At 47.4% G+C, this 144,179-nt stretch overlaps 1 protein-coding gene and 2 long non-coding RNA genes across 3 annotated transcripts; 1 reads left to right on the forward strand and 2 right to left on the reverse strand.

Moving 5' to 3' along the window:
- Positions 1–5,449: 5,449 nt before the first annotated feature.
- Positions 5,450–99,235, reverse strand: LOC144180503 (uncharacterized). The gene is made up of 6 exons (XM_077708836.1): positions 98,429–99,235; positions 19,896–20,261; positions 12,831–13,265; positions 11,599–11,616; positions 9,347–9,451; positions 5,450–5,866 (listed from the first exon to the last, which is right to left on the reverse strand). The coding sequence occupies exons 1-5, from the start codon at positions 98,490–98,492 to the stop codon at positions 9,360–9,362; spliced, it is 975 nt and encodes a 324-aa protein (XP_077564962.1). The 5' UTR covers positions 98,493–99,235; the 3' UTR covers positions 5,450–5,866; positions 9,347–9,359.
- A 29,690-nt stretch (positions 99,236–128,925) lies between these two features.
- On the forward strand, positions 128,926–131,010 carry LOC144179273 (uncharacterized). The gene is made up of 2 exons (XR_013324193.1): positions 128,926–129,022; positions 130,147–131,010. It is a non-coding gene; the product is annotated as an uncharacterized LOC144179273 (long non-coding RNA).
- Positions 130,464–133,417, reverse strand: LOC144179271 (uncharacterized). The gene is made up of 2 exons (XR_013324192.1): positions 132,718–133,417; positions 130,464–131,820 (listed from the first exon to the last, which is right to left on the reverse strand). It is a non-coding gene; the product is annotated as an uncharacterized LOC144179271 (long non-coding RNA).
- Between the last annotated feature and the right edge of the window lie 10,762 nt (positions 133,418–144,179).

Consider the following 144,179-nt stretch of genomic DNA (forward strand, 5'->3'; position numbering starts at 1 on the left):
AATGCGATTGGCTTTCCGGCAATAAGGGTGTTAAATTACCTATTTTTCAAAGCCCAGTCTGCAGCCTCCATTCGCAATTCATTAGCATGTCACCGTTTTTAACTTCTTTTAGAAATTTCGCGTCATTGCTTATGGCACAATCTTTTTGTTATTTCCGATGGCGTCTAGCTTATATTGTGTGGTTATTTATATCGGTACGACGCGATAGGACAAAGGCGACAAGAGCCATGATTGATTGTGAAGTGTTCTCTGTACAGTGCAACGAACCTACGTACGGTCATGAACAAATGAAACGTGATCGCGAAAACATGAACCAGAACACACTAATAGCGCGATTTTCTTTTCATGCAAGTCAAAATGACGTGTCGCTTAATTACAGTAAGAAAGTTAGGAAATGCGGATTTCGAAATGTACCATTCGCGTGTTATTAATGGACCTCCACGAGCAGTATCATTCAATTTTGCGTGGTCTGATTCATATCTTCGGGTTCGTATTTCATTTGTTCGTGACTCTACCAGTGGCCATGACGAGCCCCCAGCCGTGCTGCGTGCGGCTCATTCCATCATCGAGGTCGGTGGTGATAGATCAACCTTGGGCTACGCTACACTTGGCTCTTGGCCAATATCCAGCACCTAATTTGGCACTGTCCGAAATTCACGCGGTACAGAAGATTCAAGCCTCCTCCAAATACATCCTCTTTATACATTGATCCTCGCACACTGCAACCCTCCATGCTTGCTTTAACTGCACACTTTTCTCTAAATAGCGGTGTAGCGCGAGCAGTTTAGAGTCGTGAACCTGCTCTCCTCACCCCACTCGGCCTCTCCACCCTTCTCAAGGAGCCCACCGGTTTCGGGTCGAGCTATACGCCTTCAAGATGTCCCAAGCTACAAACACTCCACCTTCTACTCCCACTTCGCCCACTTGACGCAGAGCCTTCCTTCCACAATGAAGGCTACCTCCTCCCCTCTTTTACCGCTCGCTGAAATATTACACCATTTTATAGAATTTCATATATTTATCAGCATTTTTCCTAATTTTTAGTTGTGGTTGTACCAGCAGCCACCTGAATTTCCAGCCTCATAATTTTAAGAGCTCCCGTTCAACATTTGACCATGAAATCTTCGTGAGAAGAAACTTTCTTTATTAAACGAGTATCCACGGCCAGTTAATTCCGAGCTGATACTGGACAAAACGGCGGATTAAGGCCGAATTGGTTTTAAATTTGCACGAGCCAGTGCCTCTAAATGAAAACTCCAGACGCTTCATTTTTATCTTTTGCAATTTCTGTGCTTCATCCATCAGACCAAAGAATATGGTTCGTCCAGATTCAACGTTTGTGCGGCTTTTGTTCTCGCCTAAGGCATGAAGGAAGCAGCAAGGTGGGAGGTAGCCTCTTGTCCATGTGGGAGAGAACACGTGTTTCCCTGAAACATCTTGCTGTGTTTATTGAATTGCTATATTTCTCTGCCGTAAACAGTACAGCAAGATCCCCAAATGACCCACACAAAAAACCCATTCCAGTCGTGTTGCGCGGAATTTGGCGTTGGTATAAGCTGGGCATACAAAACCTGATTCCGCCCCGCAACTTTCTTTGTACTTTTGCCATGTGTGCCTACGAAAATTTCTTTTTTGGCGGACGTGAACCCTTCTACCCTTTTGGACAACTTTATAGCAAAGGCAGTGAAAACACTAAAGGGCTTCCCGTACCTCCGCTACTAGTAATGTTTAGCTTAATATTACGTAACACACTTTTCGCAGCTCGAGGATGCAAAATAACTTGCGAGGGGCAAATTTTTGCACTGAATAAATCGCTGAGAGATTCCTTGAATTTGCCGTACTGGAACCAACGCAATACGTACTAAACTATCCGCTAACCCATACGATCTTGCTGGATGTATTCGAGTTTCGAAGAGCCTGCATTTCAAATTCTGAGCAGGTACGACTGCCAATCAGCTGTTGCAGGAGTCCTAGCGGCTTGACAGACCATGCCTTTACTAATGCTCTTACAGTCATTCAGTCCCATTTAGCCCTACATGGTTAGGTAATTTGCAGCCAGTCCGCCTAACCAGCCAAGGAACTACTCTTAGTTTCATGCAACTGACCCGGTTTACAATAATCCGGTAAACAACAACCCGTACGACAAAGCTTTTTGGAGGGCTGAAAACACTTACCATTGTCGTCCCCATTATTATCTTCCTTTTTCTGTTGAGTACCAGCTGAATTTCACTCCAACATACGTACAACCGCTCGAATGTACTCAATATTTGCCACACACTTTTTTTTCCTTTTAAGCCTTCGGTCGAGTTATTTGCCTTTATGCACTACTAGTTCAACTCACCGAGCCACCAATCAGAGATTTCCAATGCGCAAACGGGAAAGGTGGAAATTAACAAGTGTTCACTGCTGTGGCTAGCAGTGAACAGAGCCGATCAACATTTATAAATTTCAGAGATGTGCACAAACAGCTGCAAGCCATTTTGATTCCCGCGCAACACCAGGTCTCAACCTTGCAATTAAGTATTCCAACGTGTTCCTTTCACAGGAGACCCATCGTACCAGTCTTACTTGGAGAAACCAAATTGTTTTATTTCATTTTGTAACATTTTTTTTAAAAACCGAACATCAACGAACAAGATTGAAGCACCCGCGAAAGAGAAAATTACAGAAAGTTTTTCAAAAAACGTAAGCCAGAAACGGGTATCACGCTTGTTTTCTCCCTTGTAACCTTTGAATAAACCGGAAGAACACTTCCGACAAGCAACGAAGCATTGTTTTTTCTTGGGGAACAAACCAAGTGGTAAAGAAGAGAGAAGGAGCAGAGTGATACAGCTGTGTTAAATACATTGGCAAATGACAAAATTAACAGAGGATTTGTGCCGTGACAGAGCAATGCAATACAAAAATATTGGCGTCAAATGGTAGATGCTTCCCTGATAGGTATCGTGCACAGATAAATATGCTCATCTTGCACTAACAATTTTTCATCTCTACTGTGTTTACTTAGTTGTTTCTCTTTATTACCCATCTATCCTTCAAGTGATACGTCGGCAGCTGTGTTTATACAGTGATTTGAGGAAGGCGACCGGGACGGTCAAGATACAGTTGTCGGTGAACATAGAGAATAAATTCGGTGCATCTGTAGTTGCTGTTGAAGAGAAAATTCAGCGCATTGTTCGTCACGCACGCAACTGCTTCGTGGATGCTCCAAAATTGAGGGAACGTTGCTCGTGGCACCACATGCCGGAAACACCTTTCAGTTTTTTTTTGTCCCAGGCACTGCAAGGTACAAAGACATGACATCACAAAGTCAGCGCCCGAAAATCCGAGGCTGGGAAGCAGACGTGCGGGGTAACAGCTGAAATCAGTTTGCTGTGATTACAGTGTAAAAGAATGAGAACCTTGCGACTATAACCAACACTGCCCGAAAAAAAAACACAGGTAGAAAGTGACTACATGAAAGCTATCTTCAGAAACTTCTCACTCACGTTTGTAAACTGGCTAAGTTTGTTGTAATAAGCCGATCTTACAGTACGTGGATCGCTATTAACGTGTGCTAACCCGCTAGTTCTTTTTCACCTGCTATGTTGCCCAGGGCGCTGTATTTTTTGCGCGGTACTTCAGGAACGTAGAGCTATTTCATATGGGCTAACCTGCTAGCAGTTCATGTTGATGGACGCATGCCAACTCGCAGAGTTTTCTGTTCTAGGCTTAACAATTCAGCCACAAAAAACCAAACTGCTATGCACGTTTCTAAGTCATCCCGGAGGCGTACAGCTTTCCTCTGCAGCCACTTGACAACAACTGCATCGCATCATTGGTTTGTTAACTAACCACTCAACCCGTTGTCTGTCATAATTGCACACTAAAACATAACCTTTCCAGTTGTCCGTACACCGATGTTGATATCATAGCGGATGGGTGGCTGTTCATGTCCCCCCAATCGGTACTGCGATTACTGCAGCAAATCAGCAATATATTTAAACATCTCACTTAAATCGTCTTGCCTTTTCTTTTAAAGCTTTTTTTCTGAATTGATATGGTCCTATTATTTTTTCATTTTCTATAGAAATAGTACGTTTTTTCGACGTCCATCAAGCAAAAAATGCGGGAATAAATACTTTTTTATAGTCTTCCAAAAATAATCAGGGCGAAGCGAGTTTTTCAAATCAGAGGTCGTGTTTGCAGCGAATATTCGTAGATGATAGAAAAGAAAATATCCTACAGCAGAAGTGTTCTAAACAATCAAGCAATACGCCAAGGAGTAAACTAGAGAAACCTAGGGAAGAACGACTGATGTGTTGAGGGTTAAAATCACCTACATCTTTGTGGACAATTTTGTGAACAGTAGGTGGCACTGTTCTTTGTTAAGACAAAAAGTTGCTTGCGTGCACCGGAAGGGCTAAAGAAAAATGCTTGATGGCAACCTAAAGGAGACCACAATAAAACACCTGAACGCAATTTTCGTAGTCTATCCACTGTGATGGCGTGAGTACTTCACGAAGATTTGTTAATCACGTGCATGAGAAAAAGAATCACAGAATCCTTAGCAAATATCGACTATTACGTCGCCAGTACCATTGCTATACAAAGAAATCTTAACTGATTTAGAAAACGAGGAAGAAAGAAAGAAAAAAACTTTATTGTTAAAACACCGGGTTCAGGTTGGAGGGGCAGCATCATCTCAGATGGCCGAAGCGACCTGCAGCGCCCGTTCAGTCAGGATGTGTTGGTGTACGAGACAAGAGGTACCCATGACTTGCCCCCAGTGGGCAGGGGTGAGGAGGTATGGTAAGGTCTACGGGGCACTCGCCAAAGGAGTGGTGAAGTGTCTAAAGGTCGTGGTAACTCTAAATACCATGACGAGGAGAAGAGGTGTTGGTGTGAGTGCTGTAGTTGCGTGCGATGTCTAGAAAACGAGAGACAATTCCTAATCAATAAACGCACACTGGTTTGAATGCACAAAACTAGAGAGCGCATCATGTTACGTGAGTAAAAGGGTATGCGCTGAACTAATTGATTCAACTCTTCAAGAAAGGTAAGTTAAGGGGAATAGGGAAGTAGTCGTAGTCTTCGTCCAACAAGTGAATGTCTGTTTGAGCGCTCATTTTAGTCCATGGTGTAAAAGCTCTTCTAGGGATGGGTAGTCACCCCCAGACTGCACAAATTTCCCAAGGCCTTTCTTCTACTATGTTTTCCTAGTACTTCCAGAAAATCGATGTCGTGATTTGGAGGATGTAGAATGTCCGTCTGGAGAGACATGACGAACAAGTACTGTCGTTGCAGCGAGTAGGAAACCATGTCCTGTGCCAGTAAGGAAGCCATCCAGGAGACATACGGGCCGCTAATACATATGACTATACATAAAATGTCGGTTTTGGGGTATCCAGTAAGTCTATATGGTTTACTAACCGTACCCTGAAACCCTCAAATATTCACCTACCTTCCTGTGTGTCTTTGATTCAGCTGACGAAGCTCCTTAACTGGCCGACGAGCACGCTCTTCTGTGAAGAATGGAGGCACTCGTGTACGACATGTGGATCGGGCAATGCCCACTTCGCACTTCTTTCCAGGAAAAGAGGGGCAGAATGGCGGGCAATATTTCCATGAAGTTCATGTTGTCCTGGGCACGGGGCACCTTTGTTCAAGCCAAAATGTCCACAGGGCATGTCTAGTTCGTGCCTGCGAACGGACCTGTTCTTCCCATCAAGGCGCAGGCATGGGATCACAACACACGTTCGACACAAACGTCGCAATGTCGGGTTGACGTGGCCCAAGAAGATGTGTATGCCGAAGCTTCTTCGGTGCGGGTCTATTAAGAAGTTCTCAATCGTACTTCACTCCTACATACGTAGATTGTCCACACCTGTGCAGAGGAAAACCAGCACATTAGAGGCCAATAAAGGCGGACAGAAGGTCATCATTAGGACACCAGTTACGTTGTTCTTACCGTAATCTGTAACACAATGCGAAATGCTGCAATGGATTATGGATCATTAAGAAATTGTTGGTAATTTTATAACGGGCAAATACCCACATGTTTAAGACTCTCAAACGATAAGATTTCCGGTGCCATATAACCTTATGTGCGCCAAACCCAGCAAATACTAGCAACTCCAATTAAATGTCTATAACCAAAGTTAGTAAAAGCAATGTATTGGTCAAGCTAAAAGTATTTAGTCACTGAATTATTGTTATTTACATTTACTATTTGTTTTTTAGTATTTACCTCTACGATATTGTAAGAATCTCACACAAAACCAAGTATAAAACTCATTTTTTGTAGGTCATTTCCCGAACGACTGCCGAAAGCGATTCATACTATCCATCGTTATTAATTGTCAAATGTTAACCGTCTAAAAATAAACCAAAATTGCAAGGTCACTTATTTCGTTTCGTGCTCTGCAGCGTAGATAAGCATATTTTGATCAAGTAACCACTACATGTTCAAATTGCAAGTACACTTAAAATTATTTGCGTCATTTTTAACAAACATTTTTCGTGGTGTCATTATGCTGAAGCGCTCCCCAACGACCACTCAGGTATTGTTGGGGCATGTTGCACAAGCTCTGACCTGCTACCATTTGAAATCCAAAAAAACCGTCTATCATTGGTTATTATCTTCTGAATATTGAAGAACTGAAGCTCGCTTCTGAATCTGGCAGGTCTTCCTTACAAAAAAGGGTACACGGATCATTTAAAGACTGCCTAGCCTACCTAAGGCCTCTTTTCATTCTACATAAAATCCCACACCCGCTAAAAATGAATAAATAATCAATTCTTCTTACATAAACTTATCCTCTACTATACGCAATAATTTTGCCTCTAAGTTTTTTAATTATAATAAGTGCTCAAATTAGAAAAAAACGGATCAATAAAAATATTAGTAGGTGCTATACATAGCGGACAAGTTTTGAACTTTCTAATCGCAACATTACGTATGAATTCACACTGGGGAGAAAATATTGTTTCGAAAGGAGAAAGTTACGACTACATCACAGCTTTGACTGATATCAATGATATGCGTCTTAAATAGCTTTGTCGTATGAAGTCACAGCATTTTCGTGCACTACCGGCCTCCAATCCAAACTTGAAGTGACCTGTGTACAATTATCTCACAAGCAGCAGTGCAGATAGGGATCAAAAATCGAAAACAATAAAATTGACTGCATCGGGCTAATATAAAATGGCATGTAATTTTGAACTTTTACCAACCAGGCCAATTCGTACTCTCGTACACAACATATATTTTACTTAATTTCGATGGTAGTGTAAGCCAGAAACTGGACTTCTGTACTATGACCGGAATACTCTGTTGAGTGTTTTTGTTATTTCTTTTATAATTTCACATACTAATAATGTCGCTGCCTTTTCTCTGTGTTAAGTTAGAGTATTATACAGTCGAACACGGATATATCGAACACGGGTATATCGAATTATCGTCTATATCGAACTCATAAATTATCCCCTTGAAAATTCTGTGTAAAAGTATAGGAATTCGTACTTCTATATCGAACCGCATTTTCCCCGACATTGGTTATATCGAACGCCGCGCGAGTTGGAAGTTGCTCTTCGGCGGTCGCTGCACCCCCGATTGGGGTTGAGGAGGATATAGAGGAATGCGCGGGCATGGCGAAGGCTGGCTCGCAAAACTAATCCCCCCTACCGGAAAAAATTTGCGCTTGCCCAGTCGGTCCCCGCTACCGGCCGCCGTAGCGTTAGCGGACGGAGCCCGGTATGCTAAATCTCTCTAGGCACACAAGCCCGAACGCTCGAAAATGTGACAGTGCGAGGTAGGGATGCCCCAAATGCGCACGTCCTTTTCTTTTTTTTTTTTTTGCGGCTGGGTACGTTCCCTGGCTTCCCGAAAAAGAGTTTTATTTTCTCTCTCTCTGGGTCTGTCCTCCCCCGATGTCGTCTCGGGAAAGGGAAGAGGGAACGAAGGCGCTGGCGGCCTCCTCCTTCTTTTGCATTTTGCTCCTGTTGCTGCTGTTTGGCGAGTTGTCCCGCACCTTTCGGAGATCACTGTTTCTCTCGGAGATGACCATCGCGAGCGCTTTGTTGGAGTCCGTTCAGAGAGCCTTGGAATTGTTACCTTCAAAGTTCTTGTGGTACGTGCGCGCTGTTCTTCTTTTGCGTGCGTGTTGTGCGAGGTGTGCGAAGGCGCAGCGTACTGCTGGAATTTTCTAGTTGTGCAGCCTCGAGAAGATCGAGACCAGCGTTTTTAATTTCATTTCCAGGACGAAGAAGCAGGCGATTTTTTTCACGGAAATAAAGCGTCCTGTTGCGTCCTGAATGCGGAATTAGTTGTCATTCTTGAATGCGACAATCGGCAAGTGATCGTCAGCCATAGGTGAGGTCTCAGAGCCCATATTTTTTATATAGAATTTTTCATATAGTATCGAACTATTTCGCGATCCCCTTGGAGTTCGATATATCCGTGTTCGACTGTAGTGCGTTCCGAAACAACCATTGTCACGCAGCCTGTAAAATGAACAAGACGAATTTGTGTTGCTTGACTGCCATAATTTCTCGCAAAACAATATAGTGTTTATCTGGCAACATGTGCGCACCACACTAGGTAAGAGTATAAGGTTAGAAAAAAAACTAGTAAAATGCGGTAAGACCGGAGAAAAATTATCAGCTTTGTAGCCCATTCCGTACTCCGATGTGGGTTCAGACTTCTTTGCGGCCCGGATAACTTGGAGCATGAGGAGATGCGCGAGGGCCATGGTACACCGTCTACGCATGGTCGAGCTCGCTTGGAAGGCATTTGTGCGGTGGAATTAACCTCCGGTGCCTCCCTCTGATCTTCCACAGTACGTACAGGCGCACTTGTTATCAGTTTAATTGCTCAATATTATTGACATTTAAAGCATCTTCCCTTTGTACCCGGGACACATTAGTTCGAACACGAGGATACCGTTCGAAAGGATCAAGCCTCGTAGTAACTTTTCTTTCAAGAGGCACTGTTTTTACGATATTATTCCATGTATAGTTATAAGTGTCCTAGGCTATCCTGAGTGCGACTGTACTTTGTGCGCATAAAATAATTTTTTTTTATTTCCTCTCCTTATGGTAATAAATGCTTTCTGGATTCTACTCCCCGTTCTAGAATCCAGAAGTTAGTTATTTTAGTCCTTAAGTAGACAGTGCTGCCATGTTCGTGCCACCCATTTCACCTAGTTTTCACAATGAATCTAATCGAAAATGACACGCTTCCAAAAATGCAAGGCACTGAAAAATTTACAATGCAGCGCAGTGTCTGTGCTGTCTTCCCCGCGTTCCTTTTTTTTTGTGCTGTTTTTGTTTAATGTACAAAAAGCTCAACACATGCACAGCTTACCTGCGAGTAGGCCTCAACTCTCCGCATGGAAGTTGCTCTTGAGGAGCGTGACACCAACGAGAAGGACCAATAAGCTGTTGAGAGCGGTGACATCAAAGGACGCACCTAAAAATATAGGTTAACATTAGGAACGGTGTCGAATTTTTCAATGCGAAATAAGATGGCGCATCGAAAACACGAACTAAGTGGACCCCTCATTGGTTGGTCGGAAAAAGCATTTCACCCTCCAATAGCAGCCACATTGAAAACTATGGCGAAACAGAGCGCGTCAAAGAAGAAATGATTTTTGATACTTCGAGGTACCGTATATCCTGTGCGTAATCGCGAGTAAAAGTCGAAGTAGGGGCAGTGTTTGGCTTTGTAAGCGGAACTTCACCTATATATCTATACCTGTCAGGGCTTAGAGATTTACGAGTTTCTTGACAGAACTTCAGCTTTTGTAATAGCGCTTTTTAGGAAGTTGTGGTTACTAAAATGAAGTACTTCTACTCTTTGTTTCCATCGTAGACTCCGGACATCTTGACACTCGTAGTAGCCTTCAAAGAAACAGTAGTATTCTGCCCAGGCTTACATGGGAATTTTCACGGTCACCTCAGTGTCATAGGCAGCGACTCGTTTGTGGTCGTGATAATTGTCAATGCAATTTTTAAAGATGTTTCGAGCATCACTTTTAATTTCATTTGTCGAGTTATGTAAACGGATTCTTTTAAAGTGAGCACTACTTTATGTGATTTTCCAACCGAACACCTGAATGCAAAGTTCTGCCATTGCGAAGCGCTACACGGGTAGGTTTTACACTATCATTGCAAATGTCGGCGAAGTTCAGCTGCTTGTTTTTTGCCTAAGTCTTGTGTGAGAAGCTACAGGCTTGGCATGTGAACTCCTGTACAAGCATATTTCATATGTATGTGCCAAGCAGGAACTTACAGAGCCTAAACGTTGTGTTATACGTTCCAACATAAAAGCACACGCCCTAGACTAGACGCACAAACCTTTACTTTCCACTTCAGCGTGCCATTTTCTCCTGTGCTTCGTGAATCCAGAAGTTAAAGAAGAATACTGGCTTGCAGTTGTTTCGAGATTCTCGCTTTTATGTTCTAAAGGGACAAAGCTACGGGGGCAGCTCAGCTTTCTTTTGTCACGTAAAAATGCGTCAGCATCACTTGACGCTCAGCTATGTCGCAGAGTTATGTCGCTAAGTTTCGTGTTGCTGACTTTGTGGTGTCCTGAAAGCCGTAAAATGACAAATCGGCCCTATTTCGGCCTTTCCATCATCTTTTTTTCTGGCAAACTTTTTGTGCGTGTTCGCCTTCGCTGCGTTAGCCACTCTTTTTTTTTTTTCAGTCTCTCCCTTTCAGCAGATTCACCAATCGTCCTTCTTGACCTATATTAAGGCATAACGTAAACCAATTATAACGTCGAGCATAACGACATACCGAGCAGTGTCAAACTCACCGTACGGCCTTATCTGGGTACCCATTGACGGCGATAGACCTCCAAGGGGGATCTTAGGTCTACCGTCAAACCATCCAAAACTCTCGACCCTCCATGCGCTCTCTTCGCCAAGCTGGCGCATGCACTGGCTACCTACCAAATCAAACCCGCGCTCGCAGCGACAGGACACGTCGCAGTTAATAGTGACGTTAGAGCCCGTTCATACCTGAGACCACAGCCAATGCGAAAATTGAGGGCAGGTTCTTGTCCTAACATCCCGCCAACTGAGACAGTTACTCCTCGAGCACTTAAAATGTTTGGAAATGATAGCGATTGCAGAAGATGGCTTCAACCATAATAAAATCACACGAGCCTTCTAAACAAGTACTGTAACTAAGCTTGAATCTCCGAAATTTCGTTTTTGCTAGCTTCAACGCCACTTGTACTTCCTTAGTCGTCAACTTCCGCATTGCTTTGGACGAAAATATTAGTGGGTTATTGCACAGCAGAAAATCGGTCCCGGGACGGTACTCACTAGCCGACCGGCACTACTGCGTGTGCGCAACCGAGACTGATTGCTATCACTCTGTCTTGCCTCTCTTATTTGCATATTGTGTTTTAGTACCTTTCTTCAACATCAAAGAAGACTTTGCACTCGGTGCACTCTAATGGCGCCAAGTTATTTACTAGCCGAATAAAAGTTACTAGCCGAATAACCAGCTTCGTTCCCAGAATAACGTTTGTTTTCTCCAGCTGCCTGTCTCTGAGAGGCGTTATAATTTTGAAGTAATTAAGTAGAGTTATTATAAAAAACATACCTGTTAAGTGAAGATAGCCTGAAAAGAAACAGTAAAGCATGATCAGAAGCAAAGTAAGAGCACACGTATCGCCGACAGTGAGGCACTCGCTAAAAAACTACGTATCCTACCTCGGTAAAATGACGGCAAGGTCCTGCTACAGCACATTTTATTTTTGGTGTCAGTTTTTTTGGTACGCCTTCACATCAGCGTTTCCTTCCAGCTTTCGTACTTTTGATTATGGTCAATACGTACGTTAAAGTAGGACAAAAAGCTGGCACCTGAGCCATCGAATAAAAATGAACTTGCATTTCGCACCACACAGCAAGAGTGAATGAATGAGAGAGAGAGAATAGAAGAGAAGAGAGGAGAAGAAAGAAGATAGAAGAGAGAAGAGAGAGAGAGAGGGAGAGTGAGAGAAAGAGAGAGAGCATGCATTTGATAGTAAAGGCAAGGTTAGCCGAGTCATTCACTTAGCTTGCTGCGCCATATGAGGAACAAAAAACGTGAAGGTCACTGTATTAAAATAAATAAATAAATGATTGAATAAAATAAGATAAAAGGCGAGGCGATCCACACGAATTTCTAAGCACATACCAAGAGTTCTGCAGCAAACTTAATCACAATATTTCGTCCAAGCCATTCCTCGCAAAAGCACTAACAGAGCTTTGGTAGCTCGTATGGCCGGGCGTGGGTCCGTCTAAATGTGTAATCAATGCATGAATCAATCAATGAATAAAATATTTGCTATCAAATGGTGGCGAATGCTTTATTCCAGGTTCTCCGGTGCTACAGAGCATGGCGAAGCTGCAAGAGTGACTGTAATAGTTTTCGTTGTAGGAATATATACCTAAAGCTTCTAAGCTCACACCATCGGCTAAAATTATTGTTGCGGTAACTTTAATCGTCTCAAACTTTCCTTCTAATGTGTACTCTTTTTTACACTGCATGGTAGATAATCGTTCAAGGACTACTTCGCTTACATTTGATGCGTGCACCGTAAACATTCAGAACACGGTGCACAGTTGCTGGATATATCTCGGCAGGCGTACTAGTAGCTAATTCCTGATGATTCACAGTAACCATCATATTTGGTGGAGAAGCTTCACCTTGCTTCATTTTGTTTATTTTAAATCCCACTAGAGAAAATGCGTTTAGGTTATGCAGCCGAGACGAGCAATTTTTGTTTTCTTCTCTTTCCTTTCCCCAAAACACGTTCTTCACCCCACGCACAACTCCAGAGGACAACTCACCTGGATTGTAGACCGTCCTGCGTCGCACCTCGTAGTCGGTGCCCGGAATCTCAAGCACACACTCGAAGGTCACGGCCGGCGACAGCTGCACGGATGCGAACGACCGGGACAGCTCGATGTCGTAGGTGCCGTTCACTTTGCGCATTCTTGGCCTGCCGCGCTCAACCTCGGTGCGCCGCATGTCTGGCGTTATGCTGAAGAGCCGCAAAGTGGGCCGCGGGTGCAGCCCGAACGCGCCACAGTGCACGTCCACCGCCGAGCCGCCATTCACGCCGGTTGCACTGGGGCCACCACTCGAAGTCGATCCTCCCGGGGCGCCGTCGGTAGGGTTGCCTACGCGGGCTCGGGCGGCGCTTCCCAAGGATGTAGCGGCCGCAGGTGAAGCTACAGATGCCGATGAGGTGATGTATGTCAGCGTAAAGTTCTTTGCTGGCACTGCAAGTTTATGCAGAGGGAAAAAAACAGTCAAATTTGAAAGCAAGAATGGTTCGCACATCCATCACCGAAGCTGTATGTTACAAATTTATGCGCAGACCGACTGGGCGAATTGCCGTAATCTTTTATGTAGCCCGATGATGCAGACCGCTTTGAGCGCGACAAGTAGACGGCCTTGTGAAATGATCGAATAAACGCCGTAGAATACACAATTTAGCTAGTTTAGACCGTAACGGTCAGAAACGAGGGCTTTTTTCACCGTAGGGGTTCGTCAATACCGTTCAATAATTACGCCAGTAAATCTTTATATCTGTAAATTGTGGCTGTTTTCAGTTCAATTTATTTGTTAGCAGATGGAAGATACGGAGACCGGACAGAAGATTAACCTGGCGTGGCATTCTCCAGACACTTTCCCTTCAACCTCTATTAAACATTATCTCTGGTCTTTCCGGTTACCGTAACGGTGGCATCTCGCGTGAAGAACACCAAACACACAAAACTTGACGTAGTTCCTGTTACAATAAACCCGTTGTTCGCCTGCAGAATACAATTTCTTTATTTAAACGCTATTCTTTAAATGTATTTTTTTAAATACTCTTAGGTAGTCAGCCAATTTTCCGCCACATGTTTATACTTGATGCGACTCTTAGTTTCATTACAACGCTAACAACGCGTAGGATTACAAAACTGAAAATAAGACGCAAACAAAATCGTTCACCTGTGCCTCGTCGTTCTGTGGTTACCCCCCCCCCCCCCTGTAGACTTTGTACTTCACAATCCTTTACGAAATCAACTCATCCAATACAGTCGATACGCCTGCACACGTACTTTTTTCTGCTGTTCTTTCCTTTTTTCTTTTTTGTGAGGCTTATGCACACGCTAACTACACATGGGGTTGGTGACCCTCGGCGTATTCACTCAGGTTTGCGAACTAATAAATCTGCAGTGACTTCCCCCTACCCAATCCCTGCGCCCCAGATTGTGCAGCTATTATTCGGCAATTTGCTTAACCTTTCGCCTCCAGTAACAAAGAGAAACTGGGTGGGCCGCACAAAGATAAAAGCTGAAAGTCACCGGAATGTTCGCGACGAAACGTATGATCATTTACGGCATCCTTTCCGGGACGAACAGTCAATAACCGTTCTGCAATCTCACACCACAGTGAAGTTGCGTGTACAAAAGCTTGTACTTCACTTCGCAACAGAGCCAGTTCGGTGGCTAGTTCGGCTGCTGGTTCGGGTGCTTTTTTTTTGTTATGATCGCACTTCTCCGGTAATCAAGTTCCCAAATATTGCCTCCATCAAAGGTGCGGCAGCTTATTTCATAACTGAGCCTGGGAAAGCGTGCTCGTCAGTTTAACGACATTGCCACGGAGCATGATGTGGGGGGTGGAGGGGAGGAAGGGCAGTGATTTGTTAATTTTTTTTATTTCTAAGCAATGCACTTTCGCCCTGGTGCTTGTTCTCAAGCTTCATCGATTCTTTCCGCTGACAATCATATCACCATAATTGCATTCCTGCCACTTCGCGCAATCACGCCGAAAGCAGAGAACGTAATTAGATAAGGTCGGCAAATTTCTGACGCTCTCAAACAAGCTTTCGTACCTAATTTGATTTTCGAAGAGAGGGGCGAGATAAAACGCAACCGAAAGCAATAATTTTCGTTGAGCGCCTATCCCTTTCTTGCAAAGTTCGCGCTCTAATCGGGAAAAGCCCGCGATGAGACGAAGCACAGAAAGGAAACTTATTGTTATGGCTTCTGATCTCCGATATCGCCGCCGGTTCGAAAAATTTTGCGCGCTAAAGGCATCTGGGAAAAAAAAAAGAAACATCCGTACGATATACCTTTCCCGTTGTGGGCTCTGGCAGGTTGGTAGCAGCAGTGGCTACTGATGTTCCCCGCTAAAATTGCTCACGTATATATACATATATTGAAACGGGGTAGACGCGATTACAATTAGCTGTATTTACGCTATTTAGAAAAGGGAAAAATCAGAGACACAGCACATGACCGTTGTAGCTCCTGCTGGGTGGTGGTGGTGGTGCCAAAAGAGATGGCTCATACCCACTCAGGGAGATTGGCTAGGCAAGGGGCGCTCACAGAGAGAAATTACAAAGTAATTAAAGAAACAGATTTAAGGAACTAAATAAAATATTAGGGATATATATACAGAAAACAAAACTACTGCCACACCGATCGTCGTCGTTCTCGTCCTCCACGATTGGCCGCATGCCGTGCAGGAGGATTTCTATTCATAGCAGTTGCTTCACCACTTCGCCAAGGAAGGCTGCACCGTAACATAACCCCCGGCGACGGACGCGCCGTCCCGGCGGTTCTATTCAGGAGCCGACAACCTAGAGATGTACGGTTTGAGCCGAGCGACGGAAGAGGATGGCTGAATCGGGGTGATCCCGTACGTCACGTTGGTCACCCTGCGTAACACCTTGTAAGGGCCGGTGTAGCGTGAAAGTAGTTTTGATGACAGACCCACGTGGCGGCGAGGAGACCACAGAAGGACTGGGGAGCCAGGCGCATACTCTGCGCGACTGTGGCGCTTGTCGTAAGCAGACTTTTGGTTGGCTTGGAACTGGTTTATGCAGGTACGGGCAATCTGTCGTGCGTAGTCAGCGCGGGCGATGGCATCGGTCTCGTATTCCATCACAGAAACCTTGGGTGAAGGAAGTAAGGTATCCAGCGGCAAGGAAGGTTCCCTTCCGTAGAAAAGAAAAAATGGAAAATATGTCGCCGTGTCATGCCATGACGAGTTGTAAGCAAACATCACAAACGGTAACGTTACATCCCAGTCGCGATGGTCCGGTGAAACATACGTGGCTATCATGTTGGTGATCGTACAATGAAGGCGTTCAGTGAGCCTATTCGTTTCTGGATGATACGCAGTAGAGAACTTGTGTTTAGTGCCGCACAAACGCAGGATGTCTTTAATAACTTGGGCTAAAAAGGACCTCCCTGTATCGGTGAGGAGTTGGTGAGGGGCTCCATGGTGTAGAATGACGTCATGTAAAGGGAAATCAGTAACTTCAGTAGCACAAGAGGTTGGAAGGGCCCTAGTGATGGCAAAGCGAGTTGCATAGTCAATGGCAACGGTAACCCACTTGTTTCCCAGAGTGGAAGTAGGAAAAGCTCAGAGAAAATCTAGGCCGACACGGTAAAAGGGTTCAATGGGGACGTCGATGGGCTGCAGGAGCCGGCAGGGGCCACGGTAGGGGTCTTCCATCGTTGGCAGGAATCACATGAGGTTACATAGCGCTTCACCGATCGTACATGTTCGGCCAGCAGAACCTGCAGCGAATGCGGTCGTAGATCCACGCAATGCCTAGATGGCCTGCAGTTGGTTCGTCATGAAGTTGCTGAAAGACGGACAATCGGAAGTGTTCAGGAACGACGAGCAAAAGATCGGGGCCACATGTACGAATATTTCGACGGTATAAAGTCCCGTCCTTGAGGAGATAGAGACGAAGGGAATCATCCTGCTGGGGAGAGTATAGGCGTTAGATGATGTGCCGCAAGCATTCATCGCGTCGTCGTTCGATCCCGATGTTGAGCATGCATGAGATAGAACAGATTTGCTCTCTATCTCATTTCCATCTGGGCTGTCGATGGGATAGCGCGACAAGGAGTCGGCGTCCTGGTGCAACCGTCCGGACGTATGGACAACAGTAAATGAGTATTCTTGAAGCCGGAGAGCCCAGCGGCCGAGCCTTCCAGTGGGGTCCTTCAATGATGAGAGCCAGCAAAGGGCATGGTGGTCTGTGACCACAGAGAAGGGCCGTCCATAAAGATACGGTTGAAACTTGGTGGCAGCCCATACCAGTGTCATGCACTCAAGTTTAGTAATTGAGTATTTGCGTTCGGCTGGAGACAACAGACGGGTTGCATAAGCGATCACGCGATCGTGGTCGTGTTGGGGTTGCGCCAGAACCGCTCCGATCCCATGGCCGCTCGCATCAGTGCGAATTTCTGTAGGGGCGGAAGTATCGAAGCGGCCAAAGATGGGAGTCGTTGTCAATCGAGTTTTTAAGGTCGAAAAGGCACGTTCTTGTTCAGGCCCCCAGGAAAGAGGCAGATTCTTCTTAAGAAGCTGTGTCAAAGGGCGTGCGATATCGGCAAAACCTTGAATAAAGCGTCGAATGTTACGTGGCTGCAGGACAGACGACATGAGCGATGAGAGAGTCGAACGATGTATATACAGCTTATTTACAAGGCGGACAAGCTGCCGCACCCAAAGATCTTCTTTTGTTCGTCGGTGGAGGCTGGGATGACAAAGCCACGCTGCATATTGTCCTCTTCATCGTGTTCTTGTAATTGTGTATATATATATATATATTTATATATATACATATATATATATATATATATATATATATATATATATATATATATATATATATATATATATATACAGAAAGAAACGCCGGCAGTCTACAACGCCAAAGAAGGCATAGGGGAATGGTTAGAATATTTTTTTACCGTTAGGGACGTTACATTATTATTTTTTTATTAATTACGTGAGAAAGAAAGAAAGAAAAACACGCGCCCAGAGTGGGGACCGATCCCACGCCTTACGATTAGATCTCGAATGCCTTACCAATTCGGCTATCAGGGCGACTGTGTTCTCCTTCACTTTCTGGGGTATTTATATTTACTACAACTGTATGTGACGCTTGAAGGTGGTAGCCAGCGCCACTCAGACTACACGGGGAGAAGGGGAAGCGGATTCCTCGCTTCAAAAACGAGAAGCCGCAAAACGTTCCCCACTACTCGATAAATAAAGAAGACATTTAATGAAGACATTTAAACGTGTCTTTACTCTAACAACCACTTAACACGCTACTACTCCACGGCTTTGCATCCCCTCAGGGTTCCCACGTGGGAAGATGGTGTAATTTTTTCCTTCCTCTTTCGATACACGATATGAAACAGTATGCGCACAGTGCTTCTTTCTGTTGAATTTCTCTGCTCCATGCTATCAAACAAAACGCGCTGAATATTTCTTGGCGTTTTAGTCTTTTAATTGTACGGGCGCTATCAAACACGTCGAACACGATGAAATGCGTCAGCAAAAGGTTAGCAACTGTGGACATTTTTTCGCGGATGATATCCCGGTGGTTGCGCGTTTGGTGGACGCCGCCCGGGTGCGTGCTTTCACCATGCCAGCCAAGTAACAATTTCGTGCTAAAAAACTCTTAATGGACCAAACCGTCGTGCCAACGGCAGGCGTGCACTTCCCCCAGTGTGAATCGGCAAGAACTGAACACAAAGCACCGAGAGAAAAATACAAAATAACAGCGGTGGCAGGCCGCGCAAACGGAGAAGTGAGGAATAAATGCAGCGCCAGTCGGCGCAGTGGCGTCGGTAAGAACTAAAACAACCAAACAAGCAGTAACGAATTCGGCACGCGGAATCGGCGCGCATGGGCAGGTCGCTATCTATAAAACCGGTCGTGGACTATCCATCCATCCATCCATACATCCATCCATCCATCTACGCATCCATCCATCCGTCCGTCCTCCCGTTCACTTATCGTACCATCCATCCATCCACCCATCCATCCATCCACCCATCCGTCTGTCTGTCTCTCTGTCTGTCTGTCTGTCTCTCTCTCTATCTATCTATCTATCTATCTATCTATCTATCTATCTATCTATCTATCTATCTATCTATCTATCTATCTATCTATCTAATCTAATCTAATCTTTTTTTCTGTTCGGACTATCGTACCCTTTCACCCGTTCCACCTGAGGCTATTTGGAAAAGGTTCCTTCGCTTTCCGCTAAAGTTATTTCAACATTGTGTTCAGGATCCCTTATACAATAACTGTTTTAATTTTCTTTCTATGCTTGTTGGGGTTCTTTTTTTTTTTGCTGTAGCAAAATTAGAGTTTTCGTGCCAGTTTTATTATCGTCGTTGAGGATCGATCAAACCAGATGGTCTTCGTTCGACTTTTCAGTACTTGTTCAAGGCATGTAAAACATTGTCGCGTCCACACAACAACGCTACGGGAAGTGGCAACACCAAGAAAAGTCTTATAAATTACTGGACTGATAACATACCATCTGCAAGCAAAATGCAGGCCCTATTTTCTTCTTCGAAGGCTTTTCGTAGTATTTTTTTTCCTATGGCCTCTGTTTCCTTATTCCCATCTCTTTTATATTTCGTTTCATTTCTTTGTTTTTCCACTAAAACTGAAACGTGGCCAATGTAAAAGCCGTGCAGTGGTGGCTTGAGGGGTCTCTGGCCGTCTTTGTTGGCATCTGTGGTGCATTCGTAGCATCTGTTGCGTGCTTCAACAGCAAAAACTCCATCAGCAAATTCTACATGATTTTTTTACTGGGGCCTAATTTGCTTTACGTCCACGCTTAGCACGGCCCTTGTGTCTGACGCATGAACATCCTTCAAAGCCCACTCACCGCTTCCGTGCTAACTGAGCGTGTATAATCTGCCATGATCTTGGTGATTTAAACAAATTTGGTACATTACACAGTACGCTATGCATGGTACATGCACATCGTAGGGACGTCGACACCAGAAGGGAAAGACATTACACCTGCTGATGCTGGCAAACTTCTAAACAGACACATGCATTGAAAGACACAAATTTCATTCACTCACCGTATACCATCATGGACTGCTGCCGTGAGTCTTGGCCTGCCATGGAGGATACGACGCACGTGTACCGTCCACTAAACTCTGTTGTGGGCCGGATTATTCGCAGCGCGCGGAACTGAGAGTCCCGGCTCCCGCCGGCTGCGAACGAGTCGTCAAGGTGGCCCGTCAGGATGCCGCTGGTCTGGCGCGCGTTTAGCTCCGGTATCCACTGGTACACCGGCTCGAGGAGGTCGTTGAAGAACCACTTGACCACGAGTCGGACGTCGTGCTCGTTGTACACGTACTCGCAGTCGAGCAGGACGGGTTCCTCGGTGCCGTTCTGCACCCACCGAGGAACGGACAGCTTCCATATCGCCACGCACCAGACACCTGCGGCATCCCACGAAATTGTTCAAATCAACTGGAATGAAATATAGTTTATTGATTCCAAAAACCAAACGCTATTCATTCCAACCACTCTACAAGGGCTTAGGTTCAACAGCGGAGCTGTTGTTCAAGCCGTAAGTTCCCCGTTGACAGAAAGTATGCCAACAAAATGCCGGCACGCGCAGCGGCTTTAGCGAAACAAACAACAAAAAAACCCGCCCGCATCTTCCCAGGGGGGGAACTCGAGTAAATGCGTCGCGGAGTGGTGGGGGTATCGCGTGAATGTTGCGTAATTGGGTATGGTTTGGGAATGCTTAATTATTAGTTCGTCTTTATTATTCTTATTTATTGAATGAAGGAGAAGCGAAGGCAAGGAGTGTAAAGTTAAAGTCTGTCTTAAATGCTTGGTGCCGTCAAGCAAAGCGTCAAGTCAAGCGAAAGCCAAGCAAAGACGCCCTTGACTGAATTCCGAACGCGCGCTCCCCCGCTTATATACACACCGCCCGCGTTCGAGGGAGAGGAGTACGGGGGAGAGACGGGCATGCGCACACTTCCGTACCCAAGCGCGGGAACTTTCCACGCACCCACCACGCCGTTATCACGTGTACACGCCCTGCCGCCGTTACTGTTGAGCGCGACGCAGCGCACGGGTAGCTACGACGCATGCGCGCACAGACGCGCTCCCCCCGCACCGCCGCAGCTGTTGTTGAGAGCGACGGAGCGCACGGAGTACACGCGCTCCTCCCGCACCGCCGCACCTGTTGTTGAGAGCGAGGAGGGTACGGGGGAGAGACGCGCACCTGCGCCTCGACGTGACGCGCATGAGCAGTGAGCGTGTGGACGGCGCCGACAACATCGACGAGTGACATCGCGAGCCTAAGAAATGCTCGTGAGCGCATACGTAGCGGTGACCACCGAGTTCCCGGCTCGCGCAGTTGCTCTACAAAAAAATGACCCCAGCGCTGTAGTAACCGCTACGGTGCATGTAAAAAATCTGCAGCCCTAATGCTAATTATGAAAAAACACCATGCTTGGAAGAGGTCACCCCGCCCTTCGCATTCTCTGGAAGCCATATGGATAATTGGAGACATGGCTACGAGTTTGCAAGCCTTCCCGAGACGACTTGCAGATCTCGCCACAGCTCCTTCGATTCGATTGCGAGCAGCTGTTGTAAGTCTGCAATGTTGAGGATGCGTTCTCATCCACCACTCGCCGTAAAGAAGACAATTCCACCTCCGATGCATATTACAACGATTAGCAGCACCGCAGCTATGCAAATAAACTATGACACTTAAAGTTTACTGTGTACGGCAATGCTAACCTACAACCGCTTCGCCATTCAACTCTTGCGCGTGAATTCAAGCTTCCCTGAATTTATTACAGACAAGAGTTCCAAAGCCAAAAGACTGTGATGGGACCTTCGAAAAGGTAATGCAAAGAAAGTATGCAATACGCAGGGGCGCAGTGTAATTTAATGCATGCAAAAATGCATAAGAATTCACGACATGAGACACCAATAAAATAAACAGGGGAAAAGTTCGGGAGCGTACAGACGTGTACTGAATGCCAGCTGAACAAGCAAACAAACTAAAAGATGTTCGGCCGATATGGACCATAAAAAATTATTCCCCTTCCACTATGCGAAGAAGGATGACCAGCGAAGCTGTATGCAGTCTACGCAGGGCCGTAAACAACAAAACGTTTGTTTGTTATTTGGGCTTAAGCATAGTTTCTAGCCATTCAGCTGAATGAGACTTGGAAGGGCACGAGCTTTATTCTAACGGACATACGAGGGGTGGTCTGTTTTCCTACAGCGTCGTAGGCATCTTACTATTGGTGTAACACACCTACCCAATCCGCTCGAGCACTGAGGACGCTAGAGATGGCGCACAGGGCTCTTTTACGTGCACCTTGAAACCTCCCACCGTCACAACGGACATGTCATCAGTAAGCGCATGAAACCTTTAGCCGTGCGCGCACGCCCCCTCCGCCTACCCCCCTCCTCTCCGTCCACTCGCGAACCCCGCACGCATAAACCGTCAACCGGCTGTGTGCGCTTGCCTGGAAGGGAAAGATGCCGTCGGAAATCTTGCTCTGAAAGCCCTTTAAACAGAAACAGTAATATTGGCTCACTTCGGCGTTCCAAGTTGGAAAGTTTCTGTTCACCTGCGAGGGATTCTCAGCTACGCGACGAGCTGGAACGTGAGGCGGCAACGGAGGCGGTAGCCGCTTTCTGGTGTCTTCGGGCCCCATTCCGGCTTCGGTTCGCCCGGTGATTCTTCAACTTCCGCTCTTATTCCTCCAAGTGAACGACACGCGCCTGTCCCATAGCGAGTTAAAACTGGGAATGTACTGTAGTAGAACGGACAATTGGACTGGTTGGTAGCTGTTCATCTTGAAGGTGGAAGCGCTCACACACCAGGGACAAAAGTATAAAAAGAGAAACGACACGGCGCTTTATTTTATAGGGCAACCATGCAGCTGCTCATCTTTCTCCCCCGTTGTAGGAATCTTACAATCGGTGTAACACACAAACACAGGCCCAAACCTATCGAATACAGAGGACCCCTGACAGGGCGAATTGATATATTAGCCTTCAACGTTTCCATCTCCTACCAGCACAACCACCATGTCAACGTAGGAGAATAAAGCCCAGCGGTGCGCGCATGACCTCGTCCTTCCCCCCCCCCCCCCCCCCCGTGCACTCATAAACCGACAACCGCTTATGGGCCCATATTTAGGCGCGAAATACACCGGCAAAAATGTCGCTCGGAAAGCGTTTCAAGCTCAGAAAGAATCATGAGCTCACGCCGGCGTTGCAATCGGGCAAGTTGCTATTCAACCGGAAGAGAGTTGGGGCTACTAGGCGAGGTGGTATTTGAGGCGGCAACTTCGTCTTACAGTTGTTTTAGGGGCGAAGCTCCTTAAGTCATGGGTCTGTCCATCCCTTGTGTCTCGTGGTATGTGACTCGGAGGTGTCGCAAAGTCGGCCGCGTTGCACGCGCAAGAACCGGCTGCAACCGGCAGCGCAAACTCGGCACCGGGAGCGCGAGCTTGTCTGTGTTCGCCAACGGAGGCGCGAGCGCACGTGCACTGCGAGGGGGAGATCACGCAAGAGATCACGCCACGAACACAGGCAGTCGTTCTCGGAGATCGAACGAGACGCAAGGACCTTTGCTCGTTTCCTCTCGTCTTGTTCGGGCACAAGTTCGCCCTAAATAAAAGTTCTTTCTTTACCGTTGTGTCCCATCCTACGTGACAAATTGTGGTGGAGGTGCGGGGTAGTCCTCGATGGCGCGGGGTCTTTCACCAGGTCTGGGCCTGGGAGCATTGACTCCGAAAATAAAAGTTGATTTGTACAATGTACGCACACAGTCTTACGTCTTTCTTAATGATGTAATGCGCGAACTTTCACGAGAGAGTTACGGTTACCGATGATCTCCCCCTCTCGAGCTTCGCCCCACTTATCATCATTCATTCAGTGGATATGGCGTGATTTTATTTATGCTCATTCGCGCTTCTGTGTATTTTTTGCAATCATGTGATGACTGCGCTACCGCTTTTTTCAGCCGATTGCGCAAATTCTGTAAGAGGCATCGGTGGTGTTGAGGAAAATAACAGTCGTAAGAGAGGAGTCCGCGGTGGCGAGGAGGAGCCCCGGAGCGGCGCCGAGTAAAGTGGCTTCACCGTAATAAAAACTGGGGGAGTTAGTCTTATACTGCTTCAAAGAAAAAAATTATACAAGGCATAACCAAATATAAAAGCAATCAGCATGATTGTCGAAACAATCAACAACTGGCGACGTCACCAATCAGACGTTCACTGATGAAACGTATTTTTTATTTCAATGGCTGCAGAATTCGAAGTCACATAAACCCGAATGAGGAAAGAACTGGATGCGCCTGTTTCAGATGAATGAGTACACGCATTTTTAGGAATTATTGAAAACATCATCCCCGCTTTGCTGCAAGCAAAAAGGACGCACCTGGCGGCCGCCACTTGAAGTATGTAATCGCAGAGTGAGTTAACAGAGCGTTCGTGGCCGGGCCTTTTCGCTGCACAATATCTTTGGACTCGTAGGGCATGGGTACATAATCTCGTACAGGAGCATTCTGTGCATGTGCCCACTGTTGTGATCGTTATCATTTAAGTGATACAGTTGATGTTAAAATGGGAAACGGATATGATAGACACCCCCAATTTACAGATGGCTCAAGATTGTGCTGGACAGTTTTCCACTGTGCCTGGTTTTGGATATTTCTGAAAAGGGCCTGCCTCAAAGAAATGTCTGCTCTGCTTTTGAATTCACAAGTTATGGGAATAAATAGACCACTGAGACAACATGCAGATTTGGTTAACGCCAGAATTGTTATTTCGTCAGCATGAGAATCAAGCAAATTTGACTGTAGAATTCAAATAACAGAGCCACATAATCGGGAAAGCAGGTGAACCCGTTCCGAGTTGCCAGCTACTTTATCGCAATGCCCCTATTTTGGCACAGGGACTACTAACGTAATTGGATACCTATGGCTAAAGCTACTGCCTATAAACATAATTCTGCCGTTACATTAGTTTCTGGGGCTCCCTATTGTCTTGTCGTTTTATGGCTTGTATTGAAGTAACAAAAGCTTGATGTGGGCGAGTTGGTACGTACTGCTAAATAACTTAATCGGCGCTAAAACAGGGATGACGAAGAAACACGTAACACACAACACGGCACCATGATGTGTGTTATGTGTTTCTTCGTCGTCCCTGTTTTAGCGCCGATTAATTTTTTAGCGGCTTGTATTGAATTAGTGCACGCATCTATCTGATACCTGGACCATGACGTAACTGCTGATGTTGCGTAGCGGGAGCATTAAAAGTTTGCAATAATAGTGGTCGTTTTTGGTGTAACAGACATCCTTCTAGTCCGTGATGGTGCTGGGCGAGATACAGATGGTTAGTTCTTTTGTAAAAAGCGAGGACGTATGTTGTCTTATGGTCCCCGTCAGACTCCTTCTTGGCAACTACAATAACAGTGCGGGAGTCAATCTTTACTCAAGAAACTTCTTAATGCCTGCAACGTTCAAGAAACAATTCTGCGCTTCGGGCATGAAATATCTTTAGGCGTACGCAGTCAGATTCCAAAGTTTACACATGGATGGTGTTGGACCTCTGGGTCCTCCAGCTGCGGCGCGATGCTCAGAAAGCGGAGCGACATGTCGTGATACGATGAGGCTTTAATGGAATCTAGAAGAAGAAGTGGCGCGAGCCGACGCAGCCACGAGAGCATGCGGCAGCTCGTGAAGAGCATGATGAAAATGATGATGATCAGCGTCGTCTGCTAGAAGGGGTGAAGACGAGGAAGTCACAACAGATGGTATTAAAAAGCACAACTGTGCATCGACGCTTAGGCGTGATGTGACGTAGTGATGCTCCGGAGCTGCGATGCCTTAACTGAGATTTTAAAATTGGGTCATTTAACTGGTACATTATGACGTTTAATGCACCGACGCACACAGGCGATGAGGTTCGACGTAGTGCAGGTCTCCAGATTAATTTTGACCACCTGGGGAAATCTAACGTGCGCCGAAATCTCGAACACACGGGCGTTTTCTCTTTTCAGAAACGCTGCCGCAGCGGCCGGCATTCCAGCCCGCTTACTTTGGATCAACAGCCCAACTCGTTAGCCACTGAGCCACCGAAGCCGGTTAATTCGGTCATTTGAACGACTCCGCAGAAACTCCCACGCCCACTCCATGCAACGAATTTCTATGCCCTGACGTTACTTTCGCCGGTGGTACGATTTTGTGCCTATGATTCGGTTAAGAAAAGATATGCAACTTGAAACATTTTCGTTACATTCAAACCGCATGTTGATCAAATTCTTCTGCAAGCATCTTGGTGAGGGCCAACGGGTTGTACTTCAACCATTTCTTTTCCTCGCAGACCTTTTCTGTCCCCATTCGCAATGCATGCAGACTCTACTGGTATAACCCAGGTAGACTGAACAGAAAGACGTTGTGCCGCCATTCCCGTACTGAAGCTACTGCATATGCTAACTCTTCATATCTGAGCCCACTTTTTCCGCGACCGTAGATGCGGAGGATATGCAAATATAGGCGGAAGCACAAAGCTCAATGCCCCTAAGATACACACCTCGTAAAGCACATAAAAAGCAGCTCGGTGAACCTCCACGGATCACGGCCGACGGGTCGATGGAGTACAATAGCCGAACTACTGCTCTCCAAAGCCATTTTGAGCCAAGACGAGATAACAGCGTACCGACGTTGGCTGCTTCCCCAAGGCTACACTACAAAGGCCTGGTGCTTTGTACCGCGCTGTTTTATTTTTCCCTATACAGCGCTCTGCTCGCTTAAACTTAACACCGACGCAACTGAAATTCAATGAACTTGTGACTTCATCGTACTGACGTCACTACCTTACTGCTAAGGCACATTTACACACTTTAAGGAGGTGCCGCGTCCTATATTTCTGCGTGTTTCTCCGTTATCGTTGCTCTACCTTGTGAAAAGCGCACTTTCTTGCTCCATTGCACGCCTTCTCAGGACATAAACGTGAATTCGCGCCAAAATGCGTTGCTTTTATTAATGTCTCACTTTGTGCTACGTTTTGAAACAGCTCCCAAACTTGACTCATTAGACGCTGCCCTTGTCATCTACCTGTCCTCCAAGCATCTTGTTCCAGGACAATTGAAAGTTTCGCGTACCGTACAAGTGCGCTGCGGTTTGCTTTGCAACGAATGAAGCCACAGACGTATACAGGAAAGGCGCGTATTTTGAGTATTTGTGGTGTCAGTTTTGCTAAAATACACAAGGCATGGTCAATTCTTATTCCCTGTTCTGGACTTCTTAACGACAGAAGGCTTGGGTATAAAACGCAAAATTTTGTCCTCACCGCTGACGGTAACTCCTAGAAACGTCGATATCATGTCATTTCATGTACAAATTTTGCCACTGAACTAGCTTGATTATCATCGCAATTACAAGTTCGTTTTATGTCGTCTTTGTAGACTCTCGTGACATTTCCTGTGCGGTACGGGTGACGGGTCACCTCGATCAATGGAGATTTATTTGAGCAATAAGTAACCTTATGCACATGATGTATGTGGTTTCCGTAACTATTCGCTGACCAGTTCTTCTGTCTAAATGCTCGCATGTGGCAGAATTCGAATGCAATTCATGCATATATTCGTTTGTCTGCTTCTCTACACTTTCACGTACTGTCCTCGTATAGTTGGTTTTTCGGTCCGTGCGGGCTCGTTCGTGTATAAACAAAAAAATGAGTGACGGAGAGGTTCTGATTTCCACTTCGAAATCTCTGGGGCCTGAGTCTGAGTATTTGGAGGCGTGTTTTAGTGTTCAGACACGTCTTAAAGTACCTAAAACCGTGAAATAGTTAAAAACGGCTGAGCTACTCTGAAAACCATTTCGTGCCGATATTTTTTACATAGGCACTTCTCACAGTTTTTTAGTCCTAAATACAAACATTTTATTACCAATGCAGTCATGAGGGGTCGCATTCTGGATAATAAAGCAGAGCTTTCAAAGAAATTCAAATTTCAAGTTGCAGATGCAACACAATGTGACAGCGACGACGCTCAACGGTGATGCCGGTATCAGAAAGTGCTTAAAGCTTGTTAGCGGGGTGGCTTATTTTTATATGGAAGGTACCTTTTGCACTTCACTACAACGGCAGCTCCAGAAAGAAGAAGAAAGAGAAGTAGCGGAGAAGCACCGAATGCGGCAATAGCTTCGGGGCTTTTTCAGTGCAATTGCCGCCAGACTGCATCTCGCTGTCCAGCGGAGCGTGTTTTATGGTGGCGTCGGCAGAAAGGCTGCCTATGCGGCGGCGCCGACCCCCTTGCGCCGCCAGAGCGGATTTCTCGGCAGCGACACAGCGCTGACTTGACGCTTTTGCTGGAAAGCAAATACACGCGACTTTTTGCCAAGCATCTTCGTTTTCGGAATATCCTTACGCGCATTTTATGCCGCGAGAACGTCGGTGTCGCCGGCTTTGGGCTATGCTACATTTCAAAAAGCCGTTGAAAGCAGCAGGTTCCCCATCAGCAGTGGTCTTCTGGAAAAAACCATGCCCACATCGTCTGGCAACACCGAAGTGATAAATATGCCGTCGCAAAGATCGCGAAAGTCACAATTGTGGTGAGCTATAGCGCGCATCCGTAGGTAGCCGCCTATAATAGCACCAGATATTTGAGTCGCACCAACAGGAATCGGCACATCTGCCAACTGCGTGGCGCTTGCCGTTGGAAAAGAGGCGAGCACAAGGACATCCACTGTTACGGACACTGTTAAGCTCCCGTCCAAGCAACGCAGATGTCGGATCATAGAAATGTTTCCTTCCGCATACTGTTGCGAGAGATGTACGCATTCGCAGTTTCTACAGTGCTGCACAAAGCGCGGAACGGAGTAAAGTAGGACTTCATAGGGCCCCCTCAACCCATTTTTCTGCGTTTTGAAAATCTGTACCCTGTGAGAAGATGGCCAACAAGCGCATCCACACCGTGGATTATGTGCCCCCCCCCCCCCCCCCTATATGAGGCAAACATTAGTGCTCTACGTGAACCAGGTAAAGTAAAACTTCACTCAATAATCACTTCCTTCTTTTCCAGGTAATTTGAAGTGTGGGCATCATTTACGACCCATGTGACGTCACACAAGCAATATCATTGGCAGAAGCCGAAGTTCATTCCCCTGCAGCTATCAAAGATCCGACAGCTGTTTTGAAACAAAAGGGAAAAAAGAAACACAGCAACAAAAACAAAGTTATCTACTGCGGCCAGAAAATCACGCAGTGTTTTCTGGGATGCTAAAAAGCACAGTTGTCGCAGAGCCTTAAAGCTCGAGCAAAAAAAGGGGCGCTTTTGAACACACCTCTTATGGGTCCATAGTAAAAATGCACGTTTTCACCAAACCAGGTACTAGGTTGTGTAGTATTTTGCAGTGTAACTCAAAAGTAAAAATATTCTCTCTCCTTGCATCTAATGGCACGGCACACTCCTGGAGCTTTAAATACAAGAGCGAATAATTCCGCAATCCAGAGATGATGCGTCTACATGTGGGATTCGCAAGATTACGGCCAGAAGTAGTGCCTCGTTATTTTGTTTTGTGACCCAGAACTGCGCGAATTGTTATCCTGTTGTTCATGTCCTCGATTTACGAATTAATTGCAGTAAAATTACCCATCCCGGAGTGTCATTCGACCATATAAATGCGTTCACAAAGCTGAAAATAACTTCCCGGTTCTCAATGCCTCTGTGATTATCGGAGGTGCAAATACTTCAGACGTATGGAAGTTTTTCCAAGTGAGTTCTTCGCGCTCATTCAGAAGGGTATGTCGCACTCGGAGCACTTGCCCAGAGTAAGAACAAGAGAATTATGCGCTTGCTTTTTTTCTTCAACCACGCCCCATTAGCAGCGTGCCCGTTATGCAAAATCCGAAGTGCGCTTTTGTCGTTAACTCGGGCACAGCTTCGGTGCGGAGTTGAGGAGCTTGCTGTGAGGGCTAAGGAACCATGAAACAAAGCGAGCATTGCTCGTTTTCAGTTTTCCTTCCCCAAACATTATGCGAGAAAAATGTGGAAGGCTGAATGCTTTTGCCGTCGGGAGGTTATCGAAGAAACGGTGAGACTTCGCGATTCGAGCAGCTAGGAAAGAATAACCCGAGCGAGACATTCGCCACCAGAATCTGTGAGGAACGGGGACGAGGGGGAGAGAGGGAGTGGGAAAGATCCCAGTATTGAGTGAAATTTGAAAAATTGTGTTTTTTTGTGTGTGTGTGTGGAGAAAACACCGTTTCTGCGAGACAGTGCGTGTATAGCCGCATAGTCGGTTTGTCTGTCAACTCACCTGTTCTTGTTTCGGCCCTTGTTCATATGAACAGGTCCTACATTAATGCACCGCACGCGCAAATGAGCGGGTGTTCTTTCTGTCAACGCGCAACATAGTGACCAACTCCGTATCAAAAGCTGCGCCGCTGTTTCAGAATTAACCTTGGATAATAAAAATAGCTAAATATTAAACAACGTCACCACTGCAATTGTGGTTCGATATTAAAATGCCAAAAACTGGTCTTTTTCTTATAAACTCGATGCTCGCGTCACTGTGTCCTACGTCCGGGGGTGAAAGCCACGGCCGCTCCGACAAGTCGGGAAGAAAGGGAACGACAATACCCGGGAAAATGGCGAATGCAGCCTGTCTGAAGCCGAAGGGAAATGCGTTGGAAGCGTAATCCGAAGGCTTAGTTCCCACTCGGGGCTCGTGTATTTGCCCGGCTTCTTTCTGCCTCTCGAAAATATCAAAAATGACAAATTACCTCCTTTCAGCGCTCGTGGGTGTGACCGTGGGGATGACGGAACGTGGGCAACCAAATGTGCGCCAAGAATTATGACGCAATTTTATTCCACAGTGCATGCCTTGTATGCATGCTCATCACAATTCCTCCTTTACTGTTCTTTAATTAGGGTTTGGCAGTACAATTACCCGGAAGTGCACTGAACGTAATTTCGGCAAAGAAACGCTGAGAGGAACGCAAAACACTGCTTGTATCTGCATTTCTTTCGTCTGCTTTCCTTGTTTGCGGATCCAGCCAAATCTTCTATTTTGGATGCAGTGCCCATTATTATCTTCCGCGGGAAAAAAAAAGTGATATATATACTAGTTTATATGCGAGGCATGCGAGGAAAGAAAAAACGAGCAAATGCCTGGCTTAAGCACGAAAAAAGAGGCATGACATCCTAAAGCTGCAACAAGAATTAAGCCGACACTGGAAAGGGAATTAATTTTCTGGAAAGCAGTCTAAATAAACGCTCCACCACTGAAACACGTGGGACATGGGGCGATCGGAAAACAACCAGCAGAGTCGCCTTTTTCCGCACCCCCCCCCCCCCCCCGCCCCTTCTTTCTCTGTGTTTCCATCAGCCGCCGTTCATTAGCGCAAAGACAGTAAACATTTCGCCCGTATCAATTGTGCAGACCTGCATTATTGACAATTTGCACACCAGTTCTCCACGGACAATGGCGTCAGGTTTTGATGTGGCATTCTCTACCGACGCTCTTGAGATACCGCCGCGCCTGCAAACTATTGTACCCAATTAAACTATTTAGATGTTCTTAAGGTAATCGTAACAATCTCCACCTTCTGGAGTTTGAGGGAGAGGGGGGGGGGGGAGGGGGGTACGCGCTGCGATAAACGTGGGCTGCTATGCGCGTCGTCCCGGGGGGCTCCGGAGGAGATAGCCCGGTTATATTTACCGTCAGCCGAAATCTCGATGCTGTTCTGTCTTCTTTTCCTATTTTTTTGCCATCATAAGAGAAACTGCCGCCGCGGCTTGGATCTAAACCGCGTGCGCAAGTTCAGCAATAGGATGCCATAGCTTATGGGGCCTCCAGGAGGTAACTGTTAGCAGCAAATTAATATTTTAACCCTTTATTCACCTTAATATAGCCTCCACCAATTTTAACTTTTTCTCCCCAGGCTTCATTTTTCGTTCAATTTTTCTTAAGTTTCTTTTCATATTCTATATTACTTTTTATAATTCCGCGTGTCTTGTGTTACATTGCGCATGACGTTTCGAATTCTTGTATTTATTGTTGAACTTCATTATTTTTCGAGAGCGTCTTAGCTTCTTAAAACTTAGTTCTTGAGCAAGCGTCGCGGGACTGGCAGCTTCTGACAGTACACCTCGACTAGTGGAATGCCTTGGCACACAGGGGCACTTATTTGGAGGCACGTTCACGTAATTTCGTGCTCTGTGACGACGTCATCGAATTCATTGTAGCGTCGTATCGACGTCTTTGATAGTTTACATCCACACCGGTTTATGCAGACCCTATACCCCTCCCATCCCACACCAAAAATGTGTTGGGGTGGCGTCTGTAAAACCCGAGCCTCTCGGCAAGGTCTCTCGGCACTAAACTCTAAATTAGGGTTTGTAAATGAACACGCTTCCTTCTAAGACCTGAAACCGCACTTTTCCTAATATCGTTGGATTACTTCTCAAGTCCAACCGGCTCGTCTCAGCTACGTAAACCGATAAAAAAAATTCGGCATAGTTTACATGTTTCCATTTATGTAGCACTGACGAGAAGCTAACCGAAAAGCAGAGTGTTGGCGACTGGATTTTTACTAGACCGAATCTGTGCGTGCTCGAAAACAATCATCTTCATTGTAGCTGTTCTTTGTGTTGAAACGGAGAATTGAGAAAGACAGACAAAACTAACAGCAATCATTTTAATCTAACGGCCTGCAATACCACGCCGACAATCAGCACTGCTCTGTGGCTATCAGGAGCGAGAAATTCCAAAGCTGAGCGTGAATGGTATACAACTTTAACTTTTTTAGTTGCGAAGCGCCTTAGGACCTCGCAATGTCCATCCGTTGGCGTCCGTGCACACGGCATTAAGGACAAACGGCTCGAAGGGAGTCGCAGAAAAAAAAATGAAACCAGCACAGCAAGATTCGAACCACAGACTGCCGTATAACAACACGCACGGAATCCAATACACTACAGTAGACTACGCCGCCATACGAAAATTTGAATAGAAAATAGGCACGGAAGTGTACAGCGACCTCGCAATGTCCGTTGGCGTCCGTGCACACAGCATTAAAATCTAAAAATATGGGAGTCAAGTCATCTAAAAGGGTACAATCGCAAAAAAAAAAAAAATTCACACATCTCCACACCGTGAACGATGCCGAGGGTGCGAAGTACTGGGACGCGAATTGTCTTTCGTGCGGCGCTTGCCATTTACAGTGCATTTAGTGCACCTCAAAATCATTTAAAACTCAAGGTGATTCAGCACGCACGGACGATGACGCTTATGACACAGGCAATACACAACTTGCCTCCCAGAGCTTCGCACCCTCGGCATCGTTCACGGCGTGGAGATGTGTGATTTTGAGTAGGAAAATATATTACTGGAAGCTCAGTGATGTGGTTCGTGTACCCTCTAAAGTCACATACACAGGCAAAGGATTGCAAAATCAAATCAAAAACTTGCTTGTTGAAGACATTTCCGCACAAAACTTCGTCCAAAAGAACGTTTCTTGAAATTTCAACTCGTAAGAATGTTTCGAAAACTTTTTTTCCTCATCAAACCCAGCCGCTCACACGTTCCGCTGAAGGGGACACAACCTAAGGCACAGCTTCTGAAGCTATTCTACTTCACCTTAATCTACAAAAACACATTTTCCAAACCTATTCCACAAAATCCACGTACACTAAACCACTTGTACGTAACAATGCTCCTTAACATCATCTTTCATAACACTGGCTGCCGCTGTCAGCCCCCCCTCACCCTGAGCAGCATCGCCCAATGTTTGTTTTCTTCCGTAATCCAGTTTGGGAACTTCTGAAGCCGGATGTTAGGCATTCTTATTCTTCTTGTCGTGGCGGCTCTATCTCGTGCGGCCAATAACGAGCGCGATTTCCCGCCTGGTGAGCCGCATTTTCTTACGACCCATTCATCTGAGCACTCCGCAGTGCTTAAGTTAGAACACATCTCGCACAAAGATAAATAGCAACAGAGAAATAACAAAACGCCATCAAGGCTCCCGTCCACGTTCCCTGCAACTTCCGGCACTTCGCTAACGGGGAACTCACAGTGGCTTCAGTCCGTTGCCTCAGATCCCGAAACGTGGTTTTATGACCCGCCGGCATGATCCCCGAGATGCAGTGGCTCGTCGCCTGCACATCTCGGCTTACGCTTCAGCGGCCGGATTAGCGCCGGCCGGAGTCGGGACCGAAGATGGTGGGAGAATTCCAACGGAGGCTGAATGCACCCCAGTGTAGGCGTACCACGGGGGACTCCAATCACCATGACGTTTGGTTTTTTACTTTTTGATGTTCTTTTTTTTTTTTGCAGCCGTACGGGTCGGGTTATGAAAGATGTAGATATATACATAGTGTTTATTGTACGTTTTATGATACTCCTAGGTGAATTCATGATTTTTTTTTTACTTTTTTACACGGTAAACTTTGTTTTGGTACGCACCTTTTAAGGCAGACCCAAAGCTGGTCGTTTATTGCCTTCGAAAGCTTTTGTAAGTAATTTGAGATTTGCCCCTTTCGATAGGGAATTATTAGAAGGCTGTATAGACCCAAAGGGCGGATTTCTTGTTAACGCTCAGCTACTAACGGTCAGTGACAGTTTTTAGAACCACTCACAGAATTTCATCGGTCTAGGTGAAATCTACACGCGCTTTTAAACCCTCTGATGGCCAATATTGCTCAGGAGCAACAACTCAAACAATTTTTTTTTCCTCCGCTCATTGTGGTTTTTTCGACATTTAACGCCTTCTGTTGGCAGACAAAGGTTCCATGACCTTTGAAAATTAATATAGAGAGGTCCGCACGTATTTCTGTGTGTTAAAAAAGTATTGGTTATGCTTGTCAACTCGCATCCAGCCCGGGCGCTCAATGGGCTAATGACAGGTCAGCGAAATTGTGCAACTTCGTTATTATTACAAATTATATACTCGGTTACAACTCAAGAACGGCGCCACCTCATGTAGTGTATCACACCGCCAAAGCGCCGGACCCGTGACGTCAGGGCGCGCGCGTTTTGAAAGGGGTTTGCTATGAATGCGTGATGTCGTCTGCCTTGTCTCACGCAGTTTGTTTGTCGTCACTGGAGTCGTTTATAAGCATATTAAGTAAAAAAAAATCACGGGAACGGCTCACGCCATGTTCAAAATATTCCCAGTAACGCCCTACTTGCGCCGCGCGGAGAAACATCCGGCTACGGTGATAAGGCACAACGGCAACTTCCGGTGCTGTTCTTAAGTTGCCACCGAGTATAGTAATAGGAACTTCGCGTTATTGTCTTCAGTTTAACTATAAATTATGCTTGCCAAGGTAGCTTTGTTGTTCAACTGATATAGGGAGCTTCAAGTGCCCAGTGTTTCCCAGTGCCCAGTGGGTCATTGTGTCAGTCCTAGTGAACCAATTTTTTTTTTACTTCATATTTGGGATGTCGGAAGTTTTTTGAGATACCAAAAATTTTCTCACAATTTTAAGCAAAAAATTGAATTTTTGGGCATCAACTCTTCTGTTCCAAGGCGCTCCTCCGTATCACTGCGCAACAAGTCATGCTGTGGCTTGCATATTGTGGAGGTAATATGAAGCAACACTCACTTCAATTTTTCGATGTAAACAAATGTTCAATTCAAAGTGGGGCCGCAGGAATTTAACAGCGGTCATATGGCAGGATTTCGAGGCCTAGAAGGATTTCTATGCGCTATACAATTTTCTGGTATGGTTACTGTGATTGGATAACTTGGAGTTCCATTTACCTTCCCTCGCATATATGCATTATTCTAATTCTTTAAATTTGTTTTTTGAAATAAAACCATTAAAACGGATTCGAATGTTGAATATTTTTATTATTTTAATTCAGCGTTTAAATAAATCTACTCTGGAACGAATAGAAAATTGAAATGGTCCAAGGTATTAATAAAAATAAGCTTGGTTGTAAGCGTAAAAGTCTCATTCTGCTGCAGTCTATTTGCTCCAAATTTACTCTAAAATTTACCTATTACACACGAATTATTCAAGCTAAAGTACAAAAAAAAGTTGCTACCATGATATCGTGAAGTTTATCAATTGTTCACGGGACATGCAGCTACCTAACGGTTTCTAATACTAAAAAAGTGTGTCCAAAGACGTGTCGCACTTCGTTTTTCAGGAGGTCACCTTCACTCATCCTCAAGTGAAACATGACGTCACGAGTGCAAAGACTTACAGTTCCTCTACAAACTGCCAGGTCTCACTCTTCCCTCATGGTCGGAAAACGCTATGCACAGCCCTTCACTGCGATTAAACGTTGCGCGGGGCGCACGGAAAAGGGCTCGATATATCGAACAGCGAAGGGGCGGCCCCTTTTCGTAACCACGCTTATCGCGCTTCGCTTCTCACAATGTTGTGGCACGCCCTCGGTCGCACGCTCCGCTGACCCATTTAGGGGCAACGCCATTTTGCTTCTCTTCCCGAAAACCCAGCACGCGTCCTCCCCTCTCATACTCCGCATACACGCAAGCGTGCATTCGCTGAATAATAGCATTTGGCGTCCCCCAACCTCGGGGGGTAAAAGGGCCGCTTGTATCCGGCCTTTCATCTCCCGTTCACACAAACACACGCACCGCGTAGAACGGGGCAAGCCCACTTCTTCCGGCAGCGCCATATCGTTCCACGCTGACGCCGATGCCTAGTAACCGGCTTCTTGCAGACATGTGAGATAATGGCCGTCGAGTATTTATACGCGGATAACTTTGCTCGCATAGTGTGTGTACTTTATACGTTCTCTTCCTATAGTTGTCCGCATTACAACGATGCCGGTGAGCTGAAATCTGGTACCCGCCTTTTAAGCGGCGCAGGCTCGGTGCTTTTCCTGACCCACCCATCTCCCTCCGAGCGAAGAATTAACTTTTGCTTATCCCTAGTATTACGGAGCGCCAGCTGTCCATTTATTTTACTTGGGACAAGGGAGGCGGGATTTTGAAAATGTATCGAGACTCAGCAGATTTGTGGGCGCTCGCTCCGGGTATTGAATCGGCTCTGACGTTTTCCAGGAGTATTGTGCATATAACTACCGTATACAGAGCTAAACAGAGAGAGAGAGAGGCGGGGGGGAGCGGGTGAAGAAATAAAGATTACAGCCTCTAGTTTGCTCTGGGCGCCGTCGCCGCCGATGGCTGTCGACGGGCTGACAAGCCCGTGACTTCGCCCCGCAGACTCGATGCCTGCGCACACATACGAAAGGCCGCAGGGGGAAAAAAAGGGAAAGCGCGGTGCGCGTTTTTGCTAATGACTTCCCAGAGAGCCATTGGGTTCAGGCGGCGAAGAAGGGCGCACGCGGTGGAGAGGAAGAAGCGCGCGCAGGTCGTTAAGCGAAAGGCCCCTTTACGCAGCAGTCACCGCTGGCGCCGTAACCCTCCCTCTACGCATGCGCCGCTCTAGCATCATGGCGTATTTTGGCGGTGCTTATTAGAGGGCGGGTGGCAGAAACAACGAAAGCGAACGTTCGCGTTCTCTGAGCACCGCGATTATGGCCATTGCGAGGCAGCGAAGCGCCAGTTTTAATTACAGCACCGAAAGTGAAAAAAAAAAAAAATGAGACAGGAGAGAGAAATATACAGAGGGAGAGAATAGGGAGGGACGGGATGAGAGAAGAATCGTGTGTGGAATGGATCAGAACTCTTTCATAGTTAACTAAGGAGTCACCAATCGTGTTTCTTCTGTGATGTGAGGCGCCGACATGGTTTCGGAGTAATTCGTTCTCTGAGTATTTTTCTAGGTTACCTTTTCCTATACAACGGGTTACCTTTTCGAGCCCGCTGTTGTTCCGAACTCACTCTGTCGTGTCATAATCCCTCCTCCGTTCCCTGACTCGACACAATTTCCTTGCGATTTTCCCTCTCTCTTCGACCTCTATTCGTGACTTTCAGGCATAAAAGCAGTTTTTATTTAAATTACGGTTACTTCCGGGCTTTCTTTTCAAGCGCCCACTGCCGTGACCGTGCAAAGGCAGGCGCTAATGCACCGCGGAGTATCGTCTCTACAAGCACTACTCTCCCCATTACCTTGCAGCCGACTCTCGTACGAAAGCATTTGTACCCTTCTAAAGTAATGGGTGTGAAGACGACACCACCGAATTCCAGAATGCCTGACCTTCACCACGTATATTCCGACAAAAGGCTAATTGATGCAGGCTTCAGCACAACTGGGATTTTTGTCCCTCCTTGTTTACCTCGATAGATCATACCTCGGAGCGTCTCGGGCTGAATAACAGTAACATTACTGCATTCAATGACTGATCATTCCTTCAATAGGCCATCGTAAAGCAGACTCTAACGTGGCGTCCTCCAATTCCTTCTATGACTGAGGTTATACTTCGGTATCTCCAAAATGTTACCGGGCTTTGTTGCGCTCATAGTGAGGAATGAATGCTGGCTGCTTGTCGCTGCCGCCAGATACGGAATGGCGGCCACTGCACTCCCTCTGCGAAAGCCCCAGCTCTGCCTAAGCAACTGATGCGGATGCTCCTGTCTATATTTTGGGGGACATACACGCGCTAAGAAATGTCTTGCAGCCAATGGACATTTCGGAGCCTCTACAGGTGCCCGAGAATACTGTTCGCAAGAATGCCGAGAGTGGTCGGTGCAAAACTTTTACCGCGATGTTGTTATCCTCTCGTTTCTAGGGGTTTTTCATGGCTTCCTTCCGTAGAAAGGACGCAGAAGCAAGAAGAAAGTGCAAAAGACTACAATGAAAGCGAAACAACCGGTCAATTGGCATGGGAAGGAGGAAAACAATGAAAAAAATTACGCCCACCTCCCTTCGCGGGAACTCTGGTGTGATGCGACGCTGAAGGGGGTTCCATTGTGCGTTTCCGTTGGGTCGATTACTCGAATTGCGTGAGCCATCGTCGGTAATGCGAGTGAGAGAGAGAGAGCAAGCGTAGCGCGGGCGACCGTCGACTGAGAGACCGGCCGCAGCGCGGCACACCGGCAGCGCAGCGCGCAGCGCAATGCCGAGTGCAACGCACTCGGGCACGCAGCGGAGTGCAGCGCGCCCGAAGGAGAGGAGACCGCGGAAAGAGAGGGCGCTGCACATGCGCACAGCGCGCTTGCGCCACGCGCTGCGCCACGCGAAGTTGTTGGGAGAGAGTGTTCGCTATCGGCGCTATCGGAGAGAGCAGAGGAAGCGAGGGAGGAGAGACGCAGCTGTGCGGACGCGGACGACAACGACGCAGGAAGGACAGGGCCGCCGGCAAGAGATGCTCCTCTCAGCGTCGCATCTAAAATTACGCCCACCTCCCCTCGCGGGAACCCTGGTGTGATGCGACGCTGAAGGGGGTTCCATTGGCGTCGCATCAAGCAATCGTCGGGTGCGGCAAGAGAGCAAGCGCAAGCGCAAACGCGGACGACCGTCGACTGAGAGACCGGCCAGAGCGCGGCACTCCGCGTATATGCGCAGCGCACCCGAAGGAGAGGAGATCGCGGAAGAGAGAGTACTGCACATGCGCACAGCGCGCAGCGCCGCGCGAGGTGCCGCCCACCGGCGGAGTGAGAGTGCTCTGCGCCACGCGCCCGCAGATGTTGAGAGAGAGTGTTCGCTATCGGAGAGAGCAGAGGGGGTGAGCGGAGGAGAGACGCAGCTGTGCGGACGCGGACGCCGACGCACTCAGGGCAGGGCCACCGGCAAGAGATGCTCCTCTCAGCGTCGCATCTAAAACAAGCCTCCAATGGAATAAATGCGATACAGCCGCTCATGCGCCGCTCTGTGCCAGAAGTGATGCCTCCCTATTGGCCTGTCGGGAGAAGACGACGTGAACATCTCCTAGACAAAGGCGTGTGGACTTCGGCACGAATATGAGTACAGGCAGACGCTGATGCCCGCGGTTACCGCCAGCCAACAACACAGCAGCCGGCGTGGCACTAAAAAATCTGCAGAAATTCAGAGAATTTTTTTACTAATGCGCGATATTTTTATGCTACCTGTCTAGAGTATGAGTTCTTTATAGCAAAATATAGCTATGCCGAGAAAAATACGCTTGATTTTTTTTTTAATGAGTGTAGGGTTTGACGTGCCGACGCAACGCAGGTGACGAGGCGCGCCCTAGTGGAGGGCTCCAGATTAATTTTGACCACCTGGGGATCTTTAACGTGCGCCGAAATCTCGTACGCGCGGGCATTTATGCTTTTCGCCTCCATCAGAAAAGCGGCCGCCGCGGCCAGGAATCGAACCCGCGACCTCGTACTGAGCTGCACAATGCCTTAGCCACTGAGCCACCGCGGCGGGGATTTTTTGTTCTTTTTATTCTTTTTTATTTTATTTTGTTTTTAAGTTTTCTCTTGTTTCCTTTTGCCAGGGATGTAAATGTATACCATTATAGCAACAAATTGCCTCTACATGGATAAATATGCTTTTGTTATACTTGGATAAATATTAAGGGAGGCAAGGCTTGGGCCATTTACGCTGCTTTTTATAAGTATTTCCGACGGTCTTTTGTTGACTTTTTTGCTTGTTCTTGGTTTTTGTGGGGAGATGTAAACGATTCAATTTCTTTATTTTGTGAGTTCATTTTAGTGAACACTCTTTCTCTCTATTTTTCTTAATTTTTAGGTTTTCAAAATTCTGTTCATCCGATTATCTTCACTTGCGTTATTATAACGATTACAGGCGTTACTTCCGCCAAACCTGCATTTTTGTGGAAATTCAGAGCATTACACGGCCCTAGCTGTTGGGTTACTCGGCAAAGAGCGCTACGTATATTACAAAGAACGAGAGACCGAGGGCGTGGAAAGAGCAGCTCGGCATCTCACACGCAGTCGGTTGCGACGCCCGTCGTCTGCCGTGAAGGGTAATTTTCGATGTCCGTTGGAACCTGCCTCTGAAAGCTATTTACAAATACTGTTGCGTGCTGTTTAACGTTGTTAAGCTGCACCTCGTGCACTGCTACTGAAAGGCATTATTTCCAACCGCTTCGCTAGCCATGCATTTGTGTATGAAAAGATGCTGCCTGAACTTTGTCGCTGAGTGTACCATTTACAATTTGAGCTTTATTAAGACGCAGCCCCATAAATAAAACGACGAGCCACGTTTCGTAAGAGGCCTCTCCTCGAACCCACCAAAACTTTTCCACTACCTCCTTAGCGCACTGGGGCCTTACATTATTAATGACCCTTTAGCGGACCGTAAGGGCTCGTGAACCCGGTAAAATCGATTACGCGTTCATCCGTACAACCACTTAATCCTACTTTAAAGCTGGGAGGACAAAAGAAAGCCGCCTTTTTTTTTTTTTTTCTCGCTCGCCTCACTTAGAGCGCGAGCCACTGTTTCGCTAACCCGCTACTCGACATTCGCGCACCTGGCTTCAGGCCGGCTGGGAGTTAAAAGGGTAGCCGGGTTTCGAAACACCGCCTTGAAACACAAGGCTCACTCAAAGCATCCGTATACGACATTAAGCCATCCATAGCTTGCAGGCTTTCGAAAAGAGGGCACCCTGTCAGAAAGAACGCTTGGAAATAACCAACCTTTTTTTGGTTGAGCAAAAAGAAAGCTGAGGAAGTAAGTTCCCGGCATTTTTGTGTCGGGGTCGTCCGCCCCGAAGGACAAGCTCACGGTTGGATGCGTACACGAGCCGTGGCTGCGGCTGCTGCCGCCGAGCGACAACGGGGGAAAGGTAGTAATTCGATTGGGCGGATGCGACGCACGCCCGCTCGCCCGCCCGCCACAGGACGTGGGGCCGAAGAGGGACGCGTCGTAGAATAAAGCCCGCCGCTGCCGCGCGTCACTCCGCGCGAGGGTGAGCATTTGCCGCCGCGACTTAAGAGGCTCTTCGTGAGCGCCGCCTAACGGCGCGAGCCAGCCGTGGAGCGCGGAGACAATTGAAGGGCGTGGTGAAAGGACCGAGGACAGGGGTGCACTCGGTCGCAGTGCTAAATTTGCTTCCGGAATTCTGCCCTTCCGGACACTGTTTTTTTTTTTTTTTTTTGTTCCTTCACGCCCCCATTTACTTTCCGAGCATGTCTTTCAACTTAATACGTACTATAGTGTTTCATAGGCAATTACCTTGGCGAACCCGAACCCGTTTTCTCTTTGAGGGGTTGGGGAATGCATCAATGTCATGGCATACGTTTTTTCGCGCGGATTTTCTGTGGTAGCGTTATCAACGTCCCTATCCAGTTGGTGGAGAGGATGGCACAGTTGGAGAAAAACACCCTTACCGAGCGCGGATATAATGTACACGGGGACTGGCTTAAGGATTGCCTTAGTGCTATTTTCGGTTAACAAGTTCATGACATCGTTATTAAACGCCAAGGCAACGTAGAGCGCATTGCAAGGAAACATTAGTGACTAATTGGGATAAGCGGAGCCATAGTAACTATAACTACGCTTTACGTTTGAATAACTAAAGGCCACATATACATTCCACCCAAGCCTGCTCTTGCCGACTGCTTGGCGCTGCTGGGAGTTCAAAACCTTTCCTCCACGCATACCAATTAAGCTTAGAGTCACATTAGGGGGACATTGTGGACTACGCGTTAAAACCACTACTTACGTCACTGCTCTGGGAAATAAATATCGGTGTGATTATTCGACTCCACTCTAATTGAAGCGCATCTACAGTGATAACTAGACGATAACGTGACAAATCAGCTGTCTTCTCAGATGTATTTTGTCGTGCGAATTTGAACGCATTTTACGCTGAATACCTTTTTCTAACACTCCGCGCTGGCTGGGTGAGCGAGCGCTCAAAGTATCTTTGAGTAATACTTTGCTTCACGTAGGCTTTGAGGGAGGAGCGCTACCAACCGCGAGACGTCGGCTTATAACGTGAACAGCGCTCTTCTCTCAGCCACTGTTACTCGCATCCCCCTGTAGGTATTTTAGAAGCAAGTAGAGAAGGGTGGCCGCTTCGAATTCATCTGCGCCTGCGGACATTGCTGCATTTACGGTACAGTTGGCTTTATAGCAAAATGTTTCCTCGTGGGTTGATATATTCACCTCAGCCGGTCCAAAACAAGCAAGCAACAATCAGGGGTCCTGAATTCCGATTTTTTTTTTGGCGGGGTAAGGGGGGGGGTGGGGGGGGAGGGGTGTCGAAATCCCCCTGGAGGGGGGCGGGGGGCGGCGGTGTATACGTCCTTGGGCAGGGTGCTTGTGGTTGTGGAATTTTTTTGAGGGGGTGTCGAAATTTTTCTGGGGGTGGGGGAGGGGTGTTAAGGGGGTGTTGGGGAGGGGGTGTATAAATCCCTGGGTACTGCAGCCGCGCTGCAAAAGAATACAAAGGGGCCCCTTTCAACGACTGAGCCGAACCACGTTAGCACCGTGCGGATGAAATATCCCAGGTCGCATCGTGCTTTTTCATTCACTACCAAACAACCGTGAATACATTAGTGTATTTTCCATTAAGGTCAGCGGCAGTTTATATCTGTACCAGTGCAGGGTTAATAAACCGCACGTTCTTAGTTCCCTATAAGAGCCTTGTCGTATCTATGGAAGGAAGAATGCTGGGGTCACGCTTAGGGATAACAAAACAAATGCGGGGATTAGGGAACAGACTCGTGTGGGAGACACCCCATTTCGAAGGAAGCAAATGTCCATGGGCGGAACACGTCATGCGCTCGAGGGACAACAGGTGAACCATTCGTTTAACGAAGGGGCTGCCAATAGACCGCAAACGCAGTAGGTGTTGGCCAAGGACTCGACGCAGGGTTGAGCTAGGAGAATTTGGGGGCAAGGATAGACTTAGCTGGCACTTGATAGACGTGGCTGGAGATCTTTGGGAAGGGCCTGCTTCCGGCTGTGGACGCAATTAGGATGATTATAATGATGATGATGATGATCTTTGATGCCTGAATAGTGTGTTTAAATTGTCCCACAAGTGAACATTGATTGATTGATTGTAGGGTTTAACGCGCCGACGCAACGCAGGCGATGAGGCGCGCCGTAGTGGAGGGCTCCGGATTAATTTTGACCACCTGGAGATCTTTATCGTGCGCCAAAATCTCGTACACACGGGCGTTTTCGCTTTTCGCCTCCATCAGAAAAGCGGCCGCCGCGGCCGGGAATCGAACCCGCGACCCCGTGCTCAGCAGCGCAATGCCTTAGCCACTGAGCCACCGCGGCGGGTATCCCACAAGTGAACACGCAAAAATAGTCGAAAATTCGTCCGAAACGGCCACTTCCCTCGGTTGTCCTAAATTTCCGCGTAGTTCGAGATGACCGGGGTGGCCGTTTTGGGCACATTTGCCCAAATAATTAGAGGCGCAGTAGGAACGCTGAGACCCGTAACATCACTCGAGGCCGCACTGCAGGGCCCACAAAAAGAACCGATCCCACTGCCTCTACGAAATGGAAATTCTCATTCCGGCCGAAAGCAAACGCCGCGCTCCCTAATTGAATCATTGCACTGAAAACAGCTCAGTGGTTCGTTCAGCTTACCTTCCAAGTCAAACGATTTTCCCTTCTTTTTCTAATCGAAACGGGCCGCTGGGGAAAAAAAAAAGAAACACAGACAAGAGCCAGCAGAAAGAAAAAAAAAAGGAGGGGGATTGCTACAAATGCGACAGCATTTCCACTTTCTCCAAGTGGAGAAAGAGGGCGTATTGTGTACACAGAGATAGGGGCGACATCGTGTGTACGGAAAGAGCTCAGCAATAATTCACGCGAGCGGGCCCGCGCGCGGGCAGCCCATTTTATTTCGCGAGGGGACAGTTTCGTGCTTTTTCTTTCCAACTTCCAGGCTTACTTCCCGTACGCCTTTGTCCCCCTCGAGCGTCGCGGACGAGTGCCGTCAAACAGGCGGTCAAGATTAATGATCCGTCTCGAACCTCCTTCCCTTTCCCTTTCCTCCCCTTCCTGTTTCTATTGTACGCCCGCACATGATCCCGGGCGGGCGCGCACACAAACACACGCAGAAAAGCGCTCCCTTCCACGCGAAAGTAGGAAGCCCGCACAATTCGGCACTGGCTGCGCGCTGGCAGGAACGCAAAATGCCCAGCATCGCTCACGCTCCCGTGGCAGCAGCGCTTCTCCCGTTGTGGCCGACACCGCTCCACTCGCCTTTCACTGCATTTGTCCATCACTCTTTCCCCGCCTTTTTTTCTCGTTCCCCTCTCATTTGTATGTCTTCCCTTTTTTATTGGCCCGACGGTGCTGTGTATAGAATTGCTCGCTCCGGTACACGTGGCCAACGGGGCGCGCCCAGTCCCGAAAACGGGAGGAAAAGGCCCGCGAAATATCCGTCATCCTTTCCGGACGCAGGAAACAAAGGGCTCGGACGTGCAACCGCTTGCGGGCGCTGTACATCACGGCCGCTGGCCCTGCCCGAGTTACTGCACTTTTTCGCTTGTACTCTTTCGTTGTTTGTGTTTCGTGCATACTGGACACGCTCGGTCCGTGCATGCGCTGGCCCTGTTGCAAGCAGCGTGACGGCTCTGGCAGTTAGTGGGCATGTACCGTTCATTTTTCTTTTCGGTAGCCGCAACAGGCATCTACCGTAGCGACAGGGACTCGCACTGGCCTGACGAAAACTTGCGACACTGAGGTTGATGCGCGAACTTTCATTAACGCGGCGCGCCGTGCTGACATCGCTCGTGCAGTTAGCAGGCTGAAATCCTTTTCCGAAAGCAATTAGCTCACAAACCCTCGCGGTGCTCGTATGTCGGAGGTATCGAGTTCCCTCAAACCTTCTTTTTTTGCTGCGTTCTACAGCAGAGGTGCGGCCACATCATAGTTTTTTATATGGCGGTTTCAGAGGCACTGACACTAAGTATGGAAGATGCAAATAAAAGCAGACGAGCATACTAAGTGATACTGTGAGAACCAGCAGTAGTTGACTCGGTTATGAGAAGCCTTTGCTACGACGTTGCTACTGCATGGCGGAGCTAAGTTACTGGGCAACACCTGATCTTCTTGCCTGCAACCTCTCCTTGTTTAGTTTCTTCGCGTATACAGAGCAATGCCACCCCCCACCCCCCTTTTTTTTTCCGGACTCTTATATAAGGACGTCTGCACTTACGTAGCTAATCGGCAGTGCACGGATGCTAGGGCGAGCGACTATCACGACGGGTAAGGGAGCCATCTACTCCAAATCGAGCTGGGCAGCGCCACACCAGGATCCTATAGGAAGGAGAAAGGCCGGTGGACTTCGGTTATCTCAGTTATGGCGCCACGGATTGCGACCTCTATTTGGTCCACAAGACGCGCTTGGCGGTATTTTATTGGGCCATGCTTCTTACTATTACTGGACTTAAGGGATACTCGCACCGACGCGCTCGAATGTTTTGCACGGATCCCTCTAATGGAAGAGCTCCTTGCGGAATTTCTATAGCGAAATAAGCTTCGGTCACTAATGCCTCAGGGGGCTGTACTCTTTGTATGGGACCCCCGTACGCTTCCGCTTCCCCTGTAGGCTTCTCAACCGCGTCACCATCTCTTGATCACGCCCGCCTTATTTATCCTTTTCTCGAACATGGAACCAGAAAAAGGGATGCCGGTCCGTTGGAGAGCAACAGAATACGCTTACAACCCGTCCTGGTGACTAAACTGCCATATGAAGTGTTCTTTTTCGAGCCTTTCCCCTCCACCCCCCCCCCCCCCCCGCACACACACACACACAAATTTAGAAACAAATTCGGCCACCAAAGGCAGAGCTCACAGGAAAAAAAGGAAGCTGCGTGGCCTGGAAGCTTGAGGCTAATGACTCAAGCAAAGATGGGAAAAGTTATGAAACAATTATAACTGCCGGTAACAAGAACACAAGAGAACACCTATTTAAAATATCCTAGAGGATTCTGCCTCGATACCATCTCCGATCCGGCCCCGCATCGAGAGCGTCATTTTCGTGTTGTCATTAAGTACGCTAACCAAGGCACCTACTGCACTAAGACGATTGGCCAAGGCGCACAGCACGCGATTAACACCAAAGAATAAGTTACATTGGGGAATGATGGGTGGTCCCTGGATATAAAAGGGGTATGGAGTCCTCGTCAAGCTAAGCGGATTAGCAAATCTGCAGTAGAAGATGATAATAAAGCCACAAAACACCTTGTCGCAGCCGAATACACAATCTTACACAAAAATGAGGCGAAACAGTGACTGAAACTTTTATGCTACAAATTTCATGCAATGTACAACTGGACTGATAGTGTATACCCAGCGAAACTCGTTTATGTGGAGATAGGTGTGTCGAAACAAATTAACTAGCTCATGCATTAAGTCAGCCTATTTATAGTTTATGTTATTTACTGCGTAGAACATTTTGCGAGAAAAAAAAAAGCTTTTTTACAGTTTATTTCGTTGTCGTCCTTTGCTGTTTTGAAGTCGATTTCATTAATTACACGTGCAGTGCGCGTCTACGTACACAGTGTAAGTACTAGCAAAATTTATAAAACGACGTACTAAATTTGACGCTTCGTTTGCTGTAGGTGCGCGTCACTTTTTCTTCGATTTTTATCTGCCCGTCAATTTATACCGAATATGTAAATTATTTCATCCCTTTCTCTTCGAATTTTAGCTGCAGATATTGATGTGGGATATCGAATTTATTTAAATCCGCAGCTTAGTTATTTTGCGGCCGCGTAGTAAACATCAGTTTAAAGGACTTCAGAGTCCGCCTATCTCTCAATGTAGGCCCTATGTTACTTTTTCTAGCAGGCATACCCAGCATCATTGTCAAGTGTTCTCAGAGGCATTGTATGGATGCACCTTATGTTCTCGGAGGTGTGTCATCAGTTATGTTATTTTACAGCAAAGCAGTATACCTCTACCCCCAATGTTTTCTTGTCCGTGGGCAAGAACCGTATCCGCGGCCGAAAACGCGTACTAAAAGAACATAATCAGACACTCGTTTCGTGCTTCTAAGACACGAGGTTTCTACAAAAAAGCTGTACACCTCTACCCCCAACGGTTTCGTCTCCGTGGGCAAGAAAGCCAAGGCGCTTTTGCCTAAGACGCCGAGAGCATGTGTCAGGCTAATCAGGCGCACAGCATATACAGCTCAGAATTGGTTTAAGGCAACCACAAAACAAGCATCAAAACAGCACTATGGATGCTGAGGCGCGTGCGAACAACGGGACCCCCCCCCCCCCCCCCCACCAGGTGTTTTTTGTAAAGACTATGTTGGCAGATTATTTTTGAAAACTAGGCAGGTGTAGTGTCACTAAATAGAGCAGTTCTTGCCCAAGACGCCGAGCGCATGTGTCAGGCTAGGCAGGACCCTGCATTTGCCGCCAAGGAAGCCGAGCGTAGTGTCGGTAGATAAGGTTTTAGAGCACCGCCACTGACGCACGCAAGTCAGCAACGGGGGCCATTTATTCGATGCGGCGCATCTCTTGCTCTGAGGCATGTACAGGCGGGGACTTAATTTTGCAGACCATGCGAGCGCGTGGCAAAAGCCACCGATGCGCGCTCTGGAGGCCCGGCGCCTGTTGTCGAGACCGGCGCGGCGCGCATGCGCTTCCTGTTTTACTCGCAGGCACGCCAATTTCCTCGCTCCCTGCAGCGGTGCTGAGATGGTCACCGAAGCACCACAGAGCGACGCCTTTGTAGCATTCCTTTCATCCCGATGACACATTTGGGGCCTAATATGACGATTGCGCCGGCTATGGCGCAAGTGCTCCTCTCGTCCTGATAAACACTTGCGTGGAATGTTTCATTTGTGTGTTTTGTGCTTTACCGTTTATAGACGATGATACTAGCGGCTTGCGAACGGCGTAGCCAAATCAAGCGCGTTCGAAGCACAGTCTCGCGGTACCACGTAACCAACAATTAAATGCCAGTAATATGATTAGCGAACCTTTATTCACCTTGTTTATTTTTTTATTTGGCTACTGAACATATATTTCAGCTTGCTGCCCGCTGCCCATAAAGTAGGCGATTTGCAAGTTTTGTACAAGAAATTATTTTGGTTTTTTTGGTGCCTACTTCCTTGTTTAAAAACGATCGAAATACGTACTCACATAAATTGTCTGTTCGCTCTGCCCGTCGCATTCGTAAAAATGGCACCTCGGGTTCCCATTGAACACCGTAAAATTATTGGCTACTTTTGAGAACCCGTTTTTCAAAGGGAGATTTGCCAGCTTACTAATAGGCCACTAGACGCTGTTAGTCGAAAAATTCTTGCCTACGGGGAGGAATTGCTCCAAGGCCGGGGCAATTCTTCAAAATCGGCTTGCATTGATTGATTATGAGGTTTTAATGCACCGAGGCTACACAGGCGTGCCGTAGTTGAAAGCTCCGGATCAATTTTGATTACCTGGGGATGTTTAGCATACGCCGAAATCCCGAACACGCTTGAGCATTTTCGCTTTTCGCCGCCATCAGAAACGGGCCACCTTGCATATGCCCAACGGAGCGGAAGGACAAGGTCAACAACAAAACAGGAGGACAAGCTGATTGTTTCTCATTCGTTGAGCACCCGTTCATTAGTGACAAAAACATTCGGAAGGCCCGAAGTCGCGATTAATATTACGGCGAAAAGTATCGAATAATGTTATGGCGTTCTTCGATGCATGGGAACCCGAGGTGCCGTTTTGAATAATGCCGACGCGCATAACGAACAGACAATTTATATGGGTATGTCTTTCAATAATTTTTATGTAAGGAAGTAGACATTAAAAATAAAACAGAGGATTTCTCTTATGAAACGTACAAATCGCCTACTTTATCGGCAGCGGAGAGCGAGGTGAAAGATAAGTCCAGTGGGCAAATAGTTTCCAAAATAAACAACATTAATAAGGGTTCGTGATTCATATCGCTGGCATTCCGTCGTACATACGTAGCGCGGCCCCGTGTGATTGTGCTTCGTACACGCTTCATTCGGGGACGCCGTTCGCAAGCCGCGAGCCTCATCGTCCATAAAAGATAAAGATCAGAACAAACAAATAAAAATTCCACGCAAGTGTTTATCAGGACGCGAGGAGCACTTGCGCCAAAGCCCGCGCAATCGTCACATTAGGCCCCAATGTGCCATCGGGATGAAAGGAATGCTACAAAGGCGTCGCTCTGCGGTGCTTCAGTGACCATCTCAGCAACGCTGCAGGAAGCAAGAAAATCGGCGTGCCTGCGAGTAAAACAGGACGCGCATGCGCGCCGCGCCGGTCTCGACAACAGGCGCCGAGCCTCCAGAGCGCGCATCGGTGGTTTTTGCCACGCGCTCGCATGGTCTGCAAAATTAAGTCCCCGCCTGTACCTCCTGCGTCTTCGGCGTCCGTCCGCGCGCCACCTGCGCATGCGCGACTCTCCTCCGTTGGTCTCTCCCACAGCTGTGCGCAACACTCTCCCTCCGGCACATTAGCATAACGACAGCTGGCGCGCTTGGTTGGCGCGCGCTTCGCCGCGTTAACGCTGCGTTAACAGCTGCTCCGGTGCGCATGTGCGCGCATGCGCGACTCTCTCCCACGGTCTCCTCTCCTTCAAGCGCTGTGAATATAAAGCGGGTATCGCTCCGCGGCGGTTCAGTCAGCGCTCGCTCTCGTTCTTCTCGAACATCGACGATGAAACCAAGATTTGACCGCTGCTGCGGCAACCGCTCACTGTGTACTTTACTGACCATAAAGTCATCATTCTTAAATGTAATAAAGAGCTGGGTGGTGGTCGCTAAAACACCTGTACTCTCTCATTTCCCGTATGCATGCGCCCCATCACACCAGGGTTCCCTCGCGGGGAGATGGGGGCAATTTTGCGTTTATCAGTGTTGCGAGATGGCCGCATCTATGGCCTCGCCGTTAATTTGTACCGGGTCGTTTGTTAACAGCACTACCGAACACGCAGCAAAACAGCATCTTTGGACACACTTTTGCTGCTGAAATGCTGTTACACGCGCTATCTTTGATTCGGAATGGCGCCGGTCGCGCTCAGCCGCAGAGTAGGGAGGACAAGCTAAGCCTACCAGAGTTCACCAACTAAAACGCATAAGCAACAAAATGGCGGCGCTTATGAACCATCGTAGTGGAAACAAATGCGGCGTTTATGTTTGAAGTGAGCCAGATACAGAAACCGAAACGGAATCAGGTAAAGCCGCATTGACAAGAAAATCTCGGCAATTTTTTCTTAAAAAACGCGTGGCTAGAAAATAGTTGAGATAACGCCCTGAAAACGTGTACGCAGGTCGTAGTTCGTATCAAAAATGCGCCGCATCCTGCCGTTTCACGGGTTAAAATGAGCCAACTGCATTTGCCCAATAGAAGTTTACTTTTTGGCTTCAGTGTTCAAACTGTTTCGATGGTGTTTGATACAACGGGGAATAAAAACACTGACCAAAAAGTATTTCGTAAAATAAAAGACGTTTCGGCTCCCACACGGGAGCCTTGTTCACAATGATTTCGTCAGTACATCACACCACGTTTTATGTACGTCTAAGAATGTGACGTAGGCAGTGGGAGTAAACTGGAGGCTTCCCTGCGTTAGATTCAATGTTCACTCCGTTGTCTGTATGATCAATGATTCCAGGGGAAGTCGTGACGTCAGGTTCTTCTCTTTTGCAAGAATGCGTGCCGCGGCTTAGTTTAACTCGTGGCCCGAAGTGTCAGCATGCTCAGCCAGAGCGTTTGAAGCCACGTGGCGTTTTCTGATGTCGTAGTCATGTTGTTTTATCCGTTTTTCGAAGTTGCCGGTCTCTCCTATGTAGGTGTACTCGCAATCGCCACAAGGAACGGAGTATACCACTCCTGGGAATTTTTCCTTCGATAATTTGTCTTTTACGTTGACCTGGGCATCCTTCAGCTTGCGAGTAGGCACGTGCGCTATCTGGACGCCGTACTTGCGCATGACAAGGGAAAGGGTCTCGCTGATTCTGGGAACCTACGGAACAGGTGCACGTTGCGGTCTTGAAGGGGCCGAAGGAAGTACCGGGCGAGACAGCTGGCGTTCCACCGACGAAATAACGGAAGGGGGGTAGCCGCAGGCACCGAGGTCGAGACGAACACTGGCAGAGTCAATGGCGAGGTCGTTCTGCTCAGTGCAAGTTCTCTTGGCCCGTTGCAACAGGGTGGTCACCACGGACCTCTTGTGAGAGGCTGGATGCACAGAAGTGAAGTGCAGGTAGTGGCTCATGTGCGTCGGCTTCCTGTAGACGCTGAAAGAGAGCTTTGGCCCAATCCGCTTCACAAGGACATCCAGGAACGACAGTTGGCAATTGACCTCCTCTTCCACCGTGAACTGTATTGCCGCTTGCATGCTGTTTAAAGGGCGAGGTAAAACGAGTCAAGGCACTTCTTCGTATGACACAAAAGCAGTCGTCAACGTAGCGCACGAATATTTTAGGGGGCGGAGAGAACGTTGCGAGCGCCCGGCTCTTGAGGGATTTCATGGTTAAATTCGCGGCCGTGACTGAAATGGACGCACCCATAGCCGTTCCTTGCACCTGCTTCAAGAACTGAGGAACAGGAAGCCGACGCACACGGGCCGCTACCTGCACTTCACTTCTGTGCATCCAGCCTCTCACAAGGGGTCCGTGGTGACCACCCTGTTGCATCGGGCCAAGGGAACTTGCACTGAGCAGAACGACCTCGCCATTGACTCTGCCAGTGCTCGTCGGGACCTTGGTGCCTGCGGCTACCCCCCTTCCTTTATTTCGTCGGTGGAACACCAGCTGTCTCGCCCGGTACTTCCTTCGGCCCTTTCAAGACCGAAACGTGCACCTGTTCCGTACGTTCCCGGAATCAGCGAGACCCTTTCCCGTGTCATGCGCAAGTACGGCGTCCAGATAGCGCACGTGCCTACTCGCAAGCTGAAGGATGCCCTGGTCAATGTAAAATACAAAATTCCCAGGAGTGGTATACTCCGTCCCTTGTGGCGATTGCGAGTACAGCTACATAAAAGAGACCCGCAACTTCGAAAAACGGATAAAACAACATGACTACAGCGTCAGAAAACGCCACGTGGCTTCAAACGCTCTGGCTGAGCATGCTGACACTTCGGGCCACGAGATAAACTGGGGCGCGGCACGCGTTCTTGCAAAAGAGAAGAACCTGACGTCACGACTTCCCCTGGAATCATTGATCATACAGACAACGGAGTGAACATTGAATCTAACGCAGGGAAATCTGCCTCCAGTTTACTCCCACTGCATACGTCACGTTCTTAGAAGTACATAAAACGTGGTGTGATGTACTGACGAAATCATTGTGAACAAGGCTCCCGTGTGGGAGCCGAAACGTCTTTAATTTTACGATATACTTTTTGGTCGGTGTTTTTATTCCCCGTTGTATCATGACCCAACCCGACCAGACGGGAATCCGTCCAACCATAGATTTCATTGGATGGTATTTCCGGAAGTTTTTTTTTTTTTTTTTGCGTTTCGGAACTGGCAGATCTCAACGACGAAGTGAACGAAATGAAGGAGAAATGCGAAACAATGATTTCATTTCGTTTCCCCCGTTCGTATGAAATAAATCTGGTTATATATAGTTTTTACTCCCATATTTACCATTTCACTACTGAACTAAACAGCCACCGCTTACAAGCCCTGGCAAATATCTCCACCCAACTCCCCCTTCCCCGCTTTGAGAGTATGAACCACTGCATCAATGTGAGCAGCCTTCTTGTGAAGCATTCTGGAAATTCATGGCAAAGCAATGAAGAGCTTGCATACGTCTTTAGTGCCTTGGGGCGTGCCCAAGATTATTATCCTAGGGAAGAATGCGAAAAGTGCAGCTAATGGTGCCACGGGGACTCATCTGCTCTCCATGTGTAGTCATACGGTTCTTGAGGCCCTGTAGCATATTCTAAATGCCTTTTCTTCCAAACTTCAATCGCATGAAGCTTGATTGATTGTAGTGTTTAACGCGCCGACGCAACGCAGGCGATGAGGCACGCCGTAGTGGAGGGCTCCGGATTAATTTTGACCTCCTGGGGATCTTTAACGTGCGCCGAAATCTCATACACACAGGCGTTTTTGCTTTTCGCCTCCATCAGAAAACGCATGAAGCTTGAAAGCCAATTTAAATTATTTTCATAAGAAGAAAGCGCCAACTTGAGTGTTTCCCTTCAGTATGAGCCACGTCCAAACTTATCACTTCAATATTGCTCAAATTCACGGCATAATTTTTAGTTAGGCATTTGGCCATACACTTCCCCTAGCTGACATGCGAACTGTATTGCATTATAATTTTGACGGCGTTACATTTAGGTTCGGTGACAAACTTCCGCTTGTTTCTCAACTTCGCGTTAGGTGGATCTGGCTCTTTTTCGACAAAAAAAAAAAAAACGCCTCAAATGTCAAGTACGGCGAACTACCAATGATCATGGCGGCGGTACGGAAAAGTAAGAGAAAAGAATGCCGATACTTTGTGCCCTCATTTAGTGACACTAGCCGAGCGCAAGCGATAAGCCCGCCAAGACGGCGAGAAACATTTCAGACCCTCCTCCATTACCATTTGTTGTGGTTTAAAACGGCTTTGCTGGAAATCCACGTTCTCAGGGCGGAATGGCGACCAACTTTTTATGCTCTATCTGTTTAGTAAAATACTGAAAAGTATTAATTAGCTATTACCGACTAGTAGCGTTTAAAGTTCATATGAAAAATGAGACCACCTTCCCGCGAGGGAACCCTGAGTTGATGCAAAGCATCTCGGAGGTTCCGAGACCAGCGGAGAAGACCGAAAAGAGGACTTCAAGCCCCTCACCGACTACGGTGGGATCCTGGCGGCTTACAGAGAAGTCAGGAGAGCCTTCCCGCCCCCGCACCGAGAACTCTCGCGTGCGGAGGCAGTAAAGTTCCGACAGTTGCAGACCGAGTGCGTGCTGACGCCGGCTCTGGCCCGGCACGTGTGCCCCGACATGTTCGTGGACGCAAAGTGCAGTGTGTGCGAACGTGAACTAGCTACTCTCCGCCACATCATGTGGGGAGGGTGTAACAGTGCTGTGGACAATGGGAACGGGCAGTGACAGGACGCCACGTATCCCGAAGAGATGGGAGCGTGGATACGCTCCGAAGACCCGAAGACGCAAAGAAGGGCCATCCAGCGGCTTGAGGAAGCTTTGGCGAAGCAGCGGAGAAAGGGAGCCGACGACCCGTCTAACGGGCGCGGAGGCACCCGAGTACCTGTCGCCTAGTTGGAGCACAACATCCTCGAGGTCTAGGCTCTGGGACTATCGGACTCTAATAGCCGTAGTCTTAAGATAGGGAACATCCGCGCCCTGCGAGGCCGGGGACTTCCCACACGCCGGATGTGTAAATAAATGTTATTTCTCTCTCTCCAAAACGTTCACGAGATTGGGTATCCAAATAACGGAAAATGACGGAACTCCGGACGGCGCAGCGTGACTCGACCGAAGCAGCAACTGAGGGAGCGGCACGCGGACAGGGTTTATTATATAGAGCAGATGGAGTGGAGAGAAGGAGATGAGAGAGGAGACGCGCATGCGCGCTGATCACGCAGCTGCGGTGATGAGTAGCGCGCGCGCTATCGCACAGCTGGTGGGGAGAGGGGGAGAGGTGCGGACGTACGATGGACGGAGGACGGACGACAGAGCCGAGAGCAAGAGATGCTTTGCATCTAAAACGATACCATGGGACTACGCCCGCAGGCCCATAGCGGGGATCAAAATCACTCTTATCTCTTCCTGCAATACGCGAGTCTGCATTGGAACTACAAAAAAAGCCCAGCTTGACTGACTTAACGTCGCGAACGCTGATTTTAGCAGCGAAGCTTTCTGGCGTTCCTTAAGCGCAAGTCTGAGCTTCACAGAATTTCTCAAAGCCAGCAGATCGATTCCCGTTCGTGCCAATTCATATTTTCCGTGTTCCACTGCTCGCAACATCTACGGGAACCGTTTTATTTATTTACTTTTGAACTTGGAACAGGGCCACCAAAAAGAGCAACGAGCGTTTTTTTTTTTTTTTTCTACAGCATATTTTTATTTGTTATGGCGAAATCAAGCAGCCATGCATGTATTTTTAATTAAAAGAACAGTGCAAATATCACTGATACATTGATGTCTTGCCTCAAAGACGTTTAATGTGTTGTTTTTGCTCAACAATGTCGACAAACAAAAACGTTGTCGAAAAGCTGTGTGGTTTAGAAAAAGATTTGCCTATATAAGCGTATCGTTCGAGCATTCCTTTAACTCCCTGCATGTGTGCTTAGTGCTTGCTCTCGTCCTGGCTAGGCTATGCCCTCTCCACATCTCTGCGACCGCGTCGCCACATTTTGCCCCGTGAAAGCCTCGACCAAGAACAGCTTCCCTTTTTAACAAATCCGCATTAATTTTCAAGTGAAACGAAGACCTGTATTGTCCAGCCGCGCAAATAAGGAAGACCCAAAGCCCTGGTGCCCTCCGAAATGTTCCATCACATCCAACTCGTCCCAGAATGGTAACACTCCCGTTACTGCGATAGCTTGGCGAAAGAGCTTGTCGAAAGAGCTTGCTCAGCTGGCGTCCACGAAATGCGAATGCAGAAGAAGTGCCCGAACCTGGCCGAACCTGGCGTCGGTGTCGACACCTGCCGCGCACGACTGGTAACCGTCACCTGATTAAAAGAACAGTGGGTTGGACTGTAATGAAACCCGGGAACACGCGACGACAGAGAAGTGATTTAACCACTGCTTCATTCCGACGTCAAGTGGAACACGATGTTCAAAGTACTTAGAATATGAATGAAAGGGTGCCACGTACAGAATTAAAACAGAAATAAAAGTCGCGCACCTTCCGGTACTATTATGAAGAATGTGAAGGAGAACACAGGAACGCGTAGAAAATGCCCTCAGACACAGCTATGAGTGGTACGCAGCGGCCGCCGTCGAAAACAAAAAAGGAAGGGGGAGGCTGTTGTAACAACAGTTCCCATTTTCGCCGTGCGTCTTATGGGCTGTCGGACGATGCAAGCTGCTGCTTTGTAAAAATGCCAATGTGATAGGACAATGTGGGAGAACGCCCTCCTTTCCCCCTTTGTTTTTCACAGCTCCATCCGCTTATCGCTCCGAGTCTGTTTCGAGGCTGTTTGCTACGCATTCCTGTGTTCCCTTTTACATTGCTCATAATCGTACAAACATGTCGGTGCGCACGCGGTTGGGCTCGGCCTCGAAGGCGATTCCCTAGATGGCACAAGTTGTCTTAAGGCACCCACTGTAAAAACAAAGCTGTAGAAACGCATGGCGTGATGGAAGTGGCGCCGCTGTCGGCAATATGTAGTCTTCATCGCCATCGCCCAAAGATTAACCGCACGCTTTCGCACTCTCATCTCACCACAATAGGCTTAGGAATGCTCTATAACTTTTGTAGACATCTCGGCTTCCATCGAGAGCCACAGATGAGTAATTTCTCTTGCCAAACAAAATCGAATTGCTTAAAAGAGGAAATAAATTTATAGTTACCGTTTTTCTCATTACTGAGCGATGTAGTTCATACGCTTGTGTACCATAGAGTAGGAGGAGGAAAACTTTATTGTGAGCCTCGTGATGTGGAAGTGGTCCCTCAGTCCAGGAGACCATGGGACGACCGTGCTGTCTAAGCCCTAGACACCAGTGTACCATAGAGCGCGTGGTCAAAATTAATCCGGAGCCCTCCACTAAGGAGCGCCTCATAGCCCAGGTATTACTTCGGCGCTTTTTTCACATAATCTTACCATAAAGTACCACAAGAGCAATTTTAAGTATTTGCAGCGTTGAAAGAACGTTCCCTGTGTAAAGTACCCCTTCTTGGGATCCCGTATGTCTTCTATTGTAATACAAACGACACATCAGGCAAGGGCTTATTGCCTATATGTCGTAAACAGATTAATGCTCTCTATGAAGAAATAGCAGTCTTCCCAAATGTTTAGTTGTAAACAAGAAACGAGGGTGTTGAAATTGGTTAAACACAGCTGACATACTTAAGCCGATATCACGTTTGATCATGGAACCCAAGCGTAAGATTTTGAACCCTCTCTTTAAAGTTCGCGTAAATAACGAAGGTGAGAGGGCTTAACGGATACAATAAAATATACACGCACAATGAAGAAGAATGGTACTGTTTGAAAATCCGGGGATAAAAAAATTAGAGGGTGAAAACTCTCATAATATTTTTTTTTTCTGAATAAGAAGTGTTCCAACTTCGCAAATGCAAAAAACCAAACTCCTAAGATTTATCCATTTTGAATACTATTGCGCCAATTATTCAAGTTGTCAACTTGACAAGCGTTAAACGTTCCTTAATTCCTTTATTTTATAAATATGATGTAATCCCTCAATACGATGTCATCCTCCATGCGATATTAATTGGTATCTATACGCAAGCATAACGAGCAGTGAGACGACCAGTCGTAACAACCCCGAACTACTTTTGCGGATCTGCTATCTATAGCACCTGTACTTTGCAGCGGTGTTGGCAGCCATTGGGACAGCCAAGGAGCGATTTTTTTTTTCTCCGAGCGTTGGTAGACCAGTGGGCTTCCTTGAGCGCCAAAGCGGAAGAATAAAGGTAACGATGCGGCCTGACAATGAGAGCGACGAACGAAGGCCCGGATCTTGGCGGCAATGATGAAAGGGACCGCAAAGGCGACCGAGCTCCTTCGACCATCACTCCTCGATTGGCCTTTATTGACGGCACTCAGGGACGCAGCCACCGGACGCGATGATCCGAAGCGACTACTCTGCGTGGCAAGGAGCAATGGGAACGTAATGCAAGTCTTGCCTGCCACCGCCAACGCCTGTGCATCGGATCTGAATAGGGTCAGCTCTGCAGGCCAGGCTACCGGCTACCGCTGAGAGGCGTTCGTAATGCTCCTCCCGGCAGCTATTTAGAGGGCGCAGCCATAACTCGCCCTGCGCCTCAATCACTCCTTCATTTGTGGACTACCACCGCCTCATGCCGATGAGGGTGAACGGCTAACTAAATATTCTTCTGTGATATCTTTCCCCAAATAATCAAACGGCTAACTAAATATTCTTCTGTGATATCTTTTTCCAAACAATCAACATGGACTTACTGAGCCTGGGAGCTAGTTATGTGCAGGCGGAGCTCAAAGTATGACTTCCTCTGCTGTTAGTAGAGGCAGGTAATATCAGTATTTCAGTGGCCCTTAATTAAACCGGTCGGGGAAACGCGGGCACGTTTGATTACGCTGCGTTTAGAGGCATATGCGCTCACAAACAGGCCGTTTTGTATACTCAGCTGTGACAATTCAGAGTAATCGTAAGCCCAAGAATAACTATGGCGCCATTGAAAACGCAGTGAGGCGGAAAAGTGGTTTTTCTTGGGAGAAACAGAAGAGATTTAGGCGACAATGGAAATAAACTAAATCAAACTTGAATCCAAGAATATTTTTGTGTTCATATGAAACGGCCGGTGTGTGCCGAGTACTGCTCGTAAAGGGTTCACTTAGGTTCTAGATTGTTTGTCCAATAAAAATTCTCCCACCTCCCCTTGCGGGAACCCCTGTGTAGATGCGACGCATACGGGGTTCCGTTGTTGTTCCTTTAGGTTGATTCTCCCATCGCGTGAAACGTGCCGTGAACCCCCTGCCGCGGCTATGACGCAACGTGGCGCGGCTATGACGCAACACAATCTAACACAATCCACTTTAATCCAATCCAATCCAAATCCAATCCAATGCCCCTCGCGAGAGAGTGTTCGCTATCGGAGAGGAGAGGGGGTGAGCGGCGGAGAGCGCAGCTCTCGCGGCGAGGAGAATGGGGGAGGGGCGGTCGACAACGACGCCGACGTTGCATGGACAAGGCGAGTGAATGAGATGCAGTCGCATCTAAAACTACTTATGACTAAAAAGACCAAGACAGCCCATAGTCTTTCAGTGGGTACTAGTCGGCGTTTAGTGATGACGTCACTTTAGATTTCCCGCAATATTTTGTTTTCCTAATCAAAATATGTGCATTAAAGCAAACGGTAACGCCCCCAAAACCTTTTAGAGAGACTGCTTAAAAAAAAGGGGGTAAATAAAAGCTGGCAACAATCAAGGCCATAGTAGCACGAATGTTATTGCTGATGTGGCAATCAAGATGGCATAAGGGTCGCGGATAACAGCATGCACAGAAACAATCATCCAGGCCTTTAAAGCTGGGGTTAGTGGGCAAAGAACGCTTTGACACTTGTTCTATATTTTTACCCCTAGGCTCAACGAAAAATAAAAAGGTGGTTAAGTCGCTCTTCGTTTGCAAAACCAGGCATTAAAAATAGATTTTATCCTTTTCTAATGGAAAGACATTAGAGGGGCCATGAAGATAAAGTAAAACTTTATTCTATTCGAAAGAACTAAACATTGGTAACTCAATAAGTTCCATTGCAGACACTAAAGGGGCTCTTTAACCGAAAAACCGCAAGAACTATTCAACAAATTTCACGTTTCGTGCCACAGTGAAGTAATTTGAGCAGGCGTGCCGTGGTATGAACCGGCCACAAAAACGTTTTCATCCCTGCGTTAACTGCACGTTACCCTTACAGTGATACGATGAAAGGGAACTAGAGGCCACACAGCAATATTCCAGTCATTTTTTTATCGGTTGCTTAGGTCGGCTGCCGCCGATCACACAAACAATATTCGGTGACGTCATAGAAAAATGCCGGAAGGTGGCTAGGGAGTCGCCGTTGTTCAATATGATTTCTTTAATATCTCGATTATTTCTCTTAGGTTGGCGATAAAATTGGTATTGGTGTTATCGGTACGCAACAGCATTTTTAATGAGCAGAACTTGTATTTTGTCTTCGTTGCCTTTTTAAAGAAATCAATAAGGCGCCAAAGCATCCTCCGCATGCTAATCATATACGTGCCTAAAGTAATAAAAAAACAACATATCAGGCACAGCCTGTGTTGCTGAGTGAGGAAATACAATTTGCAACACTGTCCAGAGTCATCTGGCTCTTCAATGACCACATTATGCGGCTGTTTCTAGCCGATAATTCCACTCAGCATTTTATAAGAAGCCGTTTCATTTCATTTCGTTCGATGTACATGTAGAAATGGCACGAACAGACGACAGTAAACCAATATAGTGCTGAATATGCTGTCTACCAGCGAGCAATTATATATTTCGACAGAGGGTAGTTACTTTTATGGGAGCAGCCATCCGACCACAGCGAGATTGCCAATGATAGACGGCCGCCGTGCACCTGTGCACCCGGATCCTTTGAATGATAGGCGTAATCTCAAGGTTTCCTGCTTTGTTGAGTCATGGATGTTCTATGTGCCTAGAATTTATCGCATTCATGGTGGAGTTTACTTCTTTCTTTATGTTGGCCTTGTATTTTTCATCACGTTCCTGTCACCAACCGACTTTAAGGCTAGCTCGATATAATGTGCATCCATACTCCCGGTGCCGATTCGTACTGTTCCTTTTACAACACCAGCAGGCTGTACGCGGGCCTTCCAGATCAGCCGTTGTTCCAAGTCGCAATAAAATTTCACAAGCAGTTGTGAGAACGCAAAAAATATTAAAGGGAGAAGGCGGAGAACAGGTATTCAACTGAAAAGATTCGACAAGACATTTCGAGTCTGCGCTAAGGAATCGGGAGACGCAGGTTTCTATTGGCTGTTATTCCCTAGATTAATCTTGGTTCTGATGATAATGACGAGGACGGGCACTAGTACCACTCTACTCTCTACTAACGCCGCTTGCGTTATGCGGTTTGAAAATTTCACTTTCGAGTCAACTATTTTCTTCTCCCACAGGGAGTTCCACCCTTGCGTCAAATATTTTACTTCGATAATTTAGTTTATTTTTGTCAGAAAACATTTATAACTCTTCGATAAACAGAGATCTTCAGCAACTAAATCCCTTTTCTAGAAACCGCGCTTTTGGCCCTAACCGTTGTTTAATCCAGTCGAGAGGCCAATGAGTAACATCTTTCGGAAGTAGAGGGAAACGGGGAAGCGGTAAAAGTTCAAGTTGACCCGGTTATAACACCTGAGCAATGTTTATCCCGGTGTGTATGAAGAACTTCATGCAGACGAGCGCACAGGTAATCGCAAAAAGCTTCGTTTCCTGTGCTCGCGGAACATCTATCAAACGCCGGTGCTCCGTTCCCAGTGCTGACAGCGCGCGCACCGCTGAAGAAAAAATAAAAGCACCAGTGGAGAATTGATTGAGCGCTGGGCAGCGCTTTCAGAAGCACAAAATGTGGACGACGCGTTCAATATAAAAAGGCGTGATCTCGTGAATGAAAATAACAAAGGGTAACGGCGAGGAGTTGGAAATTTTTCTTCTAGCTTTGTGTTACATCGCACAATGCGTGACGTTATAAATTGTGTTCCGACCCTTTGGCAGCTTCATGATCCCCTTCTAACCTTAATAAAGTGGTACACGAGAGCTTGAAGTACAATTGGATCCACAAAATACTGTTACCTGCGGCATGATAGCGACAAATATAACCTACCTAAATGCTGGGACGTATTTAATATTTAGGGTTGTTCGTTTACGGGTAAGACCCTATTTTACCCTATTTTTACATCCCGAACAAGTTTCAGAAGTATCGGGTTAAACCAGATTTCTCCCCGAATGGATTTGTTTTTTTTTTTTTTTCAAAGTAGCGATCTGCACAGTCGTGCGCTGATAGTCCGCCGTTTCTCAACCAGTACTTGCTGGAAGCAAGCCACAAAAACACAGCTTCCGAACTCATTGAGTATTGACATGACTACCACTGTTTACCACAGAATGGCAAATGCTGCGCTGCATTATTTTTCCTAGCTAATGGAAGCTGTGTTGTCTAGGGAACTTCGTCGCAGTTGAGATACGTCCAAGGTACAGGTCTCGAATACGTACAGGAGGTCTCGAATGGAGACCGACATGTTGCGCGAGCGGATTATAATGTTTGCAAACAAGGATGAGTGAAAAAACATGGACCGCCTTTCTGTGAATAAAATGTTTTATTTCATAGAGGCTATCAATTTTCGTTAATATCACTATTAATGATTCATTTCCAAACAAATGTCAAATTTCGGACAGCCTTTTCTAGAAAACCCCGATGTCCCCCCGAATTACCAGCTTGAAATAAACACCCATTTTAACGCGTTAGAGTTAAGAAGATCGGGATACTGACTAAAATAAACTGTGTGTATCACTTAGTACGTCTGTATGTTTAACCCGAAAAAAAATCCGAATTTCGGAATGGTTTCGCAAAAAAAAAAACCCGATTTCTCCCCGGTTATCAGTTCGAAAAATAGCGCACGACTTTTACACCCCGATTTTAAACAAATATAAAGCCCAAAAACGAACAGCCTATAATTATATTCATGCATAGGAAGCAGAAGTTCAATTAGTAGAATCGTGACATATTGGCATCACAAAGAATTCTCACGGAAGTAAAACATATAAACATTTGGTTTTTTAATCTGCTGCTATCACGATGGAAGCAAGAAGCCAAGTGATGGAGGACAGGTGACAGATGAGAGCTAGTGCAATAACCGTGTCAGTAGTTCGCATGCTACATTGGAAACTTCATAGATTGGCAGCCACTCTGGGAGCTCCTACTAGTTCTGAGCGGGTATGGTAGCGGTACAAACAGAGTGCTAGGAAATACGCGACTTTTCATACTCTTCCTTTTTTTTCTTTGGTGCTATCACATTTAGTAACTAAAAAATAATGAAGAAAGACGTCGCCTCAGTGCCGCTTCTTTGAGGTCCAACGGTGGAGGCATCAATTTAAGAAGTAGGGCATTATACAACCGTCATAAAAGCTGGGAGTTCCACAGGGTGGCCATCTAAAGGCTGTACCACTTTTAAATTATTAGAAAAGCAACGTTGCAGCTTTCTTCTGGCGAAAGGCGCGGCCCGCTCCTTCGGCACGTAGAAATTGAACGCGGCTGCATGTTTCATGAGAATGAAAACGGAGGCCTTCTCAGAGGCAGGTGCTAAGGGGACCAGCAAGACGAGCCTGGCAGAATCGATCGGAGCCGTTAATAACAACGACGCCTCTCTTCGTCGCTTGCTTTCAAAGGGTGAAACAGGGTGCGGTAAGAAGGCTGCACTAGAAGTAACTTTTCTTTGCAGCCGGGGGTGACAGAATTTCATTTTGTTTTTAATTTCATGGTAGTTTATCTGTCGCGGTATTCTGCGTGACTTTCGCACTGCGGGGCTGAATTATAAACAGAGTTCGAACAGTGTTTTGTGCATCCATAAGGACTTACTCTATTGCGTTTCAACGTTGCCCGATATAGCGAAGTGTACGAAGCCACTCTTAAGACCTCCTGGCTGCATCCTTCGGATACTTTTATGGATCGTGGATACTTTCGAAAGGGTACGTGTCCTTGCTGCTATTCAAATAATTCAAAGTGTCTGTAGAGAAAATTAGATGATAAAAAGTTGAAACAAATAAAGGGTGTCTTTGAGTACCTTTGGATTTAGGCTTGTGTGTTTATTGTTTAAAAATTATATCTAGAATTTGTAATTTCCCTCATTTGTAAGCTATAGCTGATCGAACACTGATGATAGTCTCTAGCAATTAGGGCTTAAACTTCGCTACAACGTTATCATACCCAGGAAACGTTCCCGACGCTTAATACCCGACTAACGTGAGAACTTGGGTGAGTTGGTACTCCACTGAAATAATGTTTACAGCGCGAACCAGAGGAAGAAGAACTAAGGCAGTGGGTACACGGACAACGGCCGACTTCCAACTGATATATTATTTCGGACAACACAAATTTAAGTATTGACGCATCAGCCAAGTTGTGCGAACCCTGGAAACCAGCATGCACTGAACACAATGAAGATAACCACCGCATATATTAGGAAAATAGTAAAACAAAAACGAAATGAAGGATGCTCACAAATAGCATCCTGAAGCATCCTCACAAAGGATGCTCACAAAACAAATAGAAATGAGGGATGCTCACACTCACCGTAAGACTTGATCGCAGCGAAGCTTTACGCAACTTTCACGACCATCACGAAGGTTTAAGTTCATGGTTGCCGCCGATTTGCTTGTTCTTCGCTTCCACAACGAACATTACCCCATCATTGTAGCTATAAATGTGAGCTTGCCTTATTTTTTTGGAAGTACTAATCATTTGACATCACCTTGGAGGGGCGTACGCCATGACGTGTATTTCTCCATAGTGCAAATTTAAAGCGCAACAAATTTGCACTATGAAGTACCAACTAGCTCGAACCCTCACGGTGTATTTCTCGTTCCGAGCAAGTCTTGCCACGATTACGGCTTACGCTGGAGTATTTCTCGTTTCGAGAAAGTGTTGCTGCGGTTACGGCGAACGCTGGAGTTTTATTTTTTTGGGCAATCTTGGCCAATCTCCCAAAGTGCTCATGCTTGACTGGACAAACGTGTGCCGGGGACGCTGGGTGGTCACCGCGAGGTCCATGCTCTCATGATCGAGCTGGGAAATTTCCGTGGGCAACTGGGAACACGAAAAATTATAATTTGCTAAACAGCTTCTCTGTTAGAATGAGTTCGCGCCATAGCGCGTGGGTGGCACCGCCGCGGAGAACAGGTGTTCAACAGATGTTTCTCTGAAAGACTGAGGGACGGCATGATGACGGATTCGTCGCCAAGACGTGCCATTTCGGCGTTTTCTACTATTTCTCTTGTTAAATGATTGTTGCTCCTAAAAACGACCACACACTCATGGGGCACAATCCTCACGAAGGGCCCTAAATCCCGCCCCCACGCCGTAAATCTCACCCTAATTATTGTTTTGCTGTTTTTCTAACAGATATGGTGGCTATCTTCTTTATGCGCAGTGCCTGCTGGATTCGAGGGTTGTTCGCGCAGCTCAGCTGATATGTCAATACTTAATTTTTTTTCGAAACCAAAGATCAGTTGGAAGTCAGCGCTTGTCCATGTAGCCACTCTCTTCGTCCTTCGTCCTGTTGTTCGCGCTGCAAGCATTAGTTTAATGTCCCACGGGAACGAATTGGCTGTCATCGCGTATACTTCTTCCGCGAATTGTACTTTCTTCGCGTTGATGGTCAGACCGGCACTCGACGCGGTCAGTTTGGACTGCTAAATGTAATTTCAAGGATGACAACATCTCTCCGTGGACCGCGCAATTACCGTGGTTGTTATAAAGAAAAGAACTATCCAAAGTATGTCCATCATAAATTACTGCCCCACTTTACTTCTTTTTCCAAAGTTGGCGCGGAAGACATCGGCATGATGTAACTCGTTTTGCTACGTCCACATCAGGCACATGACGTAACTTTTTTAATCTTACATCTCGTAATGCTGCCCATTTCGTTATCGGTCCGGTACTGTCGAAATTACCAGATTCCTTGCCTCGTATTAGTTGGCGGGTCGAACCAGGCGAGAAATCGAATGACTTGACATTCCATGCACGGCACTTTCGCCGCCATTACGAAACGGCTCGCTTCGTTTACTCCGCTGAGGGGCCCCGACGGGCAACAAGAGCTTTCAATATCAGGTTTGTAGGGAATGCCGTTTATGGCTTCTACGAAATTCTGTCCCCGAGTGAAAGAGCAATAAAACGGCCTGGGAAGGCAAAGGCATTGCGATGCCTGTAGAAGCACACTCATATAAAGTGCACGACTGAGAGATGTTTGCGAGGAATCAAATTGTCCCGGGAAACACGAGGACTCTATAGTTGCGCAAACAACCAATCTCCATCCCACTTTATTCGTTTTGGGGAAACCTGCTTTTCCTCGTATCGTCCTTGTACACGATGTGTTTAGGGTTTTTCTCCCTTGTTTTCCCTTTGTTTTCCCTTGTTTCCCTTTGATCTCCCTTGTTTTCTGGAACGAAACGTACGAAACAAAAAAAAAACTGTGACAGTGCTGGACCTCGGTGCCGTTGTTCGCTTTCTTTCGAATTGGTTTCTGACACTGTAGCTTTCGCAAGTAGCAATACTGAGTTCGGAGGGACGATGTTGTCCCGACGCCTTGCATCAGACGCGATTACTATTCATGAACCCAGACCCGCGAGTCGACCTTTTTTTTTCTCGCTCTCTCTTTCTGTTTGTAACCAATTATTTCTAGTAGTTCTTTCGTCATTGTTCTCTACAGCCCTTTCAATCGGAGCGCCCGTGTGGAACGCTTGATGTTGCTTCTCCTTCCTCCACTTGTAATACCAATCTCAGCAGCCATCTTGAAGCGTTAAAAAAATGGAGTCATTTCATTGTGCTAGAAATGCAATGGCGGCAGCAATCGCCTCTTCGAACCTCTAAAACATTCGCGTCGTTCAAGGAGGGTTGAATAGCCTGGAATTGCTCGTATTACGTGTTCCTGACGCTGGCAATTTGACCCTTTAAATTTGTGGCCATTGGAAAGCTTACGTAAGGTTTCTCACCAAAACGGAGATTCCAATTTCGGCTTCAACTATTTGGCCGAAGAATAGGAGACATGGTAGCATGCATAGGAGTTCAGAGTAAGGTTAGTTGGCTGACATATAGAGATTAATTACAAGTTCAATTACAGCAGCTGCTTGGCGGAAATTAAAACATACAATTACTCCCACTTCATTCACGCCAGCTTGGGCTGTCATTCTAGCCCTGCCTGTAATTCCGCTTCTTCACTTGAGGGATCTGGCTCTATACGAGGCTTCGGTGTCAGGAGACTTCATTACCAAATAATATATAAGGGCGCAACGCTGACGCCTTTTGATCCGGTCACTGGGCGGACACACAAACACGGCAGCCCCAGACGAATGCCAAAGAACGATAAACGATGAAAGCGCCCCCAATGTCCTAAATTCCCACCGGCGGACAACTAACCAAAACCCAAACTAACCGGGTCCAGTGTCACATAAAATCTGAGTTATACGAGCAATTCCAGCCAAATGTCTCCCAAATGATAGACACTTGCCGTGAAGATGATTTCACCAATCTGAAGCCTCGATTCTGGCCCCCGCCTCGTCTCTGCGTTAGGCCAAAGCTTTCGGTCTCGCAATGGTTTTTTTTTTTTCTGTCTGTCTTGTGTATTTTCTTTTCCTTCGGATGAACCAACGGGAACCTCTGTCTACGGTTGTGGGTGGGGGAGGGGGTGCTCTGGTTTCCACTAGCGCTGTCTAAGTCGACGGATGTGGCCCGTTGCAGAAAGATGGCTGGCTGTCTTTGGGAATAAGGCGACAAAGGGTAGCGCGTCGGAATGAGGGCATGCTCGCAGGAAAAAGGAAACTAAATAAAAAAAGGTGCGAGCAAACGCACGGGACGAATACATATAATGGAAAGAGAATACCCGGGAATCGCTCAAGGGCCGAATAAGGGAAGAACGTCAGGGCAAAATTTATGCGTCCTGGCTTTAGGTAAGTCTCGCGGCGCTGGAAGATTGTGGAGGCGGCCGGGGGGATTTTGGCTGGCCGCCCAAGTCTTATTAGTCTCGCTTCCCCAGGCATGCGTTTGCTGTTCTCCCAAGATCTTCCTCTTTCATTTCTTTCGCCCTCCAGAGCCCCCACGTTTTCATTTCATGGCGCCGCCCTACCAAGCTCGTCTATGAATTGGGAGCGGGAATTTTCTTTGTCCCTCGCTCGAGTTTGTTTCTTCGTCTAAACTTGGCGGCCTTTCTTAGTCGCATTAGTTGCCCGGCCTTAGATAAAACATCCGCGTTTTGTTCGACGTTCTTCTGTTGCGTTTGGTAGAGGTGCTGTTCACAATCCCTTGTTTTATTTTTTTCTCGCAGGGGCCCCCCTCCGTCCTTCTCTTTCAGGCTGGTATTTACGTCGCCATATTCGTGTGTGCATAGCACCTTCGTGCATAAACATACCGCCTCAATATAATTTGCAACATACTGGACGTCAAAATATAAATTCGCCACCACCCGGATTTCCGCAGCGGTCGCTAAGTCCCGCCAATGTGAATAATACCTCGATGTTATTTTGACTAATTCATAATAGCTGTAGTCGCTGACGGGTGTTGAGGGCGCTCACGAAAAGTATCTCGGGAAAAAATTCCTCCAGGAAAGCCAAAACGACTTGGAAGAAGGAGCTCCTGTAGAACAACGGCCTCAGATTGAACAAAGAAAAATGGTTAGAGCAATGTGAATTTACAGTATATTCATTTAACGCTTTTAATGATGTACCATAAAATCTGATGATGATGTGATTTTGTTGTAGCCAAAGGTGTAATATGGAATTCAAGGAAGAGAATTGCGAGAGGTCGGTAGGCGTAGTTAAAAGGTGACAATCATTTGGCGGGATGTTTGAAAGTGATTGGGGGGAGTGTAGTCGCTATGCGTCCATAACAGGAACGGTCAAAGAGTGCGATAGCATAAGGAATGGTGTTGTGCAGTGTTAAAGGGTTCGACAAATTTCTTGATGAGAACCGGGAGGTGAAAATAGGTTAGAGGTGTAATCACAACTCGTATTACGGCAGTGAGATTATGAGATAGAAATTATACAGTCGCAAAAAGTGATCGTCCTTTTAGCTGTCTTCCACTTTCCGTTGTGCATTGCCATTGTAATTATATATATATATATATATATATATATATATATATATATATATATATATATATATATATATATATATATATATATATATATATATATATATATATATATATATATATATATATATATATATATATATATATATATATATTTTTTTTCCCCTTTCCCCTTTAAGTATTCGTCTTCTTCGCAACTTTCTCTTATTTATTCTTTTTGAATTCACTATATTCACCCCTTCAGGAACGTAGAAATCCATGCTATTATGGGCTAGTGTCGTTAGCGTTCACATAAGTGTCCTCTGTCTGTCTCCGCGAGCCCAGTAATTATAAGTGTTTTAATAGAAAATTTGGGACTACAGCTTAGCGAAGAACAAGTAAACAAGCTTTGTAGATACAGAACACAGGGTGTTATTTTAACGTCGAGACGTTTAGCTGTTAACTGTTTTTCATTCCATTAATTTCACTCTCAGCTTTTTTGCGGAATTGCAAGAAAGCCAGCAATTCTACTTCGGGTAAAGCATTATAATTAAAAAACACGTAACAGCAAAAATACACAATCTCTACGTAGCATTGTGCATGACTCAGCCATGTGTGATGATCGCTGCGTAATCACGGGTGTAATAAGCCTTTCTGACACTTTATAAACAAGAATTCATATTGCACAGACGAAAAATTTTGTTCCCAAAAGCGGACAAAAGCTACCACATGGCACAAAAGCTCCGAGCGCAATCTCGGGAGACTAAATTATTCAAGGCTCCGAAGCGAGACAACATATCCGCGAAAATATACGGACCATAAACCGGTCTGGCGAACACTATTTTGAAAGACGCTGTCAAGGCTTGAAAAAAAAAATAATAAACTTCAAATGTTTTTTGTATCAACTGCTTGGACATTGTTAATGAATCCTAGAGTGGGCAAATGAGATTTGTGAACGAGTTTGTCTAGCGCCCGGGATATTCTGTGTTATTCCTTCCTTTTATTCTCTGTTTTATAAAGCCGGGAAGTGAGAAGAAAAGCAATCGTTAGGACGACACATCACAGCGAGTAGGCAGCCCAGTGTTCGCGAAAAATACGCGGACTCAAAAATTACATGATGCTGTCTTGCTGAAAAATGTTACTTTTTAACACGTGGCCAGGTTGCCCTTCTAAGCATTTATGAAAGATGCTTACGCCTCAGAAAGCAGCTGAATGTCGAAGCCTTTGCTTTAGTAAGTTCAAAACAGGTCGAAGAACCTCGGGCTGCCCATTTAAAACAAACCAAAAAAGACGTACGTCTTTACCAGGGCCCGCTTTTTCCATTGTTGCCGAATTTAAAGGTACCCATAAGGAATGGTATGAACTATTATTAGTTGCTGTACTTTGAAGTTCGACCCACGTAAACAAGGTCGTGGGGTCGATCCCGGGAGCAGTGGCTGCTTTCGAGAAAGAGCCTAGAAGCGAAAAGGCCCGCGTGCGGAGATTTAGCCGCGCGGTAAAGATCCTCAGGTGGTCAAAATTATTCCGTAGCCCTCTCCTCCGGCTTGCCTCATAGCATTGGTGTTGTTTCGGCGCGTTAAACAGCAAAAATTTTAACTTTGATCATAACCTTTGTTTTCCTAGTATTTATCTAGATTCTTAGGTATGTCTACATCCTGAGGTAACATATGTATAGGAGAAAGGAGAACACCACGTGGCCATCTCGACAATTTTACAAGCGGCTGCAATGACGTGAGACTTGTTTGCAATGTTCCTTGCTGCAAACCAAATCTTCAAGATATGCAGTAGCGGTCCAAGAGATTGATTTTTTGGGGGGTGCGAATTCTTTTTTTTGGGGGGGGGGGCTCTCCTCCTTGCGTCAGTTCTGCGGAGGAGGGGATAACCGTGCAGGCGTGTGCGCGTATGTGGTGTAACCCGCTTGCGCACAAATCACTTAGCGACAGAGTGGTTATTGGCGAACCTTGGGTGGTGCAACGGCTGGCTCGAGCCCGCATTTCTGACGGTGTCGAAAAAACAAAAATAAGAAGCTGAGGGCCTCCTGGGGGGAGTGGGGGGAGGGGGGAGATCATTCCCAGCGCCCATCCCCCCCCCCCCCCCCTGGATCCACCACTGAAGATTTGTGTGCTTATTTTTACCCTGTCTTTATGAACTTTTAGTTCGTGCAAGCGCAGTCTGTATCGGTTACTCGAGCTCGCAATGCGCTAAACGTCGCACTGGGAAGCTCCCTGTGTGTAGGCACCGTTTATATCAAGTCGGCAGGGAGAGTGCTGCGGGGGAAAGGTACTTAAACGGCCTTTTGTCGCTCGAAAATGCATGCATATTGATGAACACGCTCAAATATACTGGGCACCTTCTAATCAGTGCGGTGTGAGAAAATATATTTTTTATGATTTATTTAATTGTTTCTTTATGTGTTTCAATGTGAACCTGTAGGGAACTTAGCTGGCAAAGTGAAAGCAAGAAACGTTTGTTCTGAAAGAGCGAGAATTTCTCATCACAGCATAGTCATTCCTCTTGGCCATCTTCCTCATCGTTGCCAGACAAGATGCCTCCGCTCTTGCGTCAAAGCTGCCTCGAGCATTGAGCGATGTATACGGGCTGCTGCGCCGCGTAATTACTCGCCCCTCCATTCCATAGGCCACCGCCATAACTTTAGGATGCCTCACCGACTCACCAAGCACGATGATGCGGTTCTCCACCGCATACACGTGAATGTCGCCTACACGAGACATTTTTCTATGCAAGCTGCAACAGGCCACTTCCCCCCTATCCACGGTTGTGACGTGCGCGATGGCTTAAACGACGTCATTTGTAAATGTGTCCGGAATTCAGCATCTAGGACGTCCCTCTTAGTGTTCCTGAACCAGCCGCTCTCTGGAAGACTGAATATAAGGGACGTGTTAGGCCCCTGGTTTAATATTAAACGGGCATCCCAAGCAACGAAAGCTCTATTGACTTTCCTGCGACGTGCAGGACTTGATGAGTGCCTCTAAACAAGTTCACGCAAGTATGCGGATCAATCAGTTTCATCCTAGTCATCACCATCACATTCATCAAATTCATTTTTCCTATAGTAGCCGACCGATTTTGGGGACCTGGAGGGGAACAAAAAATAGTACTAATAGCAGTCCGAAAATTACGTGAGCCATTACTACTATGGGGCGGGAGGACAAACTGGCAGTTCCTCGGGAATGTCTGGAACATCCAGCAAGTCTGTATTTTTGGAGTCCTAAAAAACGGTCCGCTACTGTAGACTTTCTGAAGCCCGCTAGGAGCTTATGGCAGGCTAACCTCACCATTAAACATTCTCTCTTCATCCCTCCCCCTCCCTCTCAATCTCCCTATCTCTCTCCCACTCTCTCTCATTGTCGCCACCGAATTTTCTGAAACACAGGTTGCGTACATTACCTTGTTACCCAGCTCTCTTGATATCGGGTGTAACCATATAGAACGGGGAGAATAGCGTAGAAAAGCAAAAAGCAAGACTAGTTCAGCGTATACATAAACAGCTGAACAGAGATGCAACACATGCTGCGACTGAAGTTCTGCCCTGTAGGATCGCCTTGCTCCTTTGTGTTTGTACACCACGAATCTTCAAATTTTGCGGAGGTTCTCACACGTTACCACCATATTAGTTCTTAATTTCTCAGAAATACTTAACGGTCCATCAGCCGCCTAACCCACACTTCAATATATTACTTCCCGTACGCGCGTATCGCTACCCCATCCCTGAAAAGGTGTTTCGGGATTAGAAATTACGTAGCGCCCAGTTTCCATGCTTCATTATATAAATGACAGCGGGAACTTGGCCGATCTCATTTGTGTATTCTTCATCTTCCTGCCGAACCACTTCCCACACTACTTAATTCTGTCCCTCACCATTTCCTCAAATTGCTAATCATTGGGCCGACCTCAGCTGTGTCTCTAGCATTAGCAGTTCGAAAGCATTCAGTGTCACTGTGTTACCCATATGCGCAGCTCTAAGGACTTTAATGGATGGGGCTCGATATTTCCTGGGTGCCTACCGACTAGCCATAAGAACGCGCATCCACCGAGGCAATGTTCCGATCCATTTATCTCTAGACTCGAAAGTACCAGAGTCTACATAAATGCCTTCTCGCATCAGCGACTTGAAAGAGCCTTGGAATGTGCGTGTATTGAGTATCCTTAATCAGCGGCATTTGCAACATCCCGTTGCCGAATTTGAGAAAGCGTTGAATAAACACGGCCTGATTGCCGTCCTTCTTTGTCCTCTCCTCGATTTCGCGACTCGTTTCCCAACGCTGCAAGTTGTCCCGAAGAATGGGTAAACAAGGAGCGTGCCTCCAGCCGGGTCGGCTGAGTTCATTAGGATTCTTCTCAGACTCGGCAGGGGCTGTGTGCGCTGAGTAACGGCTAGTGTCATCGCGTCATCGCAATCAGCGTGAGGCAAGTTCCGCAACTCCGAGCGTCGCTGCATTGCCGGTTACTCTTCCCTGGATTGCAACTATGCGAGCGCCTCCTCGGCAGAACCCCTTCGCTGATGACCCGAGGACACTGCGTTGCTTTGTGCTGATTGACGGGAGACGCAAGTGCAGCAAGACAGCTACGCACATGCTAAGCTTAGGCGCAGCGCCGGTGAAGGGATGAAGGATGTCGAGCGTACTTGTTTATTACGGCGAAAGCCTTCTATATCTGTTTAGACAGCTGACCTGCAATGATTCCGGCGTCAACACGATTGGTAACAAATTCATGTAAACAAAGTCAGGCCCGACGCGACCCAAAGCATGCCAGCCGTGTATGAGAGATGAATAATTGTTTCCAAAGTAATGATTCAATGGGGATTGATAATGCTTATTAAGGTGGTATTAAGAGGAAAATTGAAAATTTAGGGTAGATTAAGGAAGGTTTGGTTGACATGAATTGGATGTAGTAATAATTGATTAGTTTATGATAGTAATAATTAGTAAGTGTGGGATTAAGGTGAACGGAGATGAATTAGGACAAATCAGGGGGATTAATCGGAATTAATATGGATAATAATGTAGACATTCGGTGCATTAACATGAACTAAGGTTGCGATGCGTTGGATTACGGCGGATTAGGAGAGATCAAGGTAGATTCAGGCGGATTATAGATGCTAAAATAGCCTGGCTGCTGCATCGACGTGTGGACGTGTATATAAAAGGCACCCGTGACGATACTACGCCAGGCATTCGCCTTCAAAGCCCGTGCTGAGACAGGCTTAAGTGCCCCGAGTAATTTTTGCATGCGTGAACGTCGCTTAGCTCAGATGTAAAGATGAGTGCAGCCAGGAACCTCTGTGGTCAATAAATATGACCTAACATCCCTACTGGCTGCGACGCGTCATGTGAGAGGTATTCTCCGGCGTTGCGTCCCATTTGGATGCAATCGTCATGCTGTCGCTGCAGATGGCTGAACACACAGGGGTGCTCACACTTTGCGTGACCCTAAATGTCGTGGTAATTGTGAAGTTACTTCTGGTCATTTCACGTGCCCGCCAACTTCTCGCGCCGTGAGGAACACAAACGGCCGCAGCGCTGGCAGCGAGTACAGCGAGGCGCCACGCAATGCATATGTACAGCACGTTGGCCGCAGGAGCTCGGCTGGAGAAGCGCCCCCAGCACCTGTACCTGTGGGGCTCTCCCTCACTTCGCAGGTGCTCCATATCACCAGTTCTCTTTCTTCCCCGCTATACTACAGTTTATGAGCCCGCGTTCGGAGCTTACACCGACTGTGTGAAGGCGCGCTTCAACGCGGAGCGTCAAAGGCCCTGGGGCGCAGGAAAACCGGCGTCCCCGGCGGCGCTGACCGCCATCGAAAAATTCAGTAGTGCCCCCTTGTGGTGCCAACTGAACATAATGGGATCGTAAAGTGCCGCCCCAACATATGGCGCGCGGCAAGGGGCGGGAACTCCTGATCGCTGGCGGACGCTGCCGGGGGGTACGCAGAAGTGAGCGGTATATATATTGAAATACGCCATAGCACGCACTTGCTCTTGATGCGCGTTTGATGAATGCGCTGCCGTGTATCTGGGCCGGCATCAACACAAAGTACTCATAATTGCCGAGTACGATAACTCTATCGCCTTCCAAGTTTAATTAAAGCCGAATATTAGGCGTACTGCCATTTTTGAGGCCATCTTTAGGTGACGCTGCCGCCAACGCCCCCTCGTTTTCTTGGGGTGGGACACGTAAGGAGTTCGCCTTAAAAAAGCAGTAAACTATCCTGCTCCCGTGAGCCATTGTGACGGAGAAATGCATACCCATTCACTGAAATTACGCACAATTTGCAATTCGGTAACCTTTTTTTTTTCGCAGTTCCAAAATATATGAGAGCCAGGGGAATGGGAATGCTAATATCTGCATTAACCGTGATAAACACGGCGCGCCGGCCTTTCCACCAAGGTGATGCTTCGGAACTCGAGGACCGTTAATCAGCACTTTTCAATTAAGCGCTCTGCTCACCACGTGCACAAAAATTTATGACCCGGCGCTAATTAAATGGCGGAGTGCACAGCATAGTTTTCCTGCGCCATAAACACTTCTCTTTCATTCCTTCATAATACCGTGTTTCGTCCGATGGCCGCCCATAAAAAACCCTCCTACTCACCACAAAGTATAACCTCGCTGCCAGTGTTAGCAACAGCAGAATTCCTCTCTAAAATAGCGCACGAAATCCCCCTCTCTGTCTTCGTAGCAAACACACCTCGAAAAGCAACACAAAGTAACGCCACAACGCTGGACAGAAGGAAAAGCCAGTAAAAGTGGGATACGATTTCGCTTGGTGGAGGGAAGGGATGCGTGAACACCAGTCTTATTTGAACAACGCGAGCAACATGCCGGAAAGGTCAGCCGAGAACGTATTCAAGCGCGAACTTCTCCCCTTTCACGCTTTCGCAAGTCGACGTTCGCTCACCGAAATTACATATGCGCCGCGGCGCGTGGCGCTGCAAACGACGAAAGAAGCATAAGCGATGGCACAGGCACAGGCGCACGTGCCCTTAGACGAGAACAAGCGGAACGGAGAAATAATGGTTACGCAAAACTGGCCGCGCTATGCGCGTTTGCAGCCCAATAGCTTCCACCGTTCAAGCCATATCGAACAGGCGCGCCTTTCGGCCGTTGCGCAGCGTGCTTCCCTATGCTCCTTTTGTGTGCTGGACCGAAAATCAGGCATAAAAGCACCGCCCGAGAAATGGATCGTAAGGAAGGAGGGAGGAAGTGGAATTGAAAGAGACTTCTTGCAAGGCGCGCAACGCTTCGTTTTCCCGTCGCTTGAGGCGGTGGCGTTCTTCTCGACCTGATCGCACGAGGCTTTTAGGCTTCGAGAAATCTATAGGAGGCAGGTTACAAATCTCCCATTCCTTCTATCGGCCTGCTTGCTTGCGGCTGTGCTCCTGTAGTTGCGCTTTCCACTCACGGCTCACGCCGAACGCGAGGCTCCGGGGCTCGTATAAGTTCACGCACGCCATCATCGGCGCCGCAGACTTCGGCAATACGAAGCGGTACCAGGCCGTTTTCTGCGCCCATTGCCCTCGAGAACAATGAAGACTCCAAGATGGGATACTATTTTTAAAATCTCTTCAGCCGCCATCCATTTCTTTGATCCTTATCTGCGGAGGCTTTTATTTCGCCCCGAAATCGCAGCTTAGCCGAACAACGCAGCAGTAAAGTAGAGCCGGCGTGCAACGAAGCCCGCAAGATGCCGGAAAAAGAAGGGCGTACCGGGAAAACAGCGTAGGAGTTAATTCGCAGCCGCGATTGATCGCTGTCCGGCGGAGTCCGGCGATGAAGGCGGCGGCACTTTTTCGTTAAATCGCCCTGCGTTCCTTTCCCCCTCCATTAGGCCGACGTTCTCTGGTTTTGTTTTTTTAGGGAAAAATAAAAAACACTTTTATCTTCTCTCTTCGGAATACGCTCAGTCGCAAGGAGCGTTTTTCTCCCAGACAGACATAAGAACCCTTCATTGTCCTCCTTCGGCACCCTCCATTTTTTTTAAAGAAAACTATTCGCCCTTCTTTTAACGGCGAGAGGAGCGCCGCCCGGAGCTATCTCCTTTTTATCGCCTGGTCCAGGTCATCGACCCCGGTGCGAACGACGTGCTCGCGGGGATCCCGTAAATGCCGTTACGGCGCGCCTGGAATCTCCTCGGCCGCAGGGCAACGCCACGACGCCGCCGCGTGGTGAAATACAAGGGAAGCCACTGCGGGGCGGTGAAATGAGCGTCATTATCGAGTTCGACACTCGGTCCTCAAGCAGATTCCGACGTGCTGTCTGGAAGGATCGCACTGCTATCTTCTTCATTCGAACAGACACAAAGTTGAAAAGAATTCAGAAACAGACCAAGATGGGTCAAACTGCAAGCCTCCTTCTAATCTAAGGCATTTTACAGGGCATAAATTTAGCTTTAGTCGCAGTAAAAGAGTAACGAATACGAAATTGTTCCCTGCGAGAAATAAACGTAGAAAACGCAAGGAAACTGGAAAAGGAGGTGAACTAAAAAGAGAAGACGGAGAAGTAACGAGGCGCATAGCCATGTTCTCTCAACTGCGCTGTTGGGAAGGCATTCAAACTTTGGTAAGGAGAGAAAAGGAAAAAGGCGAAAGCAGGAGCTTAGACGCTGCTATCTTGTAGAATTTTTAAGAGGCGCTCAAGATGTTCAAGCAGGCCTTTGGAATCTAATAAGCGAGGAAAGCCTTGGTGATACCAAATGCTTGAGGATTGTTTCCGCAGTGATCGAACACCCGGCTGAGCTTACTGAAACACGCATGTGTCTGAAGCCTGAATTGGTGCACACGGGAGGATGATCTACAGTCTCTTCAGCACCACAGGCGTCGAAGTGGGTGCCTATCCCGGTAAAGAATCGTTCGTTGGAGCTGCTACCAGCCACAGCCGACAAAGAAATATTTTCTAGTGCAAAGAGATAGCATCAGAGGAAAGAGATCGCAGGCGCAGGAACTCCTGAAGTCAAATGTACTTCACCGCTTCGGTGCAGTAATGCGTGGGAAGATGTGAAGCGCCGTCGAAGCGTTAAAAACCCCCGAGTTAGTAACCCACTTTGTGAAAAACGTTAAAAATTTATATCACTGCTTCGCTCTTCAAGTTCAAAAACTTGTGCTATTTTTCTCACCAGCGGAAAAAAAGCTTCAACTGGGCAATTTTCTTGATAAGTTCGTAGCTATTCAGAAGTCGCGTTTCGAGTTGCCGCAGTCGAAACATCTACAAACACGCGCGGTACGTGCTAGTATGGAATACACAATAATTTGCTAAACCGAAATTATTTGACCCCTCATTTTGATTGCTCAACGAAGCCGACGGCAGACTGCCTTGAATGACGTGAAAGTCAGGCATGGAACTTAAGACCACCTCCAGCTGTCGGGCGTCTTAAAACGGGACGCATGTCCCCCACCAAACTCTAGCCTGCGTCTATAGAAGGCCTGGCTCTCAGCAGCATTCCACCAGTGCCCGAACAGATATTCCCCCGAGACAACCCAGGCCCCCCAAACATTCCTTGTCACCCGTCTCCGGAATTTCTCCGGGATGGCGTACACTGTCGTGTCCACTTTTCTTTCACCCGCATTTCTTGGCTTCCGCCCCACAATTACCCCAATTTGTCCACCCGAGACTGCGTTCTGTCCACCGAGCCACTGCCATAATACAGCGTCCTCCCCTTACTCCCATTACGTCCCTTCCACCGCGGTGTCTCCAAAACGCCGCTGGACATTTTCAGGGTCCTTACGTCTCCTTACGCACGTACGCGCCACTGTGGTGTTCGCTGGCTCAGCAGACCCCCCGTCCTCGGAGCCTGGCCTTTGTTCCCTAGCCATCCCCACACGCCCTCGTCTCGTCAAGCGGAGGCCGCACCGGGCCGCCTTCCCGGCCCCTGCTCGGAGGCTATCGGCGCTGGTTAATCTTGTTCCTCGGGGCCTTGCGTTGGAGAAGCCAGCCACGCGAGGACCAGGATAGGGGCCTCCGGAAGCGAAGCTCGCCACTCGTGTTTTATTCCCTCCCGCTTTCACTCCCTCACCCACCGCTCTTTCTGCGTCTTCTTTGAACGACGAACGAGTCTCACTGAAAGCACCGTGCGACCCACACAGGCAGCGCACAACTGCGCCGCAGAAAACTTCAAGAACGAGTGCACCGTTTGTCTTTTTGTATCCTACGCCTTCTTTTATCCACCGAGATCTATTTTATATTTCTTTCTTACAAAGTTCTCATCTGCTTTCTATTTTCTTTTTTGAAATTGTATATTCGTTGTAAGGGACGCCTTTTGGAGTCCCCTTTTATCACATCTGTGTTTTTGCGCATTGTTTATCTGGGTGGATTTAACTGCGTTGAGTAGGCAGTACCAAATAAGCAGAGACAAAGCTTGCTTGTGCTTTGGAATTTCCGTAGCGGTCCCGTTACTGCTGAGGGAACACATAGAAGAAATTAAAAAGTAAGCCGACGTGGATGAGTCATGGGAGGAGCAGCGTCAAGCAGCAAAGCACTTTGTTGCAGTACTGGGCCAACAATACTGCTATTTTATAGGCGAAATGACGCAACAAACAGAAATGTGTTTTTGCGGTATTGTAGAAAAGTCGGCAAGATTCTTCAGAAGGCGAACCCACAAATGAGTAGAGCAAGTAAGTTACAAGAAAAATGGTCGAAGATAACATTTTTAGGAAATAAGGATGTCGTTTAACGTGAAGTGCTTTGATTTATTAGAACGTTTCTGTACATTTTCTTTACTGAAAACTTCCTCGAGATTTGTGGTTTGCGGCTGATTAAAACTGTAAGATCAAAATTTTAGCTTTTGGTTTCTGTTCAGGGCACCGAATATTTAGAGACTACGCATATCTTAAATAGCAAATTTATTCCTTGCCTAGTTAGCGGCTCAACGGGAAGTGTTCAGAAGCGAATTTCTTAACTAGAAATTAAATAAAGCCAGCTCTTCTTCAATACATGAAATGAATACGGCGTGCAGCTTGCACGTAGCCTTACAAATGTAAGTTGTGATGTCGAGTCCTGGCCTCTTTGCAATATTTCTAAAAATACTAAAACGTTCGTGTGTACATGCACTTGAAAGAGAAAACCAAACAATGCCGACCGATATTAAGGTTATGTCCTTTCAATAAACAGCAGCGCTCTTGGTCCCCCTCGCCAACAGTTTTCAACCTAGCACTCGCATCACTATCACCGAGGGACTATAACAAAATTAACAAAAGAGATACACGAAACTGTTGCTCGAATCGATTGTCTTGTTAGTCATTCGGTAACCAGCTACACATGGGTCAGTTTCGAGGGAGGGGGGGGGGGGACTAGAGAAATACGCAGAGCTACTTTTATATGGAGCAGAATTGCGAACACCTTTGTCCTAATATCAATTTCTTTAAATTCTCGCTATTTGTCTTCTGGGGGCCAACAACAAAACCCCCGTCGAGTTCGAGATTTAGACTGGGGCTTCAAAAACCCGCACTGTCTACATTATTTGCAGTCCTTCCAAGGCGCTCCTGGATTCCTTGATGCACCTGGTGCACCTAAAACGGAATTATTTTATTTTTTATTTAATAAACGTTTTAAGAACGAAGGAACGAACGAACGTTCCCGAAACGGCAAGCTGTCTTTACCGCAGAAAGTGTATATCTGCGGCGAAGCTACCTTTTCAAGTAAAGAAATGGTATGGCCATGCTAGCTTCGAAAATATCGTGTTTTCACCTCTGGAAAAAAAAAAAGCATTAAAATATATTTACGTTTAGTTATAAATAAATTCGTCTTGTTTTCGAATCTCAATCAGGTTTTAAGCCTCGAGTTTCGCGCTTTCGTGCCCCTGTCAGGAAACAAAGCAGGAATCAGAAAAAGACCGCTTGTTTTGCTTTGTTTCCAATTGCACTCGGCCAACAACCGCTCACCTTTTATGTACTTTCTCACTGAAAGTTCTCGCTTGGAATTTGAAGTTTACTTTTCGTAATGATGCCGACTAACTGGGTTACTGTCCTCGTTGATTTGTAAATAAGACGAACAAAGAAAAAAAACAGGTGTCAGCGTTTTGGTCAGTCAGGTCACGTCCATGGTCGCGCAATTTAGGTCCCGCAGTCGTCCTTCGAATCGGGAACAGGGTCAACACTGCTTTGTCGGTTCGGAAATTTCTCACGACGTTGAACAAACAACAGTTCTCATCTGGAAATTGGGTTGGCTTGGCCGCCCTGAGTTACTCCATATACTTCTCTATTTTCTTCCTGGTCGTTTACGGCCAAAGCTGCTGGTCTGAAAGGGGGGATCCATATCTGGGTGTCACCGCCATTGTTCTAACTGTTCACTCACAAGATAACAGAAGCGAGAACCCGTTGTTATTCCGGCGAAACCGTAGGCGAAGGAATAGTTGCCGCCAAATGGGAATGGCGTTATTGACGCGGCGTTATTGACGGAAGACGAATCTATGGCTGGTCTCGTCGAGTGAGCAGTGTGCCTGGTGCTATGATAACGAACTGTAGCGTTGACGTTCAGCCAGGGTCGCTTATTTCTGCTGTCGCTGACAAGAGGCAAACGAAGCTTGTCGCGTTGCCTAATGCTCTTGTGAAAAAAATAAACCAGCGGATCGAAAAAGCATCCTTACTTCGCACACATGAGTGCTTGTTCGCAGGGTGAACGAGGCAACCTCTTTGCGGGTCTCTAAACAAGCTCTCTGTCCGGTCTCGAATCGGAAGGAGCGAGTGATGAACGTATTAAGGCGGAATCCTTATATCGCCCGGCCATTGAGAGCAAAAAATCAACGTCCGTAGTCCGTAACAGAAAAAAAAAATTAAAGCAGTTCCACTCAACGGGAACGCTGTCGGCAGTGCAGAGAAGTGACTCGCCGGTGGGGCTGTAGCGCCGTTCTTCGCTTTTTGCTACCACCCCTCAAGCTCTCCCCCTTTCTATATCACTCCTCTCTCGATGACCTATACAGAAGTTTCTTCAATTCAATTCAAATTTCCGCCGTCGCAGTGCTCGCGCGCCTTGTCCTAAGACAGCTCGCATCCTTTTCTTTATCTTTTGTTTCTTTTTCTGCCTGCAACAGCATAAGCCGGAGTTCTGTTCTTTTTGTGCTGGCCTCAGTCTCGCGCGTGCTGGAGGCTTTCTGCGCTATTTTGAACGCGTCATTTTTCTAAGTGCAGAGAACTTTAAGGGCTCACCTTGTCGTCGTAGCTCGTTCGCTGTCACGCTGTTCGATGTCAAGCGACTGCCGGAATCAGGCGGCGCAGCGAGATAACGGATCCACGTAGAGCCCCACGGCGTACCGTAATGGCGTAACACAGTATTCGAGAAACAAGCCGTTTATATATAGTCATACCCGTTCGAAAACCCTGAACCACTGGTGCTTGTCATACATTTTCCCGTTGTTTAGCGCAAAGAAACCTGCAGGTATACATTTAAGGCAAAATCTGTGTATACAACCACCAGCTCCCGCGTCCAGTTAGTTAGGAACGCCCGTTGAGCTGGTTTTTACGATAGTAAGCGAAAAAAGTGGCTGTCAAAAACTACGCGTACAAAACTGCGCAGTAAGGCGCTAGTACCAGCGACATGAAAGCAATCAAAAAAAGAACAGAGCTTCCGCTCGTGCTGTTCCAGGCAGGGTCGCGCGAGCACTGCGAAGGCGGGAAATTTTAATTGCATTGGACAAATGTCCGTTCAACTCACCAAGAGAGGAGCGAGACAGGGAGGCGAAGGGCGTGATCGGTGCTAGCAGTGAGTGGATAACGGCGCCACTGCCCATTATGGCGAATCCCTGCTTTGCACTTCCCACAGCTTTCACGTTGAGTGGAACGGCTTTAAATTTTTCTTCGGCGGCCACTTTTCTTCTTCGGCGACCACTTGTTTTTGTTCACTATCGTAAAAACCTCCCCAATGAGCATTCCTAACTAAATGGACGTGGAGACGTTCGGTTAATGGCATATATTGTGCGCCTCAAATGTACCGGCAGTTTTGTTGCGCTAAAAATGGGGACATCTACGACAAGTGCCAGCGGTTCCGGGAGTTTCGAATGGTTCGGCTTACATAAGCCTCTTGTTCAAGTATCCTCCTAAGTTTTGGCCGGAAGGCGTTGATGAAGTATGTGTACCCGCAAGTGTATGGGAGTGATATGTGCTGCGTGTGCCAGCGGGAGAGGGCCACTCTGACGCACATCCTATGAGACCACCAAGTTCTCCGACGAAGCGTCGACAAGTACAACGATTCCGCCACGGCTCGCGGCTGCAGCGAAGTGCTACGACCAATAAATCCAAACCTGGGCCGTCCAGCAGGTCTCGGCAGCTCTTGAAAGACAAAGGCCGAGCGAAACCGCCGGGACGTTGCCCCCAAGGGCGACCGAACGCGGGAGTAGCACGCACCGTAGTCGAGTAAAGACCACCCGCTGAGAAGACGTAAGGGCCCGCGTCGCGGCGCCATTTAATGGTGGTGTCGCTCTGCAGGCGACTAAGTAAAGTTGCTTCTATCTATCTATCTATTCAGAGGTTTTTAGTCCCTCTCCTGCCGCACTGCGCGCGCTGTTTGGGCGCCGGAGAAGCGCCGGTGGGAGGAGCAATCGCACGCTTGCTGAGGCGGGGGCACCTCTCTTGCGTTGAACCGGATTTAGGCGATTTGCACGCCAATTTGCCCCGGTTTGGGGTAGTGGCAGGGGTCAACGCGAGCGCAGCGCACTTCCCACGCCTCGCCCTGCGGGCTCGTCCTCAGTGATCAACGAGTCCCCGGCACCAGGAAAGTATGCCTTTTCTTGCTTCGACCGACCACCCGACCCGATCAGGCCTAGCGCCGAGAGCCGATGGGTATTTGAGTGTAACAAAAATTACAAACAGTTTCTACTTGTGCTTGACGATTGCTGAAGCCGAGAGGGAGCGTTCCATAAAGCTTTAAATGATGTTAGTTTATTTAGAACCGGTTTTATAAATTTTACAGTTTTGTTTTAGTGCGCGTTTCGTTCTAGCGCAACGCGGCGGAAAACGACTGTAAAGACTGCAGAGATCTTCGACAACGCGAGGCGAAACAAGGCATCTGAGGCGTTTACCTCGACATTCATGCTTTCGCATCCACAACCACAAGAAGAGCATGAGACTGCTCTGAGCTTTTGTTAGCGCAGTCCGCCACAGAGAATAAAATGTATCCTGCTGGGAAGGCTGTGCCGCGACGTGCTTTTAGTTTTAAGCAATTAAATCTCCGTAACGCCTGCAGGGGAAGATATCGCTAGGATGATTTTGTGTTTTTTTGGTTAATACGATGCTCCGGCCATCCCAAAATATTCCCCCTGCCGCATTTGGGAAGTGCAATTTATAGTCCCCTCGTATAGGAATACTTTCCGCTGAAAAATCCAATACGACGCGCTACTATCGTATTTAAGTCAACACGCTTTTTACCCCGACCAAACTATTGCCTAAAGTTCTCCTTGGCCCTTAAGCTCAGTACTGACTTTGCTTCGCCTACGCCCTAGCTGCTATTTGAAAGCACGTCACAGTTCCGTTGCTCTTTTCCCTATCGCCGCGTGTTGGCTTCGCCTATTTCATCCCTAGCCCACAGCCAAGCTCAAGCCACAATTGTTTCTACGCGGTAAAATGCATCACGTTTGCTGGTTCCCTCCATCGCTCTCTTCCCAACAGCAAAAAGCGCTGGCCAAGTTCTTTTTGCCATCAATAAGGATGTAGCTCGGCCTCGTGTACAGAAACAATGCTGAGGAATCTGTAGGCAGTATTCTCCCGCGTGCCTACAACTTTGCAGCCACGGCTGGGTCGATAGCGTTTCCTGCGCATGCCATCACCCGTGATGCCAAAACTATTGCAGTCGCGCTATTCTGACGGCCGTCCGTACCAACACCTCTTCTAATACTTCCCTGTGAGCTCACACTGTATAGTACGTCCATACCTTCCATCATTTCACAACCCTGCAAATCTAAGGTTCTGGTGATTTACAAACGTCGTTTACATGAATGCTGTGTGGCTGGCGTCAACATCAGTTTCCCATAGTGAACATCTGAAGTTTGGTGCGGGCGCTTACAGATACCGCCGCTGTTGACAAAGCTAAAACTCGCAGATTTTTGCGCAATGTCTCTGCTGTTGAAATAGTATTGTAGTGCATTAAAACTTCGGCAAAACGATGCGCGGCTGCGCCAGAGACACCAAAAAATTGTGCATAAAGTTTTTTTGGGGAAATTTTTTATGTGAATACCGGATACACACAAAAGGAAAACAAAAGTGTTCCTCATTAAAATTTCTCGTTTTTGCATAAAAAGCCACTTTAAATTACAAACATTTTTTACACTCAGTTCTCACAGCTCTTTGCAATTACTTTCCTGGCACGCTTTTCGATTTCATTTGCATTCCATGTATATTCGTATTCTCGGCAATCATTCTTTTCTTTTTACTGTTTACTGTTATTAAATTGCCAGCATAGAAAATGAACGCCACGGCCGACTGCACTCACAATCCCGTTTGTCGTCTCCAGGTGACGAGGCAATTTGTTAAGCGTGATTTCCGAGGCCATTAAGGAAAAAAAAAAACTATTTTTTTAACAGCTTTTTTTTTTTGCCTTTCGTAACTCTGGATTTCCTCTGGGCCTTCCATCAGGACACAATTTGACAATACGTATTTTCCTATTTCTCCCTCTTTTTCTACGTGCCTGCGCCTTCCCTACGCCTGTCCAACGCAGGCCGGCTGCTGGCCATTTAAACGCGACACAAAATCAAGCCTGATTAATCGCTTTCTGCCATTTGTTCTCCGGGCTGTCACAGAGCCAACATAGGGAAAGCAGGAAAACTAAAAGAATGACGAAAGTTCATCGATTGGACCGGGCTGGGCCAGCTGCCGCATATATTTTCGAGCTTTTTTGCAGACAGGGCATGATTTACGCTCGGCGGCGCGGGCAAGGCGGCACGGAAGGACGGCCGCTTTGTTTTGAATCTTTCACCTGGCTGCATTCAGAAGAACAAGGGGCATGGGAGAGCGTGACTTTTGTGTACTGCGCAGCCGTCGCGTTCCGCCCAAACGTTTTCTGATCGCCTCTTCGTTTTCGGCGCACGCGGCGTAAGTATTTCATTTACATGTTATTGGAAAATGGGAACGAGTGACTTGCTTGCAACTTCGCTTTTTGATGCCCTGAAGCAACGAGAAAAGAAGAGGTAAGCGGGAACGGGACGAGGATTTGAACACTAATGCGGCGTCTATAACGCAAAACATCAAATTCTTCCATAACCTTTGCACGCGCATTTTGTTAAAGTGATTTCTTTGTTGCCATTTTGTTCATAAATTACCATTTAGCGCGCCCAGTCGTCAATACATTGAAATAAGCTAGAACAAATAACACCATTTTCTGAAAACTTCTGTTTCTAACGGTGGTGGCATTTATTTAAAAAAACAACCCTTTGGTGTAAGGTGAAAACAAATCGAACAATTTCAAGATTTACTTATCGAAATATATGTTCATGCGGCTTCAGAGAAGCCCTGCATGTGGATATTAGCCATTACTCAAGAGCGTCGGCAGCAGACGTCAGCCTGCCCATAGTGAAATTTTTTTCGGGATACTTATGTTTTTTTTTGCGTGATGTGAAGGCGAAAGCGTGACGTACAACTGGGCGGCCGTACCTTTTTCATACACGTCCACACGTCGGAACCAGAGCCAGACTACCTTTCCGCCTTTAATATATGCTAATCCGTTATAATCCAAACTGATTCCCTAAATCCCTGCTTGTTATACCCTAATCATTCTTCCCTTTATTACACCAAAATTAATTTAAATTTATAATATTCCATCAGGTTACATCTAAATCTATGCCCTAATCAACCTGGATCCATAATAATTCACCTTAATTGGCGTTAATGACTCTTAATCTAACATAATTTCTAATCAACCGTTATACTCCTTTCCTAATTATTACTATAAATCACTACTCGTTCATTATTCCATCCTAAGTCATTTTATCCACTTTAACCCCTAATTCAAGTTAATCAAGGTTAATGTTGCTTTTGCTGTAATAAGGTCTCTTAACTCATTTCTAGGCATTCTTGCAGAAAGTAACACAAACGTTTGGTAGGTTTTAGGTCGGCTTAATCTACCAAAGCGTTCATTAGGTGTTCGATACTTCCAGTACGACACGAAAAAGAAGCGAACGTCAGGTGCGTCTATAGCGGTCAGGTTTGTCACATACGTCCGGAAACACAAAAAAAAAAAAAAGCTATCTCGGGTAATGTGCGTGTACCTGGATGGGAAAGACACAGGAGGCCGAAACGACACTCAAGGAGTCCTTCAAGATGAAGGCAACACCGAGAGTTCTAGTAGTCGGTAATCCTTCGTGCGCCGTCCGTCTGCTATACGTTTCGTACCATCCCGCGGCCATATTTTATATGCCATGGACGCCAGATTTTCGACCAACATAGTTACCTTGCGCATTCACTTTAAAAATTACTAATGGTCTTGTGGACATTTTGAAGTTTGCATTTAGAAAGAAATATTACTACGAGAAACTTCGGCTGTGCAGTACAGGCGAGGTTCCTGATTTCATTCGAAATTTTTAGATATACTGTGTCGCTGAAGGCCTACAACAAAGCGTTAAAGCAGCATGAAGCCACAATTTTAGGAACCAGGGATTTTGACTTGTCGCCGTACCATTCGTTTATTTATGCGTCTACCTCTGAGATGTATCATTTCTGAGGACTATTATTATTATATCTACGAGGCGAATTACTTAATGGTGCGCGAGCCCACATAATATTCAACGGCGCCAAAAAAAGTCGTGTTTTAAAACGTGGAAGCAAAAACAGAGTATGACTTCCAATTGCTACACTATTACAGGCATACCTTTTTTTATTCGGAAACTGTTTTTCAGTCCTAGAACCGAGAAGGAGGCGACACAGTGTTCAGTCCACCCCGCCAAGAAACCAGAGTGGGACTCAGCAAGGATGGAGTAAATTTACGCGCTTATGGAGCAAGTTAGAACGCATTACACTCGCTACAACGGCAGAACGCTGGCAGGTAAGGAGAGAGGAAGGGACACGCTCGAAAGGCAGCAAAGTATCCTCGCACATGGGGTAGATTACTATATTTATGTCCTACGCATTCATAACGATAAAAAAAAAAACAGCTCTCCCCACGTCGCAGTGCATGCCTTTCCTTCCATTATTTCCGAGGGAAGTTCAATGTTCTGTTGTTTCGGTGTTCCGAGCGATTCTTTCTTAAACCGCTCATGCCGCGGAATGTCTTTACCTGAGATGTTCGGAACTTAAACCGAGGGGATGCAATGCTGGAGGGCTAAAGTGGCCGTTTTCCCGGTCAAGGCGCTAAAAATGAACGAAGCTCACACTAACGCTTAATACTTGAAGGTAGCGAAGCTGCACGCGACCTTCACGACCATCACGAACGTTTAAGTCCACGATTACTGCCGATTTGCTTCTCCTTCAGTGCCGCAACGCCCTTTACTCTATCAATGTTGTTATAAGTGTGAGCTTCTTTCATTTTTTGAAGTGGTAATCATGGGGCATCATCTTGGAGGAGCGCACGCTATGACGGCTCTTTCTCGTTCTGAGCAAGTGTTGCCACGATTACGGTGAACGCTGGAGTTTTTTTTTTTTTTAATATTGGCCAATCTACTTAAGTGGGTAGCTTGGCTTGACAAACGTGCGCTGTGGACGCTGGGCGGTCGCCGTGAGGCACGCACACACAAGCCCTTGGCATTTTCTTTATTTTTTAACTGCCGGGCGGTCGACGCAATTACGGTTGGCGTGACAAACGTGCGCAGGGGACGCTGGGTGGTCGTCGCGAAGCCCCCACACCTAAGCGCTCGGCATTTTCTTGGTTTTTTTTAAACTGCCGGGCGGTCGGCACAGTGTTTACCAATCTCCCTACGTGGATATGCTCGGCTTGACAAACGTGCGTCGGGGACGCTTCGTGGTCGCCGCGAGGCACGCACACACGAGCGCTAGGCATCTTCTTGGTTTTTTTAGCTGCCGGGTGGTCGCCGTGAGGCCCGCGTTCACGTGCGCGCACTCCTCCGCAATTGCTTCATATTTTAACTGCGTTCAAAAAAATTACGATTTGCTAGATAGCTTCGTGGATAAAATACGCCATTGTGCCAATATCGCGGAGCACGTTAAAAATCATGCACCCATCCGTCGAACGACGACGATGGTCGAACGCAAAGCTTTCTCGTGACGGATTCTTTGGTTGTCGTATGAGTTTGGACTAAGTTTCAACCATGACGAATTGGAGCACTCGGATAGACGGCGGCTTCATAACGCGGGGGACCCAGGCTCGCTTTCGACCACAGAAGCAGTTTTTTGCTTCCACTTCACCCACAAACCCTCATCTGCTGCTGCTGCTGCTGATGATGATGATGATTTCTATTGGTTTCCCCTTTGTATCGGGGTGATGACATGTCATCTTACCAAAAAGGACTAATATACCTATGTTTTACACTTTTGGTTCAATACTAACGCTGCTTAGGGCAGGCACAAAAGGCTTATTAGGCACAAAATACTTTTTTTTTCCGTTACAGGTGGTAACTGTCCTAGGCAATATTCCTCTCTCTGCTTTTCGTCCGCCAGCATTCTAATCTTCTTTTCGTCCCCTCGACAGCCTTGAAGTTAACTTCCTCTGTGACACCCTTAAATCCTAGGGCTTCTGAAAGCCCAATATTCCCTTCATGTAGATTTGGATGGATACCCTCACATTCTAACACTATGTGCCGCATAGTTTCTGTTTCTTTTCCGCAGACCACGCATACCCCATCATTTTGTGAATACTTCCCCACAAAACTCTGCATCTTCAGAGAAAGTTGGCTTCTCTGCAGAGCGTTTTCGCGTTACAGGCGCCATTAGTGAGAACACTAAAATTTCGCTTTAAAAATCGCGTGCGGCTTAAATTATAACGTATAACGCATGCGGTACGCCGCACCACGGCCAGGGCGTGTCCTCCCTCGAAAACTCGTCATCTAAACTTCTGTCTACTGCACTGACCTGAATAAGCTAGCGAATTGGGCAAGTTGGAGTACGTTCATGATGGTCAGCGCAGACCAAATAGTGCAAGCAGAGTATGGACGAAACAAGCGCTGGCTTCTGTCGTGCGAAAGCTGCACTTAGCTGTCACCCACTCTGCATTAACATGAGGACAACATTCAGAGGAAGCGCGCAGGTGTGGATTCAGCTGCCATTACATGCTCCGTTTTTATTTATTCTGGCAAAAGGGCAGTTAAACGTGACTTTGTAAAGTGTAAGAGATGAAGTATATACCATGTTTTCGCTTGTATAACCCGCCCATTCATATAATCCGCTCCCGCAATTTCAGCCCGCCGGAAAAGAAAAAAAATTGTCGCGTATTGCCCGCGCATTTGATACAGGAAAGGCTACACCATAGCAACACATCGCGTACTATGTAGACAGAAAAAGCGTATATTTAGGAAGTAGAATGCACTCGCTGCAAGGCAAAGGTGACAATTCGCTCGTTGTCGCTGCTCTCGCTAAAGCTATCACTTGAGCCGCAGTCCTCACTATTGTACACAAGGTCATCTTCAGTTCCTTCCATGTTGTTTGTGTTTTTTTTTCTTTTCGTTCTTGTTTTTTCTTCCTTGTCCTTGTGTGTTTTGAGCAATCGCTGCCATGGAAGGCTTAATTAGTGTTACTGCGTAGGAGCTTCACGGCACAACGCGCATTGTCGTGAAGCTGCACTAAAGAAAAAACTGCGCGTATTAACGGAACCCCTACTTCGCCGCTGAAATTATCGCATTTTTTGTACGGGTTATACGGTATACTACTGTCAACGGAATCATTCCATACGAGTATTCTTATCAGGTCTGAATTTATGTTAAAAGATCAGATTCTTTAGTCGCAGTGTCATTTTTTTTTTCCGACTGTAGGCTTTCTTGATCACTAATATTTTCCTTTAACATTACTTGTGCACCTCCACTACGGCAACTCGTTTCAAACGATGTGGAGTGGGGGCGTGCGCTTCGCTTGAGATCACTGTATAACGGAAAGAAGGCAAGGTTCGGAAAAAGCACACCACCTAGAACGTGAGTCGACACAAAACCGGTGTAACAAAGCTTCGGCGACGCAGTAAACAAGCATGTTTTAGAAAACAATAAAAACTTATTTCCACCCGTTTAGCCTTAACCTAACTTTATTCCTTCTCACCCGCCCCTCCCCAACCCATCCATTCTTTTCGGCGTGAAGGTCAAAAGCGGCAAAATGGTTAGACGCATTCCAGACGTCCAAAAACATCCGCAAAATGCAATAAGCGTTAGAACATTCCTTACTCCCGTTTCGGTGTCTTCGCGAAACCTGGCGCTTCACACTTTCGCTCCCTTTTCCCTCTTTCCCCGCATCTTTTGCAAGAAACAAGAACAAAAGCACGACACAAGACCCAGCTAAGAAGCTGGCGCGCATTAAGGCGGAAGGGCGTCTTCGCACTGCAATCACTTAATTTTTCTTCCAGTGGCGATGACAGTGTTTCCCGCTGCTCGCCGGAGCGAACACACGGGGAGGTAGTGGAGCTGCAAGGAAATTTCTTCCAGCCATTGAAGGAAAGATAAACATCTAAGGGTCCTCGCTAGTCCTGGCACGCCCCGTTTTTCGGCAGTACTGTATTTTGGCAGAGTAAATGAGTTAGAAAGTTGTGCAGGAGCTTAGGCCATTTCGTTCTTTTGGCCTTCCGCTTGGTTTAGGTTTAGAGGCGCTTTTGTGGGGCCCATACTTTTGTGGTATTTCTATTCACTGAAAATTGCGATGACACCAAGGCATTCCTTGCGAAGTATAGTGAATTGACAAGCATCAGTTTCCTATCCCTGAACACGTCCTCTCAGAACCACTATCACCGTTTTAACAGCAGAGTTGTTTAAGCCGAGCTTTGTCCGTTTGTCGCACCAAAAAAACCTCTAAACCTCAAGGAAACAATGGGGTTAGGGCGGTCCCTGGAATCAAACCCGGGACCTTAACGCCGTGAAACCGGCAACCGAGCAACTGGCCCACCCCAAAGGCCCGAGGGGTACGGGGTTAGCAGAGGAGGGAAACAATAACGTGCAACCAATTGGAAAGAAAAAAAAAAACACTTGGCATGGTCGGAATCGAACCTGAGACATTTGCGTTATTGAAACCGGCGTCTATTCAATTCAGCTATCATCACTTTATTTCTACTCCATTCTAAGCTCTCCCCACGGGATTGAGATATCATCGCATTCCGGCGCACAGCATTTCCCTTGAGTTCGTAGCGCGGATGTTGGATTTGGACTCGTTGGCCGCGAGTTCTAAAGCGTGCGAACGCGGTTCACATTGGGAGAGATGTGAAAAGTCTGCGGACAAAACGATTCGGGCCGGCCATTAATGGCGAACTCTCAGCGGCAGGCTCGTAAATAAACTCGAGGTGCAACAGCCGGGTCTCCGACGAAGGGAAGAGGGGCCGGCAGCTCCGCTGTTTCCCCGGCCTTGCACCGCAAGTGGAAGCAGCGCTATTTTTTTCCCCTTTGTATCGTTTTCTTTTCCCGCAATCACTCTCCCTCCGCGCCATCTGATTGGGGCAGCCGCGTGTGATCGTGGGTTTCAGCGGACGCCGCCGCAAGAAGCGCTAATGTTGCCCTCCAAGCTGGCATTTTGAAGAAAGATCATTACTCCTTTAATTGCTGCACCTAAAATTATACCCCTCAAAGTGCTCTCGCAGTCCTCAGAATACGTCTCTAACCCCAGTTTTGAAGTCAAATTTGGCCACAACGCATTCTCTAAGTACCCCTTAAATCAGCTCGAGTCATGAAACCGCCGTGGTGCCGGGAAATGCATACTCGTCTCTCGCATTCCGATGTCCCCGAGCTCAATTCTGCACCCCCCCGGAGCAGCATTCGCCCATTTTCTTTTTAACTGAGTTGTTTTACATTGTTTACAGAGCTTCCAAGGAAATTGAGCATCAGTTGGAGTCCTTGGGGCAATAATAGTTTGCATTTGCCCATGGACCGGCTGATCGACCGAAATGCTCTGATAAGATCTTTCGACACACACGGCGCGTGCGTGAAATCAGACTCCCATTGTGTCGAAACGGTTGAATGAAAGACGCCAAAAAGGAACGGTTCAGGATAAGACAATGGAGGCGCCGATAATGAAGAAGGAGTAGTGTACCTTTATAGCATAAAACACCTACCGGTATGCATTTAGATCGTTCGTAGATGCGTTTACTTAGTTCGCGCAAAATCGGTGCATGCGTTCGTTCTTAGTTTGAGATTTGGGTCTTTGAAGGTTTGGCGATCGATTAGAAGCACTTTCATCGAAGGTTATGACGCACTTTTCATGTTAGAAAGCTTTCGCGCTTCTCTCAACTTGTTTTAGTAAGGGATGGCATTTTTTTTTTTCGATATGAGTTTCGGAGTCAATCACAACGATTGTTAATTTAAGCCATAGTGGATGGCCCCTGATTCCGCTTACGTGATAGGATGCAATAGCATAGATGCGTTGCACAGTGTTTGATCAATTCCTTTGCGTATTTGACCACATACACGCAGGCCATAATGCTCAGAAATGAGCAGCATACGTGGAGACAGTCGATGTCGAGGTATACAGAAGAGAACAAATGGCCGAAGTGCGAAGCTCGGCGGAGCGCGCACTCAGAAGAGAATGGAAATCCGTTTCTTCAAAATTTCCTCAAGTAAAACGTGTCCTCTTATCATAAAAGCGTGATATTAGCACTAACGTCTAGGCAGCGCATAGCCGCGGCTCTATCCACCCACCTCCCATTTCGCTTCAAGCAGCTCGACTAGCCCCTTAGCAATAAAGACGCCGTTGCGATGACGCCGCATCACAAGTCGCATCCGACGAAGATGGGAGGCCGGCGAATACCCTCATTGGCTGCAACACGACCCGTCGTAGCCATGGGGACGTCAGGCTAACGCATACTTGGGTTCGCAGCTACAAGGTGTGTTGCCGCCAAGGGAGATGTCAGGCCGTAGCATACCCACATTCGCACCCACGTGACGCGGTGCAGTCACTGTGGATTTTTCTTACCAGAAGCAGGTTTATCGCTCCATGAGCAAATATTCTTCCGCAGAAAGGGCGGGCTGCTCGTTGTAGAACCACATTTTGGAAATTAAGTTAAACGCAGTCTAAGATTATGCGGACAGTAGGAAGAAGCTGACGAGGAGTAGCAGCTGGCTGCGCTAAAACACGGAAGAAAAAATCGTGTTCGTAGAAAACTGTGTTCACCTACATCTAAACCACGTCTAGCTACCTCGAAGAGATCCGATTCTGCCTTCTTGGTGTTGCTTCAAGATTTACAAAATCATGCACCCCCCGTGTAACGACGACGACGACGGTTGAACACGAAGCTTTCTCGTGATGGATTTTTTGGTTGGCCGATCCCGCACTGCCAGCATGTGTTACTCTGAAGGTATGCACCGCTTTTTTCGAACACCCGAAACAACCCTGGGGTGTGCACTCTGTAGGCTTAACGTTTGGGTTTGTGGTGTACGGCGCGAATCGGTACCCGCGGCTTGGCGTCCAATGAGCAATTTTTTGAGCGGGTGCCGGTTTCAAGTGTTAAACCCCGAACTGGGACGTTAGGCCTACCATCCTAAACCTCACAATGGGAAGTTATGCCTAATGTCTTGTGGCTAACACCCTTACGGCGTGCGGAGCAACCGCTGCACTCGTTGCACAAGAATGGCGACAACGCCAATCTTCTCGTAACGGAGTGTTTGGTTGCCGTCTGAGTTTCCAAACCGCTTCGACCATGTCGAAGTGGACCAATCGGATAGACACCGGCTTCATAACGTGAGGGGCCCAGGTTGGATTCCTGCCACGGGCGGCGTTTTTTTTTTTACTCTACCCAAAATCAATCATCATCATCGCAGAGAGAGTTGGCTTAACTGAGCGGCAAGAAGCAAAAACAAAAGCACGAACGACACAAGACCAAGCTAAGAAGCGGGCGCGCATTAAGGCGGAAGGGCGTCTTCGCGATGCAATCACTTAATTTTTCTTCCAGTGGCATAACTGAGGACACTAAACCTTCGCTTTAAAAAGCTCTACTTTTGGTCTTTGTGGTCGCACACAGAACAGTGGTGTCAAATAAAATACCAGGCGAATAAATTTTTCACGCAGCGGTACAAAGTCGCTAACAGCTGAACCAAATCAATCCAGAAATCGAAGCGGTACTCCGCATATTTTGCCAGACCGAGCATTTCGTTTGTTGATGAACTCTTCGGAATCCCTGAGAGGCCTCAGAAACTCAGTCACTGCGGACAAGCTACAAGCTGCATACATTACCATACAAAATACATCGATGGTAAATTGGCTTTGATGTGACGAACGTGCTTAACAAAACAATTTTATAATCAAAACTAAAAACTGTATAAACAAAACTTTTCAGTGACAAATGCATTTCTCCTGTCAGTGGCGGGCTGATCAAAACACGGTTTCTAATGACAAAGTATTAGCTACACGTATTAGTTGATGTCAGGAGAGCGTTTCTCTGTCATTGAAATGAACATATGTCACTAACCGGCTACAAAAACAAAATTATTAATTACAAACCATACTGTGCAGAGGTTATTATATAAAATTCTTTCTTGGCTAATGAGTTTGTCGTGTTTCGCACAGGACTCACGGAGCCTGTTTAATATTCACAAATGACAGACTGGATACGTTCGCAGGCAAAACATTTTGATGGCAATGATATCTGCTGCCACATAGCATGATTCACCAATCAAATTTCTTAATGACAAAGTTTCAACTCTACTTAATAGCAGCCGAGGTCGTTCTACAGCAGAACTTTCACCCACTTTGGTTGGTGGACATTGTTCTCTTTTCAATGGTTTTGACTGTACTTGGCTGTAGCTTGAACAATCTATGGATGTTCGCACAAAAACAAGGCGTTCGCACAAGGATGTTCGCACAAAAACACAAAAAATAGCAACAAAAAGATCGATTACAAAAAAGTACTCGGAATTTGAGATTCTTACACAGACTGTGACACGTGCTCGTTATGCATAGCCTTAGTCCTCCATTAAATGACAGCTCTAAGTCCACCGTGCAATTTTTTCTGATCACAACTGCCGTACATTGGCATTCAGTCCTACATACAGTGTTCAAAAATTTACATTCATTGAAGCATTTAGTGGCACCTGACTTTGAGTCTTATCTTCTATAAACGGGCCTAGCAACGACTTCTCGCGCTCATTCATTTGCATGTAAAATTAATTAGCGCCTGCCCTGACTGAGCAGCTACCTAACTAGCTTGACATTCACAGACAGGTCGTCAGAAAGGAAAGTTGTTTCCCTGACAGGACATACGCCACAGAACCAGGTTACTGTCATTTTGGGTTTATTCAGACCACACTTGTTTGTTTGTTTTTTTTTTTGTCCCCACAAATCATCGTGAAAAATTTCTGTGTCTGAAACGCTGCAGCTGTGCTTTTCTGCTGCTGAGGCCTAGGTCTGCGTACAAATTTGGTCATGGGAGCTTTAAGTAGGCGACATGATAATTCGACAAGAGGACGAGTATGGCACGTACGGTGGAAAGAAAAAGCCAGATACTAATATTTACTATAATTTCTAACCCCTGTAAGCCTAGAGTGCAGAGTGGTTCTACGGTGCGTTACAGATCAAACCTAAACTTCGAAGGTCAGAATGCGGAAGGTGCGGCAAAGTGTCGCTTCCAATACACGTTCAATCTTAGAAGGCGACTTATGCCATTTATTGAAGCAATTAATATCGATCGATTGTCTCGTTGTACAAGAACACCTTTTTAATTTCCCACGCATGCGCGATGGTCTCTCGCTGCTCACGTGCTGCTGCCTGCTTTTTACGAGAAGTAAGCCTACTTCTGCTTTGCTTCCTTGCTTTGAACAATGCCAAGGAGGCTTATGCATTTTTTCATTGCAGAGCTGTTGAAGATCTCCTCCCGATATTTCGTTACGCCTGTAAAGAACTTGCCGTGATGTCGCTAACACGCAGAGAAAATTGTTCTACTTGGAAATGTCGAAGATTGGTAAGCGGTACATGCAGGAAAAGAAAATTGGCTTTGCAAATAAGAAGCTCGAACTACGCTTGTCAAGTTTGCTTTTTTAGAGGGCGTTTGGTTTCACTAAAGTTTTGTGTTTTTCTCTCGAATTACGTGGCTGGATTCGCACAGCTTCTGCCGTTTTCGCGGAAAAATGAACTCGAATAGTTATATGACCCACCGAATGTTCAGCATGTAGTCTGTGAAAATCGGTGGCTGTTCTCAGTACTGAAAGGGGTATTAGGTGTCCTGTGGAGCTTTGAAGATTGCATTAGGATCGATCTCTGAGGCCTCAAGAGCCTTATAAGCGTTAGTAAACATATAGGCCTACAAGTTGCAGATAGCAGCTGAAGTCGAGTATTGAATGACCATCACCAACCTCCTAATTTCTTCAGCGGGGGGGAAGAGGGGGGTTAAATTTTAAATTCCCCAGAATGAAATCCTAGATTCTATAAATGCGCGGGGCGAAAGTAAGTGCTGGGGTGAATAACATTTTTGCACGTGACAAAAGTAGGAGCAATCTGATGCTTATGGGGCTATCTTCGTTATGCCGCGTATGTCACCACATCGCCGTACTACTGCTGCTGCTGGTGACAGTGCTATAATTTTGTGGCTTGAATCTTTTTTACAAGGAAGGAGCTGGTGTCAAACGGATATTCATTTGATTTCAAAGCTACCAATGCATCGTATTTATGATAGTAGCGGCTTCATGATTCTGGCCGAAATGCATAGGCATGTTTTTTTGCGACGCCGCAGGCACGGACCTTTCTATGCTAAAAGCTGGTTGACAAACTGTTTGAGCCGCCGTTATCACCACCACCGGCTGTTCCAAAATATGTTGGAAATATTGGAATTAACTTTAAGACACAGCTGCGTATGGCACTCCCAAAAAGTACCCTCACGACAGCCTTGGCGCCTCGGGACATAGTGAAAATAATAATAGCACTTGGTACTGCAGGAAGCCATTTTAGAGCCCGCTTGAAGTTAAGCTGGAAATTTCCGCTTTAAATGAATTCAATTTGATTCAAGCACTTCGAGTGATTCAACTTTATTCAAATCAAAGGCTTTATTTTTGTGAAATTGATCATGGTATAACGCGAACAGCTATTTGGTCTCGGATTTGGTCGTTAAGTTCTGTTTTATGTGAAAGGTTGTTTGCTGCATTTATTATTTATCTCCCGTGCAGATAATACGACGTTTATTGTGGTATTCGCAAAGACGTTTCATTATCAAGTGATTACCGGCTTCCATAAGTACCTGAAGAAGCTGCTTACGCTTTTTCAGTTGTGCTGATTCCCTCGAAGTGATTAACCTCCTGCACAGCTTACATTTTACCACTTTGTGAGCATCCCGGAAGGCGTGACGTATACGCGTTGGAAAAACAAGCACGAAGAAGAACGTGGACACTTACCTTGCAAGGGAAGACAACTGAGGTTCCAGCAAAGGAGCCACCAGAACGTTCTTGACACCGACATAATCCTCAGTGCACGTGCGAAGCCTTCGGGACAGTCACAGCCCGCCGGAGCGGAAATACCAAGAAGGCGGGGTGGTTAGACAGCTCCTAGGTCCGTTCCAAGAAACACGTGAGAATTTCTGAGCTACCCGTGGATCGGGCTGACACTCCACCTCACAACAAAAACGTAAACCTATCCTTCTAAACCTTTTTTCATACTTTTCCTCTTCTTCCTTGCCAGACTCTGCCGCCAACTAAGGAAAACAGAGCACCAAAATCCTGAGAACCGCACTCGAGCACACGGGAGAGCGAAAGGTTAGCACTGAAAAAAAAATATCCTTTTGTACACACGACAAGCTCCCAAAAGTTTAGCGAATAGTGAAGGAAGTCTTTACTATATACCTGAAGGACTGTATTCCAATCCCTAGTACTCCACAGCGAGTCTGCCGACAACCCAGCAGCCCGCGCTTGGCCTACCAACCATTCCAACGAGAGGCAAACGACGGCGGCAATTTGGAGGCGATAGAGCGAGCGCTATAATGATGCTTCCGGAAGCGCGATTGCGGCTTCAGGCGTCGACCGAACACCAACGGACGTCACCCGGAGGACAGTCGTCGTCGTCGTCGTCAGAGGCGCGGACCATCCCCTCGGCTGACTCCGGGCCGAAAGCGCGTAGCCAAGCGCCCACTGTCAGCTCCTGCGTCCGAGTGAGGGAGCGAGCGCGAATCGACTACACTTGGCTCAGGCGTTCACTGCGCTGCTGCCGCCAGACCGCCGGCCCAGATGGGGAAAGAAGGGAGAGAGCGAGAGATGGTGACGACACGAACTCCGGCGGAAGACAGAGCTCGGAGCTCGAGCCAGAACCCCTCCCGCCATCTATCAGAGCCCCGCGCTGTTCGCGGTTGTCTCGATTCTGTGAACACGTGGCTTGTCGCGGAAGCTTAATATGATGGTGAAATTAAACTTGAAATGTTGTTTTAAAAAGGCAGTTAACACGTACGAGTACCCATGTTCCGAGCGCCATCACAACTTCCAAGAAACGAGGGTTTGAAAAATGTTGCGGAACTTCTTTCGAAGCATGTTTTGACTTAAGGAAATGACAACGACATTGCGTGTTGTTAAGGCTGGAGGAAGAGACAGCACCGTAGCACGGGAAAGAAAGATATGGATAATGCGCTACCAATCACGAGTGGCATAGTGAAAAAGCGCATCAGTAATACCATTGCACAGCCTAAAGCAATTTTGTATTGTCTGGGGGATCACGAGAAAGTGCAATGGAGCAAAGGAGTGCTGGAATAAAGAAGCCTCCCCGAGGAAACGTTTACTAGACACGAATAAAGAAGTTTATTCTCTGTTTCTCCTGATCTCTCTCCCTATGAGAAAGTAAGGAAGAAAAAAACAAGCAAGTTAGACAGGTAGAAAATCTGGTAGCATGTATATTACCATCCTCGCGAAAAACAGCGCACAGAAACGAAAGGAAGACAAGAAATAAACAAACGCGGATGTGAGAAAGTCTAAAATTAGGCCCCACATCTCTGAGAAGGCGAGTGAAGTCTACAAAAGATGCCAAGAGGTCAGAAAGTCAGCAAATATTGGAAAATGTACTGTTAAGCAAGAGATTTATAGATGTATAGAGGCGCGCTGGTAGCCGCAAAAACTTACAGGAGGGAAAACAGGCTCTTGGAAAGTAGGATTGGCTGGTAATTGACGGCAGTGCTTGAGGCATGCAAATGAATGCAAAGAAATAAAATCGAGCCACCTTTCGAAGTATTAACAGCGCTGTCACAATAAGTCTAATTTCTTAGTTAACGTGGCAAAAATTGATGTTGTACCATGTTTTGCTTACGAGGCCAGGTCCGCTATCCCAAACATTCCCTGCAACATTACCGTAATGATGGTGTTAGGGAATTTGAAGCTTTGTTGGGAAGTCAATGGAGCTTCACGGGGGCAAAGATTAGAATTTCTTTTTCGAACGTGCGTGGCCTGTGTACTCAAAGGTTTACCAGGAGCTCTGTACGTTTTACTACTTCGCGCCGCGGCGTTCTGGAAGTACGCTTCTCTCTTCGCGGCCTAGAATTCCAAGGATACTGCGCAACAGACGTCGTTTAGAGCACAGTCTTATGAAGGAAGTCACGTCTTACGTGCCTTCAGTCGGAGATTTCAGGGATAGTCAAATAAGGTACAGGCGCAGCTAGTGGCGAGACTTTCGGTGGCCCGCTGACCCTCCCCCCAAAAAAATAAGGGCCGTTGCGGTGAGGTCTATTTAAAATTTGTACCAGCTTAAGTGGGATGAAGCGAGAGAGGCCCGCCTCATGTATTCCCATTTATAATTTTTCGTAGCAGAAGGGGAACAATCCAGGGATAAAGCATTTATTCTGCATGAAAGGATGAAATCATCGGCCGAGAAGTAATTTGCCTACTTCGCAATACAAAGCGAATCGCCTCCAAATGTACTGGACAGAACAACCTGGTGCGATATTGCTTTTTTATATTTTAAAATACAAAATGTATGCGTAAAGACTTCATGGATAATATGTGGCACCAACCGACAGAAACGTTATATGTTGATGACTTTAACAACTTGGTGCCTTCTGTCACTCATTTACTCAGATTATTTCACAGTTTGGTCAAAATGCGACAAGTGCATGTGAGACAGAAGCTTTCCCAGAATATGAGCTTCTGAAGAATAAACGACCTGTGGCGTACGATGTATACATGCACTGTGGATAGCCCGGATAATGATCGTGAAACAAGAAGTCGCCACTTTTACCGTGACAGACCTTGAACCAAAACGACGGTGCCGAATAATCAGGTCAGGTGAAAGCTCACATCTTTGGCGCTATCTCTAACTTTAAAGTAACACCGTAGACAGAAAGTGGGTGTCCGGTTCATTGAGAACCCACAGAAGACAATTAGAAGGAAAGTGCAAAAAGTACATAAGGTTTCCGAAATAACGGATCTCTCCCAAAAGCTTACAGAAGCCAAACTCTGGTGAAACGGGCTTCAAGTGCTATGTAGCGTAAATAAAGGCAATATCACTGTTTGGAACAAATAACTTCTTTCGTGATTGAAAAGCTTAAACTACTCTATCGGCAATCGTCTCTGCGTCACACCAAATGGAGAGTTTTCGCTGTGCTTTACCAGAAGGACGAACTCATGCCACAGCACTATTGTGAGCAGTGGTCATGGCACCTATCATTCTGGGATAAGTGACTACTCCAACAAGGTATATTGCAGCCTACATTCAACAACATGTTTTAAATTTGTTCGTTCAGAAATGTTACATTTCCAAGCGTGGGAATGTTTATCAAGTCAGGCGGGAATAATTATCAAATTAAAGAAACACAAAAAAAGAAAGGAACAAGAGGAAAACAACAGAAATGAAACTGGAATAACATCACGGAAGTGGGGACGCTAAACCGAAGCCGTGCAGGAAAGCAAGGAGGAGTTTTGCTGGTGTGACAACTTTGTCAGAAGAAGGAAGGCCAGAGCACGAAGGCGTTATGGAGTGGGGGAAGGGGCTCGCAATGGGTTCTTAAGTATTATGATTGTCCAATTTTGGTAGGAGATGGAAGTCATACGAGAAGTTTCAGGCAGACGGATTCATCTCTCCTGCGTCCACGCTAAAACCACATGATCGTCAACCGATTAAACCGGAGACAATGGAGGGGCCGGAAAAATCACGACGCCATTTACAGTGTAGCGGTCACAAAACAACGGCGCGTACACGATTTCTAAGTGCATTAAACCTTCTCATGCCTGTTGTCTAAATCAATCCATGACCTCCCGCTGTGGTACATACAGCGATATAGCTTAGGTTTGCTTCCGCACATAAAACGGCACTTTAAACGTTAAAAATATAGGTGTTGCTAATTTTACTCCAGCATATAAGAAAAAGAGCTTCCCGGAGACAGTAAGGTTTAAGCAAGGGATTTGCATTACGCAAGGGTCATCTTGTCATCTTTTTAAGCTAAGGGTTCATTCTCTCATCCCTGGCACATCGTTTAATTTTCATCAGCTGGCAAGACAAAGCTAATAGATTCCCCGTTTGGACAGATGTTCGCTCCTCCGGGAAGATGCTTGCTCCTTCTCAACAGGCAATGGCTGAGACGTTGTTGTGAAGGAAGCAAGACCATTTAATTCAAGCGTAGCTGGAATAATGGCCCACCGAAACGAACAATGTCCTGTTCGTTTCCTCTTTCTCTTTTCTTCTTTCTCTTGTCCTGGCCCACAGAAGAGAACAGTGTCCTCTTTCTCTTTTTCTCCCGTTCCTTGCACCTTCCCCTCATCCTATTTGTGCCTTTTCCTTTTGGGGAAATGCCGAGGCCGTTTTTCTTGTCGCCAGGACGGGTGTTGGTACAAGTCAGGCCGTGTCGGCTTTTCTCTAGCCTCCGATAGGAGTGTTTGGTAAGAGCTTTTCCTGTGTGTTTCTCTAAATGCTACATTTTTTTTTCTATCGATCCTTTGCTCGTACTCCAGTTGCCTATTTTTTTTTTTCCAAGCCGGCAGTAACTTTTTTCTTAGAGCTGCCTACGCTCGCTTTTTTCATATCTGTATTCTTGTTCTTTAGTATTTTTCTGTTCTAATCTTTCCCAATTTTTAAGTGCATTTCATAATACTCAGGACTTCCAGCAATTTTTAACGTTGCGGCAAGCCCCAGAGGAGTTGTTTAGCTTGCCGGTGAATCAGAAAAAAAATATACAGCAAAGCTAGGCTAGATGAAATCAATTCATAAAAATGAAACCCTGCGACAACTGCAGACTACTGAATGCATAGCAAAAAACGAGAGGCTTGTACGGAGATACGTTGACCAAGGTGGAGGAACAGAGACTCTCCGGTAAGTTTCGTAAGGGAACTCAGAACACTAGCGCTGGAAGCCCCCGGAAAGATATATACCTAATGGCTGTCCTGGCAAGCTGACTCTGTTGTTATCTCTAGCCTTTTCTATTTAGCCCTCGCACTTGCGTATACGGTACTTCTCTTTACCGTGTTCCTCTTTTTTCTCTCTGTCTAGACAGCCAATGACATATAGGACGAAACTGCGCATGCGCACCTTACCCGGTCCTCTTTGTGCTGCATTAGCTGGGTCTTCCACTCACATTCTGAATTTATGTCCCTACGACGCCCTCGTATTCTATTTCTCCACATTGAGTTGCCCTCTCTCTTTGGTCTGCCATTCCCAGCGCTTGGAGCTCCACAACGACACGGAAACATGCAGCGACGCCGGAAACCCGAAACAGCACCGGGGAGCGGCCTCCGCGCTTGTAAAAGGAAGCTGCTTGAAACCGGAGCTGCACGGGGTTCTGCGAGGCTTTCCATCAACGAGACCACGCCGTATCCAGCGCTTGCTTTGCGTCACGGCGTTACCGAAAGTCACTCCTTTGGCATAACGCAACCCTTTCTTTCTGGTCGGTCGTTCACCCCCGTTCTCGTAGTCTTCTGCGGCAAGCAGGCAAAGGAGTGAAAAGGTGAAAGTTCGACACCCTTACAGCGAATACTTGCGTAACGATGGAAAGAAGAAAAAAAAACGTACGTTGACCGTGTATATGGTTGCTGCCCTGAAAATGACTTCGAAAGACGATGTGTTTTGTACGCCCTGTCAAGAAAACGCCCTTATTTGTTGTTTTTGTTGTCTATTAAGTATTTAGAAAGATATCAAACACTGAGAATCGAATTTGAACTTGTTGCCTCCAGTGATACCAGGGCGACAGTACTGCAGCGCCCTCACCGAAATCAGCAACGCATCATGTCGCAAGTTTGGTGGCCGATGGTTGTCCACCCGACCGGAGTTAGTTTTCCAGTGGCTCGGCTGGTTAGCGGCTCGCTACTGACCACATCCTGAGTCATCGTTCGGTCACCAGTGAGTGATCACTGGTTACCACTCAGTGATGACCAGCGGTGGGCACTTTACCAGTAAGAACAGTGTCACAGTTACACTTACCTGAGCAAAAAAGGTAACTCCACAACACACACAGTTACAGTTTTCAAAAGTAACTTCTTACAGTTCGAGTTACTGTGAAAAAAGTAGCGTTGTTACGTTTCTGGTACTGTATGAGACTAAGTCACAGATCAAAAACCAAATGATAGAGTTTATGCAGCATAAACGTATGAAGGCAAGTGAGTATTAAAAATTGCACGTGGTAAAATTGAACCTAAAAGGGGGCACAGTCAAGCGCAACGCCAATAATCGTTGTGTACACCTCATTTCGTTGCATCCACTTTTTCGTTGACGCACCAAGGTGCCATCATGGGTGCCCTGTTCTCCGTGCATACCTCGGCGGGGGTCTTTCTTTACAAGTATGGCGTGGGTCAGCTTCCTTCGACGCGTAGGTCTAATTGCGTTTCTTTTTTTCCTTCTTTCCGCTCCACTCAAGAAGAAGTAACAATTTGAAGACCTCCAATATCGGTCTTCTGCGGGGAGTTCAGTCTCTTAGCGACATCTTCTCCTGAACTGCGAGGGGAGCCGCGTTGTAGAAAGGTGAAGTGTGGGGAGGATATGGAGAAGAAGAAAGTCCGAAAAGGTGGAAAACGCGATCTGTACGTCAGCATAAACGAATGTTGCGGGTGGATGTATTTTTATAAAAAAATAAGTAACTGCAACGTATTGCGCAAGTGGCAGTTACTGTGTAAAAAGTAACAGTGTTACCGTTAAAAGTTCCGCCAACTTAAAAGTAACTAGTTGCAATTACAAGTTACTGAAAACCGAACTAGTTACCGGTAACGCGTTACTAGTACCTGTTTACTACCCAAGACTGGTGATGACCCATGTTTTCGCACGGGTGGGTTACTAACGTATAACTCACATGTAATGACCAACCAATGAACCGCATGTATCGCACCAGTAGGTATCACTATGATTACCGGATCACCGGTCTCTAGGTGGACACCCTCTTCGGACCCACCCGTAGGACCATTGCTGGGTGATCAGTGATCACTGGGGGCCGTCAGCGATGCTCCATGGTGCGTCGCTGGTGCGTCACAACCGAACTACGGGTGTATAAATTTGTAGTGAATCAATGACCAGCCAGGGCGCGGATGCATCAGTCACGTGCAATTAAGGGCTGACATTATTATCTGGCTGACTCGCGAGTAATAGACAGACAGACAGGCTTAATGGCGGACGGATGCATGTACAGACAGACAGACAGACAGACAGACAGACAGACAGACAGACAGACAGACAGACAGACAGACAGACAGACAGACAGACAGACAGACAGACAGACAGACAGACAGACAGGCTTAATGGCGGACGGACACATGTACAGACAGACAGACAGAAAGACAGCCAGCCAGACAGACAGACAGACAGACAGACAGACGGACAGACAGACAATATTTATAGCGTTAAGGTAGACCAGGCAAGGCTATCATCGTTCAAAGGCATCCCCTTAGACAAGGAGAAAGTAGTTTTCCGTTGTTCGCTTCCCGCAGAGCTCCCGTTCATTTTGCAGCACGTTTTGCTGCTACGGCCTCCTCAACCGCGCAAAAAAAAAGAAGGAACACGCTGGCAGAATGAGACCGCTTCGAAATCTGCCTTCCCTTTTTCCCCAGGTTATAAAATCTTTTCCTTTGGGTAGCGTTTTTGTTGTGTAAGCGTTTCCGGGTCAATCTATACTATGTTGCTGCTTTTTTTGGTTTAAAAACAGTTCTCAAAAGAGAGAAAGTCTGGCTGTAAGCGGGTGTTGGCACTACCTCTATCGAAGCTCAGCGGGAAAAGAGTTTTTTATGCTATCCGAAGGAGACTGCAACAATACCATTTGGGAATATTGCTCTTTCGGTCTGCGCCTCGCTCCCGTGGCGCGAAATATCTCGCAAGCAGCGAACATTTCGTCATCGTTCTGGTGGGGCAGTCGCTGTTGCCGCTTTCGCCATTTCCTTAGCACCGTCGCATCACGCCCCGCCGCCCTTCTCCTGAAACAGTACTTCCGGCACCGCACTCACTTGGGCGCAACTTTCACGCTCTGCGAACTGTCGAACAAAACAGAAATATCGAATTATTCCGCACGTACGGGCGCCGCCGGAAGCGGGCAAAAGGGTTTCGACGTATTTGCATCGTTTTTTTTTTTATATTGAGCTCGGTTTTCCCTTCGGCCTTCGAACGGAAAGTTCGGATTCTCAATTTGTAACCTCTAGTTTCTTCTCGCACCCCAATCTTTCTACGCCGACGAATCGTGTTTCGCAACAAAGTTCGTTAATCATTAGCAGCACTTACGCAAGCCGCTCTTGTGAACCGAATCCGAAAGCAAGAATACGAAAAACTAAGAATCGACATGCCAGAGTACGAGCACATTTTGTGAATGGAGGTTGCAAGCGGTTTGGAATAATTGCGCGAAGAACCATGTAGTACAAACTGCTCCAGGGCTTTCGTAAATTTCTGCGTATTCAAATAAATTCGACTATTTCATTATTTGATTGGATTTGTGTGCCGCAATAATTTTGAGGTTTTGTTCGCCTTTCCATACGAAGGAATATTCGCTACACTTGTAAAAAGTAGCATAAAACGGCACTGTGCTACTATCGATAGTGACGCACTTTCAGAGTAAAAAGTGTTAACTTTCACATTCTTAATGCCAAGCCACTGAAAGCTTTATTTTCATTGAAGGTACAGCCTCCCAAATTTTTAATAATAGAGCGGGAGCGACGACCGATTGGCATGTCAGCGCCTTATAACGGTGTTCACCGGCGAAATAGGCGAGAGTACACGCACGCGCATAGAACTATCTGCTGTGTGGAGCGTCGTCTGCTACCCGCCGCGGTGACTCAGTGGCTAAGGCGTTGCGCTGCTGAGCACGAGGTCGCGGGTTCGATTCCCGGCCGCGGCGGCCGCTTTTCTGATGGAGGCGAAAAGCAAAAACGCCCGTGTGTACGATATTTCGGCGCACGTTAAAGATCCCCAGGTGGTCTAAATTAATCCGGAGCCCTCCACTTCAGCGAGCCTCATCGCCTGCGTTGCGTCGGCGCGTTAAACCCTACAATCAATCGAGCGTCGTCGCGTCGTCTGCTCCGCTGTTCTGCTCAGGGCAACACGCCCCCTGTGTTTCTTATCTTGCAAGGCCATTTCGCTACCGCCAGAGGCAGCTAAGCAGCGTGAGGGACAAGCTTTTATTTTTATCAGATTTCTTATTTATCGCATTACATCGCGCAGTGGCATAAGGCCATTCCGACCAAAAAACCCGACCTGTTCTACTTTTATTTTTCTTTCCAGTGGCATTCCTCACGCTGTGCGGGGCAAGTGATCCGAAAGAAAAACCAAACGCGTATTTCATATGCGCATGCGCTTCAAATAACCACGGTTTCTCGTGAACAAAGTCATTCAGTTGCAGTGGCAGGGGGTGCACCGCTCTCAAGGAAACAGCGTAGCAGACGACACTCGTACAGCAGAGTCCTATGCGCGTGCGCGTACTCTCGCCTATTTCCCTGCTGAACACCGTGATAAGGCACTGGCATGCCGATCGGTCGTCGCTCCCGCTATATTATTAAAAATTTGGGAGGCTGTACAAATAAAGTTATGCTTTCCTGTATGCGCCCGTCAAGTTCCCTGGTGTGTGTGGCATGTATAGTACGCAAAAAATTGTCACATTCGTACGAAAAAAAAAACTGATTTTCCAAGGCACGGAGGGAAATCTTTTGAACGATTGGCTCTCTTTCTTACTAAACCTCGTAGGTTCACGGTTTGTACATATCAGAAGGCCTATTTCGTCTATTGTCACTTTTTTCTTTAACATTATATTAAGGAATCCAACGTTTAAACACAAGGAGAATATATCGCTGATCCCTTTGGGGTTTATGTCCTTCGCACACTCAAGGTATACCCTTACAGCGGCGAATGAGTGCACACACCGTGATCTTTTTCTGAAGCTTGAAATGAAGACCATCGCCCGAAGCCTTCTTCGCGGCATTTAATGTAAAGCGCAATGTGAATTTCTCGCACATGTCGCTACAGTAATCATGCACTGGATGTGCATCTTTAAGCAGAAGTACCGTACCTGGCGTGCTCAACATGCACGCAGCGTCCGTTCTAGCGCTTAGTGCAATAGCTGCGGCCAGTCACGCAGACACGTCCACAAATGAGGCATTTTTGTTTCTTCTTGAGCAGGCAAAACACCGAGAAATCTTTGCCGGCTGTGCCAGCAATTCTACTTAAAGACACTAAAATAATGCTAGAAAAACACTAAAGATGACGTGATAGATGTCCCTTCTCAACCTTCCATGCGCTTCTGTGCGGCAATACGGACCATCATTTAATCGCAGAAGCACACCCATGGAGTTGCATAATCGAACAAGGCCGTGATGGTAATTCGTTTATTCACTAGCGTCGCTCCTCCTTTGCACATGAATAGAGGAATCCCAGCCCCTCCTCGGGGGTCAATGTCATGTCACTCGCTCCTCTCAAACATCAGGAGTGGATTTAAGGCGGTTTCTTGTGTGCGCGGAAGAAGCCCCCAAAAGATCGTGGTTGATGTACCACTGGTCACAAGCGTGGTCACAAACGTGGTCACAAGCCCTCCGGCATGTCGTCTCAGTTCATGTATTAACAATCTTTCAAAATCGCAGAAGCTTTAAGCTCGGTTACTTTTGTCATGTTAAATACACTACGAGGAACAAAGTTGGTGACACACACACACACACGCACGCACACGCACGCGCACACGCACGCGCACAAGCAACGTGCACGCGCACGCGCACGCACACGCACACACACACACACACACGCACACGCGCACGCGCACGGGCGCGCACGCACGCACACACTCGCGCTCGCGCTCGCGCACAAGCACACGCACACGCACACGCACACGCACGCGCACGCTCACGCGCACGCACACGCACGCACGCGCACGCGCACACGCACACGCACGCGCACACGCACACGCACACGCACACGCACACGCACACGCACACGCACACGCACACGCACACGCACACACACACGCCCACCCGGCCGCCCGCCCTCCCACCTGCCCGCCCGCGCACCCTCGTGCGCAAGCGTGAACAGAAATTTCGCTCAAGCGAGATACCGCAATAAGCCGTATAAGTTGTGAACAAGTGCAGACAATGGAAACAGACTGAAGGCTTGCAGTGCCTACACGTGTTGTTGTCGTTGAAAGCGCCATGAGGCTAACAATGTCTTGTATAATTTCAGCTACATACTACATGTCAAGTTGTTAGTGAACTGTGGCCACGTTATTGGGCTGGAAAACAAAATATATAAGAAACTGGCACGCAGAACCGGAGAGTGTGAGAAATAGAAGACGCCTAGCCATTCTGTTGCAGGCCACACATTGTAAGGAGTAGATGAGGCAAAATAAAGTTGGAATCGATGTCGACGGGAGGGCCAACAATTAAAGCACAGGAGGGCCAACAATTAAAGCATAGCCATAAACATCTAGAAAATGAGAGATTACAACCTCGAGCTATCACTTAGGAGCAGGAAAGCCAAAAACTACCGCTGAATGCATTCCATTTTCATTTCATTTCATTTTCATTTTTTCAAGACAATCGTCATTACAAGTTTGTCTTGGGTGGCGTGGCTATAGGCAGAATTAACGCCTGACGGAGCCACGACGCCCATTCAACAACTGGAGACAACCCATCAGGCAGTGTACCAACTATGAGCATAAAAAATATTGACAAACGAAAGCAAGTTGCTCAACTACGCACAAAACATGTCGATACACTACAAAAGTAACACACCGAAATCCCTCTAAAAAGATACACGCAATAAAGAGTTCATTTTCCGGAAAGTGGAGATAATATACCATAATAGTAATTGTTTTACAGCAAAAGCAAAGTAACTTACACCAACAAGTCAAAAACTAAACAGTCAACCAGAGCAGAAATCACAAAGGACCATAAGATGACCACACAGGAGGTTTTCATTCTATGTGAAACCAGACAATACAGTACGGTGCTAAATCAATTTTCCGCAAGGAAGAGAGCTTTCATGGTCTTTTTTAGACTGTGTTTTGATACATACGTATGTAAGAGAGCTAAGATCACAGGCTACTGATTCAATAACCAGGGTATTTGAGAAACCAGTCGCTGCTCACCATAACCTGTCCTTGAATATGGTTTCGCGGTTAAGTTTGTTCTTAATTCATAAGGGCTAAGGGTTTTATAAAACTCAGTGTTAAATTTATGTTTGTCACATTGGTACTTCCGATATATTTCTAAATACAGCCGATACTTATATAGTTTCCTGATATTTAGTAGCATTCGACAGCCACTCCCGATGATGCCTTGACTTCATGAACACAATATCTCTAATTTTGTTTCGTAACCTATACCAGCACGCTGTAGGCTAATAGAGCGGCAGTGCTCGTGTTTTACCCTGGCGTAAGTGCAGCCACTGCAACGCCATACCAGAGTCCTTCAATGCATTGAAGGACTCTGGCCATACTTAACCAAGAACATATATTGTGGGAATGCACTAACACCTCAGCCCTCAGAACACGTCACACTAAGGAGTGACCTGCAATCACCAAGATCAACGGGACCTGGTGACCTTCATCCGAAGTAGCTGCCAGGACGAAGGCGGCTGACGGATGCCACTCCAACCACTGCGATAATAGAAAACAAAAGTTTCTCTCTCTCTCTCTCTCTCTCTCTCTCTCTCTCTCTCTCTCTCTCTCTCTCTCTCTCTCTCTCTCTCTCTCTCTCTCTCTCTCTCTCTCTCTCTCTCTCTCTCTCTCTCTCTCTCTCTCTCTCGCGCGCGCGCGCGCGCGTAAGCGACCAGCCATGGAGTAATTGGTACATGAATCAAATACGCGGATGCCGTATCTTCACTACTCTAATGCGCACCTGTTCTTGTTAAAAAAAGCCTTCCAATTTGTGTGCGTGTTCCAGTCAGGCTCAAAACAAAAATTGCCTTCAAAGTGGCGAGAAACGTTGTCATGGACACAAGCCCCTTTTTAAATCGAACTCTGTCCAATCCTAAACAATCTGTCAACATCACGTGAGTAAATTTTGGCGCACCCATTCCTCAATTGACATACCTTAGCCGGCTGTTGCACATATTTCGTATTTCTAGTGCGGCAATTACCACTTCGTTTCAGTCATTATAGTTTCAAAGAGATATCACTATGAAGCGTCCGTGCAGTGCCAGGTGATATTACTTGCTGACGGCGAGGGAACCGAGCAGCACCATGCACACTGGGCACCGCGAAGATATGAGTGCGCAATGGACGTAAAACAAGCAGAGCTACATCTTTATTTACGGTTTCACCGACCCTGAGTACGGCTGTTTTCGACATCTTGAAGGCTCTCTGGTGAAATTCATGAATCAGCAGCAATATAATGCAAGTTTATAGGCAAGTTTAGGAAGGGAAAGTGATTTTTGCTACTGCAGTTGAGTCTGCAAAATAATGTCTTCTTCCAGGTACGTAGTGTCATGTTTTACACCAGCGCGGTAGAACCGACGTAAAATTATTTTTTTTTTGTTTTGAATTTTCCTACGCAAGCTTACCTTGGTGTTAAAATAGGGGGTGCGTTATATTCGTGCTGATACGGTACAAGAATACGCGAATGAAATACTAGATGTGGGTGTACGGGGCAGTGTCTTGTTTCATTCAACTGTGCTCTTGACTCTGATCGCATGTGTCATCTGTTGGGCAGATGTTGGCGAGGAAAGGCGCACCATTAGCATGACGTGCGTACACTGTTGCTTCCTCGCTCATTTTATGCTCATCTGTTCCTCCATCGCGTTTTTGTCTTTTGCGCGGGCTTTTCTACAGACTCTCTTTCTGACACGAGGTAAAACAGTGCGTCACGTTCTCTCAGCCGATTTGTTTACCGGTTTTTCTCCGAAATTTGCCTTCCAACATATGCATGTTGTAACGTTTCTTCGCCCTTGTTTTTTACCCGTAAACTCCTCACTTTGAATCACGGCGTCCTGTGTCAACAGCCTTGTAGCTCCCACTAATCTCTCTGCCCGGCTATAACGTTTCCTGCAGGGAGAGATGCGGAGGACCGCATTGCGCCAAGCAAAATAAAGTACTACCCGAAAGAAAAGGAGGGTGCCCGTACTTCCTCGATGCAGAACACTGGCAATCAGCGAAGAGAATACGGGGGTCGTTTCCATTTTGCAAAGGGTCAATCTGGCGCGTCGCTTTTTCAGGGCTTATACGATGCATCTCCCCGAGCATGCTGTCGGTGGCATGAAAAATGACGGCCTGGCTTCCTGTTCGTCGTCGGCACATTTGTCTTTACCCTCGCGTCCTCCTATTCATCCGACCCTCTCCCTCTCTCCACTCCTTCTTCCCTCTGATCTTTCTCTCCCTTCTTTGCCTTCTCTTTTCACTGCGTGCGAGAGGTGATAACAGGCGGAGAGGACGCAGATGCGATGAGCGCAGCGGCGTGTTCGGGACGGATTCATGCCGCATCAATGGCCGCCTTCACTTGCAGGGTTATAACTGCTTGCTCTGTCGACGCGTTTCGTATTTATTCCTGTCGCGTGCATTCGTCCTCGTGTGTTCGCGCCATGCCGTGGGAATGCTTACTTTTTGATGGCGCGCTGCTTTGCCCCGGAGTTGCTATTCCTGCTCGGGAAGTTTTTTTTTTTTTTTTCTTTTTGCCTGCGGTTCTCGTGCATTCCTTAAACGCGGCTCGCGCTTTCTTTCAGAAATGAACGTCTCCACCGCCCCCCCCCCCCCCCCCCCCCACTTCCCATTACCCTTTAAGCAGTGGCAAAGCTTGCATTGATTTGGCACACACAAAAGCAACTGGGCCCCCTTTAAATTTGGCGCGCTCACCATCTTCCGCACTACGATTTAACGGGTCACCGACTGAGCGTCGTACGTTTTCAATCATCTTCGTTGCTTTATTCGTAAAAATCTGGGTCACTGCTCGAAAGTCCGCCCAGCGGAAATGTGGGAACAGGATTTGTTGGCGAGAAAGCCCAAAAAAGGAGTTGACTAATGTTCGTTGTCGTATTTTACGGTATCCAATTATAAAAAACAAATTTTTTTTCGTTCGTCGGAAAATTAGTAGTAAATCCATTTCTGTTGGCTAAATTAGTTGCGTTTACTGTTCGTGCTCTAGTGAAAATGGTTATAATGATGAATTGTTATTCGCTACAACACTGGGCAACGTACAAATTTTCTTTAAACACCGTTCCATTTCTTCTTGGCGCGTTTTTTACGACGTTTCTCGATAGTGTTCCTAAAGCGTTTCACGGTCGTTCACTCAAACTCGAAGTCTTTTCTATTCCTCTTGGCGCCATTTATTTGTTGCCTCTTGCACGTACTCTTTCAGGTCAAATCGATATCTGCCGCTGGCAGGCTCCAGAAAGGAATTTTGCGTAGATTCTAACTGGAACAAGCCAGCGCACATTGCGTTGCGATTATGTGACGTGAATAAATTTTAAAAGGTAGCCCGTTCGGCACAGACCAACATTTAACAATAACTAGGGGCAAATTGCAGGAAGTCAATTAGCAAAACGACTTTTTCTCTAGAAGAGTAGTTATTTTCTCTCTAGATAGTGGGCCATCTGTGAAAATAAGTAGGAGAGCTAAAAAGCAACAATACGTATTTTTGCCCGCTGCATTGTTGCTGTATGAAATCCCGAACATTGAGCATGGATACTGTTTTACTCACCCTCGTATACACAATACAAAGAGCGCGAATCGCGGGATCACATGATAATCCCTATTTCGTAACGCCCAGCGCTCAAACTGAGCCGGAACCAGTGATTATTAGATGCTGGGTGCTTAGGTAGGTGATGGCAGCGCTTGAAAAGTCAATTTTAGTTTTTGCACTGTGCTTCTAAGCGCCATAAAATGAACAATAAAATCACAAAAAAGGAGTGATTCGCTCTATGTCGTCTCTGGGCGGGCCCTTAAAACTGGACCCTTATGTCAGTGTGGCAGGATTAAGTCCTACACCAAATCGTTTTTTTTTTTTTTTTGGGGGGGGGGGTCTCGGCCGAAAAAAGTTTCCGGCGCAACTTCCGTTCGGCTTCTTCCGGTCATCGGAAGCCGAAGAGCGGGGTCATAGGAGGGTCCTTTTAGCGAGTGCATTCGGCAGTAAAATAACGAAAGCACGTGAAGAATATTAAAAGTTACGAGAAACATGAAGAGAATGCAAGACAGTACCAGAGGCCTAAACAGTGCGTCATGGCACCGAGTTCTATCGACCTCCGCTTTTCGGGACTGTAAATCTGCACTCGCATCTGAAAAAAAAAAAAAAATAAATAAAAAACACAATACAGGAAAGAGCTTTAAATACAAGGCAGCGTCTTAAGGAGGGTTTAGTTACCTACGAAGGAAGGAGAAAAACGGGGGCATTTATACACACATAATAAAGGGCGCAACGAATTTTAACCACTGGTAAAATAAATTCCATAATCCGTATAAAGCAAATGAGCAAGAAACTGCACTTTTTTGAGTCATCCGTCTGCGCAAGTCAAAAAGGCAATGCAATATCTACCAGAACTGTTAACCCTTACTCGGTCTGGGCTCAAGGCTCTACGTGTGATATGCTGTGTCGATTCATCACAAAAAAAAAAATATATAAAATAGAACATGGTCTGTTTCCTTCAAACTGTGTTTTGCTTTATTCTGAATGTGTCATTTAAGTGTGATCCACCGATACAGGTGAATAGCATTACACACGTGGCTATCGTTAATATAAGTCCACCTCTAACGCATCGAGTAACGCAGAAAAAAAAGTGCCCTAGTGTCGAAGAGTTCGTTAGTAATGGCTGGTTTCATATCCATCGAGCTGAAAATTCTAGCCCACCTAATCCCTCGTTATGGGTTACTGAATGCGAAAGCATTAGTGCGGAGCGTCTGTAGAGGATGTGCCGGTTTTTTGTGCACAACCACGTTTCAGAGCTGCTGTTAACGTAGAGGGGTCAGCGGAGAGTACAGCAAGTGATAGAGTATGTGAACTCTCTAGAGCAGATTTCGGCGCACGTTAAAGATCCCCAGGGGGTCAAAATTAATCCGGAGCCCTCCACTACGGCGCGCCTCATCGCCTGCGTTGCGTCGGCGCGTTAAACCCCACAATCAACTCTCTCGAGCAAGGGTTGCATGGAAGGCAGCACGTTCATTCTACGCACGGCAATGATGCGGTACTTACAGTGGATCATGTCCAGTTCCCGATCATCATCATCATGACCATTATCCTCATCATGTTCACTTTGTAAAGCTTTGTTCTTTTTTTCTGTTGCTCAACTATATGATTCGCAGGTATGTGAGTACTAAACATACGCGGTCAACAGGAACGTGCGTTTCCAATCACCAGGTTGCTCTACTTGGGCAAAAGTTCGCACGCTGAAATTTCTCCTTTAGTGCTGAGTACATCTCTATAACAAGTGTTTCCAAATCGAAGGCGACACCTTTTCGCTAGGTTCCCGTTTAGTCCACTAAAATTACCAGGCTGGGGGCCCAGGGATTCCGTGGTCGCCACCTATCTCTGAAGAAACTGGTACTGATTCCAGCCTGCGTAAAATGTAATGCTTTTTCTTCCAATTTAATTGGTTACTTTGTCTACATGCGTTTGCCTGTGAGGTGTGCTGCAATTCCGCTAATTCTGGAGACCTGTGTTTTATCCTTTGAAGAGTCGCGTATGCCGTGCGCCGCGTTTGTGTACCGCCTTTTTGCCATCTTGCGTGGCACAGACTCCGGAATTTCGGCCAACACAGTTGAGTTGTGGGTCGCGTATTGTTCCAAACTGTCACAAGTACCTCTCGATTTGAACGGAGTGATGCCATGACTGGAAAATGAAGTTTTTGTATTTTGGCCGTTTCTTATTTTTTAGCTGCAATGTCTTGACGTCCGTTTAAATTGGACAGGACACACAGAACGCTCAGGAAAAACGAGGCGGGAATATGCATTTTCGAATTTTCGATTCTTGATCTAACATCGCGGCTGATATACTTCAAAGGTGGCATAATTACTGTTCAATCGTCCAAGTAACATCTAAGCACATGGTAGCCACCGCAGCCTTACAGGATCAATGGTGGACAAATACCCTCACTATAGTCTTTATCTCAGTCCAAATACAACTAGGCTTCATTCAGCTCACATTACATTCTGCAACGACATCGCAGCTGAATTCCGCTTACACACGCTTATGTCAATACCGCTTGAACACCGTGTGCCGAAATTCTACTAAACCCCGCAGCGCACGCTGCAGCCCGAGAGCATACAAGCCGGGCCTTCCTGCCGCCCAACATCCATGCGGCAACGGGCGCAGAAGACGTACCCACAACCTATAGGGCAATATTGGAGCACTACCGACTTGAGCGGAGGAGATATCCCCCACCACACCTCGATCTCACCAAGGAAGAAAGTGTAATCCTTCGTCGCCTCCAAACAAACACATACGCACACGGAATAATCATGCACCGCATTTACCCCACGCAATTCCCTTATCTCTGCCCTTATTGTGACATACCCGACACCTTGGCACACATGATCCTGGAGTGCCCTTGCGATGACCGCCGTCCAGACCCACCTGTGGATAGCCGAGCATCCTCAACAACCCTGACTGCCGCACCACAAGATATTGCAAGCGCCCATACCACCGGTGACCACGACATCGCTGAAAAGTGGGAGGCACTGCTCGTCTCCGAGGGTCCGGAGAACCAGAAGAATCTGGTGAACCGGGCGAAGACGGCAGCCACCGCCAGAGGTTTCCTGGACTGAGGAGACCTACCACCTCGGACCGGCAAGGGCCAAGTCCTAGCTAGTCTTTTCAGACAATAAACGTTTATTTCTCTCTCTCTCTCTCTCCCCGCCCTCAATCCCGTTAGGGCGTGTAGCCTTACATTCCCGAAGCAAAATGTGACGTATTTTGAACATCTTTTAGTTTAGAAGTAATGGATATTCTATACATGAAAAACGGAAAGCCTATCTACGCAGAATCAAGCTCGAACGTGTAGAAAGCCAGATCCTTTCAAATTTTCAAACATACACATTCCTTGTGGTACGTGTTTATGCTTTCTGCTGAGCGACCCCAGAGAGAGCGAGCCCTTGAAGGGAAGAGAAGACGCCAGTTTTGGCCTCATCATTCATCGCTTGCTACTCAACGTAGCTGGGGAAAATAAAATGAGGATTAAGTGCCAAATTAATATGAAAGAGGATGCTCCACCCCGCGCATGCAGAGGCACACACAGACGCCAAGAGGGGATAAAACAAGAAGGGGAAAAAGACACGTATGTACAAGCTGGCCTCTCTCCACATGAGAGGCCTTTAGTAACCCTGAAAGACCACTTATACCTCGCACCGATTAGTAAATACACTTCCACGAACCTAACAATTTCTCCCCAGCTGCGATTCCAGCCCAGCAGGAGCGCTTCGCTGACGGTCGCACCAACGTAAGTGCATGCAATCCCACAAGTCGAGTTCGGGGCATTCCGGAATACCAGAAACGACTCACAAAGGGGACCGCACTAGTTCTATTTTGAATAAAAAGTTTCTGTAAACGCCATGTTGAGGCACGCTCAATGCATGGACCATTCGGTGTGTCTGGGTAGACCTCGCGGCATGCCAAACATGCGTTAAGGGTCACCAGCAAAGAGAGGGCCACACTTTACGTTGGGATTACGTAATTGCCGCTGCTACCTGCGCCGTCTCTGTGCGAGAAAAAGCCGTTGGCGTTCTACCCGCGAAAGAACATTCCTGCTGCATAGCATGTAACTACCCGCACAGGAGAGTTGGCCAGAGGTACTATTTCCTCGGGTGTCACAGCGTCCGGGAACCACGGAAACGATTACGATGTGCATCCCGTGGTTATTTCGTATGCAGCATGTTATTTTCCAAAACGAGCTGGCTTTGGGGACTCCTTCCTTTCTGGAGAGTTTGTGACGCCATGCGTGAGTTCCTCAAAACAACTTCTGCAACTAATATAAATAGGTTATTTTTGCTACAGAAAAAAAAATGATTCGGCTTCTATGTAATGCACGTTACGATGCTCTTACTGCCCCTTTCTTTAGTAAACTTTTTCTACCTAAGATTCCGGACCTTCTTAAGTACCGCTTAGACTACACATATACTCTAGAACGCAAAAACAATTCTAAGAACATTTCGTTGATAGCAAATCTCCAGATTAATCATACGCCATATCTGACTAGACTGCCTGAACGTTGGCACGTTCCTGGGCCACGTAGAAACTACACCTTGCAGATGACTGGTTATACCTTTCCGAAGTTGTTGAATCGGCTTATATTTATTGGTTTCGACATTAAATCATGTACTGAATCTATACTTTATAACTTGTTTGTTCGGAAAGATTATGATGTTTGGGAATAGTTCCTTGCTGTTTTTGTGTGGTTTGTTGCATATATTTTCTTTTTAATCACTATATATTGTAGTCTTGAATATATTGTATTTTTGGTGCTAGTTTCGTTTGACATCCACGAGCTGTTGTCTATCTATTGCGTTTTTTTCCCCCGCCGCTGTTGTTTCTAACAGTGAAGGAGGTAGGGCTGCGTCAAGTTGCTGAGTGCAACTTTTTACCTTATTTTCCGCCATAACGGTGTACGGTTATGGAAATAAATAAACTTCAAACTTCAATGCAGAGACACGTAGGAGAGCAGTGAATTCAAACCAGCGCAGCCCTTTCTGCCGACAGTTCAGATTCTGGCGTCAATGTTCTGAATCTAAGCCTCGGGCCCAGGCGTGTGTGTAGATAGTTCTTATGGACTAAAGGCGCAAGAGTCAAAGGCAACTGACCAATCAGCATAAACGCGGGTATGCCCGCAATAGCAGCGGCGACACCCGTGAAGCGGGACAAGTGAGTGAATGCCGGTGGACGGGTGGACACCTAGTTGACTTTTTACCACTTTCTGGCAGCTAGTGTTGTTACTATCGGTCACTCCGAAAATATACATGCCTAAAACGCAAGCCTAAAGTGTTAGTAAAAGCAGAGTCCCTTAATATAGCATTGAAGGACTCTGGTAAAAGTGTAACTGTAGCACCTCCAGGAGGGAAAAACGGGGACACCAGGGGATGGGATCGCCAACTGATGAGATAACACGACTGGCATACCAGCAGACTGACTGAAATCACCTTTCTTAAAGAGCCTTGAATGTCATGTTCATTTAAGCTGTCCGAGCCGAACTGACGGAACTATAGGGAACAAACAGGTGCTGAGTACGTCGCACAGCTATCAAGACGCCGTTTGAAGGAAAAGGGCATTAAAAAGCTATAATCTCAAACTCAGTGCACCGCCACTTTCCGATCGTGAACCGTCCGATGCTCTGGCGCCTATCCAGATTTTGAGATTACAACTGCATTAGAGAGGGCATTATTCTCAGGCTCGCCTGGTGTTTTACTGGCAGCTCCTATTTCGTTTACCAAACTTGCGTTTTATATCGCTGTTTATTCTTTGAAAGCACCAGCCTACGCAGCCTGTTTGGAATCTGTCCTTAAAACGTATGCCATGTTTTTGCATCAAGGGCGCTTTGTGTCATCTAGATATTTGTGTAACCGTCACAGTTTTTTTTTCGGGAAGCGTACTCACATGCACATACACACTTAAACAAAAAAAAGCAAACAAAGAATACTCAAGCCATTATACTTAACTGGGACAGGACGCACAGTATGAATTCACTTATAAAGCGTAGAAAAGCCAAAAAAAAGAGAGGGGGGGGGGGGTACAGCAGCAACAGCAATGTTCTTATGCACGCAGCAAAAAGAGCACTTGAGCAAAATAAATTGTATTTTCTTCTGTGGCTTAATCTTTTCTGATTGGATTAGCCTAACCTGACAACGATCTGCACCAAAACATAGCTGTTTTTTTTCTTTCGCCTACGCAGCGAAGCCCGCGAGAAAGGCGTCGAAGGTGCATTTTGTGCGAAGGGTGTCGCTGTAGCTGCCCCCGACGACATGTTTTAGACTTCTGACGTACTGGATCCTGTCGAGGAAATAAAACTTATGCGCCTTGATTTCTCCCTTTTAGAAATCATGGAGTCAACGTTGGCTCATCGTGCTGAAAAGGTTGGTCAGGAGCTACTTTTAATCAAGTACAACTCTTTGCAAACTCCGCATTTTGTGTTTAGCAGGTGCTTAAGCGGAAGAAGTCGTGAGCAGTAATGGACCCACACCGGCCAATTACGCTTTTAAGCTAGCTGCGTTGGTAAAGTGCAGGGACAAGATACAAAAACTGTCAAAGTGAAATACGGAGAGCAGGGCAATTCGGCTGCAGCAAATGGCCTATTTGAAGTGCATAGAAGAATCATTGACTAGTTATTGCGCTAGCGCTGGATATCAGCCAGCAGAATGGGATGAAATGAGTCGAGCTGACTAAATCTATTACATGAAGGTTCTGCACATCATTTATAAGCAAAAGACCCACAATCAAGTTAACAATAAATCTTCTGGCTATCATCTCAGGCATACAATACGGCACACTCCAAAAGTAAGAACGAACTATGGTGACCAATCTTTCTTGTACCAGTCAACTGAAATATTAAATAAATAAAGAGAAAAATTAAACTTCGACGCCAGTGAACCGACGTTTAAAAAAATGGTCAAGGAAATGTTACTTAAGCAAAACGCTTGCAATACTGATATATACTTAAGTGTTTGAAGTATATGCCTATATTTTCCTAAATATAGAAATTAATACCAATTGCAAACTAAAATGCATTAATACGTAATTGTGACGTAGTAGTGTAATGGATGAAAGTTAATGCGAACGAATGACTGTGTTTATGTGTACACTGTGATCCATCTGTGAATCTAAGACCTATGCTTTGTGCAATACATCGGAAATACGATAATGACTTTGCTTTGTGCTATTTTTTTATTACGAATATGCTATTATGCTTAAATTTGTGAACAGCCTTTTTATTACGTACACTGTAAATGGGTGGCTGGGGCCGCTGTCAGGCCACCTCCGCGTTTAGTTTCAGCCTCCACTTGGTTTTGCCAAGAAATAAAAATGAAATACTAAAAAAAATGTGTTACTGATGCCATTCTCATTGATGTAAAGGCTCTCGGAACACACGCTTTCGGATCCAGCCATGTGGCGAGGCCACGATTCGTAGAGTATTGATGTCAGCAGGAAATATTTTATGCATGCATGCTTCTTTACCTGTCTGTGGGGCAGGTCACTCTACACAACGGCGCCGAAAGGAGAAACCGCATGCCATGGCACCAAGCATAGGGTTTTTCAGGGCGACATGTTCAGCCTAACCATTTAAGAAAAAGTGCTCGGGTGCCTGAGCGTTCCCGTATGGCTGGCAACTGCGTGATATTTTCGCTGAGTTTTAATACCTCTTTTTTTCTTTCCTCTATGTTTCATTTATTATGCCGCACGGCAGAATAACGAAGCGAACAAAAAATGTGGATTAGTTTGGTCGCTGTTCTAAGTGTCGCTCAGCTTTGAAGCCGTTTAAAGTCGCTTAGTTTAGTTTTGCTGAGTATTTCAGGTCCACAAACAAGCAATTTTTTAAGCCTTTTCCTTAATGTTACGAGGAATCTCACTATGACTAAAAGATCGAGCTACTAAGTAGCCGTTCTAAAAACGGTTGTCCAGTACACATCTCCGGGCCTGTGCTGCACTAACAGCTCGTTAATTCGAACTCGCTTAATTCGAACTTACGCTTAATTGGAATTGACTTCGGGGTCCCGGCACAGCCCTGTATATTTCAATGGGGAATTATTCCCGATAATTCAAACGAGCAGGTATTCCTAACGGTCAATTCGAATTGGGATCCCCTGGTATCCATGGGCGCAGAAGTCGGCGCAGAGTGATTACAATGTGTTCGAAATCCAAGCAAAATAAAATTTACTAGAGATTCAAAACAACGACACAAAAACAACTCCCCTCGCGGGACCCCTGTGTAGATGCGACGCATAGGCGGAGTGGCGAAGGGACCGCGTTTTATAGCGCGCATAACGTTGAGGGGACTGCGTCAGCCGGTCCCAGTCGATGACGATGTTGGCGTACTTGTAAAGCGGCGTGGACTCTAGGTGTTTGAGCCAAGCGTGGATGCTGCTTCGCCGGAGAACGGCACACCGGTTATATGCGCAGCGCGCCCGAAGGAGAGGAAACCGCGGAAGAGAGAGTACTGCACATGCGCCGGCCCCAGCGCGTCTGCCGCGGCTATGACGCAACACAATCCAACACAATCCACTTTAATCCAATCCAATCCAAATCCAATCCAATCTAATCCAAGCCAAGCCAAGCCAATCCAATCCAATCCAATCCAATCCGACCCAATGCCCCTCGCGAGAGAGTGTTCGCTATCGGAGAGGAGAGGGGGTGAGCGGCGGAGAGCGCAGATGGCGCGGCGAGGAGAATGGGGGAGGGGTGGACAACGCCGACGACGACGACAACGACGACGACTCCGGAGGGACAAGGCGAGTGAATCAGATGCTCTGCATCTAAAACAACAGCGTAGCGCGCGCTGCGCCGCTGCCACAGTTTATTTCGCTTCCGCAGCGGATTCCATACCGCCGCGCCAGTGTTCCGGCGCATGCCGTTGCAGATTTTCTTTGTGCCGCGGTCGCCTGTATGGGCCACTGAGATCAGTGGTCTGGGCCTGCGAACACGTAGCGTGCTCTACAAAGGTGCCGTAGCGCCTAATTCGCAATAAGAAGTCCACAGGGGGCTTCTTTGTGTTCTGCCCGCGCAGTTTGGCGCGATGTCCATTCATTCTGGCGTCCGTCCGCTAATTCGAACGCCACTTAATTCGAACAATTGCATGGTCCCCTTCGAGTTCGAATTAACGCGTTTTTACTAAAGTACTCGGTCGGTATGTGAGACTGCTAGGCTAGAGAATATAAGCACAGGGTTCAACGCACGCAGATTTCATGTAGTTGACCCACCTAGTGCTTTCGCATTGAAAGTATCACTCTGTTGCTAAACATAGTCCTTAAAGGAGCCATGAAGAGAAAACAAAAGTTTGTTTTATTCGAAAGATTAGGTGTTTCATAGTACCCCAAGCGCTTTCCCGGAAGCAAATGATGCTTTATTCACTGAGAAATAAGGCAATTTAAGCCAAAATTTTAAATCTCCCGCTAAAATTGCACATTTGGTGACGTGAGCAATGGTGTCACACGGGCCGGTCCATGAAACAGATACTTAGTATGTCGACTCCATATAGCACCCACACGCGGGAGTCGACCGAGACGGCGGCCATTTTAAAAATGCTAGTAAAACCTAGTGCACCCGCAGCCCTAGTCATGGAATCGCCTGATCCGGAGGTCAAAACTCTCGCCGAGGAGCTCCGGCTTGCATTTAACAACCTCACACCACTTGAACGCTCAACGCTTCTAAGTGCACGAGCGGCAAGAGTTGTGGGATACGCGGTGGACGGGAAAGCGACCATTCCGCGATAGCCACAACAGACGAACGCCCTGCCGTCGGCACCGCTGCCTCGTCAGCGCCGTCGCCACGGACGAATACAGACTGGTACGTATGTGCCGTATTTTTATTACGGTTAATAATAGTTCAACTTCAGTAGCAGTATCGCTTATGCCAGTTGGCCGGTGTCGTGTATGGAAAGCCGTTCGCGCGAGCTCTCTGCTTCGACCAGAAAGATACGAGCGTCAATGCGCGGTGTTTACGGCATTTTTCCTCCAAGGTCAGAGCGCCTCGAACCCGAAAATTCGTCTGCGCGGCGGCGAGATGTCGAGCTCGGCCAGGCGGTTGTTTCGTACGCATTGGCGCACACGCTTGCGTGTTCGTTCGGAACTTCAACCGTTTACTCCACCGTTCTTTGTCATAAAAAGAATGTGCAGTATGTTTCACGGGCATTTAGCTCGCTATGCAAACTTTAAGCCCTGCCTAACATGCGTTTGCTTTTGCCGGCCTCCGCCAATCGCAGAGCTTAGCCCATGTGACGGCATAGGTTCTGTTGCGGGAAATGAGCTGGTGGGTCGCATGACCATTCCCGTTTTTCCTAATTATGTAGCTTATTTGAGCGAAGTTTGCGTTATAAGTGGTGTCGTTATGGTTCTAACGAGGCAATCTTTCGAATGAACCAAACTTGTGTTTTCTCTTCATGGCTCCTTTAAATGCTCTCCCATGCGTGCTTTACATAGCCCTTCTCCTTCTCCACTGCCCTTGGTTTGTCTCTGCAGCAGCGAGTGGAACCTGCACAAGCGGCGTTGTCGGCAAAGCTCTACGGCGTAATAAGTGATGGCTCACAGAAATCTGTTGATCCGTTTTTTAGTCAGCTTTTTAGTTTGTTAGTTTGGTGGTGTGTCTTGTTTGTTGTTTGCTTGTTTCCAGCGACAGTGTGGACTGGGAGCTTATGGCGATGGTACATGAAAAATGTCGGACTGGAACAGAGGGAAATAGACAAAGAACGGGAAAAACAAAAGAGTCGCAGCCCATCAAAAAAGAGAGTTTCGGCTTTGCTGGTGGCCGGCTCAGAAGCGAGGAAGCCCCCTGTCGCTTACTTTCGCAGAGGAATAACTTCCCCGCAAAGCGCACGCTCTCCGCTCCCATCCACCATCCGCACCCTCCCCTTGTCTTCACCACCCTGAAACTCCAGCAGCCAACCTCGCACGCAGGCCGCCTAGGCTAATGCACCCAATAAAGAAGGCTAAGGGGAAGGACAAATGGAGATACGGCTAGAGCAAAACAGAAATGCTGGTCCGAGTATAGCGTGACCTCTGAATCGCAGGACAGGCGTCCAGGGCAGAATGCAAGCGAGCAAGAGAACCATGGAATGAAAGTACGAGAGCAGGAAGCAAAACACACTAAGTGCGTTTATCCTGACGACGGCCTGACGACAAGCCGACGACCGCTGGGGGGTCGTTCCCGCTCCCGGCAGCATTCATCGCGACATCCAGCGTGGCCGCCGCTCGCGAAAGCAACGCGTGGTAGGGGCTGGGAACGAGGTTCTACGAGCGTGCTAGTTCCCGATGCGTAAGGTCCGGTGGGGCGCCACTCTGGAGGGCAATCTGTTATTTTCTGCGCTGCTTCCTATTTAGTTGCCCCCTCTTGCTTTCGCTCGTCGTTAGACTTCGTTTTCGCGAGGCACTTTCTGCTTACTTTCGTTTTCGGCACCGAAGTCATTACGACAGAAATCGTTACTCGTGAGCTGGTTTAAACTAGAAAACTTTCAAGTGCAATTAGGCGACAGAAGTCTTCCTCTGTATGTAACAATCTGTTTCGGTGGAAACGCACGATCCCGGAAGCTTCTAATTTTTTTTCGCCATGATCTCTTATTATGTCGCAGCTTTCGCTCCAAAAGCTCGTCTCTGGCGATGAAGATAACTCATTAGTTCGTATTGCAGTTGACTAATTGGTGCTGTAAACTGGTTTTATTTTTCTTTATTTTTATCTTATGTCTGGTAAGATTATTTTTCGTTTGTTTAGGCGTAAATAAAGCCAATGGAACAATTACAAATATCCTTGTGTTCTGGAACATTTGTTCTATAGCTTTATGGACATACCGGGGTCTTAATAATGCTGCGTAAAAGCGGAGCCTTCAAGCCATAGTATTGCTTAAAAGATGTGTATACAGCATACGTTCTGTTGATGACATAGTGTGAGTCTAGCTTTTCTTGCCGCTGTTATTTGATCAATTGCCTATTGCTTATCAAATAGATTATATACTTATTGTTCAAGCGGAGAAAATTGTGCTCCTGAGGCCACGATAATAAAGCCAGCGCATTTGGGGAAATCAGGAAGACGCCTCAGCGACAGAGCAGGAGACCGCATGCGGCTACTAAAACAGTCCCCGCAGGGCACTGTTGCAATGCACTGAATAAGGGCCCATGTGACGAGGAGTTGACAAAAAAAAAAAAAACATTTGGGAGGACATACGGAGATAAGACGGACTTAGATGCTTGGTTTGGTACTTAGATTCTTTATTTTGGCACACGTTTGGTATTTGCCAAGCCTGCACACCCGGATTGCAACTACGCCAATGCCCATACCAAGCCACAGGACGAGGACCGAGACAAAGTCAGCATCGGCTCGCTTGAACGTTTTATCAAGCGAGCAAGAAATGAATTTTTTCTTTATCAAGAAAACTTTTATCATCCACAAATAAGAGCTTTTTGGAACATCCCAATGAGCCTGGAGGTACTAAAATCAAACATGAATTCATCTTACACGTGCACTTATTCCTCATGTTTGGCATACTGTGCACTTTAAAAACTGCATCCTCTGTAGGACGTTTTTCAAGTCGTTTAAAAGGTAAAGAATAGCACTGTACGTTCATTCCATGATTTATTTCGTTTTGACGCGGATAGCTATCCGTTCTGGCTATGATGTGTGAAATACGTTGTGCCCTTTGCGTTTATTTCGTTCCAGGGAGCCCCACCTTCATTGAGCTGACACGAAAGTGCTTGAACATTTAGATCAGATTTCATCGGGAACATGATATTTGTATGAGAAAGAAAGCGCACCAGGTTTTTTTCGCGAAAGGCTTATAAGCTTCTTTGTTTTCATACTTCAAGGCAATTTGTCATTCTATTATTGCGTGGTTGTCATAACTTTTGTTGCGTTTTGCTCGACAGCACCAGTTTTAAGTGAGCGGAACCATATTTGCGCCACTGTGACGGACGAAAAGTAAGCGGCGTGCTGATAAACCCACGCTGACTGCCAACATTTTTACCTTGACGCAAAATCAGAACGCGAACGTTGCTGGTGGCCCTGGTGAAGCATTTTGCCCTAGCAAGGTGACCAATTCCTTCTTTTTGACATTTGCATCATCCGTTTGACAGAAAAAGTGCGTCGTCAGAAGCGCGTGAAAGCTTGGGGCGTGTCGGGCCTGAGCCGTGAAGCGTGTCGGAAAAAGCAACGTTTTCTTGAAGAGTGCTCCTCAGCTCTAGCAGCTCCACCGTGTGCAGCCTTCCGAAGTCTTATTACAAGAATATTCATGTTCGGTGAAACTTGCTGGACATTCTGAAAGTTTTTCAAGCATGTGGCACACAATAAAAATTACGCCCGCCTCCGCTCGCGGGAACCCTGGTTTGATGCGACGCTGAAGGGGGTTCCATTGTTCGTTTCCGTTGGGTCGATTATTCGAATTGCGTGATCAATCGTCGGGTAATGCGAGAGAGAGAGAGAGAGAGAGAGAGAGAGAGAGAGAGAGAGAGAGAGAGAGAGAGAGAGAGAGAGAGAGAGAGAGAGAGAGCAATCGTAGGGCGGACGACCGTCGACTGAGAGACCAGCCGGAGCGCGGCACTCCGCTTACATGCGCAGCGCGCCCGAAGGAAAGGAGACCGCGGAGAGAGAGGGCGCGGCACATGCGCACAGCGCGCTTGCACGGCGCGCAGCGCCGCCCACCGGCGGAGTGAGAGAGCGCGCCTAACGGCGCGCGCCACAGATGTTGGGGGAGAGGGCGCGCTATCACGGTGAGAGGAGGAGGGGCGCAGCGGTGCGGACAACAACAGACGCACGCGGACAACAACGGACGCACGCAGGAAGGACAGGGCCGCCGACAAGAGATGCTCTCAGCGTCGCATCTAAAAGAAAGGGTAACCCCAGCTGCGGAGGACTGCCTGGTCTTGAAGGTGTAATAACACAAAATACTACATGAAACTGCGGTATGTATGGATGCAACCACACTGGAACTTTTTGTCACCAAAACAAGATTGTCCCTCTGGTGTAGTATCCTGCGGAATACTTCCATTTTATGCAGAGCCTCGCAATACGTCAAGTTTTAAAGCGAAGCTTTCAGCCTCTCGCTGATGGCGCCAGTGTGCACCCCAAAACCCACTGCAGGAAAGCCAACTTTCTCTGACGATAATCAGGATCGCGGGTGAAGTGAAGAAAAAAAATTAAAGCAGTTCCGCTCAACGTGAAAACTGTCGGAAACGCAGAACAGTGACTCGCTGCACGGGCTGTGGCGCCGTTCTTTGTTCTTTGCTGCCACCCCTCACGATCTGCTCCACTTCGTTCCTCTCCTCTCTTGATGAATTGAACGGAGGTTTCTTCGATGTAATTCGATTTTCCCGCTGTCGCAGTGCTCACGCGCCTCGTTCTGAGACAGATCGCATCCTTTCCTTTACCTTTTCTTTGTTATTCTGCCTAGAACAGCACGAGTGGGAGTTCTGTTCTTTTTATGCTTGCTTTCATCTGGCACGTGCTAGAGACTTCTACGCCCTTTTGAACGCGCCGTTTTTTAGCGTGAGCTGCACTGGCCGAGGTTGAGCAGTTTCGTGTGTCTCCTGGGGCCGTATTCTGCTATCCGACGCCCTTCCGACGCGCGTCGGAAGTTCGTGACGTCAAAATGGCGTGCAAATAGCCAACCGCCCCGCCCTCGAAGATCGCGGGAAGTACGTCATCGCCTTCGGGGACAATCTCATAACTTTCAAATGCTGCTAAAGCGAAATTAATAAAAATGTTTAGATATAACAAAGCCTTTCCTGTTTGTGTGTTTTCACGGGCACTGCCGTTGCTGCTAATGCTAGTTTAACAGGTTTACACGCATTTATGTTTTTACTTTGTTCCGTTATGAGGCGCCAGGGAGCGCTGCGCGCGGCACAGCTGTTTTTAAAGGAGGCATATTTGAACGCTCAGTGCAGGTTGCTGCGCAAAAATTTCGTCCCACAAGGGCGTTCTCTTGGGACGAAAAGCGACGTAAACGGTACGCTGTTGCCCGGCAGTTATATATAAGACGGCTGTGACGTGAGTGCGATATTTTGATCGATTTTCTAACGCCATGTCATTGTTCGGCCACTCTCGCTTGTGCAGTGAATTAAACCCGTTTTTCAAAACGCATGTGTGCGCGTTTTGCGCACGATCAGATTACGTACTTATATTGTCACGAAGCCAAGGATGACGCAGTTGTCTTGAAGGAAAAACAAGTTTATTATGGCGAACTTGTGCTCCCCTAACAACTCAAAAGAATACAGAGGCGGCGAAGCAGCGGTCAACAGAGTGACTTGTGCAGACGAGTGTCGTCGAATCGAATGCCGCGGCGTCTGCTCTGCACGCTTTTATCTTTCGGCGCAAATGTTTCTCGAACCGTCCATTGAAATACAGAACATTGTAGATCAGAGAAGATTTTTCTGGGCTAGTGCCGTTAGGGCGAAACAGTCTGCTTATCTGAATGAGATAGCCCGTGCGGCATAAAAATAAAGAATGGAAGACGCGCTTCGCGGACACAGATAACAGAGCCAGGCGTGGCCGGGCGATAAAAACAAACAATAAATAAACAAACCCATACATGGTTCGCGGTAATATCACGGCAAGCTCGTTTTAATTTTTTTTAATGAAAGCAGGGGTGCAAGTGCAACGTCAATGAAAGAGAGTACTGACCTCCAGACTTTAGCGACCCGAGGATACGTTTCCTGCCTAGCTTTGTTTCATGAGCTATATTAATATGCTATTCTGCGTGACGAACTGCTCTAACAGCCTAAGCCTGTATCACGTCAAATCGACCACGCCCACAAATTTGGTGCTTAAGCATGCAACTTGAAGTAGTTTGCTCAGTTTTTTTTCTTAAAACATCCCGAGAATCAAACCGCCTTCCCGCAGGTATTGTTTCCATCCACAATAATCACTTGTTTCTACAAGCATAGGTACAACTCAGTGACTGTGCAATGAGGTGCAATTTTTATAATTGAGCACCTGCAATGTATTCTTACGTTAGCATATTTTGTAATTCCATTTTCCTATTTAATGCCTCTACCCTTCAGGGTTAAATAGGTAAAGTATACCGCAATACGCTTCGTTAACTAAGATAGAGACCAAATTTTCAACCCCTTATTGTTTTTTGGCCGTTAAGCTCATAATGAACACATTTTCAGGCACACTGGAGCTGGAGAGCTGCTGGTTGTGGAAGGCCCTGAACAAACAACCAGTACTGTGGGCCTCAACAAGAATAGATGCCAACTATGAGCACTTTAACAAGCTGGAGTAGAGAAAGCAGTTTTGGCATTGCATCACAAACATCAATGTGCCCTTCTTTATTTTTGCAATGAAGTTACGTTGGTTTCTGTGCACTTTAAATAAGGCTGTGTACTACAGAAATGCTATAGTTGATTTTGTCACGATTATTTTTTCCCAGTGTTGGTTACTCTTGGACGGTGCTGCTGCATGCAGGGGAAAAGGAAACAGTTCAACATAACTTGTAACACCCTGATTTATTGAGGAAAAATTCAATACGCCTTTGTAGATGCTGCTGTTGGCTTATCATAATTATTTTTTACAAGCAGGTGTCCTTCATGAAAGAAAAAATCGCAATATCACTTTAAAAATCTAAGCAAGCAGTCATCAAAGCACTGAGTGCTAGAATACATGCAATGGTGGGGTAAATGAAACTTTTGTGACCATTTTTCCACTTATCATGAGAATGTCAGAGTAAACCATGACAGTGAACTCTTTGTTAAGAGACAGCCTCCAATATTTTAAGCATGTTTACTTTTTGTATCAACAGTGGAGATGCATACTGGCATATCGTGTTCTCTTAAGTAAAATGATCTGTCAGAGATTTCCAAACAAAGTCACCGTGCAATGGTTGTGCTATGTCATAATATAACTCTTGACTGGATTGAACTAATTGTGTCCAGAAGATTCCGCAGTATACTGATTATTTTTTTTGTTTGTGGTACATGCATCATCATTCTTTGCTTCACAGCAGAATGACGGTTACAGTGTAATAAACAGAATTTTCTCAAGAGAATCTTGACCGGTCTCTATACCCACAACAAGGCCTCACGACCCATCAAAACAGTAGTCACGGCCTATCCCAGATCAAGCAACACCGTGTCAAGACATAGTATATAGTGGTCGAAAGCAAAGCAACTTTCTCTGTTGTCCTCACACAACCATGTCAAACACAAAACGACAAGAAGCTTCTCTACAGGAAACAATGTCGCGTCAGGGCAAAGTATATGCTACATGAAACAACAACAAAACAATTTTCTCCCGACAAAACAAACACCGCACACCACACACAATCAGAAACGAAAGTTAAAAATGACATGTTTAGTGCCACAAAGCTGTCTGAAGATGCGTTGGTTGCCCTGTCCTTCAGGAGCTTCTTGCTCCTGTCGGGGGCAGGCACCTCATCAGCCGCATCGTCTGTATCACTGCCCTCGTCCCTTGGTGCTGCTGCAGCTATTGTCGTCAGTCGTTCCAACAGGCAGCCACACAACACACACTGACAATGTTGGCTGCCAGAAGAGGCCTATGAAGAAAAGCTGGTGCTACTGCAGGCAAGGAAAACAGCTCTTGAGAACTGCAATGCTGCACTTCACGACAGAGCACATCGAAGCATGTGCGGCATTGTACTTTTCTTCAGGTGTCTGGGGCCTGGACGACGAGCAGGGGGTGTCATGAGCCACGACTCGAGCAGGTGGCCACCGTCAACCCCAGAACTCGCCAGGCTTTACACGTCACGGGCAAAAGTGAACAGCCAGTCACACAAAGGCACTGTAGTCGCCAGTCACGGTCAGGGCCTTCATACTGGCGTCGCACACCTGAAAGAAATACATAACACAAATATGTACTAAAGCATTAAACAAGTACACAGTTTGAAAAAAGGAAAAGGTAATAAACAAGAGCAAGAATATAAAGAATTGGGTTACTTGGAACTGATTCACTCCGCAACTGCATGCAACGACAAACGACATCGCCGTGTTGTATGTGCCTTTTTTTTAATCGTCGCTGTTTCGCGTAGCAGGGGAGTTAGAGCATGCAGGCGACCTGAGAGGAAAATTGGTTACTTACAACTATAGATAAGGGCCCTCCCACCCATCTATGCGGTACAACTGCGAAATACAACCCCTCCCCTCCCCACCCCGCATTTCGAAATCGATAAACCCTTAAAACGAGCCGACAAGCTGAACTTGTCACCTATTCACTATGTGTCAAGCAGGGGGAAACATCTCAGCCGAAGTGAAGGCGCCGAAGCAGTTGACACACGATGGGGGCGGGGCGAGGGCGATATACGTTACGCATATATTACACGGTTCTTTATGAAGTCAGTTAGACGACCAACACAATACACCTGTTTATCTTTCTTTATAAGCTTTTTTTCTTTCAAGACGCCACCCTATTCGATACCTCTGAACGTGTTCATTTTAGCTACATTTATTGACATACCTTTTCGATATCATTTCACTTAAGCGAACATAGGCCGGAGAGTTAAAAGATTATTTACATATGCATGCATCTGCTAAGTTTTTTTTTTTTTTGACACACTATTTGATCATGCACAATTGCGAAATTTATGGGAGATCACTGCCACCACACCACACCGCTCAAAACAAACGCATTTCAGTGACTGCTTTTCAGACATCGCGCTCCTTTTCCCTTCGATGCAAAACAATTTTTTGCTTCCGTAACAAACGTAGCCAGAAACAAGTAGTACTTACACCGTGCTTACGTCGCCGGGGTATCCAAAACCCTCGTGTGTCGGAGCTCCGTCAGTGCCGACACCACAGTGTGAACGCTGCGACTGGCGTCGGGGTGCGACAGTGTTTCATGGTGGCAGAAAACGCTTTGCAAACTGTCAGTTGCGAAGAGGGACACAGCACGCACAGCACCTTCGTATCTGTTGACACTTCGCTGCACCTCGATGGCCGATAAGGGCTTCCAATTTCAGCGCCTTGGCAACGGCGTGAATGCTGCGGCTGACCGACGGCTGCGTCATGCCAAGAGTATCACCGCTACCGACAATCTGTTGAAAGCTGCCGGTAGCGAAGAGCCTCAGAGCGCACATCACGTTCGCTTCCGTAGATAGCCCCGTCGCACTCGAGGCCTAACGTGCTCGTTAAGTGCGTCGCACAGCATCCGCGCCGGGCCCTTGTTGACACGGAAACGGCGCTGAAAGTCGCCGTCACTCAGTCGACGCTCAGGCACGGGATCCTCCTCCAGCAGCTCCAACAAAAGTGCGAACACAGGCGGCATATACGCAGCCATCGTACAATCCGATGCGCTCTTAACCGCGCCGGATTTCACCCGCCGGTCGCGGGAGAACGAGCGGGAGCCTTTGGCTACGTGACGTCACCAAAAAATAGCCAAAATATAGCCGCGTGACGTAGGCTGGCTGACGTTTTCCGCTCCGAGCCAATCGTGAGAGCCCACTTTCTCCTCTCTCTAAACAACCGCGTCGGAAGGGCGCCGGAAATCGTTCCGGCGCGCGTCGGATGACCAGCAGAATACGGCCCCTGGAGAGCCGTGCTGCGCATGCGCGAGGAGCGGTGATGTCACACGGCGCACAGCTGGCGCGTTGGAGCCGCCGACGCCACCGCAGCCACGAGCGCCTCGCCGGTCTGCGCATTCCAGAGGAGTGACGTCATAGCCACGGCAGACTCACTGTAACCAGCGCGTGCCCAGCTGTGCGCCCCCGTTGCGCAGTAGCAAAATCTGACGCTGCGCCGGAGCCGCTTGATAGCGCTTCTCATTTCAAGCGCATGCGCAGAGGTATCAGGCTAAGAAAAACCAGCTGAACCTTAGCTCACGCTACGTATATCCTGGCTGTTGTGCCAGAGCGCCTGGCCCCAATTCGTTCCACGGGGCGACGGGCCGACAGCGGGGCCGATTCACGCTTCGTCCAAACCAGACCAAACCGCCAGCGGCGGACAGGCTGAAACATGCACCGCCGCAGATTCGCCTCATTCTTCTGCGTCGCGGCGGCTCGGCCGAATCATGCATCGGGTGAACGATCGGCGACCGACATGCTGCTGCTTGCCTGGAGGCGGCCTCGCGGAGACGGCGTAGGCATCGCCCTCCCTTTCCCATCGGGGCGGCTCGGCTGACGCAACCGCTTCACTTGCATTCGTCGGATTTCAAACTTCGGCCAGCGAGAGTCCTGATTGGAGTTATTCAAACTTCTCGGGGCCACAACGGAATTCCGGGGGTATAAAAACCCGCCCGAAGGCACTTATCGTAAGCATTCTCCGGCGGCATTCTTCGGCGGCACTTTTCAGAGGCACCGAGTGGAGAGAGAGAGAGAGAGAGAGAGAGAGAGAGAGAGAGAGAGAGAGATCACTTTATTGATCCTTAACCGGTTCACGGGAGCGGTGTGGCCATCGGTTTGAGGCCGGCGGCGACGTTGTCAGCGCGGGTGACCAGAAGTATCTGGACCTCTGGGTCCGAGCTGCCCAGCGCTCCCTCCCACTGCTCATCACTAACTATGGAGGGAAAGGGATCTTGAGGGCACGCCCACATTGAGTGGATCAGTGTGGCTGGGTCCCCACAGAGTGGACAGTTTGGCGAGGGGAATTGCGAGGGGTGAATGCGATGCAGTAGTGCTCGGCAGGCCAAAGAGTTTGTCTGCAGGAGTCGCCATAAGCGCTCCTGATGGCTGGTTAGCTCAGGGTGGGCAGGAGGGTACCGACGGCGAGAGAGGCGGTAATGCGTGGTTATATCGTGGTACCTGATTAACTGATCCCTGGCTGACCTGGCGCCGTGGTAGGGGACGAGGCTGGCACCGGCACGGATGGTCAATCCTCGTGCTGCATTGTGCGCTGCCTCATAGCCCCCCAAACCAGTGTTTGCCGGGGTCCAGACGATGTCTACCAGGGAGGACGGAGGATGTCTAAGGAGGATTTCCGACGCCACGGACGATATGTACCCGCGGGCGAGGTTTTGGATGGCCGTTTTTGAATCGGTGATTATATTTGTAGGTGCCGGTTGGGTTGTTAGAGCGTGCGCTATTGCCGCCTGCTCTGCCGCAGCAGGGGTGCTTGTGCGCACGGTTACAGAGTTAACAGGGGTGTCATTCGAGCTATTAATTACGGCGAGGGCAAAGGCGTCGTGATGGCGGTATTCTGCCGCATCAACATACATAATGTCAGGTTTGGTGGGAAATGTTTTGGCCCGATTTTGAGCGCCCGTGCCCGTTGCTCCCTTCTACCTCTGTGGTAGGTGGGGTGCATGTTCCTCGGAAGAGGGCGGACCCGGAGGCAGTCGTGCATAGGCCGGGGGATAGGAATAGCCGGTTCGGAACAGACTTGGGCCCTGATACCGAGTCGGACCAGTATATGCTGTCCAGTGGGCGTAGTTGAGAGGCGACGGAGCTCATTGAGATGGTGTGCCTCGACCAGCTCCTGGGCAGTATTATGAACCCCGAGGCCCTCAAGTCTGGCAGTGGATGAACTCAGAGGAATTTGTAGTGCAGCTTTATATGCCTTTCTGATGAGACAATTAATTTTGTTCATTTCGGTGTTCGAAACACGAAGGTAGGGGAGAGAATATGTTATACGACTAATGATAAAGGCTTGGACAAGCCTCATTCTCTCAGTCTCCTTGAGACCATGGTGGCGTCCGGTAATTCGTCGGATGAGCCCGATTGTCTGATTAACGTGTGAGCTTAATTGCGAGATAAATTTTGTGTTGCTGCGATTATGCTGCATGATAAGACCGAGGACCTTGAGGGTGCGCACCTCTGGGATCAAATGTTCATTCAGGTAAATTTTGATGTCGGGAGAATTTTGAGAGGTGGCTTTGGCTGGTAGGAGGAGAAGCTCCGATTTTGTGGGAGAGCACTCCAGGCCCGCAGACTGTGCTTCCTCATTCACCACACGTGCAACTTGCTGCAATGTGTTTTCAATGAATGCGTCGCTTCCACCAGTGACCCATAACGTTATATCATCCGCATATAGGCTAAAATGAAGTTGCGGAATCTTTTTGAAGCTTTTTCGGAATGTTGAGGAGAGCCAAAACAATATAGGCGAAAGAACGGCCCTTGTGGAGTCCCTACGGAAGAGAGAGCCACCACGTCAGATTTAATGTCCTTTATTTGAGCGAACGCTGTACGCGCCGTTAGAAAGTTACGCACGTAGTTGTACACACGCTCTCCAGGTGATAATGTTTCCAAGCCACGCAAGATGCCGCTGTGGGTGACTGGATCAAATGCGTTGGTGAGATCCAGCGCAAGAATCTCAACAGTATCAAGTCGGGTTGAAGGGGTGATTACCGCACGGGAAAGTTGCAGAAGTACATCCTGAGTAGAAAGTCCAGGGCGGAAGCCAATCATCGAGTGTGGAAGAGCGATGGTGGAATTCAGGTGAAGGGTTAGGCGGGCGAGGATGATATGCTCCAGGACTTTACCAACACATGAAGTTAGAGATATGGGTCGGAGATGATCTATTGTAAGGGGCTTTCCAGGTTTTGGATAAGCGTGACCTTGCCATGTTTCCATTCGGAAAGAAGTGCCCCGCGTTTCCAAAAATAATTGAAGTATCGCGTGAGAGCCGATATTGAGGGATCGTCTAGGTTGCGCAGCATGTTGTTGGTTACTCCGTCTGGCCCCGGTGCCGAGCCTGGGCGAATAGCCAGAAGAGAGCTGCGCACTTCCGCCTCCGTGATGGCGGCATCTAGGTTATGATTAGGTGATCCATCATATGGTGGAAGTGGCTGAGAGTCTCCCGTGGGAATATATAAAGAGCAAGCTCTATCCATTAGTTCCTGATTTGTACCCGGGAATTTTTGTGTGATAGCTGTGAGCCGATTACCCGGTTCTGTTGTTGTGCGAGTGGGGTCCAGGAGGTATCTCAAAAGGGACCAGGTTCTCCGCAAGCCAAGGTTGCCTTTCATGTTGTTGCAAATTTCGTGCCACTGACTTTGAGCAAGTTGTACAGAATAGTTCTTTATTTCGTTATTTAGGTGAGCCATTTTCAGTTTTAATTTTCTGTTGCGCTCATTTATCGCCATCTGCGCTGGATGCTTCGAAATGCGTTCTGTAAGTGTTGCAAGTGAGAGTCCACCGTTTCGGATGGAGTGCCGGGGTCTACAGGAGTGCTCGTGGTTCGTGCGCCAGTAAGGAGCTGCTTTACCCGCTGTCCAAGACCCGAAGGGGTGATTTCTGGGGGCTCGTGGGCTTGCCGCACCTCGCGAAATTCATTCCAGTTTGACAGATGTGTCTGCCGAGGACGGGGCCTCGGGGGGCCTTTTAAATTTACATCAGTTTGGAGAATAAAATGATCGCTACCGAATGAGCCATTGGTATTAGACCAGCATGCGTTGGTGACGTTATAAGTGAAGGTTAGGTCTTGGGAGGAATCTCTCTGTACGCTGTTGCCAATTCTAGTGGGTGACATTGGATCCGATTCTGTAGTAAGCCGATGGGATTGGATGTGATCCCAGAGAAGCCTGCCCTTGCGAGAACAGTGAGGGTATCCTCCTGCGGTGTGTGGCACATTGAAGTCGCCGACAATAATAAGAGCATGAGGCCCTACAGTTTGCTTAGCGAGAGTAAACAAGTGGCTAAATGTGTGTCCTGTTGAGCGAGGGCCGCTGTAGATGTTGAGAACATATAAGCGCTCAGCCTCCCTTTTACTTGGGTATAGAACCACTAAATCGTGGGGAATAAAAATGCTATCAAACTGTTTTCGTTCGGCAGGGATACTGCGGTGGACTAAAACAGCTGTAGCATGATTGTTATTGCTCTGAAAAGCCCTGTAACCTGGGAGCTTGGCCATGATACCTACTTCTTGCAAGGCTATCACATTAAGGGGAGATTCGGCTGCCTCTATCAGGAGTTGTAAGACACGCCGTTTACGACAAAATCCCCTGCAATTCCCCTGCCAGACACGAGTGGGCGCCGTGTTGTTACTGGGAGGCGGGGTTGTAGCTGGGGTTGGGAAGAGGGATAGGGATAGGGACGGAGAGCGAATTGATTTTATTGACTATGTCCAGTATGCTGGAGTGCAGTTCACAGCGCAGGGCTTCGATATTGGCGTGCAAGTTTGTTACACTGGTTTGAAGTGTCTCATGAATACTCAAGAATTCGGCTTCCCGTTCCGATAACGCCTGCTTGCAGGAAGCCTCAACCTGAGTGATGTGATTCGTAACTGATTCTTCAAGGGAGGGAAGGACTGATTCAGGAAGGGAGTCGTCCGACACCGCCTTACGCTTGGTAAGAGGAGGAGTGGACAAGGCGGGGGTGTCCTCCAAGGCGGAATCACGCGCTTTCAGGGCTTAGTTTTCTTGGCGGAGAGCAGCGTTTTCCTGCCTGAGCAGGGTGATTTCAGCCCGAATCGCGTTGAGCTCTATAATTATGTCGGCGGAGGGGATTAGGGTAGGAGGGGGGGAGTTAGATGAGCAGTGGGCGGTAGCGACGGGGCAGCTCACCTGTGAGTCCGGAGCGGCTCGTTGTACACCGGCAGGCACATGACCATGTTTGGGAGGAGGCTTCAGTGGAAGGCCCGCGTGTGCACAACTCGCCGGTCCTGGCGATCAATCCGATCGTCGAGTAAGTCCACCCGGAGGCACGGACGTTGACGCTTGTTGCTTCTGCTGGCCTTGCTTGTGACTCAAAGATTGTCCCGCCGAGGCGATCTGAGCATAGGTGGGAGCTTTTCGTCACGGTTGGTATCGACGCGGGCAATCGGCGGAGCCAGCGATGTGGGGTCCTTCGCAGACAATGCACTTCTGGGTGCACGGATGAGATTCGACGGGATTGGTGGTCCCACAGCGAGGACAGCGAGGGGGATCACGGGCTCTGGGGCATACATCCTGTCGATGGCCGGGGGACCAGCAAGTAAGGCACGCCTCAGTCTTTCGACGAAAAGGCTTGCAGCGGTACAGTGTGGAGCGGTACCGGATCCAGAAAGGGACTTTGTGGCCGTCGAATAATATTTGGGCCATGTTGGATGAATTCAGGCGCTTGGCGTCCAGGATGGGGAGGTCGGGGTTGTAATTGCATATGCTGTCGTGCACTTGTTGGGGGGTATCATCTTCGGGTATTTTAAATATAACTCCTGTGACCGTGTTGGCTGGAGCGGCCACGTGTGTGGAGATCTCATATTGGAGCCCTTGAAGCGAAAGGACGGCAATGCTCGCGTACCTGTGGGCGCGTTCTTCAGACGGTGTGCTAACTATAACATAGTTAGCAACATACTGGGGTTGTATTTGGTCCTCTGTGTTGGGTGCAATTCCTGCCTGGGCTTGAATAGCATCAGCGAGGGTAGCTTGAGGGACAGAAGTGAGGGCCAGTCCACCACGCGGGCGCAGGACGATCTTGATATCATCAGCTGGGAGCGCCGTCACCGGCGGTGTGCGTTGCGCTGGCCGGCTTCGCTGAGATCGCTGAGTTGAGGGGGTTGCAGTGGGGCTTACTTGTTATCAACGATTGCAGAGTTCGCATGTAGAGAGGTGCTGTCGCCTTTATGCGAGCCATGTAACGTTTGCTTACCCTTGTACATACTGTCACGGGACCAGTGGGCGATGCACCATGGCGGCATAGCTCGGCGTCGAAGACGACGAGGAAGAGGGGGGGGGGGGGGGGGCGTGCAGATTGAGCGGACTCGGCCATGGCCGCTTGTAAATACTGTAAATAGATCGTTCCACCCCATCCCATCGTTCGACTCATCTGTGTCCTGCCGCCATGTAACATTTTGGTGAAGGGTGAGGGGTACAGTCCCATCCCGGCCTCGAGCTTCACCCCGCCTCGACTCATGAAGCGGTCTCACCCTGGCTCTTGGAAAGCGTCGGCTCGCCCCAGCCCCGGTGAGACATGGACGCGACCATTCCCCAGCCCTGTGTCGCCTGCCCATGCCCCGCCGAGACCAGACGAACTGACCAGCCACGACCAGACGTAGAGCCAACGACGTTCACCCGCCCAGATCTCCGGCGCTTCTCCGAGGGCTTTGGACGCTGCCTCGTGGGATCGGCGGTAGTCACAGCTGTTCCGGGGCCGGTGCTTATCAGGACCATCACCATCATCTGTTGCGGCAGGGACTTCACTGTATATACTCATCCCATCTCCTCCTCACCGCAGCTATCGACGTCAAAACTTTCCGGCTGTGCGTCGACATCATCAAGCACTAGTATGACAAGGTCTATCTGCTTACCCAGACCTTCGCAGGCGAAAGTAATCAACGGCACCGCCTTCGAGTCGTATCCCTATGGCCTCGACCGGACGGTCGTCTTTGACCGGGGGGGGGGGGGGGTAGTGTCACGGGACTAGTGGGCGATGCCCCATGGCGGCATAGCTCGGCGTCGAAGACGACGGGGAAGAGTAGGGGCGTGCATATTGCGCAGACTCGGTCATAGCCGCTTGTAAATACTGTAAATAGATCGTTCCACCCCATCCCATCGTTCGACTCATCTGTGTCCTGCCGCCACGTAACAATACTGTATATAAATGTTACTTCAACTTTTCGTCGGCTCGAGAACTTCATCCCTCTGCTCCGCGCCTCGTCGATAGCGGACGGAGCAAGGCAACACCGCTACACCGGTGGCTGCGCTCGGATGGGCAGTCGCAAGTGGTGGCTGCGGTGAGAGGGCCCAGTCCCAACATCGGTGACAAGCTGGGATGCGAGTCACAACATTGGTGACTGCGGTGGGATGCCCAGACCCAACACTGGTGGCAGCGCTGGGATCACCAGTCCCAACATTGGTGTCAGCGCTGGGATCGCGCATTGCTAACATGGCATAGCCGAGCTAAGCCACTGCTAATTTTTAGATCGGTGACCACTTTTTTTTTGGATACAAAGCATCTCTTAGTCGACCCTCCATCGTCCGGCGTCCGCACCTCTCCTCGGCTCCACAACAGCTGTGATAACGCCGCTCTCTCTCCCCTCCTCCTCTCCACACCACCTGTGCGCTAGCGCGCGCTGCTCCTCCTCTCCCCTCTGCACACCAGCTGTCCAATTACGCGCATGCACGCTGCTCCCCCTCTCCACTCCCTCTGCTCTGAAAATAAACCCGTCCGCGCTCCGCCCAGTTGCTTCTTCGGTACTGCGCCGTCCGATGACTGGAAATGGACGCCAACGATTCCGTCAGCGAACTGGCTGGCACACCTTCAACTAGCGCCAGCCAGCACACTGTCAGAACCACGAGCACCCCCGAAGAAAAGGCTGCACAGAGGAGAGCTCGCGACGCCGAACGTAAACGGCAGCGTCGAGCAGCGGATTCCTCGCTTCGAGATCGAGAAGCCGCTTTGAAACGCCAGCGGCGAGTAGCTGATCCAGATGGCGTTCGGCAACGTGACAACGCTTCGAAACGCCAGCGTCGAACAGCGGATTCCTCGCTTCGAGAACGAGAACCCGCAAAACGTTCCCCACTACTCGATTAATAAAGAAGGCATTTAATACGCTACTACACGTGTCTTTACTCTTACAACCAATTAACACGCTACTACTCCACGGCTTTGCATCCCCTCAGGGTTCCCACGTGGGAATATGGTGTAATTTTTTCCTAATATCGTGAAAACCAACCCAATGAGCATTTTTAACTAAATGGATGCGGGTCTGCCGGTTAGTTACATATATTTTGCCTGAAATGTACTTGCAGTTTTCTTTGCGCTAAATAATGAGGACATGTATTTCAAGTGCCAGCGGTTCCATATATAAACCTCTGCTTCAAGTATCCTCTTAACTCGGCCACAAGGTTCAATCGAGGGACAAGCGGGTATCTCTTCGAAGCCTCTGTTTGGGTGCGTGACGCCTCGTGACTGCCGTGGCTAGATAGTGTAACCGCGGAAGAGCTACGGCAAGCCTGGCCCGTCTGCGACTCAAAGTGCAAACTCAGACTACAACCAAGGAATCCCTCATGAGAAAGGTGCGCGTTCAACGTACCATCGTCGTCTTTAGATGGACGGGCGCATGATTTTTCAGCCTGGCTTACATTTACGGAAAAATCACAAATGGCTGTCAGCTAATGGGGTATCTTATCACTATGACTCAATTTTTATGACGTTTATGTTATGAGCAATGCCGCAATCGTTACGACTGGAGCAGATACGCGTTGCAAAGCTAACCAGCCTGCTACAGTGCCGGTCTCCTTAACCAGTTATCTGCTCTAAACTAGGCCATAATGTGATATTCGCAACCTCTTCATCGGACGACGGTGACCTGCTCTTGTCGTGAGCGTTCCAGAGGGCGTTCCAGGCGTTCCAGGCAAGGAAATGTGCAGAATTAGTCTTCAGGGAGACTCCACGAATTTCAGCCCCCCACTAAGTTATATTCGTTTTTGACATGTCCTAAATTAAGTAGTTTTTAGAGACGGGACCATAACTACTTCTGCTGGGGGTGGACAGAGAAAAACGATACGGCAGAAGGTCAAAATGCTCCATCGCCACCCGCCAAACTCACGCACACACTGTCGTTCCGGATCAACCTTAGGAGATCATATTTCAATGAATAAGTACGGCGTTGTCGTATCATTAAAAGTGTTTTATTACGCAGGATTCTAGGCCACTTATAATTGATCTAGAGGGTGTTTCAATGAAGACTTTAGGTGATTTTTAAAAATAGGCTTTCGGGGGTAAAATTGTTTTTCTAGCGTCAAGCTTTCGGGGGCCGTGACGGCTCTATAAGGCTGGTTCCAAGTGATTGATTGGTTGATCGATTGTGGGGTTTAACGCGCCGACGCAACGCAGGTGATGAGGCACGCCGTAGTGGAGGGCTCCGGATCAATTTTGACCACCTGGGGATCGTTAACGTGCGCCGAAATCTCGTACACACGGGCGTTTTTGCTTTTCGCCTCCATCAGAAAAGCGGCCGCCGCAGCCGGGAATCGAACCCGCGACCTCGTGCTCAGCAGCACAACGCCTTAGCCACTGAGGCAACGCGGCGGTTGGGTTCCAAGTAATATTTAGGGGAATAGTTAACTATAATTTGTTAATTAGGTTTTTAGGTGTGCTAGTTAGGGGCTTGGTTGCAATGAGGAATTTGTAGAGCATCATGAGTCCATCCGGTATCGATTATTATATTAAGTGCAATGCACTTCTTAAGCGACCCTGAACCTGCGTCCACCGGCGATGTCCGCGCACGTGGAGATGGGCTCGCGCAGTCTGGCCGCTGACATAGCACATACCCACGTGGGGGATTGGCCAGGAATCTCCTCGTCTTCCTTGGCAACGGGGGGAGATGGGCGCGCGCTGCCTGGCCGCTGACATGGCACATACCCACGTGGGGGATTGGCCAGGAATCTCCTCGTCTTCCTTGGCAACGGGGGGAGATGGGCGCGCGCTGCCTGGCCGCTGACATGGCACATACCCACGTGGGGGATTGGCCAAGAATCGGGCGTGAGAAGGGCTAATGCACCTGCTTAAAGGAGTACTGACACGAAATTTCAAAGCTGAGATCCGCTCTAGCAATCAAGTACAACGACAACACAAATAGGTGTCTGTGAATAAATGCATCTTTCTTTCTTTGTAGTTGTGTGTGTGTGTGTGTGATCTCTCTTTCGCGAACATTACCGAACCGCGCAAATTCAACTCGTGCATTCGCACTTTCACATTCTTCCCCTCGGGGAAATGCGGGGAATTTTTTTTCTAAATTATAATTGCATTCAGAGCTACAGCGCTCTTAACCTCAGCTCTGCAGATGCGCGCAACGGGCTCCATGCGGAAGCTGAGCGCCGCAAAGCCCCGCCCACGCGCTCAAGTCACTCTGAGCGGTACACGTCACACGCACGCCGCGCTTTATCTTCGGCCCGAACAGAGGCATGCGGCATTTGAACAGGCGAAAGACATCTGATGGCCGTATTTCTAGATTGCAAAGCCCTCAGTTTCTTTCACATTTACTTTCCTTTATTATATTTCCGCATGCATCATGGGCACCGCAAGCAAATGGCAACAGGTCGCGGCCATAATTGGAAGTTGTGATGACAAGTCGCAGTTTAGCGGGCGAGGAGGTTTCAGCGAATTATGAACGCGACGCCGGTGGTCTTTGTTCGGGCCGAAGATAAAGCGCGTCGTGCGTGTGACGTGTACCGCTCCGAGTGACATCAGCGCGTGGGCGGGGCTTTGCGGCGCTCAGCTTCCGCACGGAGCCCGTTGTGGGCATCTGGAGAGCTGAGCTTACGAGCGCTGTGGCGCTGCATGCAATTATGATTTCTAAAATCTAATAACCGATAGCGGATGGACTCATGATCCTTTACA

The sequence above is a fragment of the Haemaphysalis longicornis genome, unplaced genomic scaffold (genome assembly GCF_048455015.1).
Source record: "Haemaphysalis longicornis isolate Haplotype H1 unplaced genomic scaffold, Haemaphysalis longicornis Haplotype H1 scaffold_4, whole genome shotgun sequence".
Lineage (NCBI taxonomy): Eukaryota > Metazoa > Arthropoda > Arachnida > Ixodida > Ixodidae > Haemaphysalis > Haemaphysalis longicornis.

What these genes read in the sequence shown, in the direction of transcription:
- LOC144180503 (XM_077708836.1), bottom strand. Translation starts at nt 98,492, where the DNA reads ATGTCGGTGTCAAGAACGTTCTGGTGGCTCCTTTGCTGGAACCTCAGT. An exon ending in CAGTTGTCTTCCCTTGCAAG is followed by an intron (nt 20,262 to 98,428) that starts GTAAGTGTCCAC and finishes GGGATGCCGCAG; the next exon opens with GTGTCTGGTGCGTGGCGATA. An exon ending in GCAGTCCATGATGGTATACG is followed by an intron (nt 13,266 to 19,895) that starts GTGAGTGAATGA and finishes ATAAACTTGCAG; the next exon opens with TGCCAGCAAAGAACTTTACG.